This window comes from Lepidochelys kempii, chromosome 3, assembly GCF_965140265.1.
Source record: "Lepidochelys kempii isolate rLepKem1 chromosome 3, rLepKem1.hap2, whole genome shotgun sequence".
NCBI lineage: Eukaryota > Metazoa > Chordata > Testudines > Cheloniidae > Lepidochelys > Lepidochelys kempii.
Window position 1 is genome coordinate 134708254 of NC_133258.1, and position 144179 is coordinate 134852432.

General features: G+C 42.0%; 1 protein-coding gene across 1 annotated transcript; it reads right to left on the bottom strand.

The window, feature by feature from the left end:
• Window positions 1-28676: 28676 nt before the first annotated feature.
• NID1 (nidogen 1) lies at window positions 28677-116695 on the bottom strand. The gene is made up of 20 exons (XM_073338168.1): window positions 116421-116695; window positions 105357-105656; window positions 101868-102097; window positions 99799-100238; window positions 98235-98384; window positions 93590-93841; window positions 89957-90157; window positions 87799-88044; window positions 86362-86505; window positions 82135-82263; window positions 76126-76269; window positions 75132-75254; window positions 56390-56617; window positions 55264-55436; window positions 51552-51678; window positions 44847-45018; window positions 42172-42329; window positions 39797-39920; window positions 38397-38509; window positions 28677-30572 (listed from the first exon to the last, which is right to left on the bottom strand). The coding sequence occupies exons 1-20, from the start codon at window positions 116631-116633 to the stop codon at window positions 30451-30453; spliced, it is 3789 nt and encodes a 1262-aa protein (XP_073194269.1). The 5' UTR covers window positions 116634-116695; the 3' UTR covers window positions 28677-30450.
• Window positions 116696-144179: the final 27484 nt, after the last annotated feature.

A 144179-nucleotide genomic window follows, 5' to 3' on the forward strand; every position in this document is an offset into this window, starting at 1 on the left:
CTCCAACACCCCAAACACCTTATCCCCAGCCAGAGCCCTCATCCCCCTGCACTCCAAACCTCTGCCTTAGCCCTGAGCCTCTCCAAAACCACAAACCCCTCATCTCCAGCCCCAGGCAGAGCCCTCATCCCCTGCACCCTAATCCTCTCCCGCAGCCCTGAGCCCCCTCCACCACCACAAACCCCTCATTCCCAGCCCCAGACAGAGCCCTCACCCCCTACACCCCTACTCTTGCCCTAAGCCCCTCCCCTACCCCAAACTCCTCATCTGCAGACACAGCCCTCACCCTGCACCCCCTTCCGTCCCCAAACTCCCTCCCAGAACCTGCACCCCCTCCTTCCACACCCACTCCCAGAGCCTGCACCCTGCACCCCAATCCCCTGCCCCAGCCTAGGGCCTGCACCCCAGACCTCCTCTCCCACCCAAACTCCCTCCCAGAGTTTGGGAGCATACAACCTGAAGTCTGCTTAGAGCACCTAAACAGTACTGCACTCAGACATTTTTATTACAGTAGCATCTATAAGTGTTAATCAGGCATCAAGGTCCCATTGTGTCAGACCCTGTAGATACATTTTACAAAAGACAGTCCCTGCCCACAAAAGTTTACACTCTTAATACGTAGATATTACAGCAAAATGTACATAATGATAAAATGCCTAAAATATTCCTGCTGATACTACTACTAGATTACTGTTGCTAGCGTCTGGCTGACAGTCGCACTACTTCATTATAATGAGTTTGTCCCATCATATTTAGCTATAAACCAGTTTTAAATTTTTTCTGCTATTTTATTTTAATTTGAGTGTCCCAACTCAAGGGTTTCTGAAATAATTTTAATCCAAATTCTTGGGAATTTTAATGTGCATCTTTTCACTCTGTCATAATAAAAATCTTAATTTCTGTACAAGTGGCTTTAAACTATTCACCACACTTTTAGTGAATTTCATTTTTCTATTATTTAACACCAAACGGCCCCTGGTTCTAAATCCAACTGTCTAGTGTAGGTCCATGAGAGGCTCTGGGCACTTCTATCCCACACTGGTGCTGGGTTGGCAAGATGACAGACAAATGCTGTAGTAATTATATTACTACACTTCCACCTAGTGGTAAATAGTGTTCCAAAATGAAAAGAAGGACTTGTGGCACCTTAGAGACTAACCAATTTATCTGAGCATAAGCTTTCCATAAGTGTTCCAAACCACGCTTATTAAAATGGTCTAGCCCCCAGTCTGGTCTTCTGGGCTCCAAGTCTTCCTCTGGGATGGGACATTGTCCTTCAATGTTATGAGACATTACTCATGCTGCTCCCACATCATGAGATTGGTGGATTCAAAACCTCTGTGAAACTCCACTACCCTTTCCAGTGAGTCTGAGAAAGGTGACAAGTCAATTATGCAAAAAGAACCAGGAGGACTTGTGGCACCTTAGAGACTAACCAATTTATTTGAGCATAAGCTTTCATGAGCTACAGCTCACTTCATCGGATGCATTCAGTGGAAAATACAGTGGGGAGATTTTATATACACAGGTTTCAGAGTAACAGCCGTGTTAGTCTGTATTCGCAAAAAGAAAAGGAGTACTTGTGGCACCTTAGAGACTAACCAATTTATTTGAGCATGAGCTTTCGTGAGCTACAGCTCACTTCATCAGATGCATACCGTGGAAACTGCAGCAGACTTTATATATACACCGAGAATATGAACCAATACCTCCTCCCACCCCACTGTCCTGCTGGTAATAGCTTATCTAAAGTGATCATCAGGTGGGCCATTTCCAGCACAAATCCAGGTTTTCTCACCCTCCACCCCCCCCACACAAATTCACTCTCCTGCTGGTGATAGCCCATCCAAAGTGACAACTCTTTACACAATGTGCATGACAATCAAGTTGGGCTATTTTCTGCACAAATCCAGGTTCTCTCACATCCCCCCCACCCCCATACACACACAAACTCACTCTCCTGCTGGTAATAGCTCATCCAAACTGACCACTCTTCAAGTTTAAATCCAAGTTAAACCAGAACATCTGGGGGGAGGGGGGGGGAGGAAAAAACAAGAGGAAACAGGCTACCTTGCATAATGACTTAGAGGGGCATTGCTGGCACATGATGGCATATATCACATTGGTGGATGTGCAGGTGAACGAGCCTCTGATAGCGTGGCTGATGTTATTAGGCCCTGTGATGGTGTCCCCTGAATAGATGTGGGCACAGTTGGCAACGGGCTTTGTTGCAAGGATAAGTTCCTGGGTTAGTGGTTCTGTTGTGTGGTATATGCTTGTTGGTGAGTATTTGCTTCAGGTTGCGGGGCTGTCTGTAGGCAAGGAACAGGGCAGGAGGGGGGGGGGGGGAATAAAAATGGGGAAATAGTTTTACTTTGTGCAATGACATCCACTCCCAGGTCTTTATTCAAGCCTAAGTTAATGGTGTCAAGTTTGCAAATTAATTCCAGTTCAGCCATCTCTCGTTGGAGTCTGTTTTTGAAGTATTTTTTGTTGAAGAATTGCCACTTTTAGGTCTATAATTGAGTGTCCAGAGAGACTGAAGTGTTCTTTGACTGGTTTTTGAATGTTATAATTCTTGACATCTGAATTGTGTCCATTTATTCTTTTGTGTAGAGACTGTCTGGTTTGGCCAATGTATGTGGCAGAGGGGTATTGATAGCACATAATGGCATATATCACATGGGTAGATGTGCAGGTGAACAAGCCTCTGATAATGTGGCTGATGCGATTAGACCCTATGATGGTAGGCCCTGAATAGATATGTGGGCAGAGTTGGCAATGGGCTTTGTTGCAAGTGTTAGGGGGCTTATTCCTTCACCCACTGACTTCCCTGGTCCTTCTCGCATGAACAGAGAGCAACAATACCCGAAGTCCAAAGGTGCAAACAATTTGACTTTTATTGGGGTGAACGTCCAGCAACCATGATTCCAGTTTCCTTCCTTAGTATCCTCCTTCCCAGCTCTGACACCACAGAGTGTTACACCTGTGGCCTTGTTCCCATTTCTTCCCTTAGCAAAACATGATTCCAATTTCCTTACCCCCATTCCTGTTCCCATTTCCCCTCTCCACACCCCCTCTCTTAGCTAGGTATAGCTAAGCAGAACTCAAGTTTTACTATATAGTCTGCAGTCAATCAGGAAGTGAGTGGGTGGGTGTTGGTGGGAGTGGGGAAATGGAAATTGGAATCATGTTTTGCTAAGGGCAGGAATGGGAACAAGGCCACAGGTGTAAGACTCTGTGGTGTCAGAGCTGGGAAGGAGGATACTGAGGAAGGAAACTAGAATCATGCTTGCTGGAAGTTCACCCCAATAAACGTTGAATTGTTTGCACCTTTGGACTTCAGGTATTGTTGCTCTCTGTTCATGCGAGAAGGACCAGGGAAGTAAGTGGGTGAAGGAATAAGCGCCCTAACATCTTGGTGCCGTGACTGACTCGGATGCATCGCATTGGATAGGTGAGTGGCAGCCTGTAAGTCCCCCTCCCCAACAGTCCACACAACTGCTTGGAGGGGGTATCGCGAACTCTCGTGATGGTAGTTGTGGGTTCTGGCAAGCCAGGGTAAAGGATTTTTTGGATAAATGGATAAGGAAGAACCAGGGCCCATACCAGGTACAGGGGTCAACCTGGGATGAGATTAAAAAGGAAATGGAGGAAGTGTTAGGGGACCCAGAGGGATGGGGGGTGGCTGAGGAGCCCACCTTCCTTGGTATATAGGTAGTGGAAGAAGGTCCCTGCCCCTGGGGACTGAACGCCTTCCAGGGAAAGGAGGCACTTCAGTCTGCTTGTGAGAGGTTTGAAGTAAGGGCAGCATTATGGGAAGCTGCCAGTAATCTTTCAAGTTTGGTGCTGCTTCAGCAAGGGTTGCTGAAGGGTTGTAAATTAGTTAAGGATAGTGAAAGATGATTTGGCACAACAGGGTTTAAAGTCAAAAGCAGAGTTAACAGACTACCTTTAGAGACTGGAGCTGGGACTTGGTCCTGGGGGAGTGGAGAGAAAGAAGGGGAAAAAAAAGTTTCAAAAGTGCAACCTGCCTTTCCACACTCTTGTTTTTCTGAAGTTTTAATGGAGGGTACTTTGGATACTTATGTGAGATGTCAAGAAGGAAGTTTGTTTAATGATAAAACCCAGTTATATAAATGTAACTGTATGTGCAAATCTGTGCAGTCACATTGGATGGAAGCTTGGTAATTAAATTATCCAAGGGGGTCAGGTAGAGTGGCTACTACCACCACTATGCTTCTGTCCCCAGAAGCCTTTACAGCTATTCTGTGGGAAAACGGGCCCTTTTCCCACAGAAATGGTCTATAAGGGACTGCTGCAGGCAGCAGGCAGAGAGAGAGAATGATCAAAATTATTTGACTTTTGGGTAATGTAATCAAAATCACTAAAGGATGGAAGGGGTTTCTATTGGAACTTAGCTTGGCTGCCCCTGGTTGTGTCTAGTTGTACAAGATGGAAGTGTAATCGGGGTACAGTTGTGTAAAAAGAGTAATCACAGTGCAAGGGATGTTAGGCAAAAGAGCATTTTGTGTCTGCGCACAGGTAAAAGGAAAGGAAAAGGGGAGGAATGATGGGAGCACTGAGCCTTGGGGTGGCTCTGGGGGATCAGATTGTTGCTTTGGTGGGTGTGCATGAAAACTCTGGGCATGGGGGAGGCAGTTAGACCTTGTGTAAAATTAATTTGGCTGGAGGTTAAACTATATGGAAGGAATTTGCATTTTCCTAGGATGTGTGCAGTGTATATTGGAGAAGGAGTAAAAGAAACGCAAATAAAACATGGTACTTAATTAAAATCCTATTAGGGCTCCAAAAGGGGCCACAATAGGTTGTGCTTTCTTTTTCAGATCTCTGTGTGTTTTTGGAGCAGGAGATGAAAGTGGAAAGTAATCAGAACTCTGGTGGAAGTAAAATGTTTCCCTTTTAAGACAGTGTCTGAGCTGCTAACAGCTTTGGATCCAGAAGCAAGCTAGTAAGCCTCTGTGTAAATGCAAATTACCTAGCTGATGGGCACAAAGGAGCTGCAAACAATGAATACATCTGGTCAGCAAACAAACTACTAGAAGACTCAGATTATGGCCCTCCAGGAAAGGGAGGTGAAAAACAAGTCATGCCTGAAAATAAGGGGGACAGGTTAACCTTAAGGGGTGTGTGTGTGTACAGTGCTAAAGTCTGAAGCTGTGTCTCAGCTATTACCTGAGAATAAACTTAAAGCTTGGTACAGCAGAGAAACTATTGCAAACATGGTCTGTTGTACAAGAGGGGAAATTGAGGTACACCACCTCATGAATTTCATAAATGAGTGGGGTAATTCACTAGCCTGACTATAGAACAAAATAAGGACAGCCTGGAGGTAATTCTTCTGTTTTTCCTGCAATTAGCAAGGAAATTTGTAAAAGAAAGTGGTATTATTATTAAGCAATAAGTCTGTCCCCACCATGGGGGTGGAAATTGTTTCTTTTGTTTTTCAGACACTCTATGAGCAAGCTGGTGCCAGCGGGAAAAATAACCCAGAATACCATGGATCTATGTTTTGTGTTTGGTGTTTGTCTTGTTGCTAGCATTGTTGTGTTTTAATGAACAGAAAACCTCATGACATGGGTGGGAGATGGCTTCAAAAGGCTGACCTTGTTGGGGGGGGGGGGGGGAAGAGGTGTATGGGAATGCAAAATACTCAACTAGGAGGCTAGCACCTGTGTAATAGCTACCGTGGTACCTGGAAATGCAATGGCAACTAAGGTGGCCCCCACAAGCCCCATGGAAATAATGAGAAGGGGAGGAGCTCACTGGGAATCAATGGAGGGGTGTGTAAAATAGTGTAAATCAATAGAAGATGTTTGGATGTGCCCCTCTATGCCTATAGAGGAGCAGGATCAATGGCCTATGCAAGGGGTGGACAATTGGGTGTACTGTGTATAAGGTGTTTTGCTGGGAATGTACATATTACTGGGGGCACAATTACACCAGCCCATAACCAAACTACACAAATCTACATGCTGCTACATGGACTTTGGTACACAAATGGATCTGTGAATCTTATTGCTGTGAATAAGCCAGGGCATACTGCCTGATTCCATACCAAATGGTCAAGCTGGTTTGGACAATATCCCATTTCTCTGTGAACATTCAATGGACTTATATGGACAAAAGCATGCAAAACTTGCAGGAGTAGCTTGTTGCAACTACTAGCAACTGGACACATAAGATCATGACCCTGTTGAAGGAGGAGAGGCAGTGTTTTGGGGGTGTCTCAGATGTTGGATCATACTGCAGTGGTCAGGACTCGGTGTTGCTGTGGATTTTGTATTATTAACTGTACTTGTGTTACATTGCATAGGGAGATTACTTATAGGTTATGTAGTAAGCCCTCCAAACCCTACAGTGTACTAGATAACCCGGACCCAACCTTCTCAGGCCCGCTATAATGGAAAGTCTGGAACACTAATTGGAGTGTGTGTGGTATGCCTGTACAAGAGAAGGTGCAGGGCACTATACTACACAAGGGGCAGTGGGACAAATGGAATATCGACACCTTCCACCTTGATGCCTGGCCCTATCAGGAAATGTGTTGCCATATGTCCTATGCTTTTCCAGGGATACCTGGGCAGGAGGATCCCAAAAGAAAAAAAAGGGGTGGAGTGTTAGGATATAGATATTCAGGCCTGTCAGTAAAGGGCTGTACTCAAAGAATTTAGGTGTATTCTTATCACTTGGTTAGTTAGAGGTATAATAGAAAGAATCAAAATCTGTCTGCCAGTGTAAGGTCCTTCTCTTACTGGGACAGTCTGAGGCCCTGTTCTTAGATTAAGGCCTTTGGCTAAGCAACAGAAGCAGCTACAAGCTGGGAAGTGAACGGTCACATCATCACATTCTAAACTAGTCACATTGAAATAAGGTGCTATTGGGCTGTTAGGAATACAATCCTGTCCTGATAGTGCCTATCAGGTCCAGAGAAAGGGAAGTGCCTAGAAAATGTAAACGGAAACTTAGTTTGATAGCATCCTGTCTGGCAAGAACTCACTTATCAATAGCTGGGATGTGAAATCCTCACTTCTGTATTGTTTTGTCGTTATAGTTCCCACTTTGCTATTGTTTGTCTGTATAATCTCTGTCTGGTTCTGTGATTGTTTCTGTCTGCTGTATAAATAATTTTGCTGGGTGTAAACTAATTAAGGTGGCAGGATATAATTGGTTACATAATCATGTTACAATATGTTAGGATTGGTTAGTTAAATTTCAGGAAAATGATTGGTTAAGGTATAGCTAAATAGAACTCAAGTTTTACTATGTAGTCTGCAGTCAGTCAGGAAGTGAGTGGGTGTGGGGAAATGGGAACAGGGGTAAGGAAATTGGAATCATGTTTTGCTAAGGGCAGGAATGGGAACAGGGACACAAAAGGCTCTGGTGTCAGAGCTGGGACAGGATACTAAAGAAGGAAACTAGAATCATGCTTGCTGGAAGTTCACCCCAATAAACATTGAATTGTTTGCACCTTTGAACTTTGGGTATTGTTGCTCTCTGTTCATGTGAGAAGGACCAGGGAAGTAAGTGGGTGAAGGAATAAGCCCCCTAACAGCCAGGATAGGTTCCTCAATTAGTGTTTTTGTTGTGTGGTTGCTGGTAAGTATTTGCTTGAGGTTAAGGGGCTGTCTATAAGTGAGGAGTGGCTTGTTTCCCCAAGATCAGGCCAGTCCTCGCTTATAGACAGCCCCCCCAACACCCCACATGTCAGGTATGCCTACACTAGAATTCATGAGCATTAACCAAATAAGTCAGTCACGATCAGTAAAAGGTGAAGTGCAGAATATGTTTAATGCTCTTTCTTGTAGGACAGAAGGTGAGAAAGAAACATTGATCATGCTTTTCTGCAAGAGTATAGGCAATCTTAAAAATACAGTAGGTAGAAAATTGGTCTCTTGCTCACTGTCAGACTAACATGAGTAGATCCAGCTGGAGTCACTCAGTTAGCAAAGGTTTCAGAGTAACAGCTGTGTTAGTCTGTATTCGCAAAAAGGAGTACTTGTGGCACCTTAGAGACTAACCAATTTATTTGAGCATAAGCTTTTGTGAGCTACAGCTCACTTCAGTGGATGCATTCAGTGGAAAATACAGTGGGGAGATTTTATATACACAGAACATGAGAAAATGGGTGTTATCATATACACTGTAAGGAGAGTGATCACTTAAGATGAGCTATTACCAGCAGGAGAGCGGGGGGGGGGGGGGTGACAAAAGGTATAGCTCACCTGGTATAACTATAGTAGTGTAATTATGCAGGTATAAGTCCTTGGGTGGAACATAAGCTAAACTTTGTGGGGGGGGATGCCATTTCTACAAAGGAAGTTGTTCTGGTATAACTATTGTGCTATATTTCAGAGTAACAGCCGTGTTAGTCTGTATTTGCAAAAAGAAAATGAGTACTTGTGGCACCTTAGAGACTAACCAATTTATTTGAGCATGAGCTCATGCTCAAATAAATTGGTTAGTCTCTAAGGTGCCACAAGTACTCTTTTTTTAATTATACCCAAGTTAGTGGTAGTGTAGACCTGGCCTAAATCTTACCACTTATTCTTATGCCTCTCCAACCTTTCCTCTTTGCACACACTGCCAAAATTCTTGTCTAAACCCTGATCTCCTCCTCCCTGGCCTCAATGCCTCCCCCTCAAGCCATTCATATGCTAAGATCTTCCTGAGTCTGTGCTATGTAACCCTCCAAGTCTACTGGTTCCACTTCTCACTGTGTCAATTACTAGGGTTACCACATTTCACATTCCCCAAGAGAGGACACTGTCAGCAGTGCTGGGGGAGGAGAAGAGATGTGGAGAGGGGAGGAGGAGCTTGAGGGAAGGTACAGTTGGGGTTGCTGGTGCGGTGTGTGTACTGCAGTACCAACAGGGAAGTGCTGGAGGGAACACATGAGGGGGTGTGGCAGGGGTATTTGGGAGTGTTGGAGGGGATGCTGGAGGGGTGTGTACACACTGGGAGGTGCTGATGGAGTTACTTGTAGAGTGCAGGAGAGGGGTGTGTGTACACACCCCCCAGAAGGGCTATTTGGGGGGGATGCTGGAGGGGGTACCTGTGGTAGGAGTATTCACTGGAGGTGCAGGGACAGTGTCACTCCCTGTCAGTGGCAAGAATGCAGCAGCCAGCGCCTCCTCCTTTGGGCCGCAACAACTGCTCTGCAAAACCCCTGACATGGTCTGTTTGAAAAAGTCTGTCCGGACAGAAGGTGGAGAATCAAAAAAGAGGCAATGTCCAGGAAAACCTGGATGTATGGTAACCCTGTCAATTACAAAGTCTTATCCTTACTTTCAAAGCCTTCACAGCTTAGGAAGGGCAGAGCTATTACCACCTTTGCTCTACAAGGGATGCCAGCTCCATCTGCTTTTCTGAGGAGCACTTCCACCCATGCCACACCTGGAAGCCTCCAGTTAACATCCCTAAAGCCATCACTTTATCCTCTTCCAAGTCCCTCTTCAAAACACCCATCTTCCACTATCTATACAGGGAACTGCAACCTCATAATAGCTAGGAGGGTGGTGATCTGTGGTTACTGCTCCTGAGAGAAGGTGCACAGTTTAGCCAATTTGTTATTTTATACACAGTTTGGGATGAACCAAACCTGTTTAATTGGGTACCAGGTGCTGTAAATAATTGGCTATGTTTGTTTAACGTATTCTAAAAAACCTGATTCATGTGGCCTTAGCTAAAGTCCAAAAACTGACAGCACTTTTCTGTTAAAGGAGTATTAAAAAAAGTAAACTCTTAAAGGGTTCATTGTTAATACTTGCCTGACCAAGTTGAAGTCAGCCAATCTGGGTTTCAGCACCTCTAAGGTTCAGCCCTTTTGTAAGTGTTTTAATCAAATTCTTATAAGTGTTGTGTTACTGTTTTCATGCAGTAAATTGCTTATTCCAATGGCTTTCAAAACACGTTTAGAGCAGTTGTAGAAATACAATTCAGCCTTTAACTTTAAGAATTTATGGTTAAATTGGTATCATGGTAGTATCCTATATTAACAATTATTTTCTGTAAAGGCTTTAAATCAAGTAGTTTGCAGTTCTGTACAGTATTGTTACCGGCATGCTCAAGAGGAGACCATTTTATAGGCTTGAAGTGGAACAGAGTAGCCTGAAGGGGGCCCCCCTTCATCACCTTTTAGAGAAACTCTAAAAGAACTGAGAGATGTTTTAAAATTGTGCTAATTGAGACAAACTCTAGATAAAATATTTATGTGAAAAGGAAGTTAAGATGCATAGCACAATTCCTGATGGCTTTCTTACTTCAATTTTAAACTACACAGGTATATATTCTAAACATGTAAATAAAGTGTATTTTTAAAACTTCAGAGCCAAATCCTATAGTCTTTACTCAGTCAAAACCACTACTGACCGTAATGACAATTTTGCTGGAGTAAGTGTTGACTTCATAATGCAAGATTTAACCCTTAGGTGTCAAGCCAACATTTCTCTTGCTTTAATCAAAGCATCCTGAGTAAAAGTTTTTTTGGCAGTGACACTAAGGAGTGGCAGAAGAAAATCTTCTTGACAGGGGCCACTGATTCCAATCAGACAGATATAAATCGTGCAATAGTTCTGAATTTTACCTACTATCTGTATTGATACCCCTCATTGAGGCAGGAAATTGTAGGCCAATGCACTTTCATTCAGTTCAAAAATCTTACAAAAGCTGACCCTAATTAGTAGGGCAGAGATTCTCAAACTGGGGGTCGGGACCCCTCAGGGGGTCATGAGGTTATTACATGGGGGCGAGGGGTTGCAAGCTGTCAGCCTCCACCCTAAACCCTGCTTTGCCTCCAGCATTGTTAATATATTTAACACCATTATAAAAGTGTTTTTAATTTATAAAGGGGGGTCTGCACTCAGAGGCTATGTGAAAGGGGTCACTATTACAAAAGTTTGAGAACTATTGTACTAGGGTGTCTGGAAAAGGCCTGGCAGATCACAACGTCACACAAATGAAGATGAGAGCAACCTCCATGTGTGCCATTTCATGCAAATCCCATGAGCTAATGGGCACATGCATTGATGTGCCTATGACAAGGTTCACTTTGTTACCAATCCACTCTGCTCAAGGCAGTGGTAAGGGTAGAACATGAAGCTGTATAAAACATGGCAGCTGTGTGTGGGGATGGCTAGGGAAGCTGGTTGGTTTTGGATGGGTTGGGTGGGTGGATGAGGGGAGTGAGAAGGGGAAGCTAGGTGGATGCGGAGGTAACTGAAAGTGATGCAATATTGCCAACATCAAGCCCCTCCCCACCAAATCACGATTAGCCCAAAACTAGTAAATAGATGACTTGTGGATCTGCCCCACTAGTGGAGCTGCACAATCTAGAAGGGAGGACATGTGACCACCCCATGTGTCTCCTCTGCCCAGTGACACCCCCTCTCCCTGCCTGGCCTGGGGCCACCATGCTCTCCCCATCCTGTGTTACCTGCAGGTGAGGGGGGGCTATGTCCTCCCACCAGCCAGGCCCAGTTGGGGAGTGGGACAGAGCCGCTTCTCCCATGGCTGAAGCTGGCTGCCCTAGGCAGCTGCTGTGCTGCACAGAGCAGCAACCCGATAGCCTGGCTGGTGTGGTGGCACCCTGCCCAGACCCAGGGGCTGGGGTCAGTGGCTGAGCGAGACAGAAATGTGTTGCCTGGGGCTAAGAGAAGGAGGGGTCTCTGGCTTGCTTAACCCTTGTCCCCAGAAGCTGCAGGGCAGCCTACTGCCACTGAGGCAGGTTCTTGCAGGCAGACACTGCACTGCAAAGCAGCAACCCTGTGTGGCTGGTCCTGCCCCTGTTGCTCCCCACCTAGGCCGGGCCCAGCTGCCAGGGACAGGGGCCAAGTGTGCCAGGGGGAAGGCAGAACAGGTGAGGAGAGCCCCTCTCTGTCCCCCACCAGGCAGGCCAATCTGGGGCTGGGCACTTGACCCTGCAAGCCTCTGCCCCCAGGTATCACCTCTGCTAGTAAGTCCCTTTAAAAAAAACCCTACACACGGTCGGTCCTTGTTGTTTTGACCCTTCCTATCCCCTCTGTGTTACAATTAGCATCACCCACTCTCTCCAAATGTACTGGGCAAGGTGATTTTGGCCCCTGCTGCAGGAACTCACCCCCATATCCCCAGCCCAGCAATTAATTCTGCCCCCAACCTCCCCATCAATCCTGTCCTCCCTGTGCCCACACAGGTTCTGCCTGTCCTCCCCCACATCTCCCTAGACCCCTCCCAGCAGTTTAGCCCCACCCCGAATCTCACCTTTGCTCCTTCTGGGGGGGCACCCCCCTTCCTCCCTTTCCCCTTGGCCTGTGGGGCTGCAGCAGGGTTTCATCTCTCCCTTTCAGGCTGGGGCAGCTCCAGTGGCTCTTCAACCCCCATCCCTTTGGAGGCCCAGTGCTGCAGGGAGGGAGAGGGGAATGTCCTGTGCCCATTGCCTACAGGAGGGGAGCATGAGGAGGGAGTGGAGCTGTGCTGAAATGCAGAGCTCTTCACTCCCTCCTCCACTCCTGTGAAAACGGCTTCTGCCAAAAGCAGCTCTGAATGGTTGCTCTGTGACAGGAGACAAGTGGGGTGAGCAGGCAATTAAAGCTCAAATTTGCTATCTATCATGAGACTGGCTCCAGGCTCAAATAATAATTTTTTTAAAAAAATCACATCACGCATGGAAAAGTTGCAAGAGAGTTTGCCACACTGGTAGTAGGTGTCTGCAGTTGCTGTTTGGTGGCTGTCTATGGCCATAGAGGTGCGTAGGGCTGTTGAGAGGGCACCAAGGGTGCTGGGAGTGGCTAGTTCTGCCTGTGGGTGACTGGTGACGAAGGTTGTGCTGAGGGACAGATGGCTGGTGTGGGCTCTTGAAAGGAGTGGCTGGCTGCTGTGAGAAAGGTGAGGGAACCTGGTCCCAATACCGGGCCACTCCCTCCATGCTACTGCCAACACCCCTTTCTGCAGACACTGCCACCCACCACTGCTCCTTTCTCAATAGATCGCAGCAGGAAGAGGTGGTGCCCAGCTCCCTGATCAGCAAGTGTCGTAAGTGCTCTAGCAGATAGAAGGCACAACTGCAGCTCAGCCCTGTGTATGAGATTCTAGCGGAGTTGCAGGGAGGAACGACAGGGCTGCCCTATGCATTTGTATTTTGAGCGATGTGGGGAATTTGGTGGTCCCTGCTGCCCAGCTCTGTTCAACACTGGAACTAAACCCATCAGACAGAACTAGGAGGAAACTAGATGGATTAATACCTTTTGAGTCAGAAAGTTCCTAGCCAAGTCTTGTTGCTCTGGAACTATAACACAACGAGCAAATGGGTTAAAACAGAGCAGTAAGGGAGTTAATGACTACCTACTTGTGATGGTGTATAGCAGCAGTGTGACCTCCAGTGGATGAGTAACTCAGCATCCTTCTCCCTTCCACAAGTGTTCAAGATGAAAAGGTGAGGGTGGGTACTTTGGAGAGGCAGAGCAGAATGCCTTGGAGAAAGCAAAAATCCACACATGGTGAGCTGGACCTCCAGACTGGAGAGTTTAATTGCTTGTGACAAACACTAACTCATGATGGAAAGACCTTGCTGATTAACTGCTTTGCTCCTACTGGTCTGGGAATCTTAAGATAGTAGCAGACCAATGCTCCCTAGCATTAGTCTGCTACTTTTATTCTGTCTGCCAGCTGAAAGGTGCTGTGGAGCAGGAGCAAGACCTTAACCTAGAGTTAAGGTCATAACTTGCTTACCAGTTAATTCAGTTCTAAGATGGGCAAGAAGAGTCCTGTTTAGGGCAGCATAGGATATCTACACTACCTAGAGCATCCACTGGGTTCAACTGACATTACATGAGGAACGTAACCCATGCAAAACAGTCACCAAGCTTTTGTTTGCTAAGCAAAAGCAAACATGACATTTATTAAAATAGAAAATTTATATAAGTACCTTTAAAAATTAAAATTATGTTGATGCTCCTTTTATTTGTATAACAGCAACACCTACCTGCCCCAGTCCTGGACCAGGACACCCTTTTGGTCAGCACTGTATAAACACATAACAAAAGATAGTCCCTGACCCTAACAGTTTACAGCCTAAAGTATGAAATAGAAGTCAACAGCTGGCTACAGTCAGAGGTAGCAATATAAGGAAACAATGGTCACTTTCCATGAATATGCTAGCAAGTTAATTTACATGAAAACAGCATATTAAGCAAATATTAGTGGAAGAAAGAAAAGGAGTACTTGTGGCACCTTAGAGACTAACCAATTTATTTGAGCATAAGCTTTCATGAGCTACAGCTCACTTCATCGGATGCATTCAGTGGAAAATACAGTGAGGAGATTTATATACAGAACATGAGAAAATGGGTGTTATCATATACACTGTAAGGAGAGTGATCACTTAAGATGAGCTATTACCAGCAAGGGGGGGGGGGGGAGAGAACAAAAAGGTATAGCTCACCTGGTAGCTCACGAAAGCTTATGCTCAAATAAATTTGTTAGTCTAAGGTGCCACAAGTACTCCTTTTCTTTTTGCGAATACAGACTAACACGGCTGCTACTCTGAAAACTGTAAGGAGAGTGATCTCTTAAGGTGAGCTATTACCAGCAGGAGCCGGGGGTGGGGGTGGGGGGGGAGAGAGAAGAGAACCATGATAATCAAGGTGGGCCATTTCCAGTAGTTGACAAAAATGTCTGAGAAACAGTGGGGGGGGGGGAAATAAACATGGGGAAATAGTTTTACTTTGTGTAATGACCCATCCACTCCTAGTCTCTATTCAAACCTAAGTTAATTGTATCTAGTTTGTCAAATCTGTTTCTTCACGTCAGCAGATGGGTATTGTAGTTGTAAGAATGCTTGATAGAGAACTTGTAGGTGTTTGTCTCTGTCTGAGGGGTTGGAGCAAATGCGGCTGTATTGTAGAGCTTGGCTGTGAACAATGGATCGTGTGATGTGGTCTGGGTGAAAACTGGAGGCATGTAGGTAGGAATAGTGGTCAGTAGGTTTCCGGTATAGGGTGGTGTTTATGTGACCATTGCTTATTAGCACCAAACACCTACAAGATCTCTATCAAGCATTCTTAGAACTACAATACCCACCTGCTGAAGTGACGAAACAGATTTGACAGAGCCAGAAGAGTACCCAGAAGTCACATACTACAGGACAGGTCCAACAAAGAAAACAGAACACCACTAGCCATCACCTTCAGCCCCCAACTAAAACCTCTCCAACGCATCAAGGATCTACAGCCTATTCTGAAGGACAACCCATCACTCTCACAGATCTTGGGAGACAGGCCAGTCCTTGCCTACAGACAGCCCCCCAACCTGAAAACAAATACTCACCAGCAACCACACAGAACCACTAACCCAGGAACCTATCCTTGAAACAAAGCCCGTTGCCAACTGTGCCCACATCTATTCACGGGACACCATAATAGGGCCTAATCACATCAGCCACACTATCAGAGGCTCATTTACCTGCACATCTACCAATGTGATATGCGCCATCATGTGCCAGCAATGCCCCTCTGCCATGTACATTGGTCAAACTGGACAGTCTCTATGTAAAAGAATAAATGGACACAAGTCAGATGTCAAGAATTATAATCTTCAAAAACCAGTCGGAGAACACTTCAATCTCTCTGGTCACTCGATTACAGACCTAAAAGGTGGCAATACTTCGACAAAAAAAGCTTCAAAACCAGACTCCAACGAGAGACTGCTGAATTGGAATTAATTTGCAAACTGGATACAATTCATAGAATCATAGAATATCAGGGTTGGAAGGGACCCCAGAAGGTCATCTAGTCCAACCCCCTGCTCAAAGCAGGACCAATTCCCAGTTAAATCATCCCAGCCAGGGCTTTGTCAAGCCTGACCTTAAAAACCTCTAAGGAAGGAGATTCTACCACCTCCCTAGGTAACGCATTCCAGTGTTTCACCACCCTCTTAGTGAAAAAGTTTTTCCTAATATCCAATCTAAACCTCCCCCACTGCAACTTGAGACCATTACTCCTCGTTCTGTCATCTGCTACCATTGAGAACAGTCTAGAGCCATCCTCTTTGGAACCCCCTTTCAGGTAGTTGAAAGCAGCTATCAAATCCCCCCTCATTCTTCTCTTCTGCAGGCTAAACAATCCCAGCTCCCTCAGCCTCTCCTCATAACTCATGTGTTCCAGTCCCCTAATCATTTTTGTTGCCCTTCGCTGGACTCTCTCCAATTTATCCACATCCTTCTTGAAGTGTGGGGCCCAAAACTGGACACAGTACTCCAGATGAGGCCTCACCAATGTCGAATAGAGGGGAACGATCACGTCCCTCGATCTGCTCGCTATGCCCCTACTTATACATCCCAAAATGCCATTGGCCTTCTTGGCAACAAGGGCACACTGCTGACTCATATCCAGCTTCTCGTCCACTGTCACCCCAGGTCCTTTTCTGCAGAACTGCTGCCTAGCCATTCGGTCCCTAGTCTGTAGCTGTGCATTGGGTTCTTCCGTCCTAAGTGCAGGACCCTGCACTTATCCTTATTGAACCTCATCAGATTCCTTTTGGCCCAATCTTCCAATTGGTCTAGGTCCTTCTGTATCCTATCCCTCCCCTCCAGCGTATCTACCACTCCTCCCAGTTTAGTATCATCCGCAAATTTGCTGAGAGTGCAATCCACACCATCTTCCAGATCATTTATGAAGATATTGAATAAAACCGGCCCCAGGACCGACCCTTGGGGCACTCCACTTGATACCGGCTGCCAACTAGACATGGAGCCATTGATCACTACCCGTTGAGCCCGACAATTTAGCCAGCTTTCTACCCACCTTATAGTGCATTCATCCAGCCCATACTTCCTTAACTTGCTGACAAGAATACTATGGGAGACCGTGTCAAAAGCTTTGCTAAAGTCAAGAAACAATACATCCACTGCTTTCCCTTCATCCACAGAACCAGTAATCTCATCATAGAAGGCGATTAGATTAGTCAGGCATGACCTTCCCTTGGTGAATCCATGCTGGCTGTTCCTGATCACTTTCCTCTCATGCAAGTGCTTCAGGATTGATTCTTTGAGGACCTGCTCCATGATTTTTCCAGGGACTGAGGTGAGGCTGACTGGCCTGTAGTTCCCAGGATCTTCCTTCTTCCCTTTTTTAAAGATTGGCACTACATTAGCCTTTTTCCAGTCATCCGGGACTTCCCCGGTTCGCCACGAGTTTTCAAAGATAATGGCCAGTGGCTCTGCAATCACAGCCGCCAATTCCTTCAGCACTCTCGGATGCAACTCGTCCGGCCCCATGGACTTGTGCACGTCCAGCTTTTCTAAATAGTCCCTAACCGCCTCTATCTCCACAGAGGGCTGGCCATCTCTTCCGCATTTTGTGATGCCCAGCGCAGCAGTCTGGGAGCTGACCTTGTTAGTGAAAACAGAGGCAAAAAAAGCATTGAGTACATTAGCTTTCTCCACATCCTCTGTCACTAGGTTGCCTCCCTCATTCAGTAAGGGGCCCACACATTCCTTGGCTTTCTTCTTGTTGCCAACATACCTGAAGAAACCCTTCTTGTTACTCTTGACATCTCTGGCTAGCTGCAGCTCCAGGTGCGATTTGGCCCTCCTGATAACATTCCTACATGCCCGAGCAATATTTTTATACTCTTCCCTGGTCATATGTCCAACCTTCCACTTCTTGTAAGCTTCTTTTTTATGTTTAAGATCCGCTAGGATTTCACCATTAAGCCAAGTTGGTCGCCTGCCATATTTACTATTCTTTCGACTCATCGGGATGGTTTGTCCCTGTAACCTCAACAGGGATTCCTTGAAATACAGCCAGCTCTCCTGGACTCCTTTCCCCTTCAAGTTAGTCCCCCAGGGGATCCTGGCCATCCGTTCCCTGAGGGAGTCGAAGTCTGCTTTCCTGAAGTCCAGGGTCCGTATCCTGCTGCTTACCTTTGTTCCCTGCGTCAGGATCCTGAACTCAACCAACTCATGGTCACTGCCTCCCAGATTCCCATCCACTTTTGCTTCCCCCACTAATTCTACCCGGTTTGTGAGCAGCAGGTCAAGAAAAGCACCCCCCCTAGTTGGCTCCTCTAGCACTTGCGCCAGGAAATTGTCCCCTACGCTTTCCAAAAACTTCCTGGATTGTCTATGCACCGCTGTATTGCTCTCCCAGCAGATATCAGGAAAATTAAAGTCACCCATGAGAATCAGGGCATGCGATCTAGTAGCTTCCGTGAGCTGCCGGAAGAAAGCCTCATCCACCTCATCCCCCTGGTCCGGTGGTCTATAGCAGACTCCCACCACTACATCACTCTTGTTGCACACACTTCTAAACTTAATCCAGAGACACTCAGGTTTTTCTGCAGTTTCGTACCGGAGCTCTGAGCAGTCATACTGCTCCCTTACATACAGTGCTACTCCCCCACCTTTTCTGCCCTGCCTGTCCTTCCTGAACAGTTTATAACCATCCATGACAGTACTCCAGTCATATGAGTTATCCCACCAAGTCTCTGTTATTCCGATCACGTCATAGTTCCTTGACATCACCAGGACCTCCAGTTCTCCCTGCTTGTTTCCAAGGCTTTGTGCATTTGTATATAAGCACTTGAGATAACCTGTTGATCGCCCCTCATTGCCAGTATGAGGCAGGAGCCCTCCCCTCACAGACATTCCTGCCTGTGCTTCCTCCCGGTATCCCGCTTTCCCACTTACCTCAGGGCTTTGGTCTCCTTCCCCCGGTGAACCTAGTTTAAAGCCCTCCTCACTAGGTTAGCCAGCCTGCTGGCAAAGATGCTCTTCCCTCTCTTCGTAAGATGGAGCCCGTCTCTACCCAGCACTCCTCCTTCATGGAACACCATCCCATGGTCAAAGAAACCAAAGCCTTCTCTCCGACACCATCTGCGTAGCCATTCGTTGACTTCCACGATTCGACGCTCCCTACCTAGGCCTTTTCCTTCCACGGGGAGGATGGACGAGAACACCACTTGCGCCTCCAACTCCTTTATTCTTCTTCCTAGAGCCACATAGTCCGCAGTGATCCGCTCAAGGTCATTCTTGGCAGTATCATTGGTGCCCACGTGGAGAAGCAGGAAGGGGTAGCGATCCGAGGGCTTGATGAGTCTCGGCAGTCTCTCCGTCACATCACGAATCTTAGCCCCTGGCAAGCAGCAGACTTCTCGGTTTTCCCGGTCAGGGCGGCAGATAGATGACTCAGTCCCCCGGAGGAGAGAGTCCCCAACCACCACCACCCGCCTTCTCCTCTTGGGGGTGGTGGTCGTGGAACCCCCAACCTCAGGACAGCGCATCTCATGCCTTAACTTAGGCTTGAATATAGACTGGGAGTAGATGGTTCATTTACACAAAGTAAAACTATTTCCCCATGTTTATTCCCCTGCCCGCCCCGTTCCTCAGACATTCTTGTCAACTGCTGGAAATGGCCCACCTTGATCACTACAAAAAGCTCTCCCCCCCCGCCCTCCTGCTGGTAATAGATCACCTTAAGTGATCACTCTGGTTACAGCGTGTATGGTAACACCCATTGTTTCATGTTCTCTATGTATATAAATCTCCCCACTGTATTTTCCACTGAATGCATCTGATGAAGTGATCTGTAGCTCACGAAAGCTTATGCTCAAATAAATTGCTTAGTCTCTAAGGTGCCACAAGTCCTCCTTTTCTTTTTGCGAATACAGACTAATACAGCTGCTACTCTGAAACCTGTCATTAGTGGAAGAAAATTTAAACAATTTTCTTGCAAAGCTGATTCTAAGTATTATATTCATCCAGTCTATGGGTATGTCTCCAAAACTGCTGGGAGCAGGCTTCCCAGTGTGGGTAAACACCAAAAGCCTGATTAAAAAAAGTGCAGAGAATCCACAACTCTAATTCAAGTTAAGATGTGTAGGTGCTCAGCCCCTCTGGAAAAAAGTCTGTACAAGAGGAGGCACCATAAAATAGTGAATCTTAGAAAATTTGGGCTCTAGTGATTGGTTTAATGTCCTACATTAAGCGAATGGCAGAGTTGGGACTGGATCCTGATTCCCAGTTCCTGCATTCTAATCACAAGACATATTCCTTTGGAAGAATAACTTCTCTATAAACATTTCAGTATTACCAACCCCAAGCATTCAGAAAATCATGAAACTAGCTTCAAAATTATAAGATTTAAAAAAAAAAAAAGATACATTTTGGGTCCTGTTACTGGATGTTTGCCTCTAGAACACCCCCTCATGGCATGGAGTGACTCCTGGCCTTGGTTTCCCTTTCTTCAGGGCTCCTCACTGAACTCCACAGCCTCATTTGACTGCTGCAGGGACTTGCTGCCCTGATTTGGCCCTCCAGCTACATCCTTAAGAAAATTCCACCTATTCTAGGGGAAAAAAACAACACAAAAATACCAAAAAACAGCTCCTCCTTCTTAAGTAACCGGTGTTCTCACCTCTAATTTTTTCAGTGCACCCTCTGGGCTTGCCTTTCAGCCCCTCCTGTTTCCCAAGCATGTGACCATTCACAAGCCTTCCACACAGGCCTCTGCCTGCCTCGAGTTCTTCTCGAGCTCTTCAAAGCCTTTTGACAGCCATCTGCTGCTGGTGACACCACCACTTCCTCTTTCTATCTAGGCCTCCATCTTATCTAGATAAAGGGCTGATGGAGGTTGTGTGACCCAATTTCCCTGCCCCTCCGCCCCCGAGGAGATGAGCTAATCATGCATTTTGGGGGTGGGGGAGGGGAAGACTAGGCCCATCTCCCCTTAAGCAGACCAGTCACCCTGGTGACCAAGTTCTTATGTGTCTTCTGGAGTCTAAACTGCGACGCTAGAAAATGTAACTAGCTCAATAACCATGATGGCTAGAAATTTCCTTTATTTAAAAATCAGCCTGAGATTCTCAGGCAGGAGTTGTGGGTTTAAGAGAAAAGTTTCAAGCGTCTTGATGCTCATGATAAAATGGAGAGAGCTGGCCAGCACCACTGTACATTTGTGTAGTCCTGAAGTAGTCAGTCAATACTGAGGGAATTTATACTCCTCTTTTTTTTAAAAATACTGCTTATGAATAGTCATGACCAATACTTTTTTGTATTGCCTCAGTAAAATTTAGCCTAAGGTGTTAGATACACAAATGGAAAAATATAACTGGTTGCATTGCTCCACTGAAGTGAAATGAAATTCTTGTTTCGTTACTGAGACAGACTGATTCTCACACCAAGTCCTGTATTAAATGTGCAACATATTTCAGACCTTTCAGTTGCATTTTAAAATAGAACTGAATAAAGAAGCTACAGTTTAATTGTACAAGTCTGCCTAATGCTAATTTTAATTTGAAAAACCTCATTTTAGGGACAACTAGTTGAGCTTCTAAGAAAGATTTCATATTCAGGACATGAATCTCCCCAAAAGGAGAACTTTTTCTGTATATTAATTCATGACTAACATGAAAATATTTTTTGACAAATCCTAAATGCCGAGGTTAGAGTCACCTGTGCAATGTATCAGTTTAGGAAAGTGAATGGCAGTACCACTGAAGACTATAGTTGGTAAATTGCTTTCAGCCATTGCAGAAAGTTGTTCATCTTGTGACAGAACATAGACATGTCTGCCTCATAAAAGTTATGATAAATAATCCCTTCATAACCTTTGCTTGCTTTCAAAGCATCCAGTTAGGAAATAGGGGGGAAATAAAAATAAAAGACCCCTACACTGAGTCACCAATCACATGGCACAAAGAGTGACTTGTGAACAAGAACTTGAGGCAGTAGTCATGACAGAGTTCGCAAAGAGTTCACACAGTGCCAGAGAGGTCTCCCATTCATTTCAAACAACCATCAGTCACAATTTCAAATATGAAGTACCATTGTAAAAACAGATAAACAGAAAGAGGGGCTAGATCCAAAAAATACATTGCTTACTCTTACTGTCATGAGGTGCACCACTCACAACCAGACTGACACCTCCTCCTGGGGATTAGCTCAAGGCCGATGCCCACCCATAGTTTGCACAGTCACTCCATCTGCCTGCAGCTCCACTCACAGCCTCAGGAACCACAGCATCCTCTTCATGGCCCAGCCCTCCAGCAATGTGATTGTCCATGCTCCCCTCTTCCGGAGGAGCTTTAGCTCTCAGTAGTTCCAGGCAGTCCACTCACCTACTGGCTAGTAGGGGAACCCAGGCGCACCCTCTTCTCTGAATTCCAGCCTGAGGACCCTCAGCTCAGCTCTCTAAGCCTTCTCTCTCTGGGCTCACTACTCTGTCCCTGGGCTGCTTCCTGCCACTGGTTCCCCTTTTTTTCTTAAGCCTACCAATCCCCAAAAGCCACCTCCATCTTCCCAAAGAGTGAATACAGCCTCCACTCACTCCTCCTTTCTCCTGGGAGTGTTTGCCTTTTCCCAACAGCCCCTTCTGCTTTCAGCTCCTGGGCTTTATAGGCCCCACCTATCGCTGCCCAGCTGAGCTTCCTTAATCAATGCCTAATGGGTTAATTGGCTCATCAGGCCTGCATTCAACCCTGCAGAGTGAGTGGGGGGCAGTCACCCCATCACACTTACCAGTTTGCCCACATCTACTTGGGGGTATGAAAGATGGCTCTGTGAGAATGTAGAAAGGTTCCTTATAATTAGAGCTGAAGGAATGATTTGTAACTAATAATTTGTTCAACAAAGTCAGCTTCTCTCTGCTCACAAAATAGCAAGATTTTGAATCATGACTTCCTTGTGTTTATTGCTTGCAATTATTCTGTCATCTTTGGTCATGTGTTAACTTTATGGGTATGTCTGCATTATGACAATAAACCTGCAGCACTAAGTCTCACAGCCCAGGTCAGCTGACTCTGGCTGTGGGGCCAAAAGTATCAGTCTAGATCAATGGTTCTCAACTTATTGCACATTGTTACCTGGGCCACAGGGGCTGGCAGTGGCAGCCCAGACCCTGTCCCCCACCACGCAGGGCAGGCTGGCTGCCCACTCCGGTTCCCTGCTGCGCCGCTGCCCCAGAGCTTATGGGGCCAGGTGGCTGCCTCAGACCCCAGAGCCCATAGGGCCAGCCAGGAGCCCTCACCCTGGACCCTCACTGCATGGCTGTCCCAGAGCTTATGGGGCTGAGTGGCTGCCCCTGACCCCATGGGGCAGGCCGGGAGCCCAGAGCCCAGACCGGCTGGGCAGCCTGGACCCATCCCCTCTCCATGCCAGGCAGCCGGGAACCTGGGACCCTGGCACGCAGCCAGCCTTTAGCACACAGCTGAGCTGGGCCACAGCCGTGTACTAATTGGGCCGCATGGGGCCCGCAGGCCAAGAACGGCTGGTGTGGATGTTTGGGCTGTGTCCGGAGCCCAGGCTCTGAGACCTTCTCACCTCACAGGGTCCTAGAGGCCAGGCTTAGCCAGAGCCCAGATACTTTCACTGCAACTTTATAGCCTTGCAACCTGATCCAGCTGATCCAAGCCAGTCACGGCCAATCTCCAGGTCTTTTATTGCAGTGTAGACCAGTGGTCCCAAACTTTTCAGGGTTGTGCCCCTTACCCCTGTCCTCCTCCCCCTGAGTAGGGCTGGGAGCGGGTCCATGGCTCTGGGCGGTAGGGGGGACATGGACAGGGGTAAGGGGGCTGAGACTGGGGGTGGGTCTGAGGCCAGGAGTGCGTCTGGGGCCGGGGACAGAGTTGTGGCCAGGGGCTAAGGCTGGGGACAGGAGCAGAGCTGCAGCCAGGCTGCGGTGGGGGCCAGCAGCCACTTCCAGCCAGGAATGGAGCTGCAGCCAGGCTGCAGTGGGGGCCAGCAGCCAGTTCCAGCCCACACCTCCAGCCAGGAATGGCGCTGCAGCTAGGGGCCAAGAGTGGGGGCAGGGTTGGGAGCAGAGCCCCAGCTGGGCCCACACCCTGGAGCAGAGCTGCGATGAGGCTGGGGATGGGGCCAGGACCATAGCTGGGGATGGGGCCAGAGCAGAGTGGCACTGGGAGGGCCTGGGCCTGCCGTACCCCCACAAACATTCCTCCACGCCCCCCAGGGGGTGCGCCCTACAGTTTGGGGACCTCTGGTGTAGACGTATCATTGTCTATAAATAATTGATATTTGAGATGTGCTGGTTACTTGTGATTAGTGAGATTGTCCCCCTTCTCTAATTCCAACATCCTGCTACAATAAAATATCAAAGGCAGACCACAAGTTACTGCTATTACCCCTATCCGGCTTAGAACAGAATAATTTTCACAATTATTTTGTAACAGTTGGATATTAGAAAAACACTTCAGTGCACCTCATAAACAGCTGAACCACTCAGTGCTTAATTTAACTTTCTGAGGATCCACCATCAGTACTTGTTATGAGTACGTTTAGAGGGGACAACATAAGCATCTTTCTCCTATTTTCCTCACCTACAGACCCCCACAAAAATGCCAGTAAAGCCAACAGCAGAATTCAAGTGGAGAAGAATCTGAACAAAACAGATGATTTAAGTGGTTATTACGTAAACTCCTGCCAAATCCCTAGATACATATCTTAGATTCTGAAGGCAACACTTAGTCCTTATAAACAGGACAATTGCGGGAGGCTTCTTAAAATTGTACAGTCTATTTCTTTAAATGTTTCACAACCTAATTTATGGCAACATCTTCATTTTCCATCAGATTTCTGTACTGTTGCCAAACTTTCTCCAGAGCAATATACTATGAAATGTTGCACTGAGAAACAGACCGTATTCAACCCAAGGTTAAATTGATGCAACATGACACTGCCATTGAGGGTCCATTCATCCTCTTATCCTCGAATAAATCACCTATCATTCTTAATTATATTCATGCGAGTTAAAATCTAACATCTTGTGACAAAATTGTGTAATCAGATAAATGCAGGTCAAGCAGTCTGCCAAACTGGAACAGTAACCAAGAGAATGTTGGGCCTCTGCAAACTATCCTGGGCTACCAGCAGCACCATGAGAAGTGAATTCCATGGAGATGATAAGCAATGGGAATCAAAAGCAAATCTACAACAACAATTCCTCCTGTTTCTCACACGCAGGCGTGAGGACCAGACCCACAATTTAATTCAGGTTTAGATGTATCCTTCTTGGAAGGATAATTTCAAATGGTATAAAATTTGAGACATACTTCATAGCGACATACGTTATGGCAAGTTTTCAGCTTTATTTCTTTAAGTGACTGCTTCTTCCCTATTGTGTAGGGTAAAGTGCCCCTGCAAGTGGATTTTACAGTGAAAGATTTTAAAAGCTGTCTACAGGATTAAGACACTTATCTTCCGTTGGAGGTTGATGTTTTCTGTCCTAACACTTATGCTTTATTTTTGGAGGTTGATGTTTTCTGTCCTAACACTTATGCTTTATTTGCACTGCATCGTATGGGTCCCTCCTGACGAGCCTGATACTATGATGAACTCAGTGCTGAGTAACAAATTTTCCTTTCTTTCCAGATCTTCGCTGACACTATTTTAAAGCGCCACAGGGCCAAATCCTGCTCCTAAGTACTGTGGATTCACAACTGCAATGGAAAACAGAATTCACCTTTTGTTGCTTAATACATTAGCATAGTGTAACAATACACATTCTGAAACTTATACAAGTAGATCTGAATGAAAGCATTTCAAAAACTGTTTAACTGACATCTCTAATAAATGAGAACTATTTTACCCTTGTCCTCCCCCATCCATTCTCTGCTTAAATTTCTTTTTTACTTTACCATTGAGTAAAGCCTCTCTCCTACAGTTTTCACTCTCCTGCAAATGTTTTCTTTTGAAGTATTTTCCTCTTGTTTTCTTTTGAAAGGCAAGAAAATCTGAACTCTAAACTTTGACAAGCCTTTTTTTAATACTCCACAGCACCCAAGGAGAAAGAGGTAGTTGATCTCCAGTCCCAAACTCACCATTTTTAAAATAAATTTGCACAGCACCTTTCAACTCAAAGCACTTCACAGATAATGTATATACCAGCACCACTGAAATGCAGCTACCTGCGAGGTAGAGGATGAGAGCCAACTGGTGCATAGCAGTTGACACTCGGGGATGAAGATGGATGGGGAAATTCCGCCAGGAACTGCAGGGAAAGTCCTGAATTTTATGCCATGCAGTCTTTAATGGTCAGACAGAGGAAGCAAGATACTCAGATTTTTATACATACTCCCAAACGGTAAACTGTAGAATGATGAAAAGCTGAGTCAATCCTTTTAAGAAGACAAATTCAAAATTAATACCAGGAAATACTCTTTCCACACAAAGTATAATTAGACTGTGGAACTCAGTGACGCAGGATCTCATTGAGACCAAAAATTTAGCAAGATTCAAATCTGATGTTTCAGGGTTTAAACCAATCTCTAACTCTTAAGGATTAGGACGAGTCCTACATAGGGGCTGGGGATTAGGCAGATTACCACATTTACCTTCACTGGTGTTTCTTGAACCTTCTTCTGACAGTGGTTAGCACCAGATGCTTCAGAGACAGGATACTGGACTAGATGGACCCTGGCTCTGATCCAGTCTGGCAATTCCTACATTCCTATGTTGCAGGGTCTTTAGGAATTCTTTACCTGATGCTTAGGCCACTAAGCAAACCCTCTATATGAAGTTTCCCCCAGTGGAAACTTCTAATATTCTCAGTACAAATCATTTAAATTTTTCTTATTTAAAACATTACTTATGTCTGGTTAGGATTGTACTGCAAGTCAGTAGCAACTACCCTTCACTGACTACTGGCTTTTTTCAGATGTGTGGGGGTGTAATTCATGTGTAATGATTACATCAAGGATTTTACTCTGAAAAAGTAAATCTATAAAAATGGCATCATGTTTGTTGTGTCTGATTCCATTTCAATTGTGCTTGGTTTATAACTTAAAATAGACTTTCTCTGTCAGCTCCACAAACTCAGTGTGAGCTCTAAGACCCAAGTTGAGGCCTTCTCTATGACATCAGTAATAAAGATTCTGCAGGTCCGATTAGGTCTTCAGTGAAACCTGTATACTCTCATTGCTTTTAGTTGGTTTGCACAGAACTAGTGGTTTGGAATTAAGCAAACAAGTCTGGTCATGATGCACAAGGAGGAACAAACCATGCTTCCACCCTCTGAGCTGCATTGACTCTATAGTGCTAACAGGAATAAAATCAGTGAAAACTTTGTTTTATTCAAGTCAGGCAGTACGACGCTGAATACACTAGGAGCAAATCTGTTGAGGAAGAAGGCGTCACTTTAATGTATTTATTTTTCAGAGCATTCCTAGAGGTTTTAAAATATGAAAAAAACCCCATAAAACAGTTTATCCAGTAGTGCTGCTTGATGGTGCGAATCCCTAGGGCAGTAGTTCCCAAACTTGTTCCACCGCTTGTGCGGGGAAAGCCTTTGTTTGTTTACTTGCCGCATCTGCAGGTTCAGCCGATCGCGGCTCCCACTGGCTGTGGTTCACTGCTCCAGGCCAATGGGAGCTGCTGGAAGCAGTGGCCAGTACGTCCCTCGGCCCGCGCTGCTTCCAGCAGCTCCCATTGGCCTGGAGCAGCGAACTGCAGCCACTCGGAGCCACGATCGGCCGAGCCTGCGGACACGGCAGGTAAACAAACCGGCCCGGCCCGCCAGGGGCTTTCCCTGCACAAGCGGCGGAACAAGTTTGGGAACCACCCCCCTAGGATATGTATTGTCCCTGGATAGTAGGAGTAGCTGTAATGGTTTAGTACGATTAAGCTGCCACTGAAATAAATTGCAAAACTCTTACTGTGTTCATATTTTCAACGTAGCACTCTGTAAATCTGGTTTCACTTTGGGCATCCTGCTGCTGCCTATTCAGAATGTCTAGGCAAACTGTGAAGGTGATTTTTAGATCTTCTCCTGTTTTGTCTTACACACATACAAAACACCTAGGAAATGCCATACAAAACCTCCACTGTCTTATGAGAAAATTAAGATTGAAAAAAGTTAAGCACTCTAAAATCAGAAAATACCAAAGTTAAGACTGTGTAAACTTAATTCTGCCTCTCTGTGTCAAGGCATTATTTATATGACCACATACAGGCACCGCAGGACTTCTCCCACACATAACAGGGCAGAGTTAAGGTTCAACATACAGATTTAACTTTGGTATTTCCTAGTTTAGAGGTTATTGTTTGGGGTTTTTTTAATACAGAATTATATGATATTTATGACACTCAGACTCAGTGTTATCTTGGAATGGGAGGTCCCAAAGGAGATAAGACACCATTCAGGACATGTGTGACAGCCAAAGCAGAACACAGAATAGATGCCAATAAGTCTTACCAGACCAACCTCTTCATTCAAATCTTTCCTTAAAATATACTTTTTAGATAATCCACTAAAGACAGATGTGTATAATTAAAAAACCTGTATGTCTTTAAGATTGGCTCTTTATCCAATGCCCTATGGGCCAGATCCAAAGCCAACAGAAAAAACTCTCATTGACTACAATGTGCTTTGGATCTGGCCCTGAACTGCATGGTCTAATTTAGACCCTAGTCTTGCAGTTGATTCTGGATGGCTTTCAGTGCAATTGACTTCAATGGAAGTACTTGCAGGCGCCCGGGTGCTCTCGCATGGAGTCAGTTGAGGGATTGGGGCTTTAGGATCAATCAAATCTTGGGAACAAATCTTACTCTGGTCTACACAGTGACCAAGTTACGATGGTGCACTAAAATTCACCATCAGAAAATTTAAGAATACAAGACACCACTTGGTCGTGCAGGCAAAAGACATTTTTATACAAAAAATTCTTTATTGGCTGTACTACAAATAGCTGTACAGAGTGTAAACTTTAATGTATCACCTGATATTTGAATAATTCTGGAGGAACAGTTATTAAGCACCTTCATTTCAGCACATTATTGGTATTTACAGTTTTAAGACACATTAAAGTATATGAATACAATGAATTAAAAGTTATTAAAAGTTACACAAAAACGTTAACATTCTATATGGCATTTGATATTTTTGAGATAAATACATAATTAAAAAGGAAATTGTCAGATAGTTCAAGCTCAAAATTGGCTCTGTTATAGCAATGTTATAATCTGGAGGAGAACGGTCTCAGTTTTTTTAACTATAGCCTGGGGGTTTTTATTGTAATTTATCCCTGTGACCAAGAGATTATAAAGACAGCTATTTAGATACATGACTCTCACAATCACATTTGGTTCTTCTACTGCAGATAAGCTAACCAGCCTGCAGCAGCAGGAGCAAAAGTTAAATCCTGTTCCCAGAAATGGTCTGCTGCAGCAGGGTTTATTAAAGGGTTTTATCATTACAATGTGTAATCTCTTATGAAACCTGTGCTGGATTTTCCTAACTGCTCTGCACGCATTGCTGTCAGTGGAGACACGCTCCATCTTCACACCCATTTCCAGCACAGATGTTTTGCCCTTGCTGTAAACTGACACATGAACAGGGCTTTTTTTTTTTTTAAAGCCCTGTGAGATTGTCAAAAGTGTTGCCTAACAAATACTCAACTGTCTTGGTTGTTCATGGTCTGTAAGAAAAGAAAATATCCAGGTTTGCCACAAAGAAAAAAAATTGGTAGGGCAAAATGGAAGTGTCATTTTCAAGCTTATAAAATAGTATCACAAAAATAGGAAATTGAAGATTTTAAAAAATACTTGACAGTCTCCCTTTAAAAACACAACACCAATCAATCGCCATTCTTTGATGAGTTATGGGAATTGGCATTTGTATCCCAAGTCTCAACTTTGGAGATATCCAAAAGCTATTCAATAAGTGTCCACTAGCAAGACAAAAAATAAACCTCTTGGGAAAATCCAGGGAAAATTTCACAATACCCACTAAAGTATTGCTGGTAGTAAGATGATTGCACACAGTATGAAGAGGCAACATGAACCAGTACAGGAGCTATCCTGTGCTAAAGCATATTGGTTAACTTCCCGTAACATTATCAATAGCCAAAAAGCAAAGGTTTAAGAGAGCAGCTTTAACGTATAAAGGCTTTGGCAGCTGAGGGGGATGTATTAAAGCACTGTGGAGTTCATGTTGCCAAGGGATGTTCTCACGCACCCACTGACCATCCTTTGGACGACAGGCTTACTGCCTAACAGGAAGCTGAACTTGTGACCCTGCTGCACCGCTGCTGGGCTACAGCATTCCAGTCTGTAGCTGAATCGTTGTGTGCTCCAATGCACAGCACAGTCAGTGGTGCTCAAAATTCCCATCTCTCAGGCACATCAGGATTTGAGACACCCCATAAAACACAGGGTATGATAATTTTACTGGGAGGTTCAGAGCCCAGCACAGGAGCAAATGAGCCCCCAAGCTCCTCTTTAAAGGCAAGAAGGTGATGCTGCAGGGCGTGGGACCCTCCCTGGGCAGCACAGACTTACCTGAATGCCACCATGCTGTGCTATGGTGTATGTGTTGTGGCTTGCCCCCTGTAAGCAGCATGGAGCTTATCTTTACTGTCTTCATTTTACGCTGATAGCTGTGAACTATTTACAGTACTTTTCCCAAGGGAGACTCTGTTCTAACACATTTCCTGGTTTAGCGCTCAGTTTCTCTCTATACAATCCACTCCAACTGTGTTGTCAGGGCAGCGGCAAGAGCGGCCTTCTGGAGTAGCCAGGCATAAATGAGTACAGCCTCCGTTATTCACTGTGCAATAGTTATGCCCTATAAGTGAAAAGGAGTTTACATATTAAAAAAGCCTTCTAGGGTAAACCAGTTCATATAGTAGAAAAACCAGGAACATTACAGAAAATATAAACCACGCCAGAGTTAGGGCTGCAAGTGCTTTACGTTTGATTTCTGATTGATCAGCTCCTGAGTATCATCCCCTCAGTACTCATCAGATACCAAGTACCAATCTGGATATCATGTAATGGAGCAAGTGGCAGGTGTCTGGAGTTGGGGATGATGTCAGAATGGACGGGGAAAGGTGTTGGATCATATTAAAGAAGTTCTGTATTAAAATCACAAATGAGTTTGATTCCCCAGAGTTTAAATTCCAGGGCATTACTAATTAAGAGGTCTCTTGGTTTTTGGTATTGTTTCTCTCCCTCTATGTGTGAAACTTGCAAGCTGCTAACTGTGTTAGTACATTCTAAGACAGAGTCTGTTCTCAAAGCAATTCACAAGAGAGAGAGACTCAAAGCAATACTCTAACAACAGAAACAGCACCCAGAGACTCCCCACCCTTTTGTTGTATTAACAATTGTGATTAAAATAGAGATAGAGGATGTATGTGGATGGATGCTTGGTGTGGATAATAACTGAATGATCAGGGAGGTGCCAGCCTAAGAATCCAGTGTCCATCGGCTGAAGAAGGTGTCAAGTGGAAATAACCAGAGGACCCCACCCGGAGGGCAGACTGGAATCCACCCAACAGCCTCAAGAATGGGAGAACCAAAGAACAAGATAACATCTTGGAGCCGTCAGGAATGTGCTATCTGCTGATTGATTCAGCAACAGCATGATGAAGCAATTCCCATAGACTGGCATAGGAAGAAATTCCTATAAAAATAGACTCTAAAAAGTGAGAACTTTGGGGTCTGATTCTGCAAACCAACTTCCAGGAGCATCAGATGAGCATCTGACAAGGCCCTGCTCCCTCCTCATGTCCAGGCCACCTGGCCAGTGGCTTGGCATGAGCAACTCTAAGGCTGGTAACTATGATAACAACCTTGCAGAACCTGTGTGTGTGTGTGTGTGTGTGTGTATGTTTGTATGAATGAATGAATGTGAGAATAAATTTGAGATTGAATGGAATGTTATAACTATAACTAACTGCTTACTATGATCCTTTCTGTATTCACAATAAATGTGGTATTTTGCCTTTTTCCCTTTAATAAGATCCTGCTGGTTTTTATTTTATTGGTACAACATTTTGGTGGAGAATTGCGAAAGGGGGAATATTGGTAAAAAACCTCAGTTATTGTAAATATTGGTGTGCACACCGCCAGCTCTAGTGAGCTAGGCATTTCTATTAGGTTAACCAGACCTGCTGGCCTCCGAGAAGGTAGCAGGGGACCTGCTGGCCTCCGAGAAGGTAGTAGGGAAAACAGATTAAACCAGACCTGCTGGCCTCCGAGAAGGTAGCAGGGGACCTGCTGGCCTCCGAGAAGGTAGCAGGAAAAACAGATTAAACCAGACCTGCTGGCCTCCGAGAAGGTAGCAGGGGACCTGCTGGCCTCCGAGAAGGTAGTAGGGAAAACAGATTAAACCAGACCTGCTGGCCTCCGAGAAGGTAGCAGGGGACCTGCTGGCCTCCGAGAAGGTAGCAGGAAAAACAGATTAAACCAGACCTGCTGGCCTCCGAGAAGGTAGCAGGGGACCTGCTGGCCTCCGAGAAGGTAGTAGGGAAAACAGATTAAACCAGACCTGCTGGCCTCCGAGAAGGTAGCAGGGGACCTGCTGGCCTCCGAGAAGGTAGCAGGAAAAACAGATTAAACCAGACCTGCTGGCCTCCGAGAAGGTAGCAGGGGACCTGCTGGCCTCCGAGAAGGTAGTAGGGAAAACAGATTAAACTAGACCTGCTGGCCTCCGAGAAGGTAGCAGGGGACCTGCTGGCCTCCGGGAAGGTAGCAGGGGAAAAACGCATAGATTAAGCTATGATTTCAGAATCTAGGCTGTGTCACTTGCTAAGTAATACCAGCAGTGACAAAGAGATTGAAATATCCATGTTAAGATGTTTAAAAGAAAACAGGGTAAGCCAGTACTAGAGGGAGGAATGGAGTCAGAAGGAACTCCAACCTCACCTTTTGTTAAAGAAATTACACCTTTTAAACAAATCCTTCAAAAATTTGGGCACAGTCCTTGGACTAAACAAGGCCTAGCTGATGTCTGCACTATTTCGGACCTAGAGGATAGATTGGCTCAGTATATCCTCATATACAAACCTTCTAGTGCTGCCAAAAGAGATGCAGCAGCAATTTGGTTGTTGTGGGAGGCATGTAAGGATTCTTCCCTCCGCTTGTCTTCATGTAAAGTGGAAAAGGCACAAATGGAAAAGGGAGCAGACAATTGGAAGGTGCTGGCTACAAATATCCAAAGCCAGCTGAAAATAGTGAAAGAGGCACTCCAGGAATACAAAAAGAGTGAAAAAGTTAACTCTGCAGAGGCTGGAGGGAGGCAGGTAAAGGGGGAGAAGGTCCTATGTACGGCACCCCCAGGCATAATTACAAAGAGAAAAGAGAGTTAAAAAAAAAAAAAAAAAGTTAACTCTGCAGAGGCTGGAGGGAATTAAGCAGTTAAACTTTGTATTTCACCCAAACAACTTTTAACCGAAAATGTTAAAAAGGAAAAGTGTTAGAGCATTCTTGGTTTCTTTGCAGCCATTCTGAAAGAAAAATGGGCCCTTTTCCAAAGGAATGTCTGTAAATTAGCCAGGCAAAAATAAACTATCTGATTAAAATCATTTGACTGGACAATTTAGTCAAATTTGCTAAAAGAACATAAGAGGGTTCTATTGGAACTTAACTGCCTCAAATGTATAAAGGGAATGTAAGATGTAAAAAACAGAGCAGTGTGGAAGAGATGTTAAGGAAAAGAAAATGTGTATGTATCTGTCTGTGTGTGTGTAAATATGTAAAGTTCTAAGGACCAGTTAGTTTTGTTTTTGTTAATGCCACTAAAAATCCATTTGACTCTTTAATTCAAAGTTGCAAAACTGACAGACCTTTTTGCTAGACACAGGTAATTAGTGTTGTTTGGCTTTGGGATTTGGCATTTAACCCTTAAAAGGTAACTCAATGCTTTACAAAATTTAAAATGTTTTTAAGTTGTGGCTGCAGCAGGGCAGTCAAAATCAGGAGAATATAAAAAAAAATAAATTTGGGATTCTTTTTGTTTGTTTGTTTTTTGTTTGTTTGTTTTTGTAACAAAACAGCAGATGAGAGTTGTAGTAAAAAAAAAAAAATTAAAAAAAGACAGTGCCTCTCTGAAGCAACAGCAGGGGTGAGGTGCACAAAACAAAAAGAAGCAATGTTAGAAACACTGAGTCTTAAAATGGCTCTGAGTAATCAGACTGTCACTTTGATAAAGGTACATGAAAACTCTGTAAGCAAAAAAAGAAATAGTGACACCTTATGTAAAAATGGATCTGGATAATGTTATAGAAATTAAACTATGGAAGGAATGTGCATTTGCCCCAGAACATGTGCAGGGTATATTGTAGAAGGGGCAAAAGAAATGCAAACATACCATGCTACTTAATTAAAATGCTATTAGGGCTCCAAAGGGAGCCACAATAGGTTGGGTTTTCTTTTTCAGATTGCTGTGTGTTTTGGAAGCAGAAGTTAAAAGTAATCAAAACTCTGGTGAAAGTTGATTGTGTCCCTTTTAAGATAGAGTCTCTGAGCTGCTGATGGCTTTAAATCCAAAAGCAGGAAGTTTCTGTGAAAATGCAAATTACCTAAATGATAAAGGAAGGAAAGAACTAGCAGCACAAAGGAGCTGCAGATAAAGGACATACCTGGTCAGCAAACAAATTGTCTAAATAAAAGGCATGGGATAACAAGATAATTTTAATAAATTTAATGATAATAAGTATCCCTGTAACAACGTATAGTGTGTATGATTTTTGGAAAAATCCTTTAAGGTCGTATGGTAATGATGCTTCTCAGTTATTACCTGTAAATAAAACTTAAAGCTTAACACAGCAGGAAAAACATTATAAACTTGGTCTGCTGTATAAGAAGGAAAACTCAGGGATTTAATGACTAAACAGTGGGATAATTTCCCCATAACCCTTAAAAGATAAAAGCCATTGAAACCTGGCCTGCCTATAGGACAAAAACAGGAAAATATGGGGGCAATTTCTCTGTTTTGCCTGCAATCAGCAAGGGTATTTGTAAAAGAAATATTTTAAGCAATAATCTGCCACCCCAAAAGGGGTAGAAACATGTTCTTTTTGTCTTTCAGAAAATCAGGAAAAGCTGCCAGCTGAAAAGCAACCCAATACCATGAATCTACTGTCACAATAGAAATTGTGTTCTGTGTTCTATGTTTTGTCTTGTGTTGTTGCTAGCACTGTTATGTGTTTAAAAAAAAAATACTGAAGACCTGCAGGAACTTAAAAATAAATTAAGCTTTCTGTCCCAGCTACAGGACAGCCTGATACAAAAACAAGTACATGCCAATGTAGACTTAGTCCAAATTGGTCTGGGTAACCTAAACGGCCAATGGAATCTTTAGTAATGGCTTAATACTACCACATGGCTTATCCATAAGAAAAAAAAAATATTAGAAATAGGAAACTACACAGCCATAGCTATGGGATGCACTGAAATGCAGATACTTGCACTAGCTACTTTGGAACACAAAATGTTCTGGGTCATATTGGGAAATATTAAGGGTTTGATGCATTTGTTAAAAAAGAAAGAGATCATTGTTTGACACTTATCAATATGAATGGATGCAATATGTTTCCACTATTGTAAACCAGACTTGTTAATGGGAGAAATTGTTGTCAAAATTGCACACCAACAGTCCCTGGAGGCAAAGGTATTGAAGGTTAACCCACTCCCCATATTACACATGGGATCCTTTTGGCTACCCTGGACCTTGAGCCAGTGGGCTGGGGAGGGAGGGAAGCTATTGGACACTAGAGGTTGTACCGAATGGACTCCTCAAAAGTGCGTGTGCCTCACCTTGCCCGTTGCCCCAGAACCTTATAGTAAAGATACATCACTAGGATCATGTATGTGGCATGAATTGGAATCACAAACTCACAGTACTTTCTCTTGAATAGGTTACATAGAAAGTGACACTGACAATTATAAATCTTAGTGTCAAAAGGGGGATTATGTTGGATCATATTAAAGAAGTTCTGTATTAAAATCACAAATGAGTTTGATTCCCCAGAGTTTAAATTCCAGGGCATTACTAATTAAGAGGTCTCTTGGTTTTTGGTATTGTTTCTCTCCCTCTATGTGTGAAACTTGCAAGCTGCTAACTGTGTTAGTACATTCTAAGACAGAGTCTGTTCTCAAAGCAATTCACAAGAGAGAGAGACTCAAAGCAATACTCTAACAACAGAAACAGCACCCAGAGACTCCCCACCCTTTTGTTGTATTAACAATTGTGATTAAAATAGAGATAGAGGATGTATGTGGATGGATGCTTGGTGTGGATAATAACTGAATGATCAGGGAGGTGCCAGCCTAAGAATCCAGTGTCCATCGGCTGAAGAAGGTGTCAAGTGGAAATAACCAGAGGACCCCACCCGGAGGGCAGACTGGAATCCACCCAACAGCCTCAAGAATGGGAGAACCAAAGAACAAGATAACATCTTGGAGCCGTCAGGAATGTGCTATCTGCTGATTGATTCAGCAACAGCATGATGAAGCAATTCCCATAGACTGGCATAGGAAGAAATTCCTATAAAAATAGACTCTAAAAAGTGAGAACTTTGGGGTCTGATTCTGCAAACCAACTTCCAGGAGCATCAGATGAGCATCTGACAAGGCCCTGCTCCCTCCTCATGTCCAGGCCACCTGGCCAGTGACTTGGCATGAGCAACTCTAAGGCTGGTAACTATGATAACAACCTTGCAGAACCTGTGTGTGTGTGTGTGTGTGTGTGTATGTTTGTATGAATGAATGAATGTGAGAATAAATTTGAGATTGAATGGAATGTTATAACTATAACTAACTGCTTACTATGATCCTTTCTGTATTCACAATAAATGTGGTATTTTGCCTTTTTCCCTTTAATAAGATCCTGCTGGTTTTTATTTTATTGGTACAACAAAGGCCCACAGGGAGCAGCAGTGATTGCATAGGAAAGGAAAAAAGGGTTTCTGAGTTTGGTTACAGGCAACATGAAGGACTATACTTAAAAAGCGTATCCAGAACTTTAACGTTCATAGTTAAATAAAATGCAGAGACAGTCAGTGAGTGAATGAGTGAACAGAAAGAAAGAAAAGGAGAGGACTCCGTCCAGAATCCTAAGAGATGTCATCCAAACAAAGGAGAAAGGGGAGGATGAGGAGCCATTAAAGGAGATGGTGAAGGAGTGTTCAAGCAAAGCAGAATAAGCAAGAAAGAAAGCAGTGTGCACTGGAAGCCAAGGGGAGGAAGTGGAAGAGACAGTATCAGAAGTAGTATATAGACCAAAGATGACGAGGTCACAGAGAAGAAGGTCATTAGTGCCAATGTTTCACTTTAGTGGTGAGGGAGCAGCCAGATTTGAGGAGTCTAAGACAGAGAGAGTTAACTGTATATCTCCATGATTTGAGGGGCAGGGAGTCAGGATAGTATTTAGAGAGGCAAGTTAGATCATGAGATTTTCTTTTTAAAATGGACACAAAAACATGTTTGGAGAGAGAGACAGACCCCCCCCCCCAATGAAACAGAACAGAGAAAGCTGGCCATGAAAAAACGTAAACTCACATTTGCTTAGATGGTTAGCTCTGTGGGGCAAGGACTCTCTCTTTGTTATGTACGTACATTGCCTAACACAGTAGGGCCCCAAGGTGCTACCGTAATACATATAATAAAAAACATTTAACACATTTCTCAATGAAGATATCTATATACTCATCCTTTTTTAATCATGCACTGTGGTAAGTAAGCACCTACATTAAACTACTCAAAATCAATAGCAAAATATCCTTTGAACACAAACTCTGTCACAATCTTGGTCTCAGCTGAAAAGAAAAATCTTACAAATCTAGCATCATTGTAATCCTAAAACATGAACTTTCTGTCGACAGCCAGACTGAATTTGGCCAGAAATAATAAGACTAAACAGTGGCATTAATTCCCAGAGAAACAAAAATTATTATTTCAAGGATATTAATTTCCTCCTCTAAGCCTCTATTGCTCAAGCTAAGTATGAAAAACAAGGGAAATAAAGAATGTTGTTTCTCTGAAAAGAATTACCATTGACCATTACCAATTCCCAAGAGGCTTTTGGGACACGTGAATATTTATGGATATAACTCAAAAGCTTAACATTTACATAGGGCGAGAATGACTTTGCCTATTCTACCACCTACTGCTTCTTTAACTCTTCCTTTTTTAAAAACACAGGATTATTGATCCCAGCAGGAAGACTGAGACACTTCTATAGTTATGAATTTAAAATAAAATGAGGCCTAACTAGTGCCCTTGGGGACAGATAAAACATTCTGTTTAGCTGACTGACAATTGTGTGCGTTATTAAAATGGTGCTTGAACTGGTTGCATAACGTGGACCCCATCTTAAGAGAGAGTGTCTTGTACACGCACTTGCCCCTCCCATTCATGACTGAACAGGCCACCAATTCCCCTCCTATTCATGATTCCGTAACGTTCCTATGGAGGTTATAGCAATTGCTTACATGGACAAAGCTGTATTTTTAGAATCCATTCATGTTAAGAGATGGAAACCATGTGACCAGTCTGCTTTCCACCAACCAACAGCAAGTACTCTGTGGGCCATAGCTTGGGAACTGCTGGATACCTACATTCACTTTCTATAGCTCCCCGAGAAACATAGGGATTTTGTGATTACCTTGTGGGCACTGAGCAAAAGCTGTAGTTATTCCATAAAGACGGGCACGTTTGTGGGGCTGGAAGTTATCGTTCTCTTTTGAAATTGTGCGATCCACAGCTATAACAGCGTCCCTACAGTACACAAAAAGAAAAGTGTAAAGGTGAGCGAGGGCTTTCCCCTAAGATGACCTCAGAAGAAAAATATTGGAAGAGGAAGCACCAGATACTTTTTTACATTTTAACACCCTGCCAACTAGTAATGCTGAATCACACACAGGCAGACCAGAGAGTAGCCAGTATCCCCAAGCATGAAGAACCCCAGGGTCGGATTTGTTTGATACAGAATCCCACTTCTGTTAGGCAACCCAAATATGTCACAGCCCTGATTCTGGGGAGCAGAGGGATCTTCTAGTAGCAGGGCAAAAGTCTTTTTTGGGAGGAAGGAAAAGGTAAACATAGGCCACTCAGTCTGACCGCATCCCTCTAGGGAACAAGTTTATTGGTAATTTAAATACTCTTCTCCCCTACAATATTATTCCTGGCACGGCCACGATGGAACGATCCATTGTTATGGACAATGTTCCACTTCAAGAGAAATCTGACATTCAGAATTAGAAGGGTAGGAGTTCAGCCACTAAGGTGCAGTTGTTGCCTGCTGTCAACAAAAGGCGATGGGCTGGCAGAATGGTGACATTTTCCACTTCCCGTTTTTAAATGGCATTCTGAAGTAATATTTCACAGATATTGGGTTCAACCTTGGAAACTTTTAGTCATGTGAATAGCCCTTACTCCCTGTTACTCCCAGTAGCCCTGTTGAAATCAGTGGAACTATTTGTTCAAGAGTCTTGCAGATACAGTCTTGGTCACATGTTTATATGGATTAAAAACAAACTACTGGTATTTTAAAAACATTTAGTCTGGAATCTCATGTGCAAATTTTAGTAAAGTCAGCCTAGATCATAATGTGGCTTAAATCACCTGCCTACAGCAAACAAAAATAACTGTTGTCAACAGCTAAAATGTTTTCTTCTTCTTATTGACTGAACAGTTACATACTAATAAGGATAAGAAGAGCTTCAAATAATCAATTTCTGTCCTAAACCTCAAAATAAGTGCTGCCATAAGACATATTAAACCACCCCCTCATATTAAACCTATCCCTCTCACGTTCAGCATTAAAAGCATCTTTAGAGAACAAATTATTAAATTGAGAAAACAGTTAACTAGAAACATTAATACATCCAACTCTAAATTTCCACTACGCCCTGCCTCAGCTGATTGCCTGGAGAGAAAAAAAATAAAATCTCTAAGGAAGAATACACTCGCTGCCAAGAGAACAGACGCAGTGAACCTCAGTTTCTACCAGGCAGAAGACCAGACTCAAATACAACTACATAATTTCTTAAACAGATAACCTACCTCCTCCAGTCTGTGTAATATAAATTCTTCCCATAGCTTGTAATACTAAAAGGATACTGGACTCCTTCAAGGATCTTTCGTCGACCAAGTTGATTGGGATTCATACATTCCACCCTCTTGGTGCCTGTACACAATAAAACAATTTAGTCTTTGTATATGACAAACAGTTCTTTTTTGGGGGGAGGGGAGAAAGGGAAGCACAAGGACATAATCAAAAGAGCATGTATAGAGTATAATTTCCTCAAAGTCCTCCTCCCCCCTACCAAATACTTGTCCAGATCATGTCTCCTTATATGCCAAGCACCAAACCTTTTATAAAATGTCTCATTTATTCCTATGTGCCCACTTTGGTAGATCAGTGTTATGCCTGTGGGACTCCATTAGAACGACAGATGAAAGCCCATTCAGGTCCTTGTCTGGATATTCAGTTGGACTGAAAGATTACAGCAGCAGCTGCTGAAGATTGCCAGGGAAAATCTGTGCATATACGACAAATTTTGCTCACAAAGAGTGCGGGGGCCTGGCTGTCCTGAAGATTAAAGGATGATTTATCCACAGAAGATTTACAGCCTGGGGAGCAGCAGTGAAAGTTTCTCCACAGTGCCTCGCCAGTATACTGTGACTCTGAGCTGGGGACAGAGCAATTCTTTGACTCAGAAGACAGCTGAACCTCAATGCCCATTTAATTCTGTGCCTCTCTGCTGGGGCGACTGGAAGAGTGCTATGGTGCCAATATTGCAAAAGGGCAAGCTGGATGATCTGGCTGACTATAGTCTGGTTAGCCTGACATCAATCCTGGGCAAAGATAATGGAAAAGCTGATAATTATTAAAGAATTAAGAAATAAGAATGGGATGAATGTCAGTCAAAACAGTTTAATGGAAAATAGTTCTTGTCAAAGAAATCCAATTTAATTCTTTCATGAAATTACAAGTTTGGTTGATAAAGATAACTGCAAAGATGTAATATACTTAAGACTTTTGTAAGGCACATGACATTCTCATTAAATATACAATATCAATAGAACACACATTAAATAGATTAAGACAGCTAGCTGACAAATCAAAAAAATAGTTGTCAATGGGGAATTGTCATCAAATGGGGGTGTTTCTCGAAGAGTTCCACAGGGTTTGATTCTAGATCTGATGCTATTCAACTTCATCAGAAATCTGGAAGTAAATATAAACTCACAGCTGATAAAATTTGTGGATGACTCAAAGATTTGCCATATGGTAAGGATAGGGCAGTCAAATAGAGCAATATGGTACGATGTGCCCATTCAAACAAAAAGTGTGTTAATTCAGCCAAATGCAAAAGTATATGTCTAGGAACACAGAATTCAGACCATACCTATGGAAAGGGGGCTGTATTCTGGGAAGCAGTGACCCTGAAAAGGACTTAGGGGTCATAGGGGACAAGCAACTGATTGTGAGCTCCTGGTGCAATGCTGTGACAAAACAGCCTAATGCAATCCTTGGATGTATAAACAGGGGAACACTGAGGAGGAGCAGAGAGGCAATTTTGCCTCGGTACACGGCATTGGTGAGATCGACACTGGAATATTGCATACAATTCTGGTGTCCACATTTTAAAAAAGATGTTGAAAAATTGGAGCGGGTGCAGAGAAGAGCCACACACACCAAAAAAAAAAAAAAAAAAAGATTCAAGGGCTGGAGAAAATGTCTTCTACTGAGAGATTTAAAGAGATCAATCTGTTCAGCTTATCAAAAAGATGGAGAGGTAACTTTATTTCAGTGTATAAGTACCTTCACAGGGGAGAAAATACTGGATACTAAAGGAGTCTCTAGTGGAGAAAGACATAACAAGTATCAGTGGCTGGAAGCTAAAATCAGACAAATTCAAATGAGAAATCAGGCACACGTTTTTAATCGTGTAGATGATTAATCACTGGAACAAGCTACCAAGAGAAGTTGTAGATTGTCTATAACTTGTTCCTTCAACTAAAGGCTGGATACCTTTCTGGAAGACATGTTTAAGGTCAAACACAAGTAACTGGGCTCATTCAAGGGGTAACTGGATGAAGTTCTATGGCCCTAGACTCGATGAATCAAGGGCTAAATACGGATTAAAGATATACTTGCTTGTAGCAAACACAAAATAAGTCTACAGCAGACCTAGTGCTTTCTCCTTTCAGAACTAAAATCCTTCAGCTTGTAAACCTACTTTTGGTGAATCAGCAAGAGTTAATAAATAAAACAGTGGATACTCTGGGGTATGACTCTCAAGCCTGAGAAAAAATGAAGTCTAAACAACTCAAAGCATTTGCTCATGAGTCATGCTGGGCATCATTGCACTGGTTACCATGTTTAGCCTGTTATGCATTGTGAATATGAACATTTCAGCACCTCTCTTTACCTGCATCAACCCAACACAGCATTGAGGAGTAGGTGTCAAATGTCAGACCATTTGGTAATCCCAGATCATCTTTAACAAGAATCCTTCTGTTTGTGCCATCCATGTATGAAGTTTCAATTTTAGGAGCATCTCTATTCCAGTCAGTCCAGTAAAGATTTCTGAATAGGAAGAAAAGGAAAAAAGTTAAAATAACTGATCAATCCAAAGTGATTTTTCTTTTTTTTTACATAAAGGAAAACTTTTAAGGAAACAAAAGAGGAAACAGGGAACATTTAGATAGAATGGCAGAAAGCAGCATATTTGACCTTGATAGAAGATACTGAAGTATAGTGAAGTAGCATCACTTTAAAACAAAATTCATTTTCTAGCATTGGGTAGAAGCTCATTTACCAGGTGCCAAACAGAAAAATCCATTTCAACGATACAAAGTCAGTCCAGGTAAAAACAAACCACCTGCCCTGAGGCTGATTAGTGGGAGAATTCAGCACATATGTATGTATTTACTTTAATTCAACATTTTCTTCAGTATAACTTGGAAGAATATTTACCAACAGATCCGAACCAGAGGCAACTTCTCATCAACTAGAGTCAGTTGTCTGAAAAACCTCACGAGACTCAGAGCATTAACTGCCGCTAGTTCAACCTTTCGCCCACCGTTTTATTAATACTTTGGCTACATTCCCTGAAGCTGCCAACTAATACGCCAACCCTGCTGAAGTCAATGAGGTTCCACTCAGGTACTTGGGTCCACCCATGCAAATCTGTTTGCATGATCGGGAGACCCTTTACTTATACAACTTACTGGATATACCACATTTTCCATGAAGAGGAAAATTAGTGGCACTACTCCTTTATTTAGTCTTAAATATCTGCATTTTGAGCTGTCACATACATGCTCCTTTCACCAAAAATCTTGTTCAGTTAACATCTGGAAGGAGGATGACCCTTCCAAAGACTCTCCTTGAGAAATCTAGTCAGGATTCCATGATATATTCCCCAGTTCTCCCTTATGAACATTTCAAATTTTTGTTGCATTGCCTGAGTAGTCCTTGTTCATTACAGAAAGCTGCACTAATTTTGTTTAGCACAACTTCCTAGAAGTTCATGTGACTGGAAAAAAAAACCACAACAAAACAAAAACCTTTCATTCAGTTGTATTGGAAATTAAGTATTTTGAGTGAAATGACTCTTCTTGTTGGCAAACATGTTCCTGGAAAATGGCATTTCGGACAACAGCAGTTTAAGACCCCACGTATAAGAGTATGGAAATCAGTTTGTGCCCAACTTGCATTATCAATAGTTTACGAGTATTTAAATTAAACATAAAAAAATTTTGCATTAAACAGAGGGGCAGAGGGGTCAAGCCTGAGTGGTGCTGCAACCCTATGCATCAGATCACAATGACTTTAGGAGGGAGCTGTGCCCAGCCCTGTGGGACAGGAGCTGCCGGGGCAAGGTGTGTGTGTGGTGGGTGGGCTGACTCTCCAAACCCCCTACCTCTCTTTACTAGGCCTGGATTAGGGCTGTGGTCCCAGGGTGCTGCTACAAGTGGTCGATGCCCTCTTAGCAAAGTGAGAAGGAGGTGGCAGCAGTGGAGAAGGATAAGAAGGATGCTGGCCTATTGCCCCTTCCTTTCTCATGAATTTGGACCCTGGGAGGGTTGCAAAAAAAGGCTTACTTACTACATTGTAATGGGCATTCGTTTTATATCTCTCCTCAAGTCGTATATTGTTTGTTAACGCTGCACACCAGTAATGTGCTGTGAAGGTAATTTGTTATGGAGGTTACTTTTTTATTTTTATTTTTGTATGCTGCTGAGGATTGAGATAGGAATTTTAAACAATGAAAGAAAGAAACAGAGTCCTAAGACAACGCTAGGGAAAAATGTGCTAAACCACGAACAAGATGCTACCATAAAATTCATTGGAATGAGTTGGTGTAATAGAACAAACAGGGACCACTATATAGTGCTCATCCCCTAACACTTGCGACTTGCCTTAGTATTTGTAGTATTCTAAACAGACAACATAATGTGCATAGGACAGTTTAAGAAATACCCCAAATAGTAAGAATGAATCTATTTACTTAAGATAAAACTGGCAGGGGTTTAAAGGTAAGCACTGTAGCTGAAATGTTTCACGGCACAGCTGGATTTTCAAACTTTCGGTAGAGTCTTGGTGTATGTTAATTAGGAGGCTGTCCCAAGCATAACAGTGTCAGAGAAAACACATCATGGGGTGTAGGTGAAGGAGACAGAGAGAATAAATAGGAAAGGTACTTGGATGATGGTCAGGAGTAGATAAAGGCAGAGATGTAGATAGAGAAGGAGTTAATGCAGTTTTTTGAAAGGCAGCAGAGTACTGGAAATATGGCTGCCATTAAGGAAAAAACAATAAGAAAATGCTTATTCTAATCCAATACTTCATTTGCTAATAAAAATGCATTATTATTGTGCCTAGGAAGAAATGCTTCTAATAAGCATTCTGAAAGAAGTTTTTATTTCCAATAAAACACCTAGTAATATATTATTTTATAGGAGGATATTTGGGACTGAGAAAAGGATACTGAAGCTTTATATCAACAGTTGAAGACAGTGTAAAAATGTAGAGGGACTTTCAGGATATATACATAGAATGTTCATTAAAAATAAATGTGTCTATAAAATATATATATACCCTCTCACAGAATCTGTTACTATGGCTCTGGGGTTCACCAGATCAGTGTTAAACAGCACTCGGCGCTGGCTACCATCCAGCCTGGCCACTTCTATTCTATCGAGGTAAGAGTCAGTCCAGAAAACGTTGCGACCGAGATGATCTATTGCTATTCCTTCAGGACTTCCTAAGTCTGGAACAGAACAAAGAAAATAAAACACCAAACAATAAGTTTGTTTCCTAATATAGTTATACTAAACACTTAACGGTTATTCCAGCTTGAGCAGCAATGTTTCCATTAAGTAATTTTCCTAATGCCTGTCCAATCACAATTAAGGCCAACAAACCATTTTATACAGAGTACGTTAACCTGTTACACGAGGAATATAAGTTGTACCTTACAAAATATAAAAATAGTGACTTATTGTTAAGGCATGCACTTCTACAAAGGAGATCTTTAATTGGCACCTGAAAGAGAGCAAATCTAATTGCTAGAGAGAACAACAAAAGTGACTAGTTTATTTCACTATTGATCGTAGAGAAAATTAAAGGACGTGCAGGTAGTTTAGGCTTGATGTCAGTGGGGCTCTTCATAGGCTCAGGGATCAATCCAAACGGCACATCTCACAGGAACTGGGGCCCAGGTCAGTGGCAGTCAAGAACAACATACGGGTTTCCTGTGCTAATCACTAGACACTGCTGCCTCCCATAGAACACAAGCTGAAGTCACGGTTTAAATGTACTATAAATGTTTTGTTAACAATTCAATAGGGTTACACAACTTCTAAGTTGATACTTCCATAGATTTTTTCTGTTAATTTTAAAATACACCAAAAGCCCATGAATCAGCGGAAGGACTCCAATTGATTTTAATGGGCTTTAGATCAGCCCGATGGGCTATTAGGGGAGAATTCCATGTCAGGGATACAGTTCTCAATTAAATTCTGAAGGCTGCTTAGAATAATTTCTATAGAACCCAATAAACTTCTGGTGGTTTCATCCTTACTGAATTTTATAGGACTTTTTCAAAAATGGCTGTAACAAAAACCTACTCAAATTTAGAATTACAAGAATATGCCAAATAATTAGAGCAAAGGGAGGTACATACTCTATTTGAAATTTAGGAAACAAAAAACAAAAATCAAGAAAAAACCCACCACAATTCTTTGTCCCACAACATCCAGCTTTATATTGTGTTGTCAGGACCTGCTCCCTCCAATATGCCAATAACAGAGCTCCATTAGTCTGGAGCATGAAGCTGGCTTAGAAGGGTCAGGTGACTGTGTCCTTTCTGAAGGATGCACAATTCTATCATACTGACGATTTCAAATCTGAGATGCCAATGGACCTACTTAATTTTTTTTTTAATTTATAGTTAGGAGTCACTTCTCACCCTGATAATTACACAAATTCTAACCCAAGGGCTTGTCTACCTACAAAAGTAACTATATCAGTGCACCTAAATTGGTATAGTCCCCTAGTGTGGACACAGTTATACCAGTATAGTTTATTCCCATACTGGAAGTGAACTATACTAGTTTAAGGCACTTTTATTATCTGTATATCTGCCAAGTGGTTCAACTGGGATAATTATTTTTTGTTAAAAAAAAAACAAACAACCAAACAAAAGAACCGAAAACATCACAACTTTATCGGAAGTAGTAATGCTAATACAAAAATAGGTATGTAGTGCTGACTTAAGAAGAAGAATGACTGGCAGGGAAACAAACACTATTGCTCATCAGTATTGAAATTATTCTATCCTTTTGGAAAACAAAATGGTCTTTGCAAAGATCTGGGGCGGGCTTACAAATCTTTAAAGTATGTCAGTACAAAAGGAGAAGAAACAATGCATCATTCTGAAAGCTATAGTTTTGTACTGATTACAATTTAAATACATCATAATATTTAAAAATGTATTCAAGTTTAACAATCAATCTCCAAAGTGCTAAAAGAATTAACCCTAGATGGAATTTAAATTCAAGTCTGTGTTTTGCAGAGGGATTTTGTTTGGAACATATTTTAGTACTGTATGTGCATAGTTTTTCTTGGACAGTTATCTGTTCCAAAAGCAACAGGAAATAGCAGACAATGACCTATTACTCTGGTCCCAGTGATTTCTCACTCAAAATCATAGAAGGAGAAACAAATACTTTAAAAATATAAATAAAAAGGCATATTAAAGTTTCTTGTACTCAGCCAGCACAAAAAATTGCTCTACAGTTTTTAGGACACATAGGTCCACAGAGAAGAACGGGCTGCACACAAACTGAAACTAAATGTAAATACAATCCCATTTCAGACTAATTCCAGAGGTATAAACTCTGAATGAACCAGTAAGGAAAGATTGCATGGGGTTGTTTCAAAAGTGTCATAGTGTCCCTTCATAAAAAGAAAAGAAGTACTTGTGGCATCTTAGAGATGAAGAAATTTATTTGAGCATAAGCTTCGTGGGCTACAGCCCATGTCATCAAATGCATAGAATGGAATATATCGTAAGAAGATAGATATATGCATACAGAGAACATGAAAAAGTGGAGTAAGAGGCTAATTAATTAAGATGAGCTATTATCAGCAAGTGTCTAAATGGGCCATCTTGATTATCACTACAAAAGTTTTTTTCTCCTGCTGATAATAGCTCATCTTAATTAATTAGTCTCTTACTCCACTTTTTCATGTTCTCTGTATGTATATATATATATCTTCTTACTATATGTTCCATTCTATGCATCTGATGAAACTGTAGCCCACAAAAGCTTATGCTCAAATAAATTTGTTAGTCTGTAAGGTGCCACAAGTACTCCTGTTCTTTTTGCGGATACAGATTAACACGGCTGCTACTCTGAAACCTGTCCCTTCATGAAAACCATCTGTCAAGGAAGCTTTCAAATGCAGAACTACACGCCCCATTTCTGAATTTCAAAGAAAGATTAAATGAAATGAATTGAGTTTGTCTATTCATTTTCACATTTATTCATTATTCAGCCATTAAACAAGTCTTGTATTTCTCAACCCAAACTGGATTCCTGGGGAGAAACACTTGGGCAAATCACTAGGTGGGAATTTAAAAAAACCGGACACTGTGATTATCCTAATAAGAGTTATATTGGACCATAATCAGCAGAAGCTACATTGCCTTATCTAGGTATGTAACTTATTTGGGTCACAAATTGTGTGTGTGTGTATGTGTGTACGTGCGCGTGTGCGCATGGGCAAGCACACGTGTGTGCATGTTGGACGAGTGGGAATGACCACCCACTCCAAGACTGAAATCTGCAAAGAACTGATCAAGGTGTACCAAGCAAATGTCAATTAGATTCCTCTCCCACCCCCAAATCATGCTTCTATATCCTTTCATCTCTTGCTGAGGTCAGCAGGCAGTGGGAGCTGCCTCATGTGGGGTGGAGACTCTCTCTCCCATCCCCAGGCACTGAACAGGAGGACTGCCGACTCCGATGGTCTATTAGTCAATTGGTCCGAATAGGAGAGGGTAGTGGGTTAGAGATCTGCTACCAGTGGTTTCCAGGAGTCCTTCCTCCCTGGCACAATTCTATTTTGAGCTGTCAGCCAGGAGATTTAAAGAGGCTGTGTGTGGCCTGAAGTAAATGTCTTTCCTGGCTGGCTAGCCAGAGGGAAACTTGGCCCCTGCTGGCATGTCTAAGGGAATATATTAAGCAGGTTCTGTGCATCTCCTCCCCCACCTCACCAGTCACTCCTAGGGCCATGATTTCAGTACACCAGTACTGGAGTCAGGCTGGACACAGTCCCAGGCTCTGCACACATGTATGGCTTATATGATTTAATATGATTTAAACAACTGCAGCAGAGGGGAAGTTCCCTGTGCGGAGCAGCCCTGCAGCTGCGGAGCTCAGGAAACTTGTAGCCTCGGGAGGCTACGCAGCTGCAGAAGCAGATGAGAGCTGGATGGAGCCCCATACCAAAACATGCCCCTGCAAAGCAAACAAATTCCAATCACAAAAACATGAACAAAGAAATAAATGTTCAATACAAAAACAAACTGCAAACCAAACAAGGGAGCTGCAGCACACGGAAAGGAGATAAAATCAGGAAAACCTCAATGTCTTCTGAAAGATTGGGAATAGTGCCTCTGCAATTTTGAATTTGAATTTTGGCTAGCAATGCACACCATGTAAATGCCCAATTAAACACTTGAGCAAGTAGTCAACACCTTAGTGTTCTGTTTTGATTCCATGATATAATGCATCTGGTGTTTGTACAGAAAATTAAGAACACCACTGCTTTAGCACAATGGTTCTCAAACTTTTGTACTGGTGACCCCTTTCACATAGCAAGACGCTGAGTGCGACTCCCCCCATTATAAATTAAAAACACCTTTTTATATATTTAACATCATTATAAATGCTGGAGGCAAAGCGAGGTTTCGGGTGGAGGCTGACAGCTTGCGACCCCTCCATGTAATAACCTTTCGACCCCCTGAGGGGTCCTGACCCCCAGTTTGAGAACCCCTGTTTTAGCATCACTTCACAAGTACTTGATCTATCACAATCTGCACCAGCAACAAGGGCAACAGAAGGCCTGAATGAGTCTTTAGACACTTTTTGCTTCCATAGCAGACAAAAGACATGGAAGATTACCTGATAACGCAACATTGTTATGACAAACCACCTATGGGCTTGGAGTACTGATCACATATGCTTTCACCCCTTCATGATATAGTATTAAATGGCTCTACAACATACAACACACTGCAAGGAGGAGGGAAGATGTGAAACAAATACAATTCTCATTAAATGAAGTCACAGGTTTTCTGAAAAGTCACTACAATATATACATAATCCATGATCAATAAGAATGATATGGGTCAACATTTCTATTTTATGCTTCCCTCCCCTGCTAACTTATTCACAGACAGGCAAAAACGGCTTTGTTCTGAGGGATCCTTAGAGATAAACAGAATGGAAAGTAGTAGTCCTTCCATCAACCCCTTTGTAGCTGGATGGGCACCGACTCACTATAAGTGTCTAGAATATGTCTTTGAGCTTAGTTCTATCAGAATTGAAAGGGAGTCTTGTGAGCATTTCAGACATTAGGCCCTTAGGAAGCCCAAGGCATGGTTCTACTGTTAGAGGATAGTCACAGGGAACCTATTCCCTTCCCCTAACAGTACCCACTCAGCAGGCAACACAACATGATTGCGTCCACTTCCTGAGCACAAAGCAGGGGAAGACCCATTCCGCTCTGCTTGTGTGAGAACCCTGGAATCAAGTATAATTATAGAAATGGTTTTACATTGTAAAATTATGCATTTAGTAATAATTTTCAATGTTTTAATATTTATTGCTATATAGGTTCTGTTTGTATTTTTGTTAATATTTGCATCAGTTATGGAAGTAGAGAAATGGGAGCTGCCTCCTTAAAGGGTAAAGGCAGCTCCCATTTCTCTACTTCCATAACATGTAAGTGATGGAGTGTGTCCTTGCAAAGACTTGTGAGCAGATTGCTGAGATCTGCATGCAGCTCAAGAGTAGGGAAGACCCAGCCCAGAGGAAGCTCCCTAAACAAAGGATCAGGCAGGGCAAGGTATTATATCCTTTAGGAAACTACAGCCTCATCACTGAAGGTGTGACACTGAAGGTGTGCCCTTGCAGCCCCTACATACCAGCTAGATAGACAATTCTGGGCAGAATGCCCCATGTTCGCATCTTTTGCACAGCTGTATCAGTTGTGCTTGCTGAGCAGTCTAGCACTTGCACCCAGGGAGTACAACCCTTTCCTCTGCCTTATGCAGAGATAATGCCCCCTAAAACCACCACTGTTGTGGGGGTGCAAACTGCCCATCCCTCTACTGCCTCAAGAGTCTTAATTTAGCCCAAACTGGCATTGATCTCGAACAAGTGAATGAAGTACCCTTCAATTCCAATAGAAATAAACCTCAGATGGAGATACTTGTTAAAAAACAGGACAAATGAAAGCAGATACACAGAAAATAAAATTTTAAATGACTACTGTTTTGCTAAATTGACTCCCCTCCCCAAATCTGTTTATAATGACTTAATAGGCACGAGGTTTGTTTTGCTACGTATTGCAGAAGTATGAGCACAGTTTAGCACTGTGACTGCTGAACAATCCATTATACTTCATGATGAAAGTTTGTGGAAAGGTAGTTTATGGTGATATCCAATAGCCCATACCTACTACTACAAACTGCTGGGGACCTGTCCTAACTCTTGTGATGGCAGGCCCATTAGAAATGCTTACTTCATCCTTCAAATCCCTCCTGCTGAGAGGCCTACAAAAAAACTCAACAATAGTTAAGTAGGTGGTGTGAGGGGAGTGCTGTTCATTACCCAGATCATAATCATCTCCCTGTTACCTTGTGCTCCCCTCAACATGTTCGATGTATTCACCTGTTGTCACTTGCCTTATACATAGATTGTAAGTTCTTTGGGGCAGGGACTGTGTTTTTGTTCAGTTTGTACAGTGCCTAGCACAATGGTGCTGGAGCCACTAGGTGCTTCCGCAATACACGTAAGAATAAAATAGACAGGTTTTTTAAATATAAAGATTTTTAAAACCTAAGATTATCCAATCACTTTGATTTCTGCCAATTTGATCTTCCTTTAAACAATCTAGCCTTGCAGCAGTCAGAGTAAGGCCATTGGCTGGTCAGTGCAGGTTGGTGTATGCAAGTCTTTACACTCCCTGCTGGAAATGAATCTATCAAGCAGAAACTAATATTGCTACCTGCTTTGATGATGGTTGTTGGCTCTCCACCATGCAAACTGGCTCTACTGATGGAAGGGCCACTGATCTCCGTCCAGTAAACCATCTTGTCCATGCAGTCATACGCAACTCCAATAACAACGCTGTCCTGTAAGTCAACAAGTGAATAATTACAGCCTCATACTAAATAACAGTTCTAAAGCTAGAAAGAATGGCTTAGGGGGTCTAAGCATCAGGCTCTACGCAGGGCCAGAGTTAAGAATAAGGGCCCAGCAGGCAAACGAACAGAGGGGCCCTGATGGGGGTCAGGTCATGGAGGAGAGCTATAGAGGCAGGTGGAAGGTGGGTGGCCAGGAGGAGCAGAGTTACAGCTGTTGGAGAAGTAGTTAGTGCAAGTGAGAAGCTGCTGCACCCCCACCCCCACTGCAGTCTGGCCAGAGGATACCCTCTTCACTCATCTAAAAAAGGAAATAATTGTGATTCCCTCCATCTCATGACAGTCATCCTGACAATTATCTTTGCAGTAGCCCACAAAACTTTTAATCGAAACTCCTTTAATTAATCAGGCCTTTAATTAATCATTTCCAATTCTGTTACATACACAGAGACCTACTGAGAGTTAGTGCTGAATTTTGTGGATAGTTCCAATAGCCTCCTTTGCAATGACTGATGCAGTCTCTTTGCCTTTTACTTATTTTCTCCTTTTCCTCCTTCGCCATTTTATTTTTCTTTCAAGAATCCTCATATTTCCCTCCACACTTTTCAGTGTTTTTCCTTCAGATTAATTTTTCCTCATCTCCCTCTTTCCCACATTCTTTCATGAGTACCTCTTTCCTGTCACTCTTTGTTTTTCTCTCATCTTCCTCCTTACTCTTTCCTTAACTTCTCTTTTCTTTCTAACTGTCCCATCTTTCTTTCCTTCCATTACCTTAAATTTTCTCCCTTCTGTCATGTCCAGTACCTACTCACACCCATCACACACTCTGCCACTAGATTCTAGAACACCCAGCCACCAATATACTCATTCACCCAACCACATTTCATCCACCCATCATTCACACCTTCTCTCCCCAACATACCTATGCACCCACTTCTCCCTGGATGTAACCACCCCCACCACCATCACCCCTGTCCATCATGCACCCACACTGTACTGTGGGTGCCTCCCACACGCCCATGCGCCAACTCCTCACCCTGTCTACTAGACACATACACACCATGAATCCATTCCTCACTCATTCAAGTGCTAGGGCCCTCTAGTGGTGTCCCCACAATCTACTCTCCCAATGCTGGGGCTCTCAGGCAGCTCTTATACAGAGTCTGTTCTCTTCCTCCTGTACCCTACATTCCTTTAATGTGTGGTATGCAACGTTTAGTTGCTGCCTGCCACTAACCCACACACCCTAGGTGGCTGCATTTCATTGGTGCTTGTGCATGCAGTTTGTGAACCGCTTTGTATGCCTGGTACTATATTGAAATATAATTTATTAAATTAAAACTGTTAAATTAAATTAAATTATTTTTTTTAATACATGAACTATTCTTATTTAAAATGAACTACAACATTTCCTCTTCCTGAGAAAGTCAGTGGACAATCAGAAAAGATTTAAGACTCTTTAAGACTTGCAAAAGAAAGCAGAACCTAAAGAGCACACATTTAGATTTAAAAAATCCTTATTATAGCAATTGGATGGGACTTTTAGTCTGACACTCCTCATTTTGTATGGATTCCTGAGTCTGTCTCTTGTGATGCCTTCGTAAGATAAGATTCTGGCAGAATGGAAGAGTACAGAGAGTCCAGCAACCCCTTAACAAGGCATTTCAAAAACATCCATTAAAACGAGATTTATTTATGCATGGTGTTCTTGACCATGCGTTCAGGCAATAGGTCGCAGGGTGATCAGAGTGTTTGAGTGTTGCAACATGCTGTTTCTGCTTGACATTTACACAAATCTCTCTATAATTTAGCAACTGGGATAAAAAAAAAACAGCTATTGTCAGTATAAAGGAAAGAGGTCGGAAAAGTTTAATGATTAAACTAAGAGTTAATCTTATCTATGAAAGTTTTCACTGGAGTTTCTCTTTTAAATTATTTTATTCAGACCAGACAGAAGGAGCCACCAGGAATTTTCAGTTCTGCTTATACATCAACCTGACTGCCCAAGTTTGTACTGGGGCTGATATACAACATCAATTTATTATTGTATAGAATCTTCATACAATAGACAATGGACCCAATTCTACTCTTACATCAGGGCAATCCTACTGACATTACTCACTGAGTTGCACCAGTGTAACTGAGATCAGTATTTGGCCTACAAAGAATACCCAAGAAATACAAAAGTACAACAGTTACAACACCTGGTTCTGGTAGCCACTCTATAACGGGGGCTGGGACGAAAGGGGTAATGCCAAGTGTCAGGAAGAACAAATGAACATGCTGAAGTTGGGTAGCTCAAGGAATCAGATCATATCATTTAACAGAGTTAAGAGCAGTGGTGGGCAACCTGCGACCCATGGGCTGCATGCAGCCCGTCAGGGTAATAATTGACACGTCAGATGTCAGACTTGTCTGTCCCCTCTCCAGGTCTGGTCCCTGTGGGTGATAAATCCTTTCCCCACATTCTTTCCCACTGTTTGGAAAAAGCCTCTTCTTATCAAATGACTCCCTGATGCTTTTCAAATCCCATCCTCTTTTCCATGGCCTGTAACTCTTAACCAGTGGTGGGCAACCTGCGGCCCATAGGCTGCATGCAGCCCATCAGGGTAATATGCTGATGGGCCACCAGACACTTTGTTTACATTTGCACAGCCGCCCACAGCTCCCAGTGGCTGTGGTTCGCCGTTCCCAGCCAATGGGAGCTGCGGGAGTGGCGCAGGCCACAGTGACATGCTGGCCTCTGCTTCCTGCAGCTCCCATTGGCTGGGAACAGTGAATCGCGGGCATTGGGAGCTGCGGGCGGCCATGCAAATGTAAACAAACTGTCTGGTGGCCCAACAGCAGATTACCCTGACGGGCCGTGTGCAGCCTACGGGCCACAGGTTGCCCACCACTGGTTAAGAGTTACAGGCCATGGAAAAGAGGATGGGATTTGAAAAGCAACAGGGAGTCATTTGATAAGAAGAGGCTTTTTCCAAACAGTGGGAAAGAATGTGGGGAAAGGATTTACCACCCACAGGGACCAGACCCGGAGAAGGGACAAGCAAGTTTGACATCTGAAGTGATTAGGGAACTGACTGGAGAACAGGGTGAGATTCAGACAGATGACAGGAGGAGAAAAGACAGAAACTCAATGGAAGACCTTTAAGAATAATATGGAGTTTTATACTGGAGGCTGCAGTGGACAGGAAGCCAATGAAAGCCATGAGTCTGGGGGTGAGGTGTTCCCACACACAAGCTATAAGAGGTTTTTTTGGACATAAAAGGAACACAAGATTTATTCATGATGAAAAGCTAAAATGCTCTGTGAACCTTTCCTTTAGTGTAAATAACTCTTTCTGTAGCCACAGGATTCTTTATTACTGATATAAATAATTTCAATAAGAGTGAGAGGATACCAAATTTGTGTGGAGCACAGGTAAATTTGGGACTAAAATGAGTAAGTCCTTCAATGTAAGGGAGATTTGAGAGGGTTTCCTCTGTACACAAGGTCCATAATCTATCTCTTCAGTGACCAAGAGGACATTTTCTCCCTAAGCACCAGTGGCTATAGGAGGTACAATAGATACTCACTGGAACATGCAGTAAAGCTTTTGCATCAGTTTTCTTCATATTATTTTCCACCAGTGGGACGTGTTCAATCTTCCCACTTTGGGCAAAGAGTAAGTGTGTTCCTGGGGGCAGAGGAATTGAATCTGGTCGAACAGGGGGCCCAATAACAACAGGAGGAGCAGATGTGCTCAGACCTTGGTGACAGATGACGAAAAGCAGACGAAAAACTCAGTTCATGTAAATACAACAAAGCAAGCCATTATCTTCAGTGCATAATTACAGACATTTTAGAAAGAAATAGCACTATAAATGGATAGTAACAAGAAAGGTAGTACAACAGATATTATACAGCTTCTGAATTTTTCTTGCACACGGTGCTGCGACCGAGTGCGTTATAGCTAAGGCTGCGAGTGGGTCACGGAGATCATGGATTCTATGACTTTCTGTGACTTCTGCAGTGGCCGGTGCGCCTGGCTCAGGGGCAGCTCAGGCAGCTCCTGCGCCAGTCGTACTGGCAGCTGCTGGGGAAGTCTGGGGCAACCGCGCACCCACCAGCAGCAGAGTTTCGGTGTGGGAGGGGGCAGAGGCATGGGATGCGGGGAGGTGGGCTCTGGGTGGCACTCACCTGGGGGGCTCGCTGGAAGCGGTGACATCCCCTTCGCTCAGCTGCTAGGTGGAGGCATGGCCAGGCAGCTCTGCGCGCTGCCTCCACCCAGAGCGCTGGCTTTGTAGCTCCCATTGGCCAGGAACTGCAGCCAATGGGATCTGCAGGAGCAGTGCCTGCATGCTGTTGCCCTCCTCAATCCTCCCCACCAGCACCTGGGCTGCCCTCCCCGCACCAAGTTTTAGTCAGGGGTATTTTTAGTAAAAGTCACAGACAGGTGACTGGCTGTGAATTTTTGTTTAGTGCCTGTGAGCTGTCCATGACTTTTACTAAAAATACCCTAACTAAACCTTTACTAAAACATAGCCTTAATTATAGCCCCTCAAGGGGTTTAGCAATGGGCATGCTCCCACTGAGATAGCACAACTCTGCAATACTCCAGGGCAGCGCTGCACCTACACGGTATACCAGAATCCATTAAAAATAGATGCTGCAACAATTTAAGAGATACACACAGAAGAGACAAATCCTTGAGTAACTTACATGGGGGTCGGATTCCTGGTCCAGTTCTGGTGCCATCAATCTCATTACCATCCCTATTCACACACCAACAATACCCAGTGTTAGAATGGCATTGAATTGGTTGGTAATTCCCGTGCTCATCACACTGAGGAACAAAGTGACCAATAGGTCTGGGCATTTGTGAGTAGGAAGAGTCCCTGCTAGCCAAAGCTTGTTCTTGTTCATGCTGACATTTAGTCTTCTCCAGTTCTGCAAAAAAATAAAGCAATGGATATTTTATTTTATACATCTGACCAGCTACAGGATCCTCGTGCAGCAGACTATGATGAAAGTATTCCAGACTCCAGCCTTTAAAGAAAGTTTTTACTATTACAAGTCCTGATGTCATATCTGAAAAGATAATGTGTAGTTACTTCAATGATAACCTGCCCAAATGGAAGTGTGGCACATTTGTCTCAAAACATATTTCACAGTCAGCGTTAAAAGTGTAACTTCATATAGTTTGAGATTATGAGCAAATGCTAGATTTTAATACGTTATGTGTTCAGATAACAACATCCACTAACAAGAATCATTCTGCCTGTCCATTGTGACCTAGAATGGAACTTCACTCCTCCAGGAGGAGGCAGCATAATGTGTAATCAATTTGCAACACCACCTCACCCCAAGAATTGTGGCTAACTAGCTATGCCATACTGTAGATGTAATTTTGTTTTGCAGCTCTAAAGGCCTAGTCTCCCTTCAGATCCACAAGAGCAAGTCCATGATAAGCAGCAGAAATTACAAGTTCTCTGCAAAAAGATGCATACGATGAGGTGAGCTGTAGCTTGCGAAAGCTTATGCTCAAGTAAATTGGTTAGTCTCTAAAATGCCACAAGTCCTCCTTTTCTTTTTGCGAATACAGACTAACACGGCTGTTACTCTGAAAGTTCTCTGCAGAAGCCAAAAAGTGCAGTGCCTCCTTATGGCTTTATGTCACAAGCAGGGCGACATCCCTCTGGTATCTGCAAAGAGAAGTGTGGTCTGGTCCAAAAGGGGGGGGAACACAAACAAAGTCGGGGGGGGGGGGGAAATCATAGGACTAGATTCTACTGTCTTGTAAATGTGTTGAAAAGAAGGGCGTATCAGGCAGAACAGATACACCAGTCTAGAAACTGATGACATGCAGCAGCCCCACCACCTGTGGAGATCTGTTAATAAAGAGGTCACAAAGGAACCATTAGCATTCTATATGCTCAGGAGGGTTGGACACAGTCCTCTGAAGAACAGGTTTTCCTAAGACATCACAAAATCAGTTTATGAAAAATATACTGTAATCAGATACCTCATGCAACAGGGAATAGTAGCATGAGCGGAACACTAACTTTTCCTTTGACTTGCCTTTCAGCATAAACAAACTCAAAACGTACAGACAAATGACTTTTTATGTCTCCAGACACAACTGACTAGATTAGTTTTATCTTACTTTTGGGGGTCCCTGCAGCGTTTGGGAGGGAACAGATAGAGATCAGTTGTGACTGCACATCCCCTGCCTCCTTTCTCAGCCTGCAGAACCAGTTCTCCAACCAGCCAGCAACAACCACTCTGAACTGTTTGATGACAAGGTTTAACATCACCACTTTCATTTATTTGTTTGTGTTTTACACCACACAACAGCCTGGTAGGGAACAATGACTAGTATCAGCAGTACACCCCTGCGAAGCCACTCAGAGTAGAGCAGGCTCTGCAGATGACACCGCTTATTCATACGGTTTTACAGTCACACAGATACAAACCTTAGATTTTTTTAAAATTTATTTAAACCAGTTATGCAAGGACAGGCTTGGGACATGTCTCAGACACCTGGACACAATTAAAATCGGGAAATGCAAATGTCTTGAGAACAGTTCAGCGTCTCTAAACAAATGAAATATTTGGCCTCAGCTCTGACGTGGGTGGTGAAGTACATTGAGACAAGGGAGACCACACATTTTTAAGGAACACTACAGAGCTAATATTCTGTGTGTGTTTGAAATGATTATCTTCCCAGCAATGCACTCTAAAAAAGCAGGGAATGCAGTAAAGCAGGGAATGCAGTAATTGGCTTCTTTGCCCAAACCGTTTGCTTTTTTAAGAGGTCACGTTCTGTGTATAGCATTCTCCCGTGAAAGCTGAGGGTGTACAGCAGCGGGAGCCCAGCCACGTTTTTCTACTGTTCAAGGGTTTTAAAAGGAAACTATTATCCATCCAAATTATCTTTGTGAGAAGGCATCAGCCCCTCCCTCCTCCAAAAATGAATATGAATCCTAGAGGTTGGCCTTTGCTCCTCTCTGCCCCAAGAATTAATCATCAAATAGTGTAATAGCCTCAGTCACAACTGAATTTCTAACAAAACTAAACCAGCAGTTATTTTATTAACAACTTAAATTTCTAAATCTAAATCAAGAGAATGAATACATTTTTAAAAGGAGTTAGCTATTACGTATTATAGAAAAGAATGCATGCACTCCAATTGTAATCTGGTTGTTACATAAAACACGGTCTTACTACAGCTAAATAGAATGTCACAAGAATCTTGGAGTTCACATATGTATATGAACTTAGTTACATAGATACTTTCCACGCTGATTATAGGAATGTCAAAAACGAGATGGCAAAACCCACAGCAAAACAGTAAATTGCAAGTTACTCATGACTCATGACCAATTTAGGTCTCAATCCTGCAAATATTTATACATGTGCTCAACTTTACTTAAGCAAGCACACACATAACTGTTTGCAGGATTAGGGCCTTAGGCCAATATTGCAATCAGAGCCATGTGGGCAGACTCTGAAACTATACAGTCACAAAGCTCTGCTCATGTGGATCCAATTGAAGGACTGAGGCCTTAATTTTGACAGTTCCTTTCCAATAGCTAGTTAAGAATAATATAGATGTTAAGAATGAAAGTTTCCAAAACACATTCCCAGTGTTCTCCTGAACTGAAGCCATAGTCAACAGATAAGAGTTTACAAAAATATTTATAGGAAAAGAGAATCTCAAGCAAAATAATTTCACTATCACCGCATAGACAGGAAGCTATAGTAAAGATACCTCCTTTCATAACCATAGCAGTTCACCTTGCAGTTTTGTTAAGTCTCCCCAACACAAACACAAAAACACATGCTTTACTTGCTATTGCAATCCTACGGACCAATCTTGCAAACATTTATTTATGCAATTAGTCCCAATAAAGTCAGTGGGATTACTCACATAAGTAAGAGCTTGTTGGATCAGACATCTAGTTTCCAGACTCTGGAGCCCAGGGCTTTTTTAAACTTTGAAATTCTTAGCCTATATTTATAAAGATACAGAAGACAGCTAAACAACCAAATCCCACTGCTTTTCAATGAGAGTTGGGTGCTTAGCTGCCCTTTGTGCCTTTGAAAATCATCATCTTACTCATTTGTGCTAGATGCTTATATGTATGGATTTGTGGTAAGCTTTCAGTTCCATCCAACTGTCTATAGGTTACCTTGAGATCTATTCTTTCATTCTTGTAAACAGCCTACTTTAGATAAATATTTGTATTTAAAATCTGTGAACAGAAATAAGATCATCATCAGCATATCTGCATTCTATACTGAGCACACACATTTATTTTGGATAGTCTTTCAGCATTTTTTTTTGGATAGTCTTTCACCCTTATTCTCATGCTTCAACTCATAATGCTTATTTTAGCTCATATTACAACATACACATAAAAGTTCATCAGCACCATCACCACCAACAAAAAAATGAAATTCTATCAACTATAACCACTTAGGTTTCAGAGTAGCAGCCGTGTTAGTCTGTATTCGCAAAAAGAAAAGGACCACTAGTGGCACCTTAGAGACTAACCAATTTATTTGAGCATAAGCTTTTGTAAGCTACAGCTCACTTCATTGGATGCATGAAGTGGAAAATACAGTGGGGAGATTTATATACACACAGAACATGAAAAAATGGGTGTTATCATACACACTGTAAGGAGAGTGATCACTTAAGATGAAAAGTACTCCTTTTCTTTTTGCGAATACAGACTAACACGGCTGTTACTCTGAAACCTGTCATTATGGAAGGCACTGCATTTAGCCGTATGGAGTGGAAATCTATCAACTGCATGAAAAAACTTGTACAGATACAGACAGACATCATCTTCCTTTCCAAATGCAAACAGATGGACATCGTACCAAAAGGACTGAAGGTAAAAAATCCATTACAATCTACATAGCACACAGACTATGCTGACAGCTTGTGCCACACGCTCTCAAAGAAACTGCGGAATCACCTGATCAACATCCTCTACAGCAAACAGGGAAAGATTAAGAATGAGCTCTCAAAACTGGATACTCTCATAAAAAACCAACCTTCCACACAAACTTCCTCGTGGCTGGATTTTACTAAAACTAGACAAGCCATTTACAACGCACACTTTGCTTCTCTACAAAAGAAAAAGGACACTAAACTTTCTAAACTACTACATGCTACTAGGGGCCACAGCAATGGTTCCCTCAACCCACCTAGCAATATTGTTAACCTATCCAACTATACTCTCAGCCCAGCAGAAGCAGCTGTTCTATCTCGGGGCCTCTCCTTCTGCCCCTCCACCCCCACGAACATGATACAGTTCTGTGGTGACCTAGAATCCTATTTTCGACATCTCCGACTCAAGGAATATTTCCAAAATACCTCTGAACAGCATACTAATCCACAGAGGTCTCCCTACCAACACTACAGAAAGAGGGATTCTAGGTGGACTCCTCCTGAAGGTCGAAACAGCAGACTGGACTTCTACATAGAGTGCTTCCGCCGACGTGCACGGGCTGAAATTGTGGAAAAGCAGCATCACTTGCCCCATAACCTCAGCCATGCGGAACGCAATGCCATCCACAGCCTCAGAAACAACTCTGACATCATAATCAAAAAGGCTGACAAAGGAGGTGCTGTCGTCATCATGAATAGGTCGGAATATGAACAAGAGGCTGCTCGGCAGCTCTCCAACACCAGTTTCTACAAGCCATTACCCTATGATCCCACTGAGAGTTACCAAAAGCAACTACAGCATTTGCTCAAGAAACTTCCTGAAAAAGCACAAGATCAAATCCGCACAGACACACCCCTGGAACTCCGACCTGGGATATTCTATCTACTACCCAAGATCCATAAACCTGGAAATCCTGGGCGCCCCATCATCTCAGGCATTGGCACCCTGACAGCAGGATTGTCTGGCTATGTAGACTCCCTCCTCAGGCCCTACGCTACCAGCACTCCCAGCTAGCTTCGAGACACCACTGACTTCCTGAGGAAACTTCAATCCATCGGTGATCTTCCTGATAACACCCTCCTGGCCACTATGGATGTAGAAGCCCTCTACACCAACATTCCACACAAAGATGGACTACAAGCCGTCAAGAACACTATCCCCGATAATGTCACGGCTAACCTGGTGGCTGAACTTTGTGACTTTGTCCTTACCCATAACTATTTCACATTTGGGGACAATGTATACCTTCAGATCAGCGGCACTGCTATGGGTACCCGCATGGCCCCACAGTATGCCAACATTTTTATGGCTGATTTAAAAAACGCTTCCTCAGCTCTCGTCCCCTAAAGCCCCTACTCTACTTGCACTATATTGATGACATCTTCATCATCTGGACCCATGGAAAAGAAGCCCTTGAGGAATTCCACCATGATTTCAACAATTTCCATCCCACCATCAACCTCAGCCTGGTCCAGTCCACACAAGAGATCCACTTCCTGGACACTACAGTGCTAATAAACAATGGTCACATAAACACCACCCTATACCGGAAACCTACTGACCGCTATTCCTACCTGCATGCCTCCAGCTTTCACCCTGACCACACCACACGATCCATCGTCTACAGCCAAGCTCTGCGATACAACCGCATTTGCTCCAACCCCTCAGACAGAGACAAACACCTACAAGATCTCTGTCAAGCTTTCTTACAACTACAATACCCACCTGCGGAAGTAAAGAAACAGATTGATAGAGCCAGAAGAGTTCCCAGAAGTTACCTACTACAGGACAGGCCTAACAAAGAAAATAACAGAACGCCACTAGCTGTCACCTTCAGCCCCCAACTAAAACCCCTCCAACGCATTATTAAGGATCTACAACCTATCCTAAAGGATGACCCAGCACTCTCACAAATCTTGGGAGACAGGCCAGTCCTTGCCTACAGACAGCCCCGCAACCTGAAGCAAATACTCACCAACAACCACATACCACACAACAGAACCACTAACCCAGGAACTTATCCTTGCAACAAAGCCCGTTGCCAACTGTGCCCACATATCTATTCAGGGGACACCATCACAGGGCCTAATAACATCAGCCACACTGTCAGAGGCTCGTTCACCTGCACATCCACCAATGTGATCTATGCCATCATGTGCCAGCAATGCCCCTCTGCCATGTACATTGGTCAAACTGGACAGTCTCTACGTAAAAGAATAAATGGACACAAATCAGATGTCAAGAATTATAACATTCATAAACCAGTCGGAGAACACTTCAATCTCTCTGGTCACGCAATCACAGACATGAAGGTCGCTATCTTAAAACAAAAAAACTTCAAATCCAGACTCCAGCGAGAAACTGCTGAATTGGAATTCATTTGCAAATTGGATACTATTAATTTAGGCTTAAATAGAGACTGGGAGTGGCTAAGTCATTATGCAAGGTAGCCTGTGTCCTCTTGTTTTTTCCTACCCCCCCCCCCCAAGATGTTCTGGTTTAACTTGGATTTAAACTTGGAGAGTGGTCAGTTTGGATGAGCTATTACCAGCAGGAGAGTGAGTTTGTGTGTGTATGGGGGTGGGGGGGATGTGAGAAAACCTGGATTTGTGCAGGAAATAGCCCAACTTGATTGTCATGCACATTGTGTAAAGAGTTGTCACTTTGGATGGGCTATCACCAGCAGGAGAGTGAATTTGTGTGGGGGGGTGGAGGGTGAGAAAACCTGGATTTGTGCTGGAAATGGCCCACCTGATGATCACTTTAGATAAGCTATTACCAGCAGGACAGTGGGGTGGGAGGAGGTATTGTTTCATATTCTCTGTGTATATATGAAGTCTGCTGCAGTTTCCACGGTATGCATCCGATGAAGTGAGCTGTAGCTCACGAAAGCTTATGCTCAAATAAATTGGTTAGTCTCTAAGGTGCCACAAGTACTCCTTTTCTTTTTGCGAATACAGACTAACACGGCTGTTACTCTGAAACCTGTCACTTAAGATGAGCTATTACCAGCAGGAGAGCCGGGGGGGGGGGGGGGGGAGGGAACAAGACAAAAGGTTAACACCCATTTTTTCATGTTCTGTGTGTATATAAATCTCCTCACTGTATTTTCCACTGAATGCAGCCAATGAAGTGAGCTGTAGCTCACGAAAGCTTATGCTCAAATAAATTGGTTAGTCTCTAAGGTGCCACTAGTACTCCTTTTCTTATGACCACTCAGTCACTTTGTTTTTACACTGCATTTCTTTCCCCTCTTTTGTTAGTTTGAATTGTAAGTAGGGCTGTCTATTAATCGCAATTAACTCACATGATTAACTCAAAAAAATTAATTGCAATTAAAAAATTAATCATGACTAATTGCAGTTTTAATTGCACTGTTAAACAACAGAATTCCAATTGAAATTTATTAAATATTTTTGGATTTTTTCTACGTTTTCAAATATATTGATTTCAATTACAATACAGTATAAAAGTAGACTTTATATTGTTAATTTATATTGTTTATTTTTTATTACACTTTATATTGTTATTTTTTATTACAACTATTTGCACTGTAAAAATGGCAAACAAAAGAAACAGTATTTTTCAGTTCACCTCATACAAGTACCATAGTGCAATCTCTTTATTGTGAAAGTGCAACTTACAAATGTAATTTTTTTGTTCCATAACTGCACTCAAAAACAAAACAATGTAAAACTTCAGAGTCTGCAAGTCAACTCAGTCCTACTTCTTGTTCAGCCAATTGCTAAGACAAACAGGTTTGTTTACATGTATGGGCGATAATGCTGCCTGCTTCTTATTTACAATGTCACCTGAAAGTTAGAACAGGCATTTGCATGGCACTTTTGTAGCCGGCATTGCAAGGTATTTACGTGCCAGATATGCTAAACACTCGTATTCCCCTTCATGCTTTGACCACCATTCCAGAGGACATGCTTCCATGCTGATGATGCTCATTAAAAAAATAATGCATTAATTAAATTTGTGACTGAACTCCTTGGGGGAGAATTGTATGTCTCCTACTCTGTTTTATTTGCATTCTGCCATATATTTCATGTTATAGCAGTCTTGGATGATGACAGAGCCCGTGTTGTTCATTTTAAGAACCTTTCACTGCAGATTTGATAAAAAGCATAGAAGACTTCTAAAGATAGCTACAGCACTCAACCTGAGGTTAAGAATCTGAAGTGCCTTTCAAAATCTGAGAGGTGTAAGGCATGCTTTGAGAAGTTTTAAAAGAGCAACACTCCAGTGCGGAAACTACAGAACTCGAACCATCAAAAAAGAAAATCAACCTTCTGCTAGTGGCATCTGACTCAGATGATGAGAATTAAAATGCATTGGTCCACACTGCTTTGGATGGTTATCGAGCAGAATCCGTCATTAGCATGGATGCATGTCCTCTGGAATGGTGGTTGGAACATGAAGGGACATATGAATCTTTAATGCATCTGGCACATAAATATCTTGCAACGCCGGCTATAACAGTGCCATGTGAATACCTCACTTTCAGGTGATATAGGAAGGAAGCAGGAAGCATTTCTCCTGAAAATGTAAACAAACTTGTTTGTCTGAGCGATTGGCTGAACAAGAAGTAGGACTGAGTAGACTTGTAGGCTCTAAAGTTTTACATTGTTTTGTTTCTGAATGCAGGGTTTTTTTGTACATAATTCTACATTTGTAAGTTCAACTTTCATGATTAAGAGATTGCACTACAGTACTTGTAATGGGGGAATTGAAAAATACTATTACTTATGTTTTTTACAGCGCCAATATTGGTAATAAAATAAATATAAAGTGAGCACTGTACACTTTGTATTCTGTGTTGTAATTGTAGTCAATATATTTGAAAATGTAGAAAATATCCAAAACTATTTAAATAAATGGTATTCTATTATTGTTTAACAGTATGATTAATCGTGCAATTAATTTTTTTAATCGTGTGACAGTCCTAACTGTAAGCTCTTTGGGGCCTGGACCTGGTCTCCTTTCATATATGTAAGTAGAGGGGCATGCCACTGGCACTACATAAGATGTAACATTTAAAATTTTCACCATTATTCTAAAGAATTACACTATTGGTTATTAAACATCTACACAGTGTCATACATTTACCCATTGCTTTAGACACAAGGCTTCATTTTGCAAGCCCTACCACATGTTAATCCTTATGTGAGGAGTCTCATTACCTGCAAAGAAGCTTTTTACTAGTAAGAGCTTGCAGGATCAGGCTCATACAATAGATAAGACACAGTTCCACATTGTGACACAGAGGCCCATTTGTGCAGCAACACATCAGAACTGACATACTCACTACACCTCACACAGTGGTGTCATATTTAGGGCCCTACCAAATTCACAGCCATGAAAAAAGCATCACGGACCATGAAATCTGGTCTCCCACCGGTGAAATCTGTTTTTGTGTGTGCTTTTACCATATATTATACAGATTTCATGGGGGAGATCAAGGTTTCTCAAATTGGGGGTCCTGACCCAAAAGCGAGTTGCAGGGGGGTTGCAAGGTTATTTTAGGGGGGGTCGTGCTATTGCCACTCTTACTTTTGTGCTGCCTTCAGAGCTGCCATCCTTACTTCTGCACTGCTGATGGCGGTGGCTCTGCCTTCAGAGCTGCCCCCCCGGCTAACAACCACCGCTCTCCAACTGCCCAGCTCTGAAGTCAGCACCCCTGCCAGGAGCAGTGCAGAAGTAAGGGTAGCAGTCCTGCAACCCCCCCTACAGGAACCTTGCGATCCCCCACTGCTCCTTTTTGGGTCAGGGCCCCTACAATTACAACACCATGAAATTTCATATTTAAATAGCTGAAATCATTAAATTTACAATTTTTAAAATCCTCTGACCGTGAACTTAACCAAAATGGACCGGGATTTTGGTAGGGCCCTAGTCATGATATATACACAAGAGGTGTCAAGTAATATATCATTGGAAAACTAGTAACTCGCTGATCACTAATATTCTTCCATGATGTATGTATTGGGTATATACCAAGAGTTATGGATATGTGCTAGAATTATGTTCTTAAAGCAATTCATAAACCCACCCACTCTGCCCTAGATAATGGAATGTGTATTTGCTTGGCTGATCAACCTGGTCTGGCAGAGACACTGAAGGCACATTTACTTATAAAATACATAAAGCTATCAAGCTAACAAGTTGGGGAGAAGATATCATGGTGTCTACATTCCAGCAGGAGAAAAAAAAGCTTTATCTGGGCTACAGAGTCAGGCAGTCTGAACCTCAAATGATAAGCAAATAAATCAACTGATTGTATGTATAACACATTCCTGTATTATAAAAGTGTATCAAGTAAGTTCTTTTATAAAAGCCTGTGACCTAAACTCTTGGGTGTAGCAAGTTCCAGAATAGCATGCTACCTGATTTGGGACCTGTCTCCCGATGTGCTCCACTTACGTTTCATTCCATCTTTGTTTCTAACAGTCTCTATAAGGTTGAAAGTATGGACACTGTAGGATTGTAAATATGAACACAGGAAACCATTTTACTATACTATACTATATTTATACTACACAAAAGAATAAATGGACACAAATCAGACATCAAGAATTATAACATTCAAAAACCAGTCAGGGAACACTTCCACCTCCCTGGACACTCAACAATTGACTGAACAGTGGCAATTCTTAAAAACTTCAAAAACAGACTCCAATGAGAAACTGCAGAACTGGAATTAATTTGCAAACTGGACACCATCAAATTAGGCCTGAATAAAGACTGGGAGTGAATGAGTCACTACAAGAACTAAAAACTAATTTCCCCCTACTGTTACTCACACCTTCTTGTCAACTGTTTGAAATGAGCCACCCTGATTACCACTACAAAAGTGATTTTTCGTCCTGTTGATAATAGCCCACGTCAATTGAATTTTCTCGACTTCCGACTTGGTAAGGCAACTCCCATCTTTTCATGTACTGTTATATATATTTTCCTACTGCATTTTCCACTCCATACATCTGATAAAGTGGGTTTTAGCCCACAAAACCATCTGCCCAAATACATTTGTTAGTCTCTAAGGTGCCACTAGTACTCCTCGTTGTTTTTGGTTTTGGATTTTACTATACTTATTCTTATACTTATGTCTACAGTGACCAGCTGTCCTGATTTTATAGGGACAGTCCCTATATTTGGGGCTTTGTCTTATATAGGCGCCTATTACCCCCCACCGAGTCCTGATTTTTCACATTTGCTGTCTGATAACCCTACTTATGTCACTGATTTTTCTAGAATTTCAATTATATTTGTATATGTTAACTAAAGTTCAAAAAAAATTTATTTCACTAATTTCCATCTCCGTAATTAACTCTAAGTAGCTGCCTAAATAAAGAATGTGTTATATATGACAAATGCATGTCGCACTCCAATAAGTAATTTTATAATTGTAATAATCAATACGAATTCAGGGTTAAAAAGATTTTTAATAATCTGTTTACAATGGAACTAACAAAGTTAATGGGAATTGCAATGATGAAACTACCAAAACAAATGGATGGGGATTGTTGGGAATTCAATACGTGACCTTTAGCACACAATGGTTAGAACTCCACATGCCATTTGAGTTCATATGTGGACGCAGAAGTTGAAAGACAAGGAAAAGCTAAACAAAGTCAAAACTTTTCGTCATGGAAACATTCATTATGGATGGAACATGTCCAAATGTGGATTTAGATTTATTTTATAAATCTAAGGGTAAAAAGGAGATAATAGATATAAAAAAAATGAAGTGTACCCAGTATATAGATGAAAAGTGGAGTTGTTTTTTTGTCAAATATACACAGATAGGTCCAAAAAAGAAAAAAAAAACACAGATCAGGAAAAGTAGGGACAGCACATTGTACACCAAAATTAGGAATTAGTACATCTAAAAGAATATCTGATTTTGTAGCTGTTGTGATGGCCAAACTAGCCAATAATGCTAGTGTGTTACACTGATCTGGGATGGACGTTCAGCAGCAGGGATCATGTTTTTGGGTTCAATATCAGGCCTTGTGGCACTAATAAAAGGGATTTCCACATGTAGAAGTGATTTAATCCATGAAGTTATATTTCTAACAACAGAGTTAGGATAGATAGGAATACATATAGCATTAGCCTGGATGCCAACACATATGAAGATAACAGGAAACAAAATGGCAGACAAAGTTGCTAAAAGCACTGTAAGAAATGGAAGGATTGACTGAGAAATACCCCTGAGTAAACAGGAATTGGCCTCACTGAACGCTCACAAATGCATAGTTGGAAACCAGCCTGCCTTACCTGTGGGTCAGTATAGTTAAAATAGATATTAAAGTTATAAGAATGTGTGTAGTGTTTAAAATTTATGGAATGCTTGTAGGGCGCTGCATATAATACTTACAATATGTCCCATGCTATAAAGATAATACTTAAGTGTTTGCGCTATAACTGTAAAATATTTGTTCTGAAACTCTAACTCACCAAACAGGAAAAAACCACCATCTAATGCAAAATGCTAGATTCCTACAGAAGGCGTTACCTCCTGCCAATCAGGAAGGACTGCTGAATCCAAATGGGCCATTGTGGAACAAAGACTTTGTCGATTGCTCCCCCCCATCCACCCACGAAGAGTTCTCCCATCAGCTTTGGCTTTAGGGAAATGGGGATAAAAATCTCTCACCAGAAGGAACTACGAAGAGTCTCTGTATGCTGTCTAGACTGTGATGGGCAGAGATATCTAAACAGAAGCAAGCGATCCCCAAGCAGCTTGGCTTGGGTTAGCACCAAAAGACATAAAAGCTTGCTTATTATAGACGCTACTATAACATTTTGAACTTAAGACTGTATCTTTGCGCATGTATGCTTACCTGCTTTAACCTCGTAAAGAACTCATTTCTTCTCCCTCGTTAATAACCCTTTAGTTAGTTTTTTATAGGCATGGCTAGAAGCATTGTCTTTTGTTTGAGATCTAAAGCGCAAAATGACCTGGGGTGAGTGACTGGTCCTTTGGGAGTAGGAGTAACCTGAATATTGCTGTGATTTTTGGTGTAAAGCGACCATTTATCACAGAGGCACGCTTGCCAGGGGTGACAAGATAGATTGGGGCGCCAAATGGGACTGTGTGTGACTCCAGGTTAAGGCTGTCAGAGTGCTTTAGGAGTTCACATTTGTTAATTGGTTGGTAAAATCTAATTATAGAACACAAACAATTTGGAATTTGTGCCCGGTTCCTGGACAGTCTACCCTAAAGTTGGCACTCATGCTTGTGAGCCCCCCGCAGACAGCATGACACCTCATACAGAATGATTTAAAGAGAGAAGTGGCAAAAAATTTGGATCAATGAAAGAAGAGGAAGATGATTTTTTGAATTGTGCTTTTGAGTAGAGGATAATGAAATACAGAGCCCGGATAGGAAAAATGAAGTGATTTTGTGTAGAGTACTAACTGGCCACTGTGGTTTAAACAAAATTTTTTTTTGAATAAACAAACACAAAGATGGACTATGTATGTGAAGTAAGGTAGAAGAAACAGTTGATCACCTTTTATGGGTATATAAGGGTTTTGATAAAGAAAGGGAAAAGTTTGAGGAATTTCAATGGCTTAAGCTAACAAAAGTTATAATATTTTTAGTAAAAATATCAGGGAAAAGGGTAGTATTAGAAAGGCTTTGTTACAATGTACATTACCTGAAAGATACAGGGCAGAATGGGAGAACATAAACCATGAGGTATTTAGGAGCTCCTCGTGGCTATAACTATCCAATCAAGTTTGCTTCACCATGGAAAACAACCAGAAAAAGAATGAAGTGGGGAGGCTCTGGAGATTGCAGAACGTGAACAGCTCTTTCAGGGAAGACCCTGAGACCAAGGGAGCTGTGATCTTAAGAGAAGCCCAGGGAAGAGGAGGCTGTGAGGAAACCTGGATGGGGTTTGGGCTAGAGGCCATGTCAGGAGGTTGAGATCCAGCTAGGAAGAACAGTGAGAACAGACTGGGATGGAAGATGAGCTCCAGCTGTAAGAGAAACACCTAGACACTAGAGTTGAGTATGGACTGTTGTGTGATGATGGACTTTATTTTGGGACCCTGAGGACTGTTAGGACCTATTTCTGTTATTAAACTGACCCCAGGCAGGGGTGGTGTTAATACAGAAATGAATTGTTTTAGATATAAAACCCAAGCAGCAAGTGCTGTTATTCATGTGAAATCCTGGGCATAGTTCTTAAGGAGCCTGTAAGAGGGGGCTAAAAGGGGTAGGTACCTGTAAAGAGAACCCAGTCCAGGAAGGGGAGCTCGGTAAATGGCCACCCTGTTACAGGGTCTGTGTACTGGAGCACAGTGACTCTGCAAAGGACTGAAAAATCACAGTAGACAAGTAACTGCACATGAGCTCCCAATGTGATGCTGCAGCTAGAAGGGTAAATAGGATCCTTTTATGTATAACTAGGGGAATGTCATGGAGTGTGGAGGTAATATTACCTTCGTACATGACACTAGTGAGACGGTACTGGAATACTCTGACCCATTTTAGTGTCCACACTTCAAAAGGGATTTTGAAAAATTGGAAAAAGGCTCAGAAAAGAGCTACAAAAATAACTTAAGGTTTGAAAAACATCTCTTACAGAGAGATACCTAAGATGTTCAATCTATTTAGTTTATCCAAGAGAAGCTTAAGAGGTGATTTGACCGTAGTCTACCAGAACCTACATGGAGAAAGAGATTTCTGTTGTTAGATGTCTCTTTAATCAAGCAAAAATAGCATAATGAGATCCAACGTTAGGGAGCTGAAGCTAGACAAATTCAGACTAGAACTAAAGCATGTATTCTTAACAGTGAGACTACTTAACCAGTGGAACATCTTACCTAGGGACGTGGTGGAGTCTCCATCACTTGAAGTCTTGTAAATCAAGACAGAATGTCTGTCGAAGAGATATGCTATAGATCAAACAGCAGTTATGGTCTTGATGCAAATACTACTGGGTGATGCAGAAATTATTGGGTGAGGTGGCTGGTGTTATGAAGAAAGTCAGACCACATGGTCTTAGTGATGTCTTCTGGCCTTGAAGTCTATGAATGTGTAAGGATATCCTTCCTACAGCAACAGCGGTTTAATTTTTGTTCCATCACACTTTCAGCATCCCTGTCATTTTCAATTTATTTCAAGTTGTATGGGACATCTTCCTCCCCTTCGCCACCCACCAAAACTGATTATGCACTGGTTTTGTAATCATGCCAAATTCAGATATTCAGTGTTATAAGCCATTAAAATATTTTCAACTTCTGATCTACCAACTCAATCACATTTTCATTCACAAATGGAAGCTACAGCAAATGTTTTCATACTGTGCCCAGAGTCATTATGTAATCTCATAGTTACTTTAAGTTTCTTGTTTGGACAGTTCATTCTGGGTACCACAAGAGACTACACTGGGATTTTCAATTGCTAGTCCTGAACAGTCTCAAAGAGCAGGTTAAAAATGTCAACATTAAAAACTCACCCTTATTTATCAGTTTACTTTTGCTTTTGTCATCCTGCATTTGTAGTGATATACTACAAACAGTAAATAGACTTATGTTGTCAATTCATTTCTCATATGAAAGATTATACACACTAACAGTACTTGTGTGAGTTGTATTTAGTGGCCATAGGTCCCAACCTAAGAATCTTTTTTTCCCCTTCTGTTTAGTAAACATAGCCTCTGAGGTTTGCAGGGGTTGGAGGGCTCAGACATCCGTTTCTTTTTGAACTGAAAAAATGAAGCGTGAGGAAATAATGAAGTTCAGACATTCTTAGTAGCTGCTGGAATGTCAATGCTCACATCAACTCTTTCATTAACAAGGTGGCTAAGTTTGGAATGAATGTGAAATTTCCAACAGCTACTTCTGAGAGATGATTTACCATTTACTGGTTAAAAAAAAAGAAAAAGAAAATGCATAAAATAGATTGTTACTCATTGTATGGAACCCAGTGTTTAAGATTAATTTTATATCAATGAGAATAAAGGCTGCATAAAGCATCATTTTGTCTATTAGACTCAGCAGATGCTTATTTCTGACTCTACCATTCTTAAAACTGAAATCTTGATGCTTATTAGTAAAGTTCAGCTCTAAGTCCAAACTCTGTGGCTTGGGCCCATCTGGGCTTGTCAGTCTAATTGTTTCAAGAGGCCCATTTCCGCAGTACCTAGACTCACTTTTTTGTGATAAAAAAAAAAAATCATAAGCAGCCAGTTGTATAAGCTGCTGAAAAGACTATAGGTAGCAAGGACCGAGCAATTAGTTGAATGAAAATCTCCAAGCTGATAGCTACCTGGAGAGGTATTAGTGAATTAGTTTAGGTCAATGAGATCTCACCTTGGTATGGAAGAAGTAGGAGGGGAAAAGCCTGGATAGATTGTAAATTTGAATACAGTAGATCCTCACTAAAATACTCTGACTGGGAGATCCAGTGTGGAGTACCACATATTAAAAGTCAGCCAATAAAGTGAACAAAGCACAGTTAAAAAAATAAATTAGAAAATGTACTTGAACTACTTTTGACAAGTATATTTTGGTTTTAATTACTGATAAAACTTCATAACTATTAAACATATCAAAGTATATTTGTAAAACTAATGAAGTTTTAGCAATATAGATTCATGGATTCATAGATACTAAGGTCAGAAGGGACCATTATGATCATTTAGTCTGACCTCCTGCACAACGCAGGCCACAGAATTTCACCCACCCACTCCTGCGAAAAACTTCTCACCTATGTTTGAGCTATTGGATTCCTCAAATCGTGGTTTAAAGACTTCAAGGAGCAGAGAATCCTCCAGCAAGTGACCTGTGCCCCATGCTACAGAGGAAGGAGAAAAACCTCCAGGACCTCTTCCAATCTGCCCTGGAGGAAAATTCCTTCCCGACCCCAAATATGGTGATCAGCTAAACGCTGAGCATATGGGCAAGAGGCCTCTCTAAAGCATCTGCTATTACTCCTCTGTTGAAGAGTGGAGTAACCACAAGGTTTTTTGTGAGAATTACCAGTGTTGCAGCTTAGTGAAGTGCGAAGTAATAGAGTTCTACTGTATTCCAATCAGACTTAATTCACTAGCAAAGGATAAGCTCCTTACCTACCAAGCAGTTTTTGCAATCAAACTTTATGCACTGAACTAATTTGATGCTGGTGGTTTAGATATGTCCCTAATTCACAGCAGAAATCATAAGGAAAAAAACCCCAGACACACAGAAAGTTTAATGAACCCTAGTAGATTCTTAGCCCTAAAAACACTGGATACTAAAAACCCTACCAGCTATTATATTACCACTAACACTGTTTTAGGATAGATCCATATACAGCAAGATATTTTACCTTGAAAGTGGAAGGTCAAGTAAGGTACAGGACTCAGAAAAATCATGGTGACCAGCCAAACAAATAGGGTATTAAACTCAGCAGATTTAAGGTGCAGCTGGAGCACTAGGCCCTTGGGCCCAGACTTTTAAAAGCATCTAGGCAAATTCCATAAAGAAATACAGTAGAAGTCATCCTACATAGTTGTAAAAATATTATGAAGCTACTACTATACTCTAAAAGTCACTTTGTATTAACCATAGTAGATTTAAACTGAAAGGTTTAGTAGACATTTGTTTTATGCAGTAAATACTAAACCATTAGTTCTGCTGTAACAAAGGGGATGCAACAGATGTCAAAGCAATATTTCTACATCTCTGATTTATGGAAAAATTTAGAATCTTAAAAATTCAGTTTGGTTTCAAATTACCTAAAAGTTCCTTCTCTGGCAAAAACTCACTTCTCATTTTCAGGTTAGTTTGAGAAATATTTAATGAGGTGAGAAACACTATATAACTTTCCATCAATATACATAGGTATTCATGCATGAAAACTAAGTTAAAAGAATAATGAAACATTGTCTTAAAAGGCGACAAAAGCTAGAGCTTCAGAATTAATGCTGCAAATCTGGCTTCAATCTTCTCCAGTGAGTCTAGTTAGTACAGAAAAGTCTACAAATATTGGATGATTTGACACACCACATGTGCTGTTAAGGAAGAGTTAGATAAATATGATGTGAATATAATGAATAAATATGTGAATGCAATGGCATGCTGAATTTGAACCCCATTGCTAGGATTGTATGAGCAAATAGCCAGTTCAATGCCTAATTAGCCTTGTGTATACACAATTGTGGTATCCACCCACTACATACAGCCCGAGTTATTTGACCTTTAGAAAATCAGGCCCTAAATACATTTGGGAGTCTCAGAATGCTTGGACACTAGCCACTGATCACTGAAATATTACGTTAAAACGATAAGGCTACTAATATTTTTTTTGCACAAGACAGATTGATAGCTATATTTGCCAAGTTGGTGACACTTAAAGGGGGGAAATGGTAATAAAGATGAAGACCCTAGAAACAGGAGAGTTTGTTCTAGCGATGAAATAGGTTAAACGTTTGTCCTCTAATTCCCGAGCTTTATTTCTGATCCCAAATTGAAGAACTGTAAAACTTTACCTCCTAACACACACTGGAAACCATCCCCACGATAACCTGCCTTACACTGGCAACTGAAGGACCCAGGAGTGTTGTAGCAGAAAGCATCTGGATGACAGCGGTTCTGTTGACATTCATCTACATCTGTAAAACAGAATATCAGGCAAGATAATTTCTCATGATATACAATAGTTTACAGATCACAGTTAAGTTGTTTGGTTTGGATTTTTTTAAGGTGCCAAAGTGGCTTAGGAACAGAAGTCTCATTTTTAACAGTGGCTAACACCTAGGAGCCTACATTCCACTGATTTTCAATGGAACTTCAGCTCCTATGCCACTTTGTTGCTTTTGAAAGTTTTACCCATATCTAGGTTAGGATTTGATTTCTAGAGGTAAAGCATGCAAAATTTATACAGAAAATTCTAAAAAAAGCATTGTTGACAGTTTACTAACACAGCTACCTACCCACATTATTAAAAATATTCTGGATTTCTGAAGCAATAGATTTATAGATTGGTGGACCCTATAAAATGGTTAGGATTTGGCTGGCAAAGGTTCCAGTGCATACAGTTATGGGAAGCCACCACTGCACTATAGTCCAAGCAATGCGAAAAAAAGCATGTTACTATTACAAATTCAGTGTGCCAGGCACGGTGGGACACATCCTCAACCGATATAAACGGACATTGCTCTACATTGATTTACACCAACTGAGGATCTGACCTGTTTTGTTTAGGTGACCATAAACTAACAACTGTTTAAGATTATTGCAACTTTCCCTTCAGAGACAGGCTACTTATCAACCACATCTGTAATGAGTCCTGGGTTACAAATGAGGGGGGAAATATAAGGGTTGGATTTTATGTCTGTCAGGAGACTTATCAACCAAGACACTTTCTATTTGAAAATTGGAAATAAGTGATTTAAAAATCAAACCAAGGCAGGTATCAACTGGCTCACTAGCATATATAATAATCAGCAAAACGGTACTAAATAAATAAATGGCATTACGCACCCACACAGGAGCGTCCATCTCCAGAGAAGCCATCTAGACATGTGCAGATGTAAGAAGAGCCACCAACATACACACATTGGGCACGCTGAGGAATATCACAATTGTGTGTGCCCATCACACAATGGTTTATAACATGTTCGACAGCTGTAAGTTTAGATAAACACAAAATTAAAAATGAGATTTTACACGTTTAAATTTCCCTCTACTTAATCTGCAGCTAGAGATACATTTCAGAGAAAGAAAAGCAATTTTTCAAAGGTATAAATTACAAAGGAACCTTTGTTTTATTTATCTGTTTGTACTTACTTACACTATGTACCTTGCAGGACAAGGCCATTTTACAAATGAAGGGCTTCATCTGACTCAGCACCTTGCAGGTTTGGGCCAAAAATGTACTGTACTATGCAACAGAGAAGTCACCACAACACAAATACTAGCATCCAAAAGATTTTTCCTTTTTATAATTAATCAAAGAGTGGATGACAAAATGTCAGGAAAATAACCTTGTACAGGCCTATCAACATGTTGGCTGAACTATCCGTCGAACGCACTGGGAATAATTCAGTATCCCACTAAACTAACCCGGGATTGTTGTCACTTGGCAACAGATGGGACCTGTGACTCAGTAGGAGCCAAATACATTTGTAGATTAATGAGGAGAAGTTTTGGCTAATTGCAGCAGCTATCACACAATCTACTTACAGCTGTGTCTGCTATCACATTTCCTACAGTAACAACAGCTATTCCATGCCCAACACTACTTCTATCACTCTCCACAACTCCCCGTTTCCCACTTGTTGTGTCTAAGAGAAAGGGAAGAGGCAAAAAAGAATTAAAATAAATTTTGAAATCCCCTTGTCCCCAGAAATATTTGAATCTGGAACTCCTGCAGCCACAGCAGCTTTCTAACAGCTGGTGCATGAGTGCTCACCAAGAGCTAGCCCTTCATGGGCTCTTTTCTAGGAGGGACAGGGTGACTGGAGAGCAAGGTCTGGATTGCTTCTCTCTCAGCAGTACAGACATATAGATTACAATGCTATCAGTAAAAGCTGCTGCCACAGCAAGATCTATGATGAGAGTCACTTTTCTTCTTTTCCACATGAAAAGCCCTGGTAGAAAAGCACTGACACAGTTGGGATCATTTAGATTAGTTTCTCTGTGAACGTAAGGTTTAAACGTAGAGCCACAACCACCACCGGTTTTACACTCTGGACTGTTTATCCCCAAACCCTCCCGACCCTGCAGCCAACAATCGGAGCACAGCACCCATTTACAACCCTTTTCTCCCCCGCTGATGGAACCAACAGCTGCTGATCAACAGCCCTATGCCCAACCCCATATTACCGGCTGCATCGTCAATGGGACAACGTATTACGCAGCAACGAATCAAAATATTCAGTAAAAACGGAGACAACTCCAGTCGCCTTGACATGTACATAGGTCACAAGATTTTGGGAGTTTCATGCCACTTGCACTTAACACAAGCACTAGGAAAGAGCTAAAGGTGAGTAGGAGCACTGCCTTGAGAGAGCAAGAAGCACAAAAGAAGGCAACAGACACCCACTCAGGTGCTTAGATTTGCAGAGTGCTGACTCCCCATCCCTGGGGAAGGGGAAGGGAAGAAGAGAGCCACTGGATTTGTTTTCATCAGCGAAGTACTCTCCATTCTCCTTCCAGCCCTGTACACTGCAGAGTTTATCTTTGCAATGCCTCCGCCAGAAAGAAAGGGCCAAACTGGGGGTCAACGGGATTAGATCAGGGACGAATTTGGCCAGAGCTGGTCACCGGAAGTGCTACAAAGATAAACTTTATAGGTACATCCACATTACACACTCCTTACAGCGATGTGTAGCGTACACACCTAGGTAGCCCTCTTTGCACGGGCACAGACAGCAGCACAGGCAGCGAGGCACTGCTTCAAAGACACACCTGAAGCCTGCGTGTACGTCCCCAGGCATATATCCCTACATGGCCCTCGACAGCCCAAGCAGTGCCTACCCTGCCTACCCTGCTACTTTTAGCAGAGTCGTGTCCCCCTGCCGCCCAGCTGCAGGGTGGCACATTTGCCCTTTAAAATCATTCAATATTCACAAGACTGTCCAAAAAGAGTGTCATGCATTTTTAGACAAGTTGCATCTATATGATATTAAACAGGATGAAAATTCCACATGGGAAATTAATCTGTGCATAAAGAAATTCACTTTAAAAATGCATTCTGTACAAGCACCTTCAGACTTAGTCAGCTACTATAAAAGTTGAACTTCTGTACATGGAAAAGCCTGAGAGCGAGTAAGGAAAAAAAAAAACGTAGTGAGCCTGTACTTGCCCAGAGTAGGAAACACCTGACTATATATTCTTAAATTCAGGTTTCCACCAAGCAGATGTTGAAACAACAAATATGTAAGAAAGGAAATATTTAATAAAAAGTTACTTGGCAGAGCCAATAAAGTTACTTATTTAAAGCTTTCACAGGCCACCTGACATTACACAGCTAACAATAAAATTTCCTCAAAACCCTAGAGGCTTACATTTCTTTTTAAGCAGGGATTTAGCATGGTTTTTCCCCTCCAGTGCTCTGCGGTTACAATTCCTTTTTAGCAAGTTCCAACAGGAACTTCAAGACTCCCAACCTACACCCAGCACTGGTCCACAACAGCATTAGTAGGGACTAGTTCTAAACAGCACACTACATTCTCCAAATGATAAATCTGAGAGTTACATAGATTGACACCAAGGTGAAGATAGACCCTTATCTGGACTAAAATATAAGAGAGCAAAAAGAGCTGAATTCTCCCTCTTTCTACCCGTAGATCCTTTTTTGGGAAGGAAAGGTGTGGAACAATTGTCTTTTCTAATCCCAAATCAGAAGGAATTTCCAACAATGTTGAAATGTAGTTTCATAAATGGTATAATACAAGGGTAGAAGGTGGGCCTTTTGAACATTGGTATTTGGGTCCTACTCAGAGAATGTGGACTCCCTATTCCATGCTCCCCACATGGACTGCAGCCCAGGAGCAGCATAAGGTCCATAAAAGACGGGGGGCCCATGGTGCCTGAACCATGGCCCCATCCCCCCATGCTGCCCCTTCTCCTGGAGCCCCTACCCTCGCACCACCTCTTCCTGAGGCCTCACCACTGTTCCGCCCCTTCTCCCCAAGCTCTTCCCTTGCACCACCCCTTCCCCTGAGGCCCCACTCTGGCACCTCCTCTTCCCCCCCGGGCATGCCCCCTGCTCACTCCTCTCCGCCCCTTCCCCCCCACCCGTCGCTTGCCCTTATGGCAGCTAAAACGTGGGAGGGACCATGGCCCCCTGGCCCCTCCTGTTGCGGCAACCCTGCTGCAGCCAGCTCACTTCAGGACCCCAACAATGCAGTCCAGCTCTCAGAAACAGCAAACAGAAAGCTTGTCAACACATGCTCAGAAGTAGGAGAAACACAAAGGGACAGTTTAAAACTGGAGTTAAGACTGACCTGCCTTAAATTTGAAGACATTGTGAAATGAGATGGCATGTTAGTAACTGTTCATTTTATTTTTTCCCCCTTTACAACTATAAACACCAATTATGTTTGGAATCCACAGCTGAAAGTAATAGGCAAGTATGAAACAGCTGAGATCTGAAGACAGCCAATTTTAAAATCACGTTTGTTTAGATTTATATTCAGCCTTCAGGACAACTTAGCTGAGAATTGTACTAGTAAAGCATCAGTCTTTCTAAGAGTCATAGATGATAATTTTCTAACGTAAAAAGATACTGCATCCAACATGTGGTAGCTCTGTTTGGGACCTCATCATGATGGATAAAGATGAATTATTCACTGGACTAGTAGTTGGTGGTTGCTAGGGACCAGTGATCATCAACTGATTACATTCAACATGGACAAACAGAGGACACTCCCAACCAGGCACTCCTCCGTTCCTCACCTCCCCATGCCCTACATTTTAGTTTTTTATAAATTTTATCCTGTTTTTAATTTTTTTAAATAAAACCTGACAAAACCTGGAAAATTTAAAAAATAAAAATTGAAAACAACAAAGTCCTTAATCATATTCAGTCTGTGATCCACCATACCTTCCACATCCTTTTCTATTGTACTACCTAAATAGCTATCCCCCATTTTCTGCATTTGATTTTTCCTTGGCAAGTGTAGTACTTTGGACTTTTCTTTACTGAATGTCATCTTGTTGATTTCAGACCAATTCTCCAATTTGTCAAGGTCGTTTTGATTTCTGAGCCTGTCCTCCAAAGTGCTTGCAACCCCTCCCAGCTTGGTGTCACCTGCAAATTTTATAAGCACATTCTCTATTCCATTATCCAAATCATTAATGAAAATATTGACTAGTACTGGATGCAGGACTGACCCCTGCAAGACCCCACTAGATATGTCCTCCTAGAGTGACAGTGAAACATTGACAACTACTCTGAATATAGTTGTGCACTCATTTTATAATAATCTCATCTAGACCACATTTCCCTAATTTGCTTAGGAGAATGTCATTTGGGACATTAAAAGCTTTACTAAATCATGATAAATCATGTTGATGGCTTCCCCCACATCCACTAAACCAGTAAACCTGTCAAAGAAGGTAACTAGGTTGGTTTGGCATGATTTGTTCCTGACAAATGTATTTATTTATCACCCTATTATCCTGTTGGTGCTTAAAAAGTTAATTATTTAATGATTTGTTTCAGTATCTTTCCAAGTATCAAAAAGTTCAGTTAACTGGTCTATAACTCCCCAGGTCCTCTTTGTTCCCTTTTTAAAATGCAGGTTCTATTTTTGTCCTTCTCCAGTCCTCTGGGACCTCACCCATCCTCCATAAGTCTTTGATGATAAATCACTCATGGTTCTGAGATTGCTTCAGCTAGTTCCTTATGTACCCTAGGGAGAATTTCATCAGGTCCTGATAATTTGAACACATCTAGCTTAATTAATTCTTATTTCACCTGTTCTTTTCCTATGCTGGCTTGTGTTCCTTCCCACTTGTTAATATTAATCTTAAGTATCTGTTCTCAATTTTTTTTTAAACTCAAATTAAGCATTAAACACCTCAGCCTTCTTAATATAATTTGTTATGCACTCTCCTTTCCTGCTACATAGTGGACCTACATTTTCCTTCATCTTTCTATTGCTCCTGATGTACAAGGCTCTATAAGCCTCTTTTTATGTCCCTTACGAGGTGTAATTAGTTTAGTGCCTTAGTCTTTCAGATTTGATTTTGTGCCTACATGCCTGTGCTATTCTTTTGTACTCCTCCTTCATAATTTGTCCATGTTTCCATTTTTTTAGTAGGATTCTCTTTGACTTTCAGGTCATTCAAGAGATCCTAATGCATCCATAATAGCCTCTTACTATTCTTTTTTCTTTGCATTGGGATAGTATGCGGTTGTGCCTTTAATATTGTCTTCTTGAGAAACTGCCTGCTCTCCTGAATTCCTTTTTCTCTTAGATTTTCTTTCCATGGGACCTTACCTAGTAGTTCAGAGTTGTTAAAGTCTGCTTTTTTGAAGTCTAATGCAATCCTTGGATGTATAAACAGGGGAATAGGAAGGTGACTTTATTTTTGTTTACAGCATTGGTGAGTCTGATACTGGAATACTGCGTACAATTCTGATGTCCATATTTTAAAGAGTACATTTAAAAATTGGAAAGGTTGTAGGAAAGAGACAAACATTATTCAAGGGCTAGAGAAAATGCCTTCTAGTGACTTAGAGAGCTCAATCTGTTTAGCTTATCAAAAAGATGTTTGAGGGGTGGCTTGATTACAGTGCATCTTCACAAGGAAAAAGCAGTGGGTACTAAAAGGCTCTTTAAACTGTGAAAAAAGGACACACACCTAATGTTATAAAAATTCTTTGAAGGTCACCTTTAAGCGACTTGCCCAAAGTAACAGCTAGAATCAGAAACAGAACCCACGAAACCTGACTCCCACATCTGTGCTCTGTGTAATGGTCCACATTGCCCAAAACCTGCTAGTAAATGATTTAAGAAAATCTGGAACTAAACTCACCCACGCAAGTCCGTCCATCATCTGAAAACTGATAGCCATCAACACACTCACATCGGAAAGTTCCTGGCTGGTTATTACAGACTGCATTGCTGCCACACACTGTCGGTTGCTCTGAGCACTCATCAACATCTGGAGAGTGTAACAAAGATTCTAGTTATTACAAAGGGGTGAACAATGTGGATCCTGGAAACAAGGGCATTACGCAACTACCAATAAATAAATAAATAAATAGATAGATAGATTAATAAAACTAATCTAAGAAACCAATCCATACACCAGTTGTGTTGTTATTCTTTAACATTTCCAAAGAGACATTCAAGAACTTTCCACAGGTCAATAAAGGTTCCTTTCCTAAGATGACATGATTGCACAAAGCTATAGCAGTAAAGTGTATCATTATTGTACAATATGGATTCAACCAACAATTGGTGCTGTAACTTTAAGTTAGATTTTAAAATAAATGATATCTTTTGTTGTTCATATATGTGCTATGTACAGCATGAGCATCACTGATTATGCTGGAGGCTTGTTACTTGTGGAGAACTACACTAATGCATAATAATTCATTGCATGTAATTGTCAGAGATCACACATTCAGAAAATAAAATGGACTAATATTTTATTAAATTGTGCCATATAGCAGCTACCAACTATAGTTTAACTAAATGTAACATGTGGAGGACCTGTACAGATGTGATATTGATTCATAACTTTAACTGTAAGTCATGCATTCCAAGCTTTATATGATCATGTTTTATAGCTCTCCAGCCAGGAGGACCCCTAGTGTAGGCATCTATGGAATTTCTAATGTGACCTGGGATACATAGGAGGGACTAAATTATGAGAGATTTCAGAGTAGCAGCCGTGTTAGTCTGTATTCACAAAAAGAAAAGGAGTATTTGTGGCACCATAGAGACTAACAAATTTATTTGAGCATAAGCTTTTGTGAGCATCCGATGAAGTGAGCTGTAGCTCACGAAAGCTTATGCTCAAATAAATTAGTTAGTCTCTAAGGTGCCACAAGTACTCCTTTAAATTATGAGAGTAAGTCAAACAAAACAGCACATTATCACAGTTTAGCTTTGTCAGACTAATAACATATTTTACACTGAGAAGCTACCAAGTATAAAATAGCTGTTACTCTGTAAGTCATACATTAAACTGCAGAGTCCTGTGAAATACTTAAGATGTGAGATTTTAGACAACAGGAATGCCACACAACTGAGAAGAACAGACTTCTTTTCAGAACTGCTTCTATTTAGAGTCCAGTCTTGAAAAGATGGTTCCAATGGCTTCTATTTTTCCCAAACATACGAAGATAGCGCAACTGGCTATTAGAAATGAGGATTTAGATTCCAAATCTTTACCCATTCTACAAAATTATTTAGAGTGCTCTAACAAAATACAGGTTCTATGGTAGTAGGTAGCTCTAATGAAACAGCTATATTCAATTTTTAACTAAAAGGAGGAGAGGTACACTTTTAAAATTACATAATAATTATACATTTAATAGTCTCTGGAAGTGAAAATGTTATCAGAGCCAAAAAGCAAGGGTAACCCAAAGACCTTTGTGATAATTTTCCCTCTCCTAGATAATTTTCTTTATCTCTTGTTTACAGAGGTTGCCTTGGGCTTAAAAAAAAAAAAATCAAGACAGTTGCAAAGATTTTGGATAGTACGTTAAAAATAAATATTTATCTACACTTATCACAAGCAGTATTTGAGGTACCACAGCTTTGTCCTTTTCTAAATAATGTACTACTAATTATATCCATTGCATAGCCCAAGACAGCCATAAACTAGCGTTTTACATGTACAAAGAGTTCAGTGCTCCCATCCAGGATTCTTAGTAAGACTTTGTGGAGACACAGCTGGGGGGGCGTTAGGTTTTAAACAGGTTTCAGAGTAGCAGCTGTGTTAGTCTGTATCCGCAAAAAGAAAAGGAGGACTTGTGGCACCTTACCTGAGAGTGATCAGGTAAGGTGAGCTATTACCAGCAGGAGAGCAGGGGCGGGGGGAACCTTTTGTAGTGATTCATAGATTCATAGATATTTAGGTCAGAAGGGACCATTATGATCATCTAGTCTGACCTGCACAACGCAGGTCACAGAATTTCACCCACCACTCCTGCAAAAAACCTCACACCTATATCTGTGCTATTGAAGTCCTCAAATCGTAGTTTAAAGACTTCAAGGAGCAGAGAATCCACCAGCAAGTGACCTGTGCCCCATGCTACAGAGGAAGGCGAAAAACCTCCAGGGCCTCTTCCAATCTGCCCTGGAGGAAAATTCCTTCCCGACCCCAAATATGGCGATCAGCTAAACCCTGAGCATATGGGCAAGATTCACCAGCCAGATACAGAAAATTCTTTCCCAGGTAACTCGGATCCCACCCCATCTAATATCCCATCACAAGCCATTGGGCTTATTTACCATGAATATTTAATTACCAAAACCATGTTATCCCATCATACCATCTCCTCCATAAACTTATCAAGTTTAATCTTAAAGCCAGATAGATCTTTCGCCCCCACTGCTTCCCTTGGAAGGCTATTCCAAAACTTCACTCCTCTGATGGTTAGAAGCCTTCGTCTAATTTCTAGTCTAAATTTCCTGGTGGCCAGTTTATATCCATTTGTTCTTGTGTCCACATTGGTACTGAGCTTAATCAAGGTGGGCCATTTCCAGCAGTTCAGAAGGACATCTGAGGAACAGTGGGGGGCGGGGGGGTACTTTGTGTAATGACCCATCCACTCCCAGTCTTTATTCAAGCCTAAGTTAATTGTATCCAGTTTGCAAATTAATTCCAGTTCAGCAGTCTCTCGTTGGAGTCTGGATACAATGCATCCGATGAAGTGATGTACTCCTTTTCTTTTTGCGGATACAGACTAAGACGGCTGCTATTCTGAAACCTGTCAGACGTTCTTGTCAACTGCTGGAAATGGCCCACCTTGATTAGCACTACAAAAGGTTTTTTCCCCCCTGCTCTCCTGCTGGTAATAGCTCACCTTACCTGATCACTCTCCTTACAGTGTGTATGGTAACACCCATTGTTTCATGTTCTCTGTGTATATAAATCTCCCCACTGTATTTTCCACTGAATGCATCTGATGAAGTGAGCTGTAGCTCACGAAAGCTTACGCTCAAATAAATTTGTTAGTCTCTAAAAAGTACTCCTTTTCTTTTTGAGGTTTTAAACAGTTCATTAAAACTGCTTCCTCTTTTATAAGCAGCTAAATTGAGGTTGCTTCACAATAAAATCTGAAAAAAGCAAAGCAACCCTGTGGAGTATTAACATATATACAGAGCAGCACTTTTAATCTAGAAAAGCTTTTACAGCATTGGCTATTGGTCCAAGTTTTTCCAGTCAGCAACAGCTGAGATGGCATAAGGGGATCCAGTAAACCAAGAGGAATACCGATTCAGACTAGACAAGCAAAACAAATGAATTTAACAACGATTAATTACCTCAATTGTGGCCCAACCATATTATAAACAGAGTATGGCCAGACTCTGTGGACTGGGAAAACTGTGCTTTAAATTGTAAAATTTCACTTGGTCTTCACACAAATCTTCAAATTGGAATCCATTACTAACTGAGCCTGGTACAAAAAATAACCTAAAGATTGGACTTTATTGTCTTTTGAAGATAGTGGAAAGACTGCTATTGATTTCAATATTAACTGCTTTGATCAAGGCCATAGTAATATTTGTTATAGGTAGTCTGTGAAGAGAAAACAGCAATCCTTTTAGGAATATGCTGTGTATGTAGGTTTGGTAGCAGAGCAAAAAAAAACTTTTGGGATTTTGAAAGGCAAAAATATTACAAAATTTCTGTCAGTCATTACGAAGTTCTAATATACACACAAGCTCACCAAGGAAAGAATGTGTGTAATTATTTTGAACTGTCTTCTTCCACTGTCTTCTTTTCTTTCAGAAAAAAAGCAAAAAAAACTTATTTAAATATTTAATATTATTTGTTTATACTATGATAGGACTCAAGCTCCAGTTAACCTTAGGGTTCTTTGTGCTAGGCACTATACAAAACACATAGTGAAAGAATTTCTGCCTCAGAAAGCTTTAGAGAACCATATTCCAATAGCAAGATTTTCAAGACATGTTTTAATAGTCCAGGCCAAAAGGGTTGGTTCTGAGGGTTAATATATTCCATCGATGACAAGCAGAATCTACACAAGCCATTATTCTGATGCATAAATGTTTCTCATACCGTAACAAACACGTCCATCTCCACGGAAGCCTACAGAGCATTCACAGGAGAACTGATTTCCTGTTCCTGGACGACATACTGCATTGGTGTCACAACCATGGGTACCAGTGTAGCAAGGATTTCGGCTGATATCAGCAGAACCATCTGTTCAAAGAGATTATATTTAACCACTGAAGATGCTAAAATGAGGCCAAGTTAAATGTGACTATCTGACAAACATTAGTCTCTTACAGCCCTTATTTAAAGGGAAGTTTAAAGTCTGAATCCATCCCTGCAGCAGCATGAGGACTGAGGCAGAGACTGAGGAGAGATTGCTTACACCTGCAGTATGTGTGGGGGCCAGTTTTGTGCCAGTTGGACTCATCAGGGAGAGGGGTTCCTACAGTTGAGATGCAGGTCAACTATCAGTCATGCCTTTTACCTCAAATATGACAGCACAAGGTCTTCCCAAGAACTTTTACAAAGGAACATGGGTAAATTATAAAAACAATACAGATGACACTTTTACACAGAAAAGCCCACAGCAAATTATATACACAATTAAAAAGCAAGGTTAAGTCAAATCACGTGTATAGTTACCTTCCAGTCTCTTGAGTCGCTAAATAAGATTGTTTTGTTTGGGTTGGGATGCTTTTTTTCAGTAGCTAGGGATGCCTTATTTCTACCTGTATCCTTGCTGTCAAAAACTGACATACTCCTTTCTATACTCACTTGGTTTGTATTTTTAAATTGTTCCTTCATTCATACCTAATTTAATTCCTGCAAAAAAGAATTTCACTAACTTGTCATTAAGGTTGCCCAGACTTATCAACCTTTGCACAAATATCCCTTAAAATAAGTGTCAGATTGAAACAAAAACAAAATTAATAAAACAAAACCCAACACACACAAACAAGTTTATCATTTGACTCAAATAAAACATTTTGTATAATTGGCTATTGCACATCATCCAGAAATGAAATGCTATGACTGGCTGAAAGATGGCTCTTAGAAACTAGCTTCTGTTTAATGGCACATGATTCATTCTAGTACTGGGTTGTTTTTTGACGCAGTGGGTTTCTGCTCCCATACAGTATAAAAAGGGATTCATTGACGACAGAACTGTTATTCATTTAAAAGATAAAAGTACATGAGGTAAATGAAAATTCTCCATGAATGTATTAGTAAGGAAAAGATTCATACTGGTATTTTCAAAGTAGCCTAGGAGTTAGGCACTCAAATCCCACTTAAATTCAATAGGAGTTAGGTGCTCAATTTACAAGAAGTATTTTGGACCTTTTTTAAGAAAGGTCAATAGGCATTTTTAATTCCAGGTAAGTAACGCAGATATATAATCTATTTCATTAACATCCAGCTAATGCAAAGTCAAATATAAAGGAGTTTATCTCCCACAATCCAAGCCCCAAAAGAGGAATTGAAGAATTATCATATACGTACCACTGACTGGGCCAATTGAGTTGCTCATAGCATATCGCAGAATTTGTTCGTCCCTATTATACAGGACAAAGACACTGTCTACTGATAGTTGCTGTGTGGCAGAAATAGCGTGATGTGAGTCATCGTGAATGCATTCGTCAAATGAGATGGTCTGTCGCCACTGGTAGGCTACAGTGTAGGAGGGAGAAATCCCATCTCGTTCTGGTTCTGTCACTGTGTACTCCCTGGTAGAAGATGATGTGATCACTGAAATACAATAAATACCACATGAGTAAGAGAGGAAAGGGAGAGTACAAAGCCCATTTCCATCTGCAGATATGGATCAAAGCAAGGTAGTATTAAACAGAATTTTACAGACAAGCAGCTATAAAGCACTCACGGCCGGCTCTAGGCACCAGTAAACCAAGCCCCCCCCCCTCCTTTTTTTTTTTGGCTTCGGCAGCACTCCGGCCCTTTTTTTTTGGCTTCGGCTGCATTCCACTTGGGGCGGCAAAAAACTTAGAGCCAGCCCTGAAAGCACTGCCATGTTTCTCTATTCAAAAGGAAGAAATTTTACTTGATTTGGCCTGTCTTTTGCTTTCATGTATCAGAGTTTCAAACAATGTGCTAACTATTTATCTAAACATAATTTAGCAAATTTGTATGGTTGGTAAGACATGGAGAAAAGGCAAATTCAGTTTAAGAAACTTGTTATGCAAGTTCACCAAAACAAGTCACTGAATGTTCAAAAAATCTAAAAAGAACAGCAGCCACTAATACCAAAAACACTTGCTCTTTGTTCATTTCAATATGTTATCTCGATTTTCTGACAAAATCCTGAATAAAATATAAGAACTATCAAATCTGCAAGTTCCATAGCAGTTTTCTGTATGGTGAAAAAGAGACCAAGGCCATGATCCTTCAAGAAGGTCTGCCTGGATTAATTGTAATGCCCAACCCCCTCTGAAGTCAGTTGAGCTCTAAATGGATACAGGGCACCACCTTCATGGATCTGCTCACGGGATTTAGGCCAAAAAGGTGAATACCTGCTATCTGGCAGCCCATTATTCAGACAAGTCCAGTATGCTATAAGCTTCTTCAAGGCGTGTCAAGCTAAGTAAATAGGCTGGTGAAATAAGCAGCCGTTTATGATTATGTGAGGTCTAATTTAGCAGATACATATTTCTGCAGTTTCTTGAAGGAAGAGAGACGTGGAGATGGGGTGGCACAAGGAACTGGAAATGGGCTAAACAGCCTCTTGCTTCCACGTTGCTCATTCATATCCTGCCCAAGTCACAGTGACAGATAGTTGTTACTACCACATAACTGGTAATTGACCTATGTGAACTGATACATACAGTTCAGTCCAGTTCCTAGTGGAGCATTGCAAAAAGCCTCACAGCAATACGTACAGTTAATGGTAGTCTTAGGGTATGTCTACACTACCTGCTGAATCGGCGGGCAGTGATCGATTTAGCAGTGGTCGATTTATCGCATCTAGTCTAGATGCGATAAATCGACCCCCGAGGGCTCTCCTGTCGACTCCTGTACTCTACCACCGCGAGAGGCGCAGGCGGAGTCGACAGGGGAGCGGCAGCAGTCGACTCACCATAGTGAAGACACCACGGTGAGTAGGTCTAAGTACATTGACTTCAGCTACATTATTCACGTAGCTGAAGTTGCGTAAGTTAGACCAATCTCCCACCCCCCTCCCGCCCTCATTGTAGACCAGGGCTTAGAAAACAGACCAAGGACAGAATAGGATGGAAAACCAAATTAGCCTCTCTTCTTGAGCCCTCTAGATCAGAACTGAAACATTAGTAAGCAATGCAGGAAATTTTCACTGCTGCTGTCTACACAGCATCACTTTTGTAGATAAAAGAAAGGCCCCTTCACTGTCTCTAGAGTTGTCAGTCCAGCATTTTTTGACACCACATAATTAAAAAAAAATTCAAAACCTCACATAAGAGACCAAGAACATGCAATTTTCAGAGATAAAGGTTATTAAAACATTCTCACTGAGTTGTTCCAAAGAGCCAAAGAACAAATATATGGTAGTAAACTCTACACTGAAAACAGATATGAACCTATGTAACAGGCAATGTTTTTTCAGATTCTTATTTTCTCTTCTGATGAATATGGTTGATAATCACCTCCATTAATTCATGTTGCTTCTTACCAGAACTAGAAGAGTGATAGAGCTCATTGTATGGTTCTATGTGGACTGATGCACCAAATGGGATCTCGGGTACTTTGCCCTCCATTTCTGTGCTGATTGTAAGATGACCATGTTCATCGATTCCACTGAATTTTTGCTTGATAACCAACTTCTCATTACTGCCAAGGAAGGTAACTTCAGCTTGCCGTGTAAACTCACCACCTAGAAATCAAGATTAGGCAAACCATGACTAAGTTTGAATCCATCTAGTCAAACCGTTGTCCACAACCCTTCAAAACAAAAAAAGAAAACACAAACAAAAAAAAGCAAATATTTTCTCCAAGCTATTATGCAAGATCTTCTAATAGTTCACGGTTTTTTTTCCATATAAGGGCAAAATTATTGTTCTAGAAATTCCATTGACACACTATCACTGAGTATAGTAAAAGAACCCAGACTTTTATGTACTAAACATTTTGAACTGTAAATAAGGCAGAAGAGAAGGTTTCAGATCAAGAGAAGAGGCAGAGCCAAAATATACAACAGTAAGTCTTATCATGTGTGGTATAGTTAAAAAGTGGTTTTATTCTTTAGAGAAAATATCTCTATTAAGAGATCACTGATTTAAAACAGACAGAAAATTTCTGGTCCCAAATTTTAAAAAAATTGAAATGTACATTATAAATTCCTGAACTAGCTTCCAGGAAGTCAATAAATAAATAAATAAATACACAAAAAAACAAGAAAAAATTCTATATTCAATTAACATACTGATGAGGCTGACAAAATTTGTACCACAGAACTGTAAAGCATCAAATTAAAAAAATGCATAAACTCTAAATCAGATTATATTCACAGATGGGTCTGAGAATTTGAATCAATCCAGAAATTGAGGCCCATCTCTAGTTATATGTAGCACTGAATTACAAAAATACTTCTGAAATGTATAGGAATTTTAACAAAAATCAGTGAATCTCTCACTTGCCTGCCAAAACTGCAGTTGAAGGTTCTGTATTTCCCCTGCAGCATTTCCCCTGGTGATATCATTAGCACCTAAAGCCTAATATGTTTTAGGTATTCATAGGGCCAGATTTTCATTGCATTCTGGCCTCTTCTTTGCAAGTGCTCAAAAGCAGCCAAATCTACCTAGCTGAGAATACCCCCAGCATGGGGGCCTTTTAGCTACCAGTGGCTGTATAGCCAGCCCAGCACAGAGGTACAAGGAGAGGGCTTAGCCAGGACAGAGCTAGCATATAGTTTATTTGGGACTATAAGCAACTGAAATATCTAACCTACATGGTGACTCAGCACAGCTATACCCTGATAATCAGGGTGCTGTAACTAGCTCCCCAATAACCCCACATCTTTTTTGTGTCAAGCAAAAGCTGAGCACAGCAGAGAATCTGGGTTGAAAGTCTTTTTGCTGCTGTAGGAGAAAACACAGATCCTTGCACTCCAGTCTTGGCAGGTAAAAAGTTCACCTTTCAGGCTCGAATTCTGCTTTCACCTCATTGTGTTGTATTTTTGTTTACAGGTGGGATTTTCAAAAATCCCAAACTCACTTAGAAGCACAATTCGTACTGAAATTCAGGGGGACTTGTATTCCTAAAAGACTTTGGGAGTTTTGAAAATCCCACCCTTTGTGTTATACACCTTGTTTGGTGCCTTATTTAAAATATTTCTCTATACAAGGCAATAAATATGCCCCCAAATGATTTTACAGTAATCAGAGGGGAAAAAACAGGTTTCCCCATTTAGGGATAACTACCAAGAGACTTGAAGTGGCTACAACCAAACATTTCAGTTGCAGGTGCTCAGCACTCTCACCAACGGGTCCTCTGGCTCTAATTCTCCTGTCATTAGAAGGATAGCCTCCCCATAGCACATTGATAGACTAGGATAATATTAAACATCAGCAAAAGTGTACAGTCGGAGAAAGCTCAGGACTCTTTTCATGTGGTATCATAAACAAAAATCTCACCACATTTTAGGCAATGTCAGCAGGCAGCAGCTGTTGCAAAGGAACAAATGGAAATACTGAATTTTTGAGGACACCAAAACATTTACACCAAACTTTAATTTGAGGGTGTTTCCTTTCTACCTTGTTGCTTGTTAGCTGCTTCTTTCAAGTGTCTCAAGGCCAGCTTTGTTGCCATACCAGGGTACAACAAGACCCATTGGTTTCATTAGCATTTTAAATTTTATAAATTTATGTACAAGTATAATTTAAAAATGACTCTACAGATTTAAGTCTTTACCGTTTAGTGGGGAGGAGCATCTTTTTATGCTAGTTCTGTAATATAAAGGTTTCCCTATGCTGAAAGATTCTCCACACTTTGCAACAGTTGTGATTTATTGAATTAAGAGCCATTTACATTTTTATGACTATTTACACAACTGCCAAATAGCCAGCTGTATTAAGAAGGAACAAATTAAAGATGCAAGTCGAGGGAAATTGATCTTTCAAGTGATGTGATTGTGGTGTTGTAGCCAGGATGTTGGTCCCAGGATATTAGAGAGATGGGGTGGGTGAGGTAATATCTTTTTAATCTGGAATTTCCAAACCTGTAGAAGAGCTCTGTGTAAGTTCGAAAGCTTGTCACTCTCACCAACAGAAACTGGTTCAATAAAACAGAGGTTCTTAACCTTTTTCTTTCTGAGTCCGCTTCCCCCCTCCCCCCCGACTGCTGTGAAAACTCCACGGCCCACCTGCACCACAACAACTGTTTTTCTGCGTATCCAGTAGATTAAAAGCCAGGGCTGGCATTAGGAGCTAGTAAGCAATTTCCCGGGGCCCCACACCACAAGGGGCCCCCTCAAAGCTAAGTTGCTCGGGCTTCGGCTTCTGCCCTGGGGGGCGGGGCTCGGTCTTCAGCTTTTTACCCTGGGCCCCAGTGAGTCTAATGTTGGCCCTGCTCTCTGGTTTGTTTTGGTGGATCCCTTGAAACCGGCTCACAGCCCCCACACCCATGGGGCCCTGGACCTCATCCACCTGGTCTTGCTAAGTGACATGATTTTCAGTTATCTAGGAATTTGCATCTAGACATAGTATGAGTTCTCAACTGAAAAGCTGCTGCATCTGTACAAGCTGGTGAATTCAGAGTAAGTTCTAGCCACCACATGAGACACTGAGAAAACTCCAACAATGTGAAGTAAGAAAAAGAAAGGATCCTGGCTCACGCCTCTGTATCAAGTGCTGATTTCAAATTCCATCCATTTTTACCTCTAAAAAAAAAAAAAAAAAAGGGGGCAACAGAAAATTTTACTCTGTTAACACACACAGACCAATTTTCAGAGGTGCTGTATACCCAGGCCTCCCAAAATACTTGGTCACCTGCTTTCTGATAACATCAGTTCATTGAATGGGAACTGGCTAATCCACTTCGACTCAGTGCTCAGGGTTTCTGGGTGACTACTAGGCATTTGTGCCTAGTGCAAAGTAAAAATTCCAGATATCTGTATTATATCAGCAAAAGAAATGGTCAGAAGGTTTGATATAGCACCAACCAACCAATACTAGTCAGGAAACAGGGAGCTTCTGCATCTTTCTAATAATTTACTTCAAAGTATTCTAGTTTAACAGTTCTCTTGCCTCAAGCCACAAAAAAAGTATAAAGCAGTTTTTTAAACAAGTTCTAATAAAAAAAAAGTTACCTGTAATACTGAATCCATTTCTATATCCTTGCTGCTCCACAGCAAACATCCATCCTATGATACCTCCAACAGAAGCAAGAGGAAGCAGAGAATACCCCAGCACCTCTGGAATAGTGCTGATAGCAGTGTATGCTCGCCCATGGTTCATCACAACGTAAGAATGGAGGTCAGTGTTCTCAAATACAACTGGAACTGGGTTACTTCCTACAAAGATTTTCCCTTTCACTTTCCCATTCACTCGCTGAGGAGAACCTGGTAAATCAAAAACACCAATGTAAGGTAAAGAATTTCACAAAGTAAAAACAGAATTAACACATTGTTCAGAGCTACGTTTTCTAATCAGCGTATTAATTTTGTGCAAATAGAAAGTAGAAAATTAGTATCAACATGCATGGCAAGAGACAGATGCTCACAGAGTTAGACATACAAGCCACCTACAAATGAGGTGTAAAGTTGCATAGGCAATTACAGTTTCATTGCTATGAAAAAGAGAGAGTGGGCAGAGTTACAATAATTAGATCTTGTCCTTTTTCATTTTTCCCAGGGATAGATAGTTGAATAAACAAGCTGTTTTGTGAAAGCACAGTGGTTCTCAAACTTCTGTATTGGTGACCCCATTTACATTGCAAGCCTCTGAGTGTGACCCCCTTATAAATTAAAAGAACTTTTTAATATATTTAGCACCATTATAAATGCTGGAGGCAAAGCGGGGTTTGGATTGGAAGCTGGCAGCTTGCGACCCCCCAGGTAATAACCTCATGACCCCCTGAGGGGTCCCTACCCGCAATTTGAGAACCCCTGTTGTAGCATCTGCAAATAGTGAATGCCATACAGTAAAATCTGAATGCCATACAGTAAACCCCCTAATTATATAAATTCCTGCCTTCAGAGTCTGCCCTAAAGCAGTGTTTTTCTTTGCAACCAAGTATGGGATCACGGCATGTAAGGCACTGGGTTGCCTTGCTCAGCACCCAGGGACCCTAGAGACTCTGGTCAGCACCACTGACCGGGACATTAAAAGTCCCATCGGCGCTGCTGCCCAGCTAAGGCAGGCTAGTGCCTACCTGCTCCAACACCGCACTGCACCCAGAAGCAGCCAGCAACGGGTGAGGCTTCTAGGCAGGGGGGCCACAGGGCTCTTCAGACCCGCCCCCTCCCCGTGCACTGGCTCCGCACTCCCACTGGCTGGAGGGGAGGCGGTGCTTGCGGGCAATAGCTGCGTGGAGCCGCTCCCGTGCCTCTGCCTAGGAGCCAGACCTGCTGCTGGCCGCGGTGCCAGGACAGGCAGTAAGCCTGCCTTTGCACCCCAGCTGCGCCACAGACCAGGAGCCGCTGGAGGTAAGTCCACGCCCCAACCCCGCGCCCCAATCCCCTGCCCTGAGCACCCTCCAAACCCTGAACCCCTTCCTGCACCCCAAACACCTCATCCCCGGCCCCATCCCAGAGCCTGCACCCCCAGCCCAGAGCCCTGACTCCCTCCCACACCCCAACCCCCTGCCCCAGTCCTGAGCCCCCCCAAACCCAGAACCCCTCCTGCATCCCAAACCCCTCATCCCCAGCCCCACCCCAGAGCCTGCAACCCAGAGCCCCCTCGCAAACCCTGAACCCCTCATTCCCAGCCCCACCCCACAGCCCGCACCCCAACCCTCTGCCCCAGCCCTGAGCCCCTCCCAACAGCCCAAACCCCTCATCCCCAGCACCATTGGGTCGCGGGCATCAACAATTTTCTTCAACTGAGTCCCCAGAAAAAAAGTTTGAAAACCATTGCGCTAAAGTATCTTCAGAGCTACAGAGTACAAATTTGCTCCTCCTTTATTTGAAGTTACTTCCATTAAGCAACCAAGATTTTTTGAATGGTCCCTATTGTGGTCATGGCAGGCTTCGCTGTATTTAAGGTGACACTGAGTACATTATAGTCCCACATTTTTCATACCTCAACTTTCCTCAAAATTCTGTCATATACAATTCGTCACTAGTTTTGCACAGAGGTAGTATTCTGGATTAGTATTTAGGGTGCTGTGGTATTTTCTAATGTATAAAGTACATGCATTAAGTTCAAGTTACATTAGTTTCAGATCTTTTATTTTCCTTGCTCTGGATTGGTTTAAATTTGTAACTAACACTGAGTTAAGTGCAATTTTTGCCTTTTGTAAAAACCAGAAAGCAAGGAAAGCGTTTAGTCAGTTACTTAACAGCCAAAATGCATGTACAGATTGAGTCACTAGAAGGATTACAAGTGTATACGTAAGAAATTCCTTTTTGGATCTCACACGAGCATGTTTAAATATAGAGCCAACAAAATCAAGCAGCTTAGATATTTGCTATAGGAGTTGAAAAAGTCAGAGAAACTGGAGTCATACTTTGACTCCAGTAGTAAAAGTCAGATTGTGCATTCCTTTTAAAGAAGTTTCTTTCTAGAGATGGGCTACCCCCTGAACTTTGCAGGTCTTCGAAATTCAAAGAGTAACCAAGGTCTAGTTTTCCTTTAGATGTTCAGCTGTCCTAGCAAGCATAGCTGAAAAGCTTGTGTAATTTCTTATATTTACCTCCATTGCAAAATGGAGTAGTTTTAAACCATTCAGTGTATTATTCAAAGTGTCACCTTGGCTGCAATGGTAAAAAGTTACCCGCCAATGCCTTCAACCTATGCTTTGGGACTGAGGGTGCCCAAGCAGCCTTCAATTATTTTTCTCCACACAAAGCCCCATAAACTAAGAATTCAGATACTAACACTGGTCGCTAGTGGCTAAGGTGTCACATACAACAGGCTGTTCTAGCCTCTGTGCTCAATGTCTAACGTCTGGGGAGGCTGCTGAGTAGCGTGGAAGCTCTGTGTGAGCTGTGATGTGTCCGGCTCGCAGAAGCTGGGTGCTCTCCGCTGCCACAGCCCATTTTAACAAATGAAGTGTTAAGGTGTCAACTCTGGAATAAAAGCTTTGATAACAAAGCTGTCCAGGATATAGTCATAAGAGCTCTACAAACAAACAAATCCCTGGTTTCCTAAATGCACAGTACTTAAAATCGCTAAGTTTCCTGAAGAATATTCATTACATTTTAAGAAGTGGGCTGCCAAAGACTTCAGTATTCCCATTTGCTTATATGTGAAATTTACAGATATCCAACACGTCCCAGTTCGTCTGCTTCCTGTTTACATCGAAAGGGCGGAGAGAACTAGACTAGACACTGAGGGCATTAGGTTGTTAATTGTTTATTCCAGTAGACGTATGTTCCAGACATCCGTTTACATATTTTCTTCACCCCATAACTATATGGAAAAATGTACTTTTCCAAGCAATAAATATTAGGCAGGGTAACAATAAATATTAGGAAGCGTCACTTCCATCCATTTTGGACCAGTCTTGCACTCAGGGTCAGCATTCACGTTAGTGGGGCGAATGTTTTTCAAAAAGGCTTCCACTAGAGAGCAGTCCGCATTGCAATAACCCTATAAAAGAGCAATGCCTCATCATTACTGAGCGCCTACACTCGATAGCCAGCAGGATGAGAGAGAGAACCTCACCGCAGTACTGTTAGCCTCATCTGGGTTGGTCTAATAAAGTCTCAAGAATGTTCCCAAGGAACACAGTGCGACTTCTTGTAGTAAGATACAACACTTTACTGTAGATTAGTGAAGCGAGACTTCTTGATGCCATGTATCTCCTCTCAACTAATGGTCTAAGGAAACAAATCATTCCGAAAATCTGAAGTGAGGCCAAAAATTGACAAGACAACTGCCCATTAAAGTGTCCTATTTAGACAGAAGGCATATGGCCCAATGCATAAGCCCAGCAAGATTAAAATAATAAAAAATAAAAAGTCTCTCGCAAAGTCAGCTTTCTTACTCTTTCATTCTGAACCAGGATCTGTGTTTGCTTCCTTTCAGTTGTTTTAAGGGGTTTTCCTTCCTTTTCCTCCTCCACCCCACCCACTGAATGTTCTTTGGAGGAGGAGGATGGTATTTGTTCTCGATGGGCCCCAGTGTAGTCTCCCCGGAGGAGCTCTGTGGCAGAGCTGTCAGGCAGAAAAAGGACTTTGCATTGCACAAACCCTTTGAAGATCCCTAGCTGTCCTTCCCTCACATAATTCTCTAAAGCATAGTTGCTAACTCTACTGCAGACAAAAATGGTAATTGTGTAAGCAAAAGTCTGTTTTAAGAAGCTCCTTCCAAGCAGAGACTTGCCCTCTTAGAATCAGTGTCTGCAATTGTGCGGACAATTTGGTTTTCTTGTCAGTAGTAGACCATTATGCAAAACAAATAGGCAGTCAGTGCTATTGACAGTGGTATGAAAGCACTTCAACTGTGACCCTAGGTTCTAAAAAGCAATGCTTTCTCCATGTTAAGTTACATTTTCATCTTCATCATGGATACGTTTTTTATTATGTGTCCATTTAAACTTAGTTTATGTATGGCTTTCAAATAAATACACAAGATTAAGATTTTTCAAGATCGTTTAAGGAGTTTTACTTAATTCATAATTTTCAACTAGTACTTACAAAAACATTTAAATGCAGCAACCTCATCCCATTCTATACTAAAGAGGATTTTAAAAAATTAATTGCCTATGTATCCATATAACCGTATTACAAGTTAAATGTCTCATACAAAACGTTAGTACAACTATTTAGCTTTGAAAAATGAAATTACCTTCTGCTACACATTGCCTGCCATTTCCTTTGTAGCCAGCAATACAACTGCAACAATACCCGTTTGGATAGTCTCTGCAAACAGCATGAACGGAACACTGATGACGGTTGTTAGCACAGGTCTGTTGGACATCTGTATGGTAACGGAACACTGCAGGAAGAAATACCAACCAATTAGTATTCTGCATATTACATTATAACCATAACATCCATAAAGATTCACAATAGGGCCAACTAGAACACAACACAATCCTGAGTTAGCTTCAGAATTTCATTGTGCCCATTTGATCAGCTTTTGGGAAAGGCAAACAACTACAATAGATTTTTGCTTGCCTTGCAATACATAACTAATTTGCCCAAATATTCTAGTAAAAGGTACTGGGCCAGATCCTCAGCTGCAGTAAATCAGTCGAGCTCTACTGTCTTAAGTTATGTCAATGGAAGTACACCAATTAATGCCAGATGTCAATCTGGTCCTTAAGCTAAACATGGGGAAAGTTTCTCAAGGTTCTGGTTTCCAGCCCACACCAAAAGGGACAGCCCAGAAGGGACAGCCCATTCACCCACTGTCAAAACCCACACCTGTGCTCTTCCAAGCTCACAGATATAACAATCCTCACGTCTGACGTCAGGGAACATTCTGAGCCCTGTCATTTCAAATAATTATTCTGTGTCGCACTTGGCTTCACATTTGGTATATTCATTGCCTCAACAAGTAGCATTGCTAGTACAGAGCTTTTAAACACACAAAACCAGGGAACCCTAAATTGTACATAGCCTTTTGTAGTGGTGGCTCAGGGTTCTCTGACTTTATCAAGTCATCTGTGTTCTATAAAAAGTTTATAAAGTTATACTTCTGTGAAAACAGACTGTATCATACATACACAATCCTTACTAAGTGCAGCAACATATTGCAACAGTTAAAATGCAGGTCATTACTTTAACAACCATAATAACCAAAACAACTTGAATAAAAAATGTTGTTAAGACAGAGATACCTTTGAGACTATATTGCCCTTCAGAAGTATTAATACACTTATTCCACAGAGACATTAGTCTCTCCACAGCATTCGATCCTTCAAGCTACTGAGAACAGACCCATTGAGGGACAAGTCTGTGGTAAGCACAACTGGCCATACATGTTTGTGGTCAAGTATTACAATTGGACTTGAAACTTTCCATACGTCCCCTTAACATTGCCAAAACTAAACAGATCTGTCTGGAATTTCAGAGGTCTAAGGGCAAATCAAAAAGAAAGAGCCAATTTGGGATGGAGGATGCAGTGGGAAGCCATTCTGGGGGGAAAATAGGCTATATCGAGCAGCTTAGAGAGCACCCCTTAAATAAATCTACTTTTCATGCAGCCCACACTGCCCATACAGATCTTTCATCGACATACTCCCATGATGGGGGAAGCAGAAAACAAGGGGATAAGGGGGATAGAGGAGACTGGTCTCAGGACAAAATGGAAGCCACACTGGGGTGCTGGGGTGGGAGAATGAGGTGGAAGGGGGAAACTCAGGTGCCAACCCTAATATAACCTAAAACAGTACAAATGACCTTACCAATCCCAGTATCCTCAATATCTTCAATATCTTCCACATCTATAACCTGAGGATACTGCTGAGGGAACTGGTGGACCTGAAACTGAGGCGGCGTTTTTCCAGTTGAGAGTTCTGGCTGTTGATTGAAAGAGGACTCTCTTGGAGGTGTCTCTGTTGTTATAGCTTTGTGTGGTGGTTGTAAGTCATCTTCCGAAGCTGACTGAGGAATTCTATATGTAATATGTTGTTGATCCCCTCTTCTGCTGGGAACATCATATGGTACTTGTTGCTGGCTTATTTCAACTGAGTCATGGTGCAATACAGCTGGTTTTGAGGTCACCCCTTGATACTGTTCATCATCACCAAATTCTGGACTGTTGCTGATTTTGGCAGGCACAATACTACTAGATGAGCTACCAATCTCAAAAACCCAGATTCCTTTCCTTCCAGAATTGCTGCTCCTAGAAAGAGAGAACAACCACACTAAATAAGGGGTCAGGTAACTTAACAGTAAATAAAAGAAAAGGAGGACTTGTGGCACCTTAGAGACTAACCAATTTATTTGAGCATGAGCTTTCGTGAGCTACAGTGTGAGCCACAAGTACTAAGGTGCCACAAGTACTCCTTTTCTTTTTGCGAATACAGACTAACACGGCTGTTACTCTGAAACTTAACAATAAATAGAAATTCTATATGAAAAACACTACATATTTGATTCTAGACTCCATTGATAAATACAACTACAAATTGGATGAATTATCATACCTATACAAAATACAGCTTAGCGTACATGGCTAAAATTTTGGATAGTACACCTCTACCCCGATATAACGCGAATTCGGATATAACGCAGTAAAGCAGCGCTCTGGGGGGTGGGGCTGCGCGCTCTGGCAGATCAGCATGTCAGCGTGTTTGGCTCCAACACGCTGCTCTGAGAGGCGTGTTTAGGGTGCCGGGCCAGGGCCGAGGGTTTAGATATGGGGCAGAGGGTCTCAGGGAGTGGTCATTAAACAGGAGGGGTTGGATGGTTCAGAGGTTCTGGGGGCGGGGCAGTCAGGGGACGGAAAACGGGGGCTTTGGATAGGGTGTGGGAGTCCCGGGGGGCCTTTCAGGGGGCAGAGGTGTGGATAGGGGTCGGGGCACTCAGGGGACAGGGAGGAGGGGGGTTGGGTAGGGGGTGGGGTCCTGGGGATGATTAGGGATGGGGGGGTCTCTGGAGGGGGCGGTCAGGGGACAAGGAGCAGGGGGGCTTAGATAGAGGGTGGGGTCTTGGGAGGGGTGGTTACGGGCGTGGGGGTCTCTGGAGGGGGTAATCAGGGGACAAGGAGTGGGGGTTGGATGGGTCAGGGGTTCTGAGGGGTCAATCAGGGGGCGGGAAGTGACTATTAATAACGGAAATGCTCGAGTCCAAAGCAAGTTCAATATAATGCGGTTTCACCTATAACGTGGTAAGATTTTTTTGGCTCCCGAGGACTGTGTTATATGGGGGTAGAGGTGTATTGCCAACATGTTTAATCTACATTGAGAACTAACTTCTTTCGAACATATCTGGAGGTTAGGGAGGGTTGGGAAGAAAAGGTGGTGTAATTTGGCCCATATTCATCTTGATAGCAGCACTCTGAACTTTTTGAATTGCTCTCTTTCCTTTCTGCCCTCTTCCCCACAAAAACAGAGGCAGGGGTGCTGGAACAAATTGTACAGTGCGGGTGCTGAGAGCCATTCAACCAAACTGTAAACGCTGGATCTGATGAAAACCACTTCAAGCCCCGGGGAGCAGCAGCACCCCCATAGGCAGTTCCAACACCTATGAACAGAGGCCAAGACTTTTCAAAAAGGGATGCCTAAAGTTAGGCTTCTCAGAAAGTGCCCCAATTTTCAAAAGGGCTGGGCACCCAATAGCTCCCACTGAAGACAACATTAGCACCCACTTTTGAAAAAGCATCGATCAGATTTTATGATTTCTAAGACAATGGCTAATGAAAGCTTATTAGCTATGACATTTTCTCACATTGCAGACTGCATAAAAACATGTCAGACAGTAGCAAGAACTGCGATTTGGATTTATTTATTTATTTATTTAAAAAGCATACTCATGCAGGTTTTTGATGGACTCTTCATCATTAGCAACTGTATTGTAGGATCCTGGTTTTATCCACAAGTAGTAGTTTGTAGCGGCTTGACTAAAGCCAACTGTAGCAGGAATCTTTTCCTCAGCATTCTTGGAGTGTGCACTGTAGAACTGCAAACCATCTTCTGGATAAAGGAAAACAGCATAGGAACTGGAATCAGAAGAGGCTAAAACAGCCTGGAATGTGTTTCTCTGTGGGGAAGATTTAAATTCCATTACTTGTGGGAAAATATTCAAGATTAGAAAAAAAGGAAGACACTTTACAAATCAAAGTCAAGATCTGGGTTCACACAATGGGTTGTACATTACACAATTATTAGAGACTGTTAAATTCCTTTGAGAAGTTTTTCAAAGAAACAGATTTAATTGTTTTTTCAAAAACACATTTGTGTTGACTATGCTTAAATGTCACAATCAAAGTCTTACTGCAGATAAACTGAAGTCAATGTAAAATAGCCATTAGGATGCTTAAAAAAGCCCTAAGTTCAGTACTATGTTTAGCAAATTGAATAGTCCCTTTAACAGAAAAATTGAGTGGATTGGCTGTTCCTGGAAGATCTTGTATCAAATTCAGATGCTAATTACAAATGTTTGCACAGAATAGCATATTGAATTCACAGCTTCCGAAAATAAGGCCAAAAAAAAAAAAATGTTCAGTTTTCAAGTGAGAAATGTCCTTACACAATGGCTGGGTGAGATCAAATACTCATACTGACTTTCCAAAACTACTACATTTTCATTTATCAGATGTTTTCTGCTTCAAGGACTTAAATCCCAGCTGAAGCTCAACATGGAGATTAAAGGAATATCCACAGAAAGAGAGCAGAGAAACTATCCTTTTAAATTTGATGAAACATAGTTCAATGAAACTCTCTAATTCAGTGCATTCTGGGGCATCTCAAGCCCCACATGGAGATGAAAAAGCCAAAGGTGTGCAATGAGGGGCAACACCCAATACAGGACCCCTCACAGTGCAAGCTTTACTGGATAACCAGCAGCAATGTTCAGGATACTTGTCAACCAAACAGACCATTCCTTTCATAAAGCCCAGTTTATACTAAGCCAATAAATAAATGACCAAATTAAAAAGCAACAACCTCAAAGCTACCACAACAAACTGGCCTTTGAGACGTCAAGGAATCAGCTGGCCTAGTGGTACTGCACTGGACTGTACATGATGTGTGTTTAGATGCAGACAGCACATCCAATTTTGAATTCTGAGCTGCATTTTTTATTTTTGGGGCTGTCGGGTCGGGGAGGATTTTGAAGGATTTTATTATTTGTTGGTAGAGAACATCCATGCCACTGCAATCGTGGCCCTTGCTGAGACAGTGTTCCAGTAAGGGCCATTTATCTGACTTTAGCTGTTTACCACTGCCCCAAGCATAGGCCCCCTTCTGGGGAAGGTGGATGCTATGCCCATGGCCTAGTCAGACACAAGAAGCTAATATTTGGCAAAACAAGTCCCTGATCCTGGAAAGACAGAAGCACATGCTTAGTTTTACACACTGTGAGTAGTCCCATTGACAGTGGAGCTAATCTCAGTACATAAAATGAAGCACGTGCTCACATCTTTGCAGAATGGGACCTAAAAGATTTAGAAGATGGGGTGGGGAGGAGGGATTGTAGCTCTCAAATAAACTGTGAGATTAAGTCCTAAGCATATGTGGATCATCATACATTTATCTTAAAGAGACTACTATGGAAGGCCTTATTTCAGATATGTGAGTTTGTGGTGAATGAGATGTGATCAATCCATAAAGAAATCAAGGGCTAGATTCACAAGAGGACTTAAGTGCCTAACTGCCACTTTAGACACCTAAATCCCAGAATCAGGCCCCACTGGGATTCACAAAGCCTCTGATCAGCTGCCTCCGAAACCTGTAGGCACCAAAACTCGCTCAATGCCTCAACTGCAGTAAAAGTTCACAAGGTATCTGTTTTTGCCTGAGCACACGCACTGCAGCCCCACACCAGGCATCCAGACACCTAAGCCCCGGAGCAATGCACGAACCAGGGAAAGACAGACAGACAGTCTTCTGCCTAACTCGCCTGCAGGGCCTGGTCTGGAAAGCATGTTCAGAGATCAGCTACCAGATCAGGCCCTACAGAGAAGTTTACACAAAGACAGAAAAGTTTACACAAAGGAGCGAGCAGGGAAGAACAACCTTCCTCATAACCTTTCGCACAGTGGTTAGGATACTCACCTGGGATGTGGGAGACCCCCAAGTTAAGTACCACCCTCCAACTGAGGCACAGGAAAGATTTGAAGTGGGTTCTGCCACCTCTCAGGAGTAAAAACTAGCCACTGGGGCATGGTATATTCTAGTGTGGAGTTCTCTCAGTCTCCCCTGTTGAAAAGTGGATAAATAAATTTTAAAAAGTAGGGGGACTCAATCCTGGGTCTTCCACCTTTCAGGTGAGTGCACTAAACATCAGGCTACAGAGTCAGTCTCATACTTACCTGCTCTCTCTGGCCCAATCAGTGCAACAGCTTCAACAGGAGAGACAGAGAGACCCCTGTCAGAATATCCCATAGCCCAGTGGTTACGGTGCTCACCAGAGAGGCACCAGAGCCCAATTCAAATCTCCTCTCACCATCAGGGAGAGGAGGGACTTGAATTGGGGGTTTTCCACATCCAAGGTGAGTATCCTAACCACTGGACTAAACATTATGAGGGTGCTGCTGCGCCTCCTCCCTCCCTGATAGCTTCTTACTAAAACAACGTAGGCACCTCACACCAAGAGAGCATTTGCAGCTGAGAATCCCACGTTGTAGGAGGCACTTCCCGGTGGCCCAGACTTAGGCGCCTATCTATGAGACGGGGGGGAAATGCTTCACACACCCGCCTTGGCTTAGCATCTTCCATCTTTGGTGAGGGCATCACCTAGTGTGCTGGCTTTTGTGAATCCTATTCTGAGATGCCCATCTCTTCCATTCATTGTGTAGGGAGCTTAGGTGCCTAAATCCAGCCTTTGTGAATCCCAGTGATTTTCTAGGCACCTGAAAGTTAGACCTAATGATGTTGAATGGCACCACATTAAGTTTCTTTGTTAATTTAGCCCCAAAGTTCCAGGTTTTAGTACCTCTAAGTTCCCTGATTATTCCAAGTATCTGGCATATTTTTGGGTGTCATAAAAGTTAACATAACAGCCCAAGGATAGTTTAAAGTTGAATAAAAAGGTTAAAACGTGAGCTTTGTCCTCATCTCCACCCACATGCTACAAGCCAAACTGCTTACATCTTTTAAATACGTCTGAGAAACTCCTCCCAAAAAATTCCTTCTCGTGAATGCTGTGATAAGCACAGAAAGCGAAGTGGTAAGGTATTTAAACTGAAATAATTTTGTTTTTGAAGTATGAAATATTACAATTGACACTTAAAACAATGGACCATGGAGGTACACTTCTGTTGCACTTGGTCTATCTTAGAGCTCTGTCTAATATTCACCTTGCCTTCCAGAGTGGGGTCTTCTCCACGTACATGGTAAGGAGCCACAAACGTCCAGGTAACAATGACAACACTGCTTGGATCAAAAGTGGCCTCAGGGAAACCTCGTTGGATATAGTCTGCAGCAAGCTGTAAGACATCAGGGGATGAATCTTCTCTATAAAACACCTTCCCACGTCCATCTGTAGTGTCCAGATCAGCCAAAAATGGAGCAATAGCTCCAAAACTGAGTGGAAACTGACCAAGGTATTCTTCTTCTTTTGATGGTTCATTCACTGCAATGATCCCATTAGTGGCCACCTAATAGAAAGGGTAAAATCATTTAGACAGGGCAGTAAGTATTGTTCACATGGCTATTTCATAAGTCTACACACTTTTGTAGTATTTTCAAACCCACTGAAACATTTCCGATTCTCAAATACCTAATATCAGTGAAGCTGAAGCTTGTATTTATGAGATAAGTCAAGTTTAACAACCTGTAGGACAATCCCAAAAACAACTTTTTATATCTATTTGGAGGAATCTTGGGGTTTTAGCTTCTCATGTTTCAGCAACAAGGTACATTAAGAACTGAACTTTCTTCTCTCTGAAGGATGAGATTTCAAACAGCTGTACTTCACAGGTTACCACATTCACCTCTGCTTATGGCAAATCAATACAAAATAAGCACATCTCACAAACTCCAAAACTCTCAATCTTTATAGATCAAAACCCAGTGCAAGCAGTCTTTTGTATGGATTCTCTTAGATGACTAGATACTAGCCATTATGCTATTAAAAATGTTTACATAAGAGTGCTGCTAGATACGGAAGCAGGGCTGGCTTTAGGGAAAATGGCACCTTGGGCAAGCCTGTATTTTGGTGCCCCGTCACCCACTGCCTCTCCCCACCTCCTACTCATCCTCCCAGACTCCTGCTGCTTTCCCATTAGTTCCGCCATCACCGCTGGCCCCCACTTCCTCCCCAGGTGCCTGATGCCTTCCCCACTCCCATTGCCCCAAGCTCCCTTCTGTGGCCTTGCACTCCAGGCCCACCCCACTCCTTGCCTCTTGACCACAGTACCCCCTGACCATGGTGCCCTAGGCAGTCACCCATCTCACCCACCCATAAGGCCAGCCCTGGATGAAAGTAATGAAGTAAATACTCAAACTTAGAATTTTAAAATGGATAAATAAATACTTAGGACAATTACTTTGTTGGCTAACCAGTGAGCCAGATTCTCACCTAATGCAAACTAGTGTAGTTCCATTAATGTCAATGGAGCTATTCAGATTGACACCATCTTAGAATCTGGACCACACTACTTCTACACTGTAAGACCCAGGAGCAATGGTATGGATGACATTATACACTTGTAGGAGAGCTTGGGGCTGATGAAAGTGAGGGATCAACAGCATCATCATGTGCCCCCCACAGCAGGAGCAGAGATGTTGTGCAACTTTCCCCAACAGATCAGCCAATAGATCTTCCTCCCAACTTCCCTGCTTAGGGCTTTGTGCAAATGGCATAATCAAGCCATTCCTCACGTTCCTTCCTTACATTCAAGATTGCTGTAACTGTAGGTCCTGTCTACACTGGCAAGTTTCTGCACAGTAAAGCAGCTTTCTGCGCTGTAACTCCCAAGGTTTACACAGTGCCAAGCCACTCAGTGCGCAGAAACCGCACAGCTGCAGTGCTGTAAAAAACCCACCCAACACCTTTCTATACTGGGGCTACAGCACCGTGATGCCCGTGTAGACACTGTGGTCGATTACAGCGCTGCGACTGGGCTCCGGGAGGTGTCCCACAATGCCTGTTATCGCCTATCTGGTCATCGGTTTGAACTCTACTGCCCTGCCCTTAGGTGACCAACCATCATCCCCACCCTGTAAATTCCTTGGGAATTTTGAAAGTCCCCTTCCTGTTTGCTCGGTGATGCGAGCAATGGTCTCAGAGCATCTTTCCAGGCAGCCATGCCTGCTCCACGCACCAGGCGATCCCCCGCCTGGAGCAATGCCAAGCTGCTGGACCGCATCGGAATTTGGGGAGAGGAGGCTGTCCAGTCCCAGCTGTGCTCCAGCAGTACGGATATACCACCTATGGACAGATTTCATGATGCATGACAGAAAGGGATCATGATCGGGACACACTGCAGTGCAGGGTCAAAGTGAAGGAGCTGTGGAATTCCTACCACAAGGCGTGAGAGGCAAACCGCCGCTCTGGTGCAACGCCCACGAGCTGCTAGTTCTACAAAGAGCTGGACACAATACTCGGCAGCAATCCCAACTCCACTGCGAAGACCACTGTGGCTATTTTGGTGGCTCATGTGTCAGTCAAGAGTGGATCGAGCCAAGAGGAAGAAATCCTGGAGGAGGAGTGGGAGGGGGACCCAGAGGCAGAGAATGACTCAGAGGTCAGACATGCATGTAGCCAGGAACTCTTTTCTACCCCAGAAAAGGCTAGCCAGTCACAGCAGGTGGATGTTGGCGAAGCGCAAACAGGAGAGGAGGCCCCTGGTAAGTGGATTTGATTTTGGGAATCACTGAAGCGAGGTGTTGGGGGCAGGAGGGTTGCAGAAAGCAGGCTTGTCTCCCACCGCATGCCTAGTCTGAGCAGTGGAACAGGCTGCTGATTGACTCCCTCACTTCGTGGAAATCTGCCTCAGAGATCTCCAGGAAACTCTCATGGAGATACTGGGCAATCTGCTGTCACAGGTTCTTTGGCAGAGCAGCTTTGTTTCTTGCCCCATTAACGGTAACTTTCCTGCACCACTGTGTCGTCACTGGGTGGGGTGGGGTGGGGAAGACACCACACACCATTGCTGCACACAGGCGAGCTGCATAGGGGCCAGGGCAGAAGCCACAGTCTTGGAGAAGACCCTCCCTTGATTCCCTGCTCACCCTCAGCAGCGAGATATCTTCCATAATGATCACATCCTGTGGAAAGTGTGGGGACAGGAATGATTATCAGGGCCCCCCGTATAATGCTGGCTTTCCCCAAGAGCCACATGCCCAGTGTACAGCAGGGTCCACGAAGAGTGATTTACTCTGCCCCTGCAGCTACTCACCATTTTATGGCTAATGTGTGCTTGCCTGGGGCCAGCCAGTTAGTGACAGGTGTGTGAGTACTGACTGTGTTTTAAGTCACTGAATCAGTGTTCTGTGTGTTGCAAACAATACTGTTTCTGTAAAATGTTGCATTTAAACTTCACAGAGATGACCTTGGGAGCCCAGCTTCCCTCTTTGTTATCGGCGGCTGAATGGCTGTGCAGAATTAGAAAGTGGCCAAGAAGAACTAGGGAGGACTTTCTGCATAATGTTACGATGTATTCCACGGCTGAGAAGCAGGAATTGAAGGAGTGGCGGGACAGCGAGAAGAGGAACTGAAAGGAGAATGCGGCGTGCCACAATGAAGCCATGGAGAGGTTCTTAAATGTTATGGCGCGCCAAGCAGACACACTCCAGGAGTACTTGTGGCATCTTAGAGACTAACCAATTTATTTGAGCATAAGCTTTCGTGAGCTACAGCTCACTTCATCGGATGCATACTGTGGAAAATACAGAAGACGTTTGTTTTTATACACACAAATCATGAAAAAATGGGTGTTTATCACTACAAAAAGTTTTCTCTCCCCCCACCCCACTCTCCTGCTGGTAATAGCTTATGTAAAGTGATCACTCTCCTTACAATGTGTATGATAATCAAGGTGGGCCATTTCCAGCACAAATGCGGGTTTTCTTCCCCGCCCACCCCCACAAACCCATTCTCCTGTTGGTAATAGATAAGCTATTACCAACAGGAGAGTGGGTTTGTGTGGGGGGGGGGGAGGAGAAAACCTGGATTTGTGCTGGAAATGGCCCACCTTGATTATCATACACATTGTAAGGAGAGTGATCACTTTACATAAGCTATTACCAACAGGAGAGTGGGTTTGTTTGGGGGGGTGCGTGTGGGGGGGAGAAAACGTGGATTTGTGCTGGAAATGGCCCACCTTGATTATCATAAGGAGAGTGATCACTTTACATAAGCTATTACCAGCAGGAGAGTGAGGTGGAGGCAGAGAAAACCTTTTGTAGTGATAAACACCCATTTTTTCATGATTTGTGTGCATAAAAACAAACATCTGTATTTTCCACAGTATGCATCCGAAAAGTGAGCTGTAGCTCACGAAAGCTTATGCTCAAATAAACTGGTTAGTCTCTAAGGTGCCACAAGTCCTCCTTTTCTTTTTGCGGATACAGACTAACATGGCTGTTACTCTGAAACCTAGCAGATACTAGACACTCAATACTAACATACCGAGCAGTTCTGTGCCTGCCGTCCCTGCAGCCACTGTCGCAAAACTCTTTCTCATGCTCTCCCCAGACGCTGCCAACACACTCTTATCAACCTCCTGCCTCCAGTCTATACCCACAGCATTCCACTCCTCCCCCTCACAGTCTAGCACTGTGGACTCCCACTACCCACTACACTCAACACCCATCCCTCTGCAGTTTGGCCCTGCTGAAGTACAGTACCCACTGCATTGTACTCCAAAGGAGAAGGCTGGATATGATCCCTGGACATACATAAATCTTTAGCCGTCCCGGGACGTCACCTCGTCCTGGGATGTTCCCTTCTCCCATCCCCCTCACCAATGTTTTTGTTGTTGTTGTTTGCCTCTCTCCTCCAGTTGTTTTTCAATAAAAGAATTGTGTTGGTTTGAAAGCAATTTTTATTCTATTAATTGAAAGCAAACAGAGTCCTGCAAAGCAATAGACAATTATGTTAAGCCTTCATATTGCATCATCTGCACCAATCACCTCCTAGCATTACAAGCACTCCCGAGCATAGCAACAAATATTAGTGGCTTTCAGCTTCAAATTGCTGCTTCAAGGCATCCCTGATCCTTATGGCCCCACGCTGCACCCCTCTAATATCCCTGGTCTCTGGCTGTTCAAACTCAGCCTCCAGGCGCTGAGCCTCAGCGGTCCAGGCCTAAGTGAAGCTTTCACCCTTCCCTTCACAAATACTATGGAGCATAGGCTATAAGCATTGGAATATTGTTATCGGCCGGGTCCAGCTTCCCATAGAGGCTGTGCTAGCAGGCCTTTAAATGGCCAAAAGCACACTCAACAATCATTCTGCACTTGCTCAGCCTATTGTTGAACTGCTCCTTGCTGCTGTCAAGTTGCTCCGTGTATGGCTTCATAAGCCAGGGCATTAAGGGGTAGGCGGGGTCTCCCAGGATCACAATGGGCATTTCAACTTCCCTTACGGTCATCTTCTAGTCCAGGAAGAAAGTCCCTGCTTGCAGCTTCCTGCACAGGCCAGTGTTCCAAAAGATATGTGCATCATGTACCTTTCCGGACCAGCCTGCATTAATGTCCGTGAAATGCCCATGGTGATCCACAAGCACCTGGCGAACCATTCAGAAATACCCCTTGCGATTAATGTACTTGGTGCCATCTATCGCTGTCTGGTGCCAGAATTGGAATATGTGTACCATTTATCGCCCCTCCGCAGTAGGGAAGCCCATTTGTGCAAAGCCATCCACAATGGCACGCACATTGCCCAGAGTCACAGTCTTTCGGAGCAGGATGCGATTAATGGCCCTGCACACTTCCATCAACATGAGTCCAGTGGTTGACTTTCCCACTCGGAACTGGTTAGCAATCCATCGGTAGCAGTCTGGAGTAGCCAGCTTCCACGGTGCAATTGCCACGCGCTTCTCCAGCAACAGGGCAGCTCTCATTTTCATGCCCTTGCGCCGCAGGGCTGGGGTGAGCTCATCACACAGGCCCATGAACGTGGCTTTCCTCATCCAAAACTTCTGCAGCCACTGCTCGTCATCCCAGACGTGCATGACAATGTGATCCCACCACTCAGTGCTTGTTTCCCGAGCCCAAAAGCGGCGTTTCACTGTGGTCAGCACGTCCGTGAATGCCACAAGCAATCTTGTGTCGTAGCTACTACGCATGGCAAGATCAATGTTGCATGCCTCTTGCTTTTGTAGTTTAAGGAATAACTCCACTGCCACTCGTGACGTTTTAGTGAGAGCGAGCAGCATATTGGTCAACAGTGCAGGATCCATTCCTGCAGCCCAAAGAGGCAGGGCCCACAGTACACAAACGGTTGAAAGATGGCGCCAAATGTGGACGGAAGCACAGGGATTGCTGGGATGTGAAGCAATGCATCATGGAGCATTGAGACAGGACCCAGGATGCCCCGCGACCCCCTCTGCCTTCCCACAGCTCTTAGTGGCAGAAGAGGAAGAGACGTTCTGTGGCAATAGCTCCCCAGAGTGGGTTGCTGTCAAGTAATTTTGTTGGTTTCTCAAAAAACAATTGCATATCTTCATGTTTTGTTTTTCAAAGGAGATGTTCTGTTCAGATTTAAACATTACCCTGCATTATATGCAACCAAGCTTTGTACTAAGAAAAGGAGTACTAGTGGCACCTTACAGACTAACCAATTTATTTGAGCATAAGCTTTTGTGAGCTACAGCTCACTTCATAGCATTGTACTATTGTTCTACTGCAAAAGAACCAGACTATTGAAACACTGAAAAACAAATATTAGAAACCAAGCAGTCTGGATTCCTGGTATAAAGTGAGTCAAGTGCACAGAATAAGCACTCATCATAAGTAGTGAAAAGTTGTTTTTTAAATTTCAAAATTTAAGAATTAATGCATTTTATTAACATACATAAGGAAATTTGTTTTTTTAAAGTATTATTTAACTTTACCATGTCCCTTTAAACTCATATAAATACACATTTTTATTAATGTTGATACAACTAAGTGAAAGCCCAAAAATTGAGATATATATATTACAGTTTAATAAAGAAATATTTTTATTTTTAAAAAAAGACAAAAAAGCTGAAGTTTTGTGTTGTCTAAAGACAGTAACAGCTGTACAGGTTTTGGGTTGGGTTTTTTTTGGCCTTTTAGGGTATTACTCTATTTAAAATGACAGGAAGTGGTGGCAGATTTTTTTTAGCATTTTAAACTGCTGGATTACACATTGTCAAGTTACATTTATGGTTTGTAGTAAAACATACCAGACACACTATATACAGCTCTATCTCAATTAGTCAAATAGAGCAGCAGTGAGCGGGGTAGAAAAATGACACTGAATACTTTTGTAAAATCAAATTTTCAAACAAGTACATGGTACAAGTTTGTTTGTTTTTTGGAGTGTAATTACCAGACATTGTGGGGACATGACACTTTCTGGGTAAAAATTAGCTTTTGACAAATAAGGTTGTTTGTTTGCATAACTGAGTGCTGGTACAGTTAAAGCAACAAAACTTTCTAACATGAACAAGGCCAAAATTTAAAAGTATAAATTAAACAAGTTTACAAATGTAATAAAACAAATTAAATCAAGTTTAGTTAAAAGACTCCTTTCCAAAAGGAAATAACCTCAGACCTCTCTAAATCATTCCTCAGGTGATATCCACTATACAAATACATAACTGTTACACTGTGTCCTGTCAAACTGATGGTCAGAGCAAAAAGGGGTGGAGCTAAGATTTAGTTCTAGATTAGAAGGTCCTTCACTGAAATGCCTATGGACTATTAGTTCAAGCACCTCTTTTTATCTCAACTGTTAGAATATATATACAGAATTACATTTAATGAAACCTACATTAATAAACATTAAGATTGCAAAAATAAAGCACCCAAAAGTTAAGAATAATGTGGAAAGCGTTTCTTATCAAGTATAAAGAAATGCACATTTCATCACAACAACCTAAACTGACCCAAGAATTTTTAAAGTATTAAAAAAATTATTTTGGGGATTCTATAAATTAGTATATTATCAGTTAATATATTTATCAACTAGCAGTACTTTTTGTAAATTCTGTTTCTCAAGAGTAATATTGTATATGTAATTTAATAGAAAAAGTATAAAACACTTTTGGTAAAATTCCTTCAAGTGGGGACTCTATTCCAGAATATTTTTTTTTTATTCCAAATAATCATTCTGGCTGGTACGATGGACAAAATGCCAGATAATTAAACTAATTCAATGTATAATGGCTCTTGTGAGGGTCTGCCTCATTCAGTGTGCACCTGAAAAGATATTCAAGTTCACTGGAACGTTAAGTTACTAAGCATGCCTATACAGCACACAAAGTGTGATTTTAGAAGGTTCAGCTTTAACTGAACCAGGTTAACATGTGTTAAAGGCAGTGTAGTATGTCTGGTCGACTTTTAAAATGCATCAGATCTCTGATAAGATCTCAGGAAAAAAGACAATCATTAAGCAATGGTCTAGGCCAGGTTCTGCTGCCATATTAACACATGGATATCAGTATCAGTCTTCACTCGGCATGCCAATAAAAGTGTGAAATAGTCACAGCAAGTTCAACATAGAAAAAAACTGAAAGATTGCACCCCACAGATCTCATGCAAAGGAGCACAGGACTGATTGTCATCAGTATATTGGTGATGCTGCAGTCCAAATAACCCCCACTCCACTTAGTGGCCTCACACTTTACACTGAACAAGTACCTCTGACCATAGGTTCTTCCTGGAAAACACTGACTTATAATGTTCCTATGGGCAGAAAGTTACGAGAACACTGTGGATGCTACCAGAATACAAACAGCAAACAACAACTGAAGGTACAGATTAGAATTCACTTAAGAAAACCTTCAAGCACCATTACTGCACCACTGTCTAATATGGTAACCAATATTGTCTCGTTGTTTTCTTGTACTGCCCTATCTGTCTGTACCCATCAGCTGTCTTTTGTCTTAGACCTAGATTGCAAGCTCTTTGGAGAAAGGACTGCCTTTTTGTTTTGTGTTTGCCTAGCACAACAGGGTCCTGCTGCATAATAGGGCACTTAGGCACTACAATAATACAAATAAATATTATTATTAACAAGCTATCCCCTTGGTCCTGCCACAGAGAAAGGAAAAAAGCCATTCAAATACCACTTATCTGCAGAGTCTGCAGCCATGGAAAGAATACCACATATAAAACTATAAAAATAAAGCAGGTGATAAAATTTAAGAGAATCAGTGTGGACACTTGCCTGGTCATTATTAAAAGGAGATAAAACAAACAAACGCTGTGCTGAAATATCATACACTATAAAAATTTCATTTACAAAAGGCCTGTGCAAGTCTTGAAGTTACTGATAAAAATGCATAATTGAATGTTTCAGATTATTTGAAACTTACTAGCTCTTAAATGGAAAAGGAGTACTTGTGGCACCTTAGAGACTAACAAATTTATTTGAGCATAAGCTTTCTTGAACTACAGCATCAGATGCATTCAGTGGAAAATACAGTGGGGAGATTTATATACACAGAGAACATGAAACAATGGGTGTTACCATACACACTGTAAGGAGAGTGATCAGGAAAGGTGAGCTATTACCAGCAGGCATGCAGGGGAAAAGTCTCTAAGGTGCCACAAGTACTCCTTTTCTTTTTTTTTTTAAAATAAAAAGTGTGTGAGTTCTCCTCTCCCTTTAAAGGAACTCAGAATTAGATATTTATGCCCACCTGAAATTCCAGCTCAGGTTCTAGTTTCTACGGCTATACATCACTTTTTCCAGCACTTTTAATACCTATATAGTTCATTTTCAACAAAAATACTGATACATCCCACTTTCACTGTCTTGTGTTAATAGCTGTCTGAATTAGCACGTGATTCAAGTCATACATAGATATTAAGATATTCTAGATAGTGTGATTCAAGTCATACATAGATATTAAGATATTCTAGATAGTATGCATGCACGTACCCCACCACCCTAGCAGTTCTCTTAGCAGTTAACATCATGCTGAGAGTTCCCAAGGGATAAGGGGTGAAGTGGAGGGGGTCAGAACACAATTTAAGCACAGATATATCAGTCTTGAATTTGTCAGTTTTTGGTTAGATATTTTTTGCTCTAATTTTGCAGCTCACACAACACATACAGTATGAAAGTGATATTTCTTAGCTCCAGGAGAACAGCTAGTATTTCAAAATCTGTACACACTCTGGCTAAGCTGTTATGTGCCTTTTCCCCCTGCAGACCGCATATCCATGGCCTCCCAATACAGACTTGGTAATACAGACAGAGCTACTGTATTTAGCAGTGGGTTGATCAGAAACCTGATACAAAATAAAGCCTTATGACCCTGTAAATTAAGATTTTATGACAAACATATAATAAATGTATGCCAATCTTCAGCCAAGTGATATAGTTTTGAGTCAAGGTGCTAATGCAACTTAAGCAACACACCAGCAACAATCGCCATATAAAGCATCAACTCTTTCCTTTCACTAGCAAGACAGCCAGCCATACAAGGCAATCCACCAAGGAATTCACACTGGTCACTTATTTGGGGCTATATTTTTAAAATCCCCTGGTATGTGAAGAAAAATTGATAGTCATCTTAGAATCCAGTGCAACAAAAACATCAACCTTGTCTCCCTTTTCAAACCACTACTCCTGGGGAGAAGATAGTCTGTTCTTGCCTAAGGGAACAAATTAACTCAAAAGTCCAACCCTAGGGGAGACAGTGGGCTAGATTTCAACCTGTGCCCGGAGTCTGTGTCAGCAGACTAAGATTTCCAAAGGGGTCTGCACCTCCATTTGAATTTTTCAGGGGCCCACAAATGAAAAAAGAAAGTTGAAAATCACTAGGCTAGATCCTCTCTGATGTACAGCAGCCCAGTTCCACCGAAGTAACTGAATTTACACCTGCTGAGGATCTGGCTCGGAGAGTTCCGATCTGCATTGGTAAGTTTTGCGTTCAGCCTACGCCCTGTAGTGGAACAAACCCCCCGGAAATCCAGGCAACGAGCACTTTCAGGGAGGGAGCTACCCAGCCGAGAAAGGCGGGCGTGGGGGGGGGGGGCATCTGCTTTTCATTGGGTCTGTGGTTAGCCAAAGTCTTCCAGCTCGGAGACCTCCCCACGTCGCCCATTGTACAGCGCCTTATCCCGGGGCGCAGCAGCGCTCGGCTGGAGAGGAGGGAAACGGGGGGATCTTCTACGCGCTGAACCCGAGCGGCCCGGCAGCAACCCGGTTAGTTATCTGCCGCGCCCCAGCCCGGTGACTCGCGGCAGCCCCCGCCCGCCAGCCCCGCACTCACGTAGAGGGAGCGGACTCTGGAGCCGTAGAAGCGCAGCGGGGTGCGGAGCTCCAGGGCCGGGGAGCTCACGTCGTCCCCGGGCTCCAGCTCCGCGTCACCCCGCTCCGCGCCGAAGGGGAAGAGCAGCCCCCCGCGGGGCCGGCAGCCCCCGGGCACGGCCAGCCCCAGCAGCGCCCACAGCAGCGCCCATCCCCAGCTCCGCCCGGGGAACATGCTCTCCTCGCCCGGCGCCTCCCTGCACAGCGCGCGGCAGCAGCTCCAGCGCGGGCGGCGGAACTCTGAAGCCCCCAAAGATTTAAACCCAGCCAGGGCTGGGGTGGGGAGGGGAGAGGGGGGCTCCTGCGGGGCTGAGGAGCCAACCAATGAACAAGGCAGCTCAGAGAAAACCAGCCAATCACAATTAGAGGGGAAGGGCTCCCCCACCCCTCACTGCATCCCGACCCCATCAGTAAGTCTCTTTCGTACCAGTAAATTAAATAAATTAAATCAAATCCATCAGCCTGAGTTTTTCCCCTGCTAACCCCATCCCCGACCGCAGCAACTCAAAGTACCCCCCCCCACACTCCCATCCCAGCCACATTGTGCCATAACTCACCCGACCAATAACATCTCTTTTTCTTGCAGTTGAATTGGAGGGGTTTTTTTTTGTGTGTAAGTTTAGAGAATGAAGCAGAACTCCTTAATGCGTTCCCTCCTACTCTCATGTTGATGCCGTAATTCTCTTAAGAAAACCAAAGTTCCCTGACTGTTGATAATACAACAGATTCCAACAACCGGATGTAGTGCTCATGTGGAGAGCAGCAGCAAACTCAGAATAAAAGTAGATAGTACATTTCCCAAAAGAGAGAAGAAATTGTAAAACATTCCTTTTCTCCCTATTTCCATTCTTATGTGGAAAAATATATATACAACAAATACATATGTACACACACACCTGTACATGTGGGAAAGGAGAGAGAGAACTCATTTTCTTGTACAGTTTTTCTTTCTTAACTTTGGAGTTTAGATCAGGCAGTTCAGTTTATATGAGATACTAGATCATCAAAAGATAAAGTGACCATAGTATATGTCTGGTTTCAGAGTAGCAACCGTGTTAGTCTGTATTCGCAAAAAGAAAAGGAGGACTTGTGGCACCGTAGAGACTAATCAATTTATTTGAGCATAAGCTTTCCTGAGCTACAGCTTACTTCATGGGATGCATTCAGTGGAAAATACAGTGGGGAGATTTATATACATAGAGAACATGAAACAATGGGTGTTATCATATGTCTATGTCACTATGTAGAACACAATACAGTAGTTGCAGGGAAAAAAGGATACAGAATAGAATGAGGGGGCTGATCACTGGGAAGGATGGAACTGAGGCCTGTTGAGAAGGAAAATTGTTTTCAGAGGGGCAGGCCATGGGAACCTTAGAAGGTCACAGAGAAGGAGGGGGCTTGAAGGAAGATCTCAGACAGCCTCATAAAGTTTAAGTCACAGCAGCGTGACATGTGAATGTTTGCCTGTTTATTAAAGTTGAACCTCTGAACCTTTTGGGATTCACTCATCATAAATCTAAATATGTCTATGTCACAATGAAGAACACAAAAGCCAGTAGAGAGGGGGGGAAAGGACACAATATAGCAAAATTCTATATGGAGAGAGCAACTCACTTTTGCACCCTTGGCAAAGTCAGATGCCCAGGGGAACAGAGGCACACAAAGGGCAATGTTGTCCCTCACCCTACACACATGTGCAAGGGAGTAAAAGGTTATAAGTAGATCGGGGTGAAATTTTTCAGGAGAATAGTTTATTCATTGAAAAATGCAGTTTTGGTTGACCCAAAATTATTCACAAGTTTGACTGTGTGTGTTCCTCCTTATAGCCGTTAGTCCAATGCTTAGGGCACACACCTGGGATGCGGGAGACCCAGGTTTGAATCTCCATAGAACAAGGACTTGTACTCAGATCTCCCTCCTCCTAGGTGAAGCATCCTTACCACTAGGCTAGAGGCTATTTTGGGGTGAGTTGCTCTCAATCCCTCTATTCCACTGTGTATAAATATTTAAATATTCATTGTGCCAAACAGAAAGCAAGTGAGACTGACTCTATAGCCTGGTGATTAAGGCACTCACGTGGGGGGTAGGAGATGTGGATTTAAACCTCTCTCTCTCTCCCAGATTCATAGGAGGGAATAAATGACTTGCAAGAGCTAACGTATGAAGTCAATATGGGGTTGAATCCAGATATATTTGCTAAAGAGAATCATGCAACTCCCAGAAAATTGATCTGGAGTTAGGTACATCTGGGAGGATGTCAGAATGCCATTTACTCTCACATAAGGTTTTTGATTGACAATAAAAGCTTCCATAAAGCACCTTTCATTCAGTATGTCTACACTACAGGGCATAGCCCCATAGTGTAGACACAGCCTACACCCGAGAGAAGGGGTTTTCCATTGGTGTAGGAATACCACTTCCGCAAGCAACAGTAGCGAGATAGATGGAAGCATTTTTCTGTTGACATACCTACATATACACTGGGTATAAGAATGACATAGGTGCCATACACAGTGATTTTTTAACATCATTGAGAGATGTAGTTATGTCAACCTAAATTTTAAGTGTACACGAGACCAGAGACACATAAGGTGCAGATCTGATGGCAGAATTTTGTCCATATTACAACAACCAATCATCACAGAACAAATTAATCATCCAGATCTCATTTCTTGTATAACAAGAACATTCAGATGCACATATTATGTCCCTGTTCCTGCAAAGATTTAGGCTTATGCTTAACATTAAGCACCGTAAATCCATTGACTTCAACAGGACTATTCAGTGCTTAAAGTTAAACACATGCTTAAGTCTTTGCAGGATCAGAGCCTAACTTTGAACTTTACATCTAATTTCTTGTACAGTCCTCAAAATCAATAGATATATGAAGGGCTCAGAAAAAGAAATCATAATTTGAGTTACACAATTATTTCCCACAAAACCATAAACACTTTTCCTCATTTAAGCAAAACTAGGATATAATCTGTGGGAAAGGATGTGGGAAACAGAACAGAAAGAACATTGTCACCAAGGACAAAGTATCTGGCTATATAAAAGTCAAATATCACAAATATCCCAACTGTCATAAGGTCACATGAAAAATATTAAACTCCTTATCTAAAGTTTTAAATCGATCCTATCTCCCATTGTCTCCCAAGGGGAAGCCTACCTCAAGAAGAAGAATAGGCAGTTTTGGGAAGTAGGAGAGGGTTGGGATGGAGCAACAATCTATTTTAAAACTTCATATGCTTTTCACAACAAAAAGGGCAGTATAACTATCTCAAGATTTACCACTTTGTCACTATATGCAAATTTAAACTTTATGCAACAAAAGGCACAAAAGAGAGGCACTATGTACAGACTTCAGAATAACAAAAAACGTGATTAGAGGAGACATAATGACAAAAGGTATAGTCAGTTTCTAACTGATTGCGGTGAACAGAGATGAAGCACTATTGTTCACAGAACAATGGGAATGGGATGTGAAAAGGCAAATTAGAGTGGAACAATGGAAATAGATATGTAAAAGTTGTACTTTATCTCCTATCTGCTGTGGAAAATTACTTCAAATTACTATGCTGTACCATTGGTGTCTTATCCTATCAGCCTTCAAAAGACAGCAAACAAAAGGAAAATGTTCTTGACATCTTGTGGTCTGGAAATGAGGAAAGGAGATTTTATACATCTCACATTAAATCATCACTCAATCTAAAATTTGCCACCAAATCCAAAGTATCAGTATGGGTCAGATCCTGCATTCTGTATTTACCCAAAACTTCCACTACAGTAAACTGAGTGAGAGTTTTGGATGCACAAGGAATACTGCATCAAACTTGACATGTATTCTAGCAGCAGACCCAAGGTGCTATTTCTGGACCTTTCAAGAGATGATCCACAAGGCAACAAAGGTAAAGTACATGTATGGTATTAGTGGTGGCTAGAAATTCAACAGCAAATATTTGGAAAAAGAAGCATCCAATATGTGCTAAGCCTTGACATTTTGATTTAAGGTTATTTAGAAAGTACTAGTGAAGACTGAGATACTTGCTCATAATTTCCCACCCTACCATTCCTGGCAATTTATTGGACAATTACATCACTGTTTGGCTATGATTTGTAGAATTTGTTTGTATAGCACCTGGCACAATGGGGCTTGATCCTGACTGCATCTCCAGGTGCTAAGGTAATGCATGCAGTAAAGAAATAAATTATCTAAAGAAAAAAGTTTTTCTCAGTCTAAACAACTGTGAATAAGCAAAATGGGCCCTTAGACAGAACACTTACTGATTTTTCCCTTCCAACTAGCTGATCAAAGTTATTAGAGAAGGAAAGATATCTTGGGGAAATGGATTGCCTGAATATCCATTTTAGCTAGCCCTTCTGGAGAAGAAGTGGAGTCCATTTTGGAAAAGTCTTCATGTATTTCTCCACAGGTGATATTAGTAGCTGAGAAACACGTAGAGTTGTAATGCCAATGGGGCACAAAGTAGCTTTTGCCCTCCAATGTTTATTTGTGCCTTGGAAGTGTCTAACTCTGTCTCACACCCTGTTTCAAAGGGTATGTCTACATGGCAAATGAAGGTATAATTGTAGTGTGGGTAGGCATATCCATACTATCTTTAATCTAGTTGGTGCAGGTAACAAGAGTAGTGAGGATGTGATGGTACGGACGGATTTCAGTGTGAGCTAGCAACCCAAGTATGTACCCAGGGTCCTTGGTGGGTTTGTACCTGGGTGGCTAGCCTGCGCTGAAGCTCGTACCACCATGTTTTCACTACTGTTGCTACCTGCATTTGTTAGATTAAAGCAAGCTCAGGTATGCCTACCCGTGCTACAATTACATCTTAATTTGGGTGGAGACATACCCAAAGTTGTTTCCTTCTCTGTTCTGCTCTGTTAGAGTGCTATGGCTGGAGAGTACAGAGCAATCTGGGGCATATATTTTCTACAAGGTAAAATGCGTCCACGCAGTGTCTTTGTACGTTGAATGAGGATCCCAGGGAAAGATAAAACTGATTGTTTTACCCGAATACACAGGTTAAAATTGACTCTATATAGAAATGAATAAGCAACAAGCATCACTAACTCAGGCAGTTGCCAGTACAGCACAGAGCCTGGTAGAGCTCCATAATGAGAGAGAATGGATTTCCAAACAGGGGAAACTGAGGCTTTGGAAAATGCAGCCTGGACCAACAATCTCCAGATATTGGGCTTTATGAAAAGATTTGATGAGGGAGGAGAGATGTACTACAACGGTTGCCAGCTGTTCTGGCTAATACTGAAGCCCCCAAAGTAGACCTTGGCCCGCCATTTAATTTAGTCAGTTTTCTGGAATCCACGTGGAGACTTTGAAGTATGCCAAATCAAAAGTCAGAAGCCCAGGCTTCTGAAGAATTCAACATTAGATATTAATATTTCCTATAATATGATAGCTTGTTTATGTTTTTTGTGTGACAGGGAATAGAGAGAGAGTCTTGGGGGCTGCTACCCCCTTATCCCCCATTAAAAAAAAAAAGTCACTTTAAGGGCACGAGGATGCTTGTGTTCCTGATCTCTCTCTTGGCCAACTAACACACATTGTTCAAAGTTTGCTGTATTGAAAACTGTCCTTTTCAAGATTAGAGTAAAGCAGCTGTTTCATATCCAATAAAACAGGAGATGGTAAATGCCTTTAGTATGACTGGGTGGTAATTATTGCTCTCTCTTTTCTATGTAGATCGTGATTCAGCAAAGCGCTTATGTCCTTCCCCTTTCAGGATAAACTTCCACACAAAAAGTAGCTGGCTCTGTACAGTTAGTTGTTTATAAAACACTGTGCACCCATAATGCTGACCAAACTGAATAAAGATGTTTTTCTTTCTTTCTTTTTTTAACATGTTTTTGTGCAAAGCCTGTGAATTTCCTCTGGCCCTGAAGCTGTCCGGATCCAGAAATGAGCAGTAATTCCATGAATTACAACTATTTATTCTTCCTGTCCCCAGGACTCCTTACTTATAATGCATTTCATTCCACTTAGTAACTGCAGACAAATATAAATAGTGACCCAAACATAGTTTCTTCCCAAACATAGTTTAACGTTTCATCTTAGCATATAACACTGTGGTTTTGTCACAGAAGAGCAATAAAAGATAAATATCTACATTAGGCCAATTCTGTGCAAGACATATTCACTTATTTAGTCCTGGGGAAAAAGGCATTATTTGCAAAAAATAGGGCTTGATACAGTAGCCCTAACGCATGTGGGAGGTCCCTTGGGGGAAGGAGAAGAGAGCAAGAACTCTCTTTTTTCAGTATTTAATATAAATAGTGACAGATTGTGAGCCCCTTATTCACATGCGGTAGTACATTACTCCATGAGTAGTCACATTTGTTTCAAAAGGACTATTAGCAAAGTAAGATACAATTCATAGTGGATAAGGGCAGCACAATCCAGCCTTTAGCGATTTAAACAAAACTTCCAGGCTTCTAAGCTGTAAATTTTTAAAAGTTAAAAATAAAAATTTACTTATATGAAATTAGCCATTTTCAGTGATACCCTTCGTATCAGAAAATGACTATTCTCTTTTATTTAGAATATCCCCATTCAAATATACATTCGATCTGGGCACAGATGTGCTGAAAACAGACTCAGAAGTCTAGGTTTAACAATGTATATTAGTAAATGCATTTTTTAAAGTGACCCAAAACCAAAATTTTAAATATAGTCGTACACATCAAAGAATGGTGATGGGAGGCTTTGTGCTACAGTGGAGAGAGCACTGGGCTTAGTGACTCACTATTGGGTCCCACGCTTAGGACACATGTGAACCAAAATTCACATTTAAAATACTGCCCTGCCTTTGGATGAGCTGTTTTGTCAATATCTTCATTACTTCCTGAATGTCCATATGCTGCTGTTTTATTTTTTTGCATTAAGGAAAGACGTCACAATGGCAGTGGTCTAGCACAGCTATTTTTGAGTTATTGATTCCATCCTCTCTTCAATTATTAGTGGGTGAGTTTCTCTCTACTATTTTTGCTGTTCTCTGATATGGTTTCAGCCCCTTTATTCCCCTTGAACGATAGCATTTTACTGCCTTTTCCTTTCCAAAAAAGGCTTTAATTCTGAACAGTATATTTTGCTTGTTTCCTTCCTGCCTGCCTTCTCGACTTCTAGTACCGGCTTAAATTAACTCTCAGATCTTTGAGCAGATACTTTTAAAACCACATTAGCCATTTCTTGTTCCTTGAATTCTTTTAAAGAGGAATCATGCCTGTTTCCTTAATTGTAAAGTCTTTCGGATTCTCTAACACTTCTTGCACTCTTACCATTTTAATACTTTTTCCTAGAGCACAGAGGTCACTGATATTTTTAGGGCCTGATTTTTATGGCCACCCTTCATTATCCTGAGTACCACCTTCCTCTATGTATAGGACCACTGAAATCAAGAAACTTACTCATGAAGTAAGGTGCTGTTCAGTATGAGTGAGGGAAACAGAATCTTACCCTTAATTCCCAACTATTTGCTTTCTTGAAATATAGTAACTCTTGTCCTGTTATATCCTATGCAATTGTTAATATATTGATGACATATTCCCCACAATCCCATCCCTACACCCACATCGTGGCTATAAAGTATGATATATAGCTGTCTGAACTGGACATGATTATTGCCTTCCTTACTCACAATGTGTGTGTGTATTTGTTCAATGAAAACACATAAATATATGTTACAATGGAATTTAAAAAAATAGTTAAAAGCACATATTATATTAGATATCAGATTTAATAAAAAATTGGGTTTACTTTCAAGTTTTTACTGATATTTTAAACCAGCCATTTGAGATAAGGACCTGAAGTCTTCAAAATTAGTAGAACCTCGGGAGCGAAAAACAGCATTGTATTCATTCTGAGGACATCCAAACTTTTTTTCTTCTGTGTAGTAAATTCAGTTCAGTACAAAACACAGACATCAGCCCTGTCCTAAGTGTAACCATACTATGCAGGACTGGTAAGCAAAGCATAGATTTCTATGTAGCCATAGTAATAATAATACCACCAGCAGCACCTTTCACTTCTGTAATGCCAACCCTTATAAAAAGAAAAGGAGTACTTGTGGCACCTTAGAGACTAACAAATTTATTTGAGCATAAGCTTTCGTGAGCTACAGCTCACTTCATCGGATGCATTCAGTGGAAAATACAGAAGACGTTTTTATATACACAAACCATGAAAGAATGGGTGATTATCACTACAGACGGTTTTCTCTCCCCCCACCCCACTCTCCTGCTGGTAATAGCTTATGTAAAGTGATCACTCTCCTTACAATCTGTATGATAATCAAGGTGGGCCATTTCCAGAACAAATCCAGGTTTTCTCCCCACTCCCACCCCCCACCCCAAAAACCCACTCTCCTGTTCGTAATAGCTTATGTAACGTGATCACTCTTCTTACAATGTGTATGATAATCAAGGTGGGCCATTTCCAGCACAAATCCAGGGTTTAACAAGAACATCTGAGGTGGGGAGGGTAGGAAAAAGCAAGGGGAAATAGGTTACCTTGCATAATGACTTAGCCATTTATGCTCAAATAAATTGGTTAGTCTCTAAGGTGCCACAACTACTCCTTTTCTTTTTGCCAATACAGACTAACACAGCTGTTACTCTGAAACCCTTATAAACTACCTTTAAAGTAGGTAAATATTATTATTCCCACTTTACAGATGAAAAATGAAAGCACCAAGAGGTCATAAGTGACATGCACACAAAACATGTCAGTCACACTGCAAATCAGGGACAGAGCTGGAAATGGAACTGAGACACCAAGAAGTGACTTTACGAAACACACTAGATCATGCTTTCTCCCAAACTGAACACTTGTTTTCAGTCAAAGAGTTTCTCAGTAAGTCTCCAAACTGAAGCTGTGTGTTCTCTAATGCTCAGCATTTTAAGCAAAAGGAGAACTCAGATAAAGCCACCCAGCTCATGATAGTCATGGGCATAACAACTGGCAGAAATACACAGAGAAGAGCACAAGAAAGATATATGGTCTTTGTTTTTAAGGTGAAGATGTAATGGTAGAAGAATTCTGTTGCTTTCTGATAAGGTCGGATTCACTGGCAGGCCTGCATTAATAAATGTGAGAGAGTCCCAGCATTTTTGCAACAATTATTTCCCTCCTGTGGATGCAGAGCCTTTGAAGAAGCGGTTCGAAAACTGAGGCCTGCTTCTAATTGTGCCGTAACTTTGAACACAGGAAATATGCCTGAGAGCAAAGTACAACAAACAGTCCCGTGTGACACAATAGCATCAGTCACCCACCAAATTAGCCCTGAGGGCACGATAATTAATTTTCAAATAACCCTCTACAGAAAAGAAGACCATGGCGCCCTCTGCTGGTCCCTGTTATGACATTTGAAGATAACTTCCATTTGAACTATTGTTAAATATTTAATACTTAATATTAAATTCTTAATTTCTTATAGAATACCTGAAAAAGTAACACTGATTCTAATAATTTTGCCATTACAGCTTTCCGAAGCAGAGATAGTGAGTTCTACACTACTTAAAGCTCAAGCACACAGCAAGTGCTTAAAACCGGCATAATAACATTAAATAAAAATGTAAATAATAAATTATGAACGTTTCTAATAATAAGATAAATGTTCCATATAGTCAACAGTTACTTAGCACATTGCCTAAAATGTAACTGTTTTTTTCTTTCACACTTTTGAGCAATTAGAACAATGTGAAACTCAATCCTGATATGATAAAAGGACAACTCAAACTGGAATTAGCAAGGTTCTTTAAGCTCTATTTACTGTGTGTGGGTTCATGAGAGACTGCATGAATGTGAATTCCCTTGACCCAGAAGATGCATCATATCCCTAGGTGTTATCAGGAGCATTTGGTACATCCTGATAAAGTTATTTTTATCTTGCAGGTCACCTTTAAATTATTCATCTCAGAAATCCATGTTCTGAGTAATTTTCAAAAAACCTTTATCTAGTTAATATAGCACCCATAACTATGGTATCTGAGCACCTCCTAAAATTATAGTGTGAACAGATAAAGATATATTTCTCTCTCTCCCACCAATCTCCAGTCAGCAGGGGGTAGACAGAGGGCTGTAACTGAAGTTAATGGCCTATTTGCATCAGCTGATGATCTTATTTAGTAATTTTTGTTTTCTATATATGTGCTTCCATAAACAGTAATGTAACTCATTATTCTTTGAATGGCTTATATACTGTACATCCAGGGCAACATTAGTTTCAGGCATGGCATGAAATGTAAATTTGGTTCACATTATTCTTGCTATTTACATGATTAAAAATATGTATACAGAAATTCCATGGTGCATTGGAAAAGGTCAGTTGCAAACACTGACAGTTCCAGCACTGTATAGGTTTAACGCAACTGGTCAGAATTTACAAGTTTTATAGTGTCTGAATCTTTTAAATTTTGATGACCAGCTTGTATTTTGAATATATTCTACATAGAACTTTATGATCCCAGGAACACAGGGCTACAAAGTGGATATGGTGTTGAGTATATTGATTTTTCCCAGAGATCTATGGCTAAATTCTGCCACTTATATGTGCAGATCAGTCACTTTGAGGCAGCTCCTCAGATGGTGTATGTGTCATAGCCTCAATCAAGTCAATCTGCCCTACTGACTTTAACTGAAATAGCACTCTCATTTTCCGAGGTAGAATCTGACTCTGGTCCTGTGGGAAAAATCTATATTAGTCACATCTGCTCTGAAAGAACAGTAGTGGCACTGTTGACAATTATTGGTGTGAATCTTTTCTACACTAGCTGTCTTTTATACCACTCTGGCAGCATGAAGTAGCCTCAGTGTAAATGAGAATCAAGTCCTGTATATTTCAGAAACTCAGCTTTTCTTACACTTCAAGGGTTTTTATTCCCAAAACTAACAAAAGAGAAGGAAATTACCTCATAAAAACTAAGTTTATAAGTAAAAACAATATTAAAAGTTTGGTTGAAAATAATAAAAGCAGAAAGAATCATAGTTAAGGCTGAAACGCTCAATCACATTGTTATTGCTAAGTTTTGCTGTTGGTAGGATCCACCCAAAATAGTGATTGGGTGGGTAATTGATATATTATATTCATTGGCACAACAGAATCTAGCTCTAGTTCCAAGTTTCTTGGATTTTCACCATTTAAGCTAGAATGACAACCCTTTGCACATACAATATTATAGCACCTTTCTTATAAGGATCTCAAAGTGCTTTACAAATAAATGTTAAGCTTCACAACATTAATAAATGTATTTTGCAGTAGAGTAAACTAAGGCACAGACAGAGGCTGTGACTTGATCCAGTTGCAGAGTCAAGAATAGAAAATCCAGGAATAGACCAGGTTGATAGTTTTTACATTTTTTAAAAATATGCCTTTTTTCTTAATATTACATTTGTAACAACAAATTTCTACATAATTGAAATTTTTCAGGTTTTCCAAAATCTTTCATTACGTTTTTTTAATTGAAATGTTACTGAAGTGATTACTGAGATTTTTCGTTTACCAAACACTGGGTTTGCAATAAATGAAAAAAAATATTTATTGAAAACTGGATTTTGGCCAAATGAAAAATTTCAGCAAGAACTTTGATAATATTTTCAGTAATTCTTTTGCTAAAAGTTATTTCCAGTAAAATAATGCTGCATTAAAAATGAAAAATGGGTCAGATTTTAGTATTTCTAAATGAAAACAACTTTGAACTTTTTAATTTTTTTGTGAAGCTGTTTTTGTTTTTTTACCAGCTCAGGAGTACTGACTCTCAAACTCAAATTTTAACCATTAGATCACACTGTCTTCTTTATTGCAAACTTTATCTCATGTGGTCATTTTGTTTCCTGTGAGGTCAGATTTACTGATAGACAGACGTAAGTAAACATAAAAAGAAAAGTTGTACTTGTGGCACCTTAGAGACTAACCAATTTATTTGAGCATAAGCTTTCGTGAGCTACAACTCACTTCATCGGATGCATACTGTGGAAAGTGTAGAAGATCTTTTTATATACACACAAAGCATGAAAAAACACCTCCTCCCACCCTACTCTCCTGCTGCTAATAGCTTATCTAAAGTGATCACTCTCCTTACAATGTGTATGATAATCAAGTTGGGCCATTTCCAGAACAAATCCAGGTTTTCTCACCCCCTCCCCCACAAACCCACTCTCCTGCTGGTAATAGCTTATCTAAAGTGACCACTCTCCTTACAATGTGTATGGTAATCAAGATGGGCCATTTCCAGCACAAATCCAGGGTTTAACAAGAACGTCGGGGGGGGGGGGTAGGAAAAAACAAGGGGAAATAGGTTACCTTGCATAATGACTTAACCACTCCCAGTCTCTATTCAAGCCTAAGTTAATTGTATCAAATTTGCAAATGAATTCCAATTGAGAAAACCTGGATTTGTGCTGGAAATGGCCCAACTTGATTATCATACACATTGTAAGGAGAGTGATCACTTTAGATAAGCTATTAGCAGCAGGAGAGTGGGGTGGGAGGAGGTATTGTTTCATGGTCTCTGTGTGTATATAAAAAGATCTTCTACACTTTCCACAGTATACATCTGATGAAGTGAGCTGTAGCTCATGAAAGCTTATGCTCAAATAAATTGGTTAGTCTCTAAGGTGCCACAAGTACTCCTTTTCTTTTTGCGAATACAGACTAACATGCTGTTACTCTGAAACCTGTAAGTAAACATAGTAAAGCAGGGAAACTAGAAACAGACATAGATCCTAAATACCAGAATATTTACAAAAAGAAAAGGAGGACTTGTGGCATCTTTTTTTGCGGATACAGACTAACACGGCTGCTACTCTGAAACCTGTCAGAATATTTATGGTAATTGTCTCCATCCTCAGTGTGGGAGGCCTTTGAAGAGACAGCTTTGAAAATTATCTGTCCCAATGCTGATCTTTGTATATTATACCATAATTTTGACCACAGGAAAGATGCCTTTGGCAAAGTGAATTTGTTAATTGACCTTCTGCTGGCAGGATTCTAAAAGTAATAGATTACAGTAGTAATTCTCAGCCTTTTCCCACTTGTGATCCAGAAGCCATTCACAGTTTCTTGCCATGATCCACTCAAATCCCATAGTCTTTTGATGAGTGAACCTTTGGGTCTAATGGCTTGATATGCAGTCAAGGCAATCAATCCAATCACCAATCTTCAACAATACCCTGCACCATAATAGCTATTGCTTAGCTAAAATGAGGGACTTCTGGAACCAGTCATTGACAAAGAAGGGCAAAATTGAGTGGGACGTTTGCTTTCCATTTTAAACTTGAAAATTTTATTTTTTAATTCATTGGATTAATTAAAACAATTATAAATAGGTATCCTGAGGCCAGTTTCATCTCTGGTGTAAATCCCCTACATATAAATTGCCAAATAAGGTATATCTCAGAATGTTTGTTACTAAAATAGACTCAGATTAAGTGACATTTTCTTTCATTGATGCATTTCGAGCTTCTGTAAAATTTTCCATCCACAAATCTGAATAATTGCACTGTTCTTAGTCACTTCTATTCCTATGTTATTTGTGTGTTGCTCTCAGTTAGTAATACAAGATGTCACTGTCTAATTTGCCATCTTAACAAAGTCACAGTCAGTGACAAATGTATTTCTTCTAATCATTCTCAGTGGTTTGGTAAGCTGTGGATGTGAGATATCAGCTATAACCCATGGCAGACCTCTCAGTTTTCATGCCATTAGATTCATGGAATGATATTTACGCTCCTCCGAAAAATGACTTGAGATCTGCTGATGAAAAATGCAAGTTAAAAGGTAAATTTTATTACCAACATCATTAAAAGTCAACATTTGCTAAAGACACAAGTTACCATAATTATCTCCTATTCAAAATAGGAGAAAACTATGGTATGTCAGATACCACTGTATGGTTATGGTGGAAATGTGGACTAGTGTCCTTCTGCTGCCTCATTAGAACCTTAGGGACTGTGGCCTGGCTCCTCAAAGGTATTTATGCAATTATTCCTACTGATTTCAATGGGAATTAGGTGCCCAAGTGCCTTTGAGGGTCTGTATCTGTATCATGACAATGATACAATCGTCACAACAACAAATCCCACTTAAAGCAATGGCAAAACTCTTATTTGTTTCAATGGGAAGGAGCAAGACGGGTTCTAAGTAAACACAAGCCTCAGATCACTTTTCCAAAGGTGCAAGTTTTTTAACAACAATTCAAAGGGGGAATTGATGGGATGTTGACCAGATCCACAGAACAAGTCATCACTCAGCAGGAGTAGTTGTGATTTTCAGTTCAGCTCCTCTTCCTGGCTCTTGGAATTTCTCCTGCTATAATTGGAAAATGCACACTCACAGTCACTAGATTGTTCTCAAATACTCCAGTTATTACTGATTTATGGGGCTGGAGAGGTGCTTTATTTTTTAACCAAAAGGTGGCAACCTCTCAAAATGTTTTGCCATAAAGATGTTTAACCTTGCACAAATGAGGGTAAGGAAACTGGTTTCCTCTTAATCTGGCCCTATAAAAAAAGAAATGTGAGAGGTAAGATAAAAGATAGCAGTTCATGATGGAATTTTCCCTACAATGACAGGATTAAAAGGAAGCAAATCTCATCACACTCATTTGGGCAAGGACCACATCTGATTAAATGTCTTAATAGCAAACGCTGTATTGAGGTTGAAGGGTTTTACTGTATAGCCTCTGCTTGGCTGTTCTGTTAACTGAGAGGATTGGAAATTTGCTTTTGGATAAGATTTATATTTGCTCCAAAACAAACTAGGGCTAGCATAGCTGAAGATGAAAGGGAGTACATCCCTGACAAATACCCCTTTCCTCCATCCCAGCTGTGAAATCATTCCAGGCCTCTCAGACCTGTCTTTTCCCAGCTTCCAAAGCTTCTCATTCCTGTTCATCCTCCAGCTGCCAGAGTCCTCCAAATACACCGCAGGACAAGCATCCTTCACATCCTGCAGCTACAAAGGCCTTTCCACACAGCCTAGGACAAACACTTGTTCCCCCAAAACCCCTCCTCCCACATGCAGTATCTCATCTCTTTGATGATAATCTGTGAAAGGTCTTGATTTTTCATTTGAATGATCTCATCACCCTAATATTGAGCGTTCACAGGATTTTATTATCAGAGGAGTGAGTAGTCTGCCTGTACTTCAGGGTGCCAGCCACTTTCCATTATAAGACCCTGTTTTCAGTTCCAACTACTGCAACAAAGGAGGCTGGGGTTCCTTACAATAGTATCATTCACCACAGACACACTCCTAGTTCACTCCCAGAGCACTGTCCACACTGTCCATCCTGTGCACTGAATAAGGCAAGGTCCTGTGGAAAAAGTAGTATGTGATCATGTAATTAAGGACAGTATCATAATGCATATGGACTGGGAGGTGACTGAAGGTTGCGCAGGCAACCTCTGTTTTGTCATTTCCTAACTTTTGAGTGCTTGACTTTGCAAACTTTATGTTCTTTAAATGTATCTTTTAACAGTGTAATATAATTTGAAATTAGATCTATTACATATAGACGCATATTCAAACAGAAATGCGAAAAGATAGCCCAGGATTTTATCACTTGCTTGTGGATGCTTTTAATTTGTAACTTTTATTTTGAAGGCTTATTTTGGAAGTTTAAGAACATCCATTTAAGAATGTTCCTTTCTTCTCACACTTTTTCAATTCCCAGCTTTCCTCCATCCACTTTGCCTACATAGCCTGCTGTGTTCTTGATCGGGTGACCAGACAGCAAGTGTGAAAAATCGGGACAGGAACTGCAGCCAATGGGAGCTGAAGAGGCAGTGTCTGCGGGCAGGGGCAGAGCTTGGAGACCCCTTCCCCTCCCCCCACCACCTAGGAGCTGCTGCCAGTGGGATGTGCTGGTCGCTTTCAGGAGCTGCCCGAGGTAAGCGCTGCCCCTCTCACCCCCACTTGCACCCCAACCCCCAGCCCCAGCCCAGAGCCCGCACCCCTCACCCAAACTCCCAGAACCTGCACCCCACACCCCCTCCCATGGCCAAACTCCCTCCCAGAGCCTGCACCCCTTACCCCCTTCTGCACCCAAACTCCCGCCCAGAGCCCGCACACTGCACCCCCTCTCACACCCCTGCCCCAGCCCAGTGAAAGTGAATGAGGGTGGGGGAGAGTGAGCGAGGGGCAGGGCCTCAGAGAAGGAGCGGGGCAGGGGCGTGGCCTCAGGGAAGGGACGGGACGGGGCAAGGGTGTTTGGGTTTGTGCAATTAGACAGTTGGCAACCCTAGCTGGGAACCTGACTTCCACAGAGAAGATTCATTGTAATCCACGATACCTGAGGGCCCAAACTCTCATTCTCTCCTCCAACGTGTTTTCCTTCCCATAGACAGCTGAAGACAGTGGGTGTTGGTCTGCAGGTGGACTGGGGTCACCCAGAGGTCGAAGGCCTACCAGTCTGGATGGGAAAGCTGAGGTGAGGGGCTAAGGCATGAATATTCTTTCTCCTCACCAGGCTGTTTATGGAGGTGGCTTTGGCTGGTAGGAACTTTGGACAGGTGACTTCAGCCCTGAGAACACTGCAAAGGGTTGTCCTCTCATCATCTCCACTGAAGGGAGGCTGAGATCAAGGAGGAAGCAAAGACTGAGTGCAGTCTTGGAGGCTAATGAGATAATATAACTAACATTTTCATCTCAAGTGAGGTGTCATTTCTCTCCTACTCCAGCCAGGTTCCTGTACAGCTAAAGGAATTACCTAGTTTCTTTACTCTCAGCTAAAGGTGGGTGGTTTGTAAAAGTCATCAGGTATCAAAGAAAATGATAGTCCAAAGATATATACATTTGGGTTCATTTTATTTGCAGAATCCTTAGTGTTAAACAAAAAGATACTGAGCAAAAATGTATAAAATAACCCTTCTCAATCCCTAGTGTAGAGTTTCCTGGTTTGTCATTTGTCCCTAACACCTAGGACACTGGTATTACAGACTCTCCCATGGGGTTTAGTTAAGCAGAATGAGAAGCCTTGTGATCTGTAATGTGGCAACATAAATCTCAGGTGGGTGGAACTCAGATCTTTCTGCTCCCAAAGCAAGGACTACAGTTGCCTGAACTAAAAGAGAACCAGGGCAAAAAGATATGTTAATTTCAAACAAAATGGAGGCTCTTGAAGGACTATATTGACATTATGCAAACTAGCAGATATTAAAGCAGCATTAAAAGCCAAGGAAAGAAAAAGAATTAAGTTAATCCCCTTTGCTGGATGCAGCTAAAATCAGCCCATTCTAAAAGGGCTTTTATTTCTGATTCATTAAGATTCTTATGGAGAGCAGAAGTCCCCAAGAACCACTGTTACAAGGATGCATTACAGAGATTCTGAGACCTAAGGAGATGGGGCCAAAGATCCACACAGATCCCTTTGCTCCACAGTTTGGAAGAACTATACCTTCCTGATCCCCAGTCTCCTCCCAGCTGATGGAAATAGGCAAGGAAATCCCTATTGAAGGGGAATACTTGGAAATTTCAGTTCCCCTCTTATGGTTCCCCATAAATAGTCTTATTTTCATGCAGATACTGGATGCCCAGGACAATGCAGGTTGCACAGAGCTGTTCAAATAGTGAAAGGCAACAAATCCATCTCAACACTTTTCAACCTTTGATTTGCAGGTTGCAAAATCCTGCTTTAAATCACACAGAATTATCCCATGAGGGATGAGGGAATCTCAGTAGCCTGGTCAGAAACATCAGGATTTAGAAGTCTTCTTACAAAAGGAATGTAGAGATGTCTTATTGGATCTGAGCTTGCTCCCAAAGAAATCAATGGGAGTTTCACAGTTTGTTGTGCAATGGGAGATTTGTTAATGGACGATCACTGGGAGCAGGATTGGGCCCTAGGGCTGAAAGAGATGGGAAGCTGTAGAACTGTCTGACACAATCTTAAGGCTACCAGACAAAGCTTTACACAAAAGTCCAAGGTGGCAAAGAAGACACCAAAGCTCTGATGCTGTTGGTTAATTAAATCTGTCCCATTCAATCACCCAGTCATTGACCTAGCATTTTGGGGGGCTCCCAGAAGGATTTTTTCCATGGAAATAGCACCTAAAAATATCAACCAGCAATTTCATGCTTTAAAGCTACTTGTATTTTGGTTTAATCTGATTATCCTGTGAGGGCTGGATCTTGTTTTCTATGCACAAGCTATACTTTCTTTGAAGGCAGTGGAAGCTTTGCCTGCATAAGGATTATAGGATAGATGCCTACATTTGTATTGTTGTTGACTACACAGTATGACCCAAATAAGGTCAGAAAAATATATCTGGTTTATCATGAGGGCTATGGAGAGATTTTTAGTGCATAAAAGGCACATGCCAGGGACAGCTAATGGAATCTAATGCTCATAGGGGAAGCCCATCTTCCAGGAGACGTTTTTCCTTTGAGAAAACTAGTTCTCAGCATATTGTTTAGTTTCCATCAGAACCTCCAAATATTTAATGGCACAGAGGAGCTGTATCCAAAAGACACTTTTATAGCCCGTAACTCAGAGAAGAGCCCAAACTGAGCAGAGATCAGAAGTGTCCCGCCAGAAGCATATTCCAAGCTCATTCCACATGCTCACATGCTCAGCAGTTTGGAAGCAACCAAAAAGCTGTATTATAAATGGGTTCTGCTTCTGACTGATGGCTTCCAGTATGTGCTTCTTGAAAGTGAGTCTGCAAACCAGCAGAGTTGGTTTATTCCTTCTGTATTAATCCATCCTTGGTATTTAGAGGGCACTAATCTTGTAATATCTAGGTATCAGCTATGTGATAAAGTCAAATTCCTGATTCTGCTTAGAGGAAACATCCATATTTTCTCATAGCACAGCTGCTGATTTGCTTCCAGTTGACCTTTCAGTGCTACATCTGGCCAGGATAGCTGATATTTTAAAAGCTTTGATTGCAAATATCTGTATTGTGGACTCGTGCTTGGCCCGCAGCAGCTGAAATTCAGGATGAATGATTGCTACACAGTTAAGTTTTTCCTTTCTCATGCCTTCTTCTATTAAGCTCTTTAGGAATTTATCTTTTCAAAAATCTTTTGCCCAGGACAGTGGAGAATTTGAAGTTGCTGAGCTGCAGGGAGGTTATCTGATATCTCTGTTGTAGACAGAGTAAAGAATGAGGCATTTAAAACTCTATGGCAAACTCCAATTCAGGGGAATGAATAAAGAAACTACCATGAATTCTAGAGTATTTTTACCATTCTTCTAGTCCAGAGACTAGTCTGACTGGTCTTGGTCTAACAGGAAGAATTCAGGCATGTGAGGAAGTCAGAGAAAAATATTGCCCAAGGATACTATAAATAAAGAAAAGACAGAGAGAGCTGAGAAACAAAAAAAAACCCAGAAGTTACTTTGGTTCCTTATTACCCAGAGCAACAACAAAAAGCTATTTTCTCTGTTTATTGTGTCTGGTTTGGTTTATGTGGATCTGTCTCTACTTTTCCTACATAACAATTAATAATTGTCTATGTTTCCAGTCAAAGCAGCATTAAATTCTGCTATGCACCATGTGACCACCACACGGCATAGATCACATGATCAGAGGTGGCTGGGATGAGGCCCGTGGAAGTGTAGCAAGAAGTCAGCCATGTTGCCATTGCTTGTAGATGCCAAGAACCACACTATGCAGTATACTTCCACCACTGAGATCCATGGGATTAGGGGAGTTCATAGCTGTGGATCTCAGGCTGCTGCAGGAAGTGGTGGCAGCACAAAACTCCCTAGTTTTTCTGTACAGCTCCTGTCGCCCACAAAGAGGAGACGATGCAGCAGAAGGAATAAAGTCCACTGATCTTTAGAGGTCAAGAGTTTCCTCAGCTTTACACCAGAAAAAGGGAGATATGGAGCCCATTAGTATACCCCTCTAGGACAGCCTGACATTCATGAACAGATTGGCCTCTCTCCTCTACTCCCTCACCTTCACCAGCAACAAAACAAATAGCGAGCTCCTACCGCTATATTTGCTTCCTCAGCATGTTAGCTTCCAGCTCACTGACCTGGGATGCTTTCTGCAATGTCATGAGAAGATGCTGATACCGTTAAAATAAAACAGTAAAAATGTGAAAGCCCACTACTGACCTTATTAACAAGCTTCTCTTACATATTTACAGGCAAAACTCAGCGGGTTCTAACAAGCACATGGGTTGCACTGAAACCAAAACCCATGATGTGAGAAGCATTTGAAACATTCAGTGTCTCACTCAGATTATGTTTTACTGTTTAATTTCGTGACATAATTATACAGGGGGGAGGCTGTATATTCAGGAAGGCAAAACCTAATGAATTAATATCCTGATGAATTAATTAATTGAATTGTATTTCATTTTGAATTTGAATTGTATTAATTGAATTGTATTTCATTTAGTGACATAATTATACAGGGGGGAGGCTGTATATTCAGGAAGGCAAAACCTGATGAATTAATTAATTGAATTGTATTCTCAACATTATTTTATTTTCTAATCTCAGAGTTGCACTGAATACTGTTTGATGGCCTTTTGGGCTTCAAGCGTTCCCTTAAAATCCTGTAGCAACTAGAGTTTTAAGCCTCACTGGGGACTCCGGAAAATCTATAAGTTAAATATAATAAGTTAAGAGTCACATAACATCCCAATGGGAAATGTTCTAAACCAGCATGTATGATCAATCTTCTGCAAATGCCTGGTAGGTTCAAAGTAATCACATCTGCCTAATTTATGGCCAATGTAAACAAGACTCTTCTTTCTCATTCAGGCCCTTAAGAGAAGTATGAACTTTCCCATTCACCTCAGGGGCTGTTAACTCTGAAATCATAGTTGAAATATACAAAATATATCAGTCACAGGTGCCCTTTCATTCCATTTCTCTCTCTTCTTGGTGTTTACACCCTTCAGAAATTTCTAGGTACCATATCCTCCAACTTAGTTGTCACTTATTTTGATCTTTCAATCTCTACTCCTATACCCATCCCTTTAGCCTCCTGATCATTTTGTTGTTCTTCCCTGAATTCCCTCCAGTTTTTAAATATCTCCCTAGGATTGAGGCACTGTAACTGAAAGCAGTATCCCTGGTGTTGTTACCCCAGCCCAGAGCTTTACAGAATGAGACTATTAACTCCCAACTCCATGGTGTAAGGTCTTAGCATGAGCAGTCCCAAAACACTCTTAATACTTCCACCGTCCATCAGCCCCTTCAGTATACTGATCTTCTCTGTCACCAGCAGATTTCGGACCCACAGTTTGTTGAATAGAAATGACAGGGGTCAGGATGTTGATTTTAGTGATCACAGTCTTCACACCGAGGATTTGTGCAGAATAAAAGCAGAAGTGGAATAAGCACTTTAGTTTCCAAGGACGTATATAACTGCACAAGACTTGATGCAACCAGCTTCTCATTCTATTTTCTTATATTTGGGTAAGAAGCTTGTCTGCCAGCCAACCTGTGGTTTGGGGTCTCAGCTGATGGAGCATCCTCAGACAATTTCTTTCATTATACTCTCAAATTAAAACAGAAATTACAAGAGTCCTATAGAATTGCTACAGAAGCAGCCTCTAAAAGGGGATAAGCTAATAAGACCTGATATAATTCTTGGGTTTGAGCTCAGGAGTTACTCTGAGAGGCCCAGGTATTCATAAGAAACATGGGTAATCCAAATACACACAAGAACTTAGCTGGATGGACAACACAGTTATGTATCTGGAGAAAAATTGTCTGAACTGCCAGTGTATAAAGTCAAATGTGAAGATGGTTCAGGACCTATCAAAACTTTAAATCAAAATAACTTTTTGCCCGCTGGCCAGGTCCTGCAAAGCCGATTTAAAAAAAAGACATTTTAAACTATATTTGGGGGGAGGACAGTCATCAACTGCAGAGTGTACCATCTGCACAAATTGATTCATTGACATTTCAGCCAGCAAACTCTAGTTTCCACTGACTCTAAAGATGAGTGTCTATCCAGAAAAGCAGCATTTCAGCTTGCAGGATCCAGATGCTCCTGAGTCTGTATTACCTGCTGTTGGAATTTTAGAGGCCCAGAACTGCGTGTCAGCTGAGCCAGACAGCAGTTTGACCCCTAAGGCTACCCTACCTTTTCTTCCTTTGGACTCTGACCCTTGGAGAGAGGACAGTAGTGCACCTGAATCTCCAGAATTTTAGAATGTCCCCAGAGATTCAGAGCCTGATGAAGGACAACCCATAGCTGAACCCCCCATGCTTTACAAATTCTGCATAGGAACAGGAGGTTAGGCCTAATAAGAAATTCCCTGATGATGCCCCAGGGGCACTAAATGAAACCATAATTATTGCTGTATGGCAATGGGTTTTGGCTTCTACATTTTCACAGTAAGCTCTGGTTCGAGGGCAGCTCAAGTACAAGAGTTGGAAAATATTAGTGTTGAAATATTGGTATTCCAGAGACGCTTTTACACTCATTTAGTGAGTTAAAGTTTGACAGCATAAGATGTGAACATTTGTTATAGGTCACTGATAAAATGTGACGAAGCATCATGTGTCACCTTTAGTTAATGTTAGCCACGAGCAACAGTTCTCGGAATATCTTTGCTGAGGACAGTGGAAGAGTTTGTAAGCCACTGTATACCATTGTCCTTGCATCCTGGCCTCTGCGTGGCATTTATAAGTCGACCTGGGTGAATGATAGATTGTTTCTGTTCACTGGCAATTCTAAAATATCAAAAAAGGTGTCATTTTGGGACAAACTAAAAATGAAATTTTTCAAAATTTTCAGTGAATTGAAAATAATGTCAAACCAGATCAAAACAAAACATTTAATTTCAACATTTCCAAAACATTTTGATATTTCAGTTCAAAACTATTCATGAAATTTGCAAATTTGTGCAGAATAAAAGCAGAAGTGGAATAAGCACTTCAGTTTCCAAGGACGTATATAACTGCACAAGACATGATGCAACTAGCTTCTCATTCTATTTTCTTATATTTGGGTAAGAAGCTTGGTTTTAGTTCAATCAAAACTGCATTTTCCAGCAAATAAACTATTTGCTGAAAATTTTTTACTCAGCTTTATTTATATATATCAGGGTAGTGGAGACTTTTGGGTATATCTACACAGCATCTAGACAACCGCGGCTGCCCCATGCCAGCCGACTCGGGCATGTGGGGCTAGGGCTGTTTCATTGCTGTGTAGATTTCTGGGCTCGGTCTAGAGCACAGGCTCTAGGACCCTGCAAGATAGGAGGGTCCCAGAGCTTGGGCTCCAGCCCAAGACTAGAAGTTTACACAGCAATGAAATAGCCCTGCAACCAGAGACCCGCAAGCCCAAGTCAGCTAGCATGGGCCACCCACGGGTGTCTAGTTGCTTTGTAGACATACCCTTGGGGAGTGTGTAATGTCCCTCTCTTCACCACAGGCCCCCTAGTGGGGAAGAGATAATATGAATGAAGGTGAGGGGATAAATCTGGCATCAATCTAGGGGAGAAGTTTCTGGACTGGGATACAGAGTTGTCTGAGAGGAACTGAGAGAGAATCCACATGGTACCAGTTCCAGTATGACTAGGCCTCTCTACTGCTACTGTGTCACACAGGTGCCAGAGACTCTGATCATATCAACTGCTCTGGACAGCATTGACCCTGCCTGACCTACAGAACCTCCAGCAGCAACTTGCATGCGAGAGTCACTGGATAATGCAGAGGAGATTTCCAGTGAGGTTGCTCAAGAAGGAAGCCCCATTTATGACTGTGACATCACTCAAAATTCATCTGCATTTTGCTTGGATGTAATTCAGAAACTTAAATCAGACAGTGTAAATTACCCTGCTCCAATCTTTTACTGTGTGCGTTGAGGACTCCATCTAGCTGAGTGCGGCTTAAATGCACTGAGTTGTAGTTTGTATTGAACTATTTTTGAGTATATCTATTTCAGTTGCTGTATATACAGGTGAGTTGCATCATACGTGCATTTAACTTACGCAAATTCAATTATATGCGTTCGGCAAAAAAAAAAAAAAAATAACAAGATATCTGTAAATAGTGTGGGTGATTCCGCCCACTATTCCACTCAGTGAGCATATGCCCCGGAGTGAGCATGAGATGGGAGATGTGAATCTGCTGTTCCCTCAGTCAGTCTCAGTTCCTGCGTGCCTCTCATAGTGTGAGCATCTCACCACGCTGAGTATGATTCTAGTGTTTAAAGATACGTATTTTTTGTACAACATGGCCCCTAAACGCAAGCCAAGTACTTCATCTGGTGCTCAACTGACGAAACAGTGATCTGTTCCAACGCTGAAGGAAAAACTGGCTGTGCTGGACTTATTGAGAGATGGTAAGTCGGTCTCCAATGTGACGCGTAAATATGGCCGCAACGAATCTAGCATCTGTGCCATCAAGATTCGAGAGAGAGAAATTCGTCAAGCCATGGCATCAAGTGCTCCGATAACTGCTAAGCTGATGAGCCATGTGCGTGATAAGATTTTAGTGAAGACTGAAAAGGCATTAAACTTATGGCTGGAAGACATGAACCGTAAACGCATGCCTATCGATGGCAACACGTTGCGAGAAAAGGCTCTTCGCCTCTATGCACTGTTCAAACCCCCCACCGAAGCAGGACAGCCTTCTGATGAGAAGGAATTCAAAGCCAGCCAAGGTTGGCTTAACAGTTTTAGGAACCGCTTCAACCTCAAAAACGTGCAGACTACTGGTGAAGCTGCATCTGCCAATGAAGAGGCAGCAAAAGCTTACCCCGAACAATTAAAGAAAATCATAGAAGAAAAGGGCTATCTTCTGAAACAAGTTTTTAGTGCTGACGAGACTGGGCTCTTCTGGAAAAAAATGCCCAACTGCACTTACACTTCGAAATCAGAAAGACAAGCCCCTGGCTTCAAAGCAGCTAAAGACCATGTGACTGTGTTGTTTTGTGGCAATGCGGCTGGGCATTTAATAAAGCCGGGCTTGCTCTACAGGGCTGCAAATCCCCGTGCCCTAAAAGGCAAGAACAAAAATCTCAAATAAAAAGGCTTGGGTGATGGCAGCATTATTTCTGGATTGGTTCCACAAGTGTTTATTTCCGGAGGTCAGGCAGTACCTTGAAGAGAAAGGACTTGACTTTAAAGTGTTGCTGATCGTAGACAATGCTCCTGGCCACCCTGCAACACTCCGGTTTGCACATAACAACGTTGAAGTCGTCTTTCTCCCCCCCAATACCACCTCCATCCTCCAACCTCTCAACCAAGGCATGATTCGCTGTTTCAAGGCCACATACACAAGGCTTATGTTCTCACGGATATGTAGTGCTGATCCCAATCTTAATGCGATGGAGTGTTGGAAGTCCTTCAACATTGCCGATTGCATCACTTATATTAAACAGGCAATGGATGCAATCAAGCCTGAAACAGTCAATGCATGTTAGCGAAACCTATGGAAAGAATGTGTGAATGATTTTAAGGGTTTCCTTAAAGAAGTGAAATGCATTGTTCAGGTGGCCAGACAAGTGGGTGGTGATGGCTTCATCGACATCCTTGAGGAAGAAATTGAAGAATTAATTGAGAGCCATAGAGAAACATTGACTAACGAAGAGTTAGAGGAACTGATAAAATCGTTTACAGAAGATGAAGATGACGACAACAAACAGGAAGAGCCAGCAAGTTGGAATCTTCATAAATTTGCTGAAGTGTTCCAAGCAGCGAAACACTTGAATGATTTAATTTCTGAATGTGATCCCTCTATGGAATGAAGCCTCAAAATTGCACGTAGTATTACGGACGATTTGAGACCATATCAAGAAATGTTTGAGCAGCTCAAGAGACAACAGCAACAGTTGCTGATCACCATATTTTTCAAGGAAAAACCAGCAGCAGCAGATGAGCCTACGCAATCAACTTCTCAAGCTGAACAAGAGCCGACCACTTCATCTACGACTCACTCTCCGTCACCCAAGCTCTCCGTCACCTCTGTCTCCTGGATCGACATCAAGCCCTGACGACCCCCTGTAATTACCGTCCGTGTAATTACTCCCTGTAATTAAAAATACAGTACTGTAAAATTATATTTTGCATATGTACTCTTTATTATATACTGTACAGTACATTACTGTATACATTATACATTTATACATATTACTGTACAGGGTTGAATACACAAAACCATGTGCAGTGTACTGTACTTTATGGGCGATTTAAGGGATTTTCAAGGGTAATTTTGACTATAGGCAATTTTTGCCTTATGCGCTGACTTTAGACAATTTTTGACCTTATGCGCTAACCCCCGCGTAAAATGCGACTCCACTGTACTGTTTCATCTCTAATCCAAATGCCATGTTCTTTCCCACCTTCACGTAATGAAAATGATACTTGTGGAATGCCATTAGTCGCTTTTAGAAACCCAATCTGATTGCCTACAGAGTTCTACTTGTTCTGTGGCTGCCCTTATAGATCTTATTTATTTCATACCAGGTGCTTATTTAAAGTCAAATCCAGGGATTATTGATGCTAGGGCCACAATTTTAATTCTCTTTTCACAGCACTTTGAGTGTAAGTGTCACTGCAACATATATCTCAGAACTTAACATTTGCAGTTATAAGACTCATTTTAATTTGTCTTACACTCATCCCTCCTTTCCCTACCCCCTTCCTTTGTCCATCTTAATATTCTAGGTGTGTCTAATTTAGGGCCTTATCCTATGTGGTAGTTTAGGGTCTCCTGACAGGTGTGAGTTTAGGCCACTAAGCACATCTCAGGAAGTGCTCAGAACCTTACGGTAGTAGGCTATTTATCTTCTTTATCTTCCAAAGTCTTCAAACCTGGATGCCTAAAGCGAACCGCCTAAATCCATATTTAGGCACCTAAATATAAGTGGCCTGATTTTCAGAAACACTGAGCATCCACAAATCCCTTTCAAGCCATGGGATCTGGGATTGCTCAGCACCTTTGAAAATCAGGCCACTTATATTTAGGTGCCTAATAAGAGCATAGCTTTAGACACCCCGATTTGAATAGTTTCAGGGCAGGGCCAACATCTTTAAAAAAAATCTCTTTACAGTGCCATCCCAAGTTATGCATGCTACAGACGTGCTTATCGTTCATCATCATCATCATCACCATCATCAATATTCTTTCAGCGAGGCAGAAGTTAGCATGTCATCCTTTCCATCTGCAGATATTTGTCCAGTCGGCTTTTTTCATAACATAACGCATTATCTCCTCCATTGCTCAGATCCTGAAAGCCTTTGATAACAGCCCTGAAGTAGGAGTATTTTGCTGAAAGCAGACACTCCCACTGCTCACAGGAAATTTGGGAATCCCTGGGAACTATCCTGTTCTTTTCAAATCAATTTATTGTAGATTATAAAACAAACAAAACCCAGCAAGAACATTAATTCTGCTCCTGCCTTAGCCAGGATGGTTTTGTCATAACTTTCTACATAACTTTGAGGTGTTTCAGAACTTTATCTCTTCACAGTGCAGATGTCAAAACCACTCAGTTTCACTTCCCAAGCCTCATCCACATATGACAAACATTCACAACATAAGAAATGCCCACAATGGAAAGTGTTATTTTATAAAGCTAATCCCAAAGTCATGTCTGCATGTTTACCAATAAGCATCTCCAATCAACTATTGTCCCAGAGATGGCCAAGGTAGAAAATATTTGAGTAGGGAAATCCTGTGCAGTGACACTTATGCTCTAGCACGGGGGTTCTCAAACTGGAGGTCGGGACCCCCTCAGGGGGTCAGGAGGTTATTACATGGGGGG

What these genes read in the sequence shown, in the direction of transcription:
- NID1 (XM_073338168.1), bottom strand. Translation starts at nt 116,633, where the DNA reads ATGTTCCCCGGGCGGAGCTGGGGATGGGCGCTGCTGTGGGCGCTGCTG. An exon ending in CAGGCAATGTGTAGCAGAAG is followed by an intron (nt 93,842 to 98,234) that starts GTAATTTCATTT and finishes TTGATTTACCAG; the next exon opens with GTTCTCCTCAGCGAGTGAAT. An exon ending in TTTCCAGTGTGTGTTAGGAG is followed by an intron (nt 56,618 to 75,131) that starts GTAAAGTTTTAC and finishes ATTTTTTTGCAG; the next exon opens with AACTGGAGAAGACTAAATGT.